Source organism: Pinus tabuliformis, chromosome 9, assembly GCF_031772625.1.
Source record: "Pinus tabuliformis cultivar Carrire ecotype Pingquan chromosome 9, CPIR1, whole genome shotgun sequence".
NCBI lineage: Eukaryota > Viridiplantae > Streptophyta > Pinopsida > Pinales > Pinaceae > Pinus > Pinus tabuliformis.
In genome coordinates, this window is record NC_142307.1 from 998,159,337 (window position 1) to 998,303,515 (window position 144,179).

A 144,179-nucleotide genomic window follows, 5' to 3' on the forward strand; every position below is an offset into this window, starting at 1 on the left:
AAAGGGATCTACCCGTTGACTTATCTTGTCGAGCCTAACCCCAATGGCATCAAGAATATTTGACCCTGTGACCTCCCAATTGGAAAGGTACTTAGCAATGGAAAATCGACAAAGTTAGTTATCCCTTGGGGCTATATATATATATATATATATATATATATATATATATATATATATATATATATATATATATATATATATATGTATGTATGTATGTATATATGTGGATGTTATTTAGTTATATTATCAACTTGAATTGATGTAAGTCGTATGGGTTGTGATAATAAACTCCAACAAAAATTTACTACAAATTATTAGGAAAAGACAAAATATCATATCAGTTAACCAATATTTTAAAATTTTAATTAAATTGATATCAGTTTAACTAATATTTTAACTTTTATTCATTTTCAGCCAAGAGTTAAAATTCCAAAGTAAAGGCAAAATTATTTACAAAAGAAGAATTCGTGATCATCCAAGCTTTTGTATACATTGTTTTTAATACAAATATTTCATAGCAATAAATATTTATTTGGTTGTTTCTAAGTTTTTTTCTTGTTTCAGTTACATAGTCTTGACATTGTTTTTAAATTTTGCAAGTGGGAAAGGAAAAGAAGTGCTTTTAAACATTAAAGTTAGGGAATGACAAAGAACTGCGAGAAGAATAAAGATGAAGACCGGTGTTTTAATTGGAGTACTTTAGCTACACATACAAATTACATTTACACACAAAAACACAATGGCTCATAAACATTTTAATCCATCTCTACTTTGTGTTAAAAATGAATTATCAATATCCAATGAGTCTATATTCATAAATAATATGATGGAGTGTGACAAACGTTATATGCTCTATGGATATATAGAATAAAGTTTGGTATTGAGAAAAAAAATGCTTATATTTGTCTTTTTAAACTAAGAATAATTAGTTTGTATGTTAATACATAATTGTTTTACTAAACACAATTTTTTAATGTTATCAACCTTCTTCTATGATTCTTTAACTCTATAAGCCATACAACAACTATATAAAATTGTTGTTACAATTTTTCATTTAATGTTATCAACCTTCTTCCATGATTCTTTAACTCACTCTATAGCTCAAACAAAAGCCATATTAAATTGTTGTTGTTACTATTTACTATTTTTTTCCATTTATTATGTATAGAATAGAGGGCATTCACGATCATGGTTATCTATTTCTCTACATAAGATTTTTATTATTAACAATGATATTACCTAAGAAGAAAATGTTGATATTATATAAAATGATTATATTTTTATCACAAGTACTTTTATTATTTGTTAATAATATAATATCATCCACATAAATTAACAATAACAAAGCCTAATTTATTATATGCATACTTCCTTTATTCTTTATGGTTAAATAACTAATTTATATGTCTATAAGTCAAATAGAGGATGCACTCTTATTTCATTTATATTATACTCTTGATTTTAATGGTCCTTATAATTTTATCATTTATTGGACTCCTCAATTTTACAATGAACTTTTCATATAATTAAAAAGTAGTTTTTCACCACTCTACTTTAATTCCTACTTTCTCAATTATTTTTTTAAAGTTATTAGACAATGTATGATTCTTTTTATAAAAACTAAATAAGCTTTAATAAACATTTGTTTCTTCATTTTTTTTTCAAAAAATCGACAAGTTCTAAGATAGTCAATGGTTGAAATCTTAGGCCAAAAGAAACCCAAGAAAATTCCCTCATAATTTTCACATTATTAGTCCTTACCTACGCAAGATTCTAGCATCATGTTAAGTTGCATGTCAAATTGATCAACACTATGTAATTGTGCTTTGTACTAAACGAGTTTGTGATTCACATCTATATGAATGTGACATCCATTTAGTTGTATACACACATAATTTAAATATCATTTGAACAAGTCCTACCAAATTTACTACTTCGTAACTCAATTACAAGATTTTGGTTTTTATTAGGGGGAAATATAAATTGGAAAATTTTCCATACAAATATGAATACAATTGTGCTTTGTAAAATAATTTTATAGAATAATAATTTTATGTTAGCTTACATATATGAAAAAATTATACTAGCAATTGCACAAATGTTGCAAAGGAAACATCGTAAGTCGATAACATATAAGGAAAGAGCACAAATGAAGAGTAATGTGATATGTTATGCGATCTAAATATAACCCAATTTGAGTAAAAGAGAAATATTAATGGTTTTTCCATTCGGTAACCTTTTATAAAGGTCACATTTTTTTTATCAGTACTAAAAGCCTCCTTATGCCTTGTGTAAAAGGAAATTCCATAAGTGGATAGGAAATGGAAGATGAGAATAGATCAATACAAACTTATGCATTGGGAATCCTTAGGTTTGGTTTCAGAAAACTCAGTACTCAACCCAGATTTAGTATCACCCTGTCCAATCTCATTCTCTGCAACAAATTTGAGATCCAAGAGTCCACAATAGGATTTTTTTTTTCAAAAATTGATTTCACTTGCTTCTGATATCATATTGAGTAGAATGGAATTACCTAAACAATTTAAATCAACAAAGAACTATTTCAAAATACAATATCCATCACATACCTTGAAAGGAGAGAGACAATGTATGATAATTTAAGAAGCAAGCCCACATATCCCTAACAAAGACCCAATTTATGCTTGTTGGAGTTTAAAGATTCCAAGTTGCCAAGGTGAAATGAGCTCTAAGACAATTACAATAATTGGGTTTGGTCTCACTCATAAGAAAGTTAAAGATAACCGTAAACCCCATGAGGTCTAGACTACAAGTTACTTTAAGTTTTTGATCATTAAGGTTCTCCATTAAACTAAATGCTACTGAAATTCTATAGAGCATTTTTCCAACTTCATTTTCATGGCGATCCCACAATAATCTAGGAGCTATAGGAGCCTCGAACCAAATTATAAATGAAGTTGAAGAAGTCATGGAGGCTTACAAGAAAGTATAGAATATAAATGTTGGTATTAATGAAGCTATGGCACAGAACATGGTTTGATGAATAACTTAACAAGATATGAAAATATATAATATATACTAAAAGAATTAAGAGACATCAATCATGGATATTTTGATGAAATGTTATACAGGGATTCAAATAGGTGTAAATTAATAAGAGATGGAAATATATGATATATACTAAAAAAATTAAGAGACATCAATCATGGATCTTTTGATGAAATGTTATACAGGGACTCAAATAGGTGTAAATTAATTTTATTGCGAAATGATCCTCTTTTCAAGCAAAAATCTAATAAGATTATAGAAAATTCAATCAAGTTTTAAATAAATAAGAATTTTGACTTTCTATATGGTTAGATTTTAGGAGAACAATTTGCTACAAGATTAAATGAATCCATTTAAATATATAAATATTAAGTTTACAAAATTTTTGGTTGGCTGGAAACTGTGTACAAAATGAAGAAGACCCTACACAACTCCAATGTACTGTCAATTACTTGGTATCTTATGTCTCTCTAGAAAAGACAGTTTTCAGTAAATGCTCAAAATTTCAAGAAAAATAATAGAGGGACAAGTTATAGACCGAATTCCTAGTTCAGCTTATCCAATGTGATCATTAAATTGATGCAACATGCACAAAAGAATACCCATATTGACTTAAATAAACAACAAATCAACAAACACAGTAAATGCTCAAAATTTCAAGAACAAGAATAGAGGGACAAGTTGCAAACCACCCAATTGGCCCAATCAACAACTAAGGAAAAAGGAGTCAAAACCTCCAAGCTTTAAAAGGAGTGACTCCGAATTTCCGAGCCACTATTTTCTCATTCCCCGAGTTCATCCTATCAGAAGTGATCATTAAAATGACAAAAAATCCACAAAGGATATACCCATATTGACCTGAATTAGCAATATCCAGATGAATATTATATTGTAATCTAGATAAATATAGCAAACAAGACCAACATGATGACAAGAAAATAAGCAATAGTAATTGAAAGAAATTGTCTGTATCTAAAGCACAAATAGAGCTTGAGACCCATGATAAAACATGTGGGACAAATACAACATCTAAACCTACAATATTTTCTCTCAAGGTGGACGATAAGGTCAAGGATTGGCCCACATGATCCCTAGAGCTTTGCATCTACTAGTGAATGTCTTGATTAATAGCCCCACTAGGTACAAGCTTAGAACCATGTAAAAGGAAAAGAAACCATTCAACATTATGACGAGAAAGGATACTTGATAATAAATTCCCATCATATGATGATGCATCTTCTTCCTTAACCCTCGACCAAGCTCAAATAGGACGTCACCATGCAAACAACTTAAGGTCAAACTATCAAAATCAAACCATTTTGGATGTTGAGCGTTTGAATGTGGGTTAGAAAGATTGACTTTGAGAGCCTAGTTTCCCTCCCTTATCCAAAACAAAATTCACAGGTAGCCATGGTTTGATGACTAAGTTCACAAGAGATGAAAATATATGATATATACTAAATTATGAGACATCAATCATGGATTTTTTTATGAAATGCTATATAAGGATTCAAATATGTGTAATTTAACAAGAGATGAAAATATATGGTATATACTAAAAGAATTAAGCAACATCAATCATGGATCATTTAATGAAATTCTATACAGGGATTCAAATAGGTGAAAATTAATTTTGTTGATAAATAATCCTCTTTCCAAGCAAAAATCTAATAAGATTATAGAAAAGTCAATCAAGTTTTAAATAAATAAGAATTCTCACTTTCTATATGGCTAGATTTCAAGGGAATGATTTTCTACAAGATAAAATGACTTCATTCAAATATATAAATATTACGTTTATTAAACTACAACAAGTAGGTTGGAACATTGAACCATGAGTGATTCCAACCGCCCCAAATAGTTCTAGTCAGAAATTTATTAGAGAATGCTTACTCACTCAGAAATGGAAAAAAAACATCACCAAGTAGGTTGGAACATTGAACCATGAGTGATTCCAACCGCCCCAAATAGTTCTAGCCAGAAATTTATTACAAGTCTGCATGGTGACAACTAGTAAGAAAAGTTAACAAGTGAAAATATACTAATATGAAATAGAGATAACAAGTCAAAATATATGAAATATAAAAAAATCATTAAGTGACATCAACCATTCATCATTTAATGAAATGTAATCCACACAAGTTCACAATCACTATGGTGGATACTAAGAATATATTACTTGAGAAACAAACTTCAAACATTTCCTTATTTTTGCAGGATAAAACTCCAAATCGATAAACATGAACCACCACAATTATAGCTACTAAAATATTGAAATAATAAGATATGTGGACATTGGTTGGTTGGAAATTGTGTACACAATGAAGAAAACCCTACACAACTCCAACATTATGTCAATTACTTGGTATCTTTTGCCTCTCTAGAAAACACAATTTCTAATAAGCACTCAAAATTTCAAGAACATGAATAGAGGAACAAGTTATAAAACCATTTCCTAGTTTATCTTATCCAATGTCACCATTAAATTGATGCAACATGCACAAAGTAATACCCATATTGAATTAAATTAACAAAAAATCAATAAACATAGTAATGCTCAAAATTTCAAGAACAGGAATAGAGGGACAAGTTACAAGCCCATTTCCTGAGTTCATCCTATCTAATGTGATCATTAAACTGATGCAACATCCACAGAAGATATACCCATATTGACCTAAATTAGCAATATCCATTCGAATATTATATTGTACTCTAGATAAAGATAACAAATAGGACCAACATGATGAAAAGAAAATAAGCAATAGTAATTGAAAGAAATTTTTTGCATCTAGAGGGTACATATAATTGTCATAATGAAGTTTTAACAGTTATCTTCAAGTCTGAGGGCAAGGAAAATTTCTTGTAAGTACAAAGATATCAGAGCTACAACAGTTGATGAGTGTCATAAATAGATGATTCAAAAGACCTCAACAACTGCACGTAAGTAAATTGTTTACTTCCCTGGTGCACCATGCCAGGTTGATCATGAGAATCATTAGTTTGTGTTTCCGAGGACCTACACATCAGATCTATGGTGTCTTGAATATTATGTGAATTTGTAGCCTAAGAGCCTTTGAAACTGCTCCCCTGCAGCATACCAAATATATTTCCTCCAAATTTTCTTGTTTTTCCTTCATCATAAAAAGGTGGCTAACCTTGAAGGTCTTTATCCATATAATTCACAATAGTTTGAAGGAACCCACCTATTGTAATATTAGTAGAGGAATGGGGATACATTGTTAGTGTTGGGTGCAGGAATTGCGGTTAAGTAGACTCCTTCAACACTTAATTGTCAACCCAGGGGTTTCATAAACTTTGAGTCAAAGCACAAGAAATGCCAGAAATGATATGAAATTTTCCAAACTCTATTCCTACTTCCTTAATTACAATCTTGCAGAATTGAAAAGAAAATATCACCTGAAAATTTACACCAAGAAATTCTAGTGTTGGAATATGAAAGAAAGTACTTTTGTGAAGAAATAAATGAAAGGAACTTTCAAAATCTTATAAGAAATCCTGACTAATTGAAATGGAAATCTATGTCTATCTTCAGTATAGTTGTATGTCAGATTAATAATTGGACCCTTGAAGATGTTTGACTTCTTTATAGATCTTTCTCCCTGCACTGAGTTGTTATTCCTGTACTCCTAAAATATTCTTGCATTGGTACCATAACGAAGTTTATATGCTGGAAGTATATTTTACACTTGTACTAAAGATTTATGTCCTCATGTAGAGGCTCTAAGTTTTAGGACTAGAGCACTTTGTTCATGTATCGGGATATTGTTTCCTGTACCAGAACATAGATTCCTGCACCAAGTTCTCAAATTTCTTTCATAAAATAATAAAGAGTGTGTTAACTTAAGAAAATAATTTGCAAAGGTGAACAGAACTTTGAAATAGCTTTCACAAACAGAAAGATTCTTCAACCCAACTTAACTTCAAAATAAGAATTAACTTCTAAAGTCAAAGCACACTTTTCTTCAATCAAGGAACTCTTTCATGCAACTAAAGAAATCATCTAATTGTGACAACAAGCTTTATCCCTGTAATAGTTATTCACACAAATTCGATCTGCCTTTTTAATCTTCTTAATTCAGAAAGGTTCACTTTGAAATAATTAAATATGAATTTCTATCCTTTCCTTAAAAGTGTAAAGTACAGGTACAGATTAATTCGTTATAACAACATTCATTCCTTGATTACCAAAGCATATTCAATTCTGAATATCAAGAATACTTTTAAAAGATGAACACTCACTTGTAGAAACGCATCAAGATTCTTATGACAGAAAATAATGAAAGACTTTTGCTGTAATGAACCAAAGAAATCAAATTGTAGAACTGTAAATGCACTAGTGTAGGAATAATGTGCTTGCACAATCTAGGCAGAAATAATACCAAGCCTTGAAGAGAAAAATTATAAAAGGGTAAGATCAAACTTAGTTAAGCATACACACCATGGATCTGTCACACAATGGTTATAAATGAAATTGAACTTGAACTTTGTGAAAGAATGAAAGCATCTATTTAATTCACACCTTGCATTAAAATGAAATCAACACACCTTTAATGAGAAGGAAGAATGCCAGGGAGAATGAGATAGGTTAGCTGGGCCCTAGCCAACCAGCTCATTTCCCTATTTAGTAAACTTTGAAACTTAGCTCTCAACAACGCATAAACATATAATTAAAACACAAGAATGAAATAACATGACACAGTCCCTTTATATTAAATTTCAGAATCAGCGAATGTACATGGTGAAATCGAATCCAGCCTAGAATGAGGGCGATACTAGAAAAATTATAAAATACCACAATTACAGTAGCATTTTTATCGCTATCACTCGCTACCATTTTCTATATGAAACTTACATTATATATATATCCCTTCAGGCCTATGGCCGTAACAAAATTACATTTAGCATTACGATCTAAGCCTTTCGGCTGTAACAAAATAACAACAATATTACATGCTAAGTCTTTCGGCTATAGCAAAACACTAAACTTGATCATTCTGCCAACGACCTAATCTCTATCATGTCCCCGACATATCTCCACTCCAAGCCCAACTCAAGATGACTGTTCTGAACTAGATGTCTGCGTTAGGTAGTGAGCAGTCACGAAAGTTTAGGATTTGCTAGCAGTGCAGGAATCCTACCTGCACTTGACCATGCTAAAGAAATGATTAATATGTTCCTTACCAAATACTTTATGAAAGAATATATTAGTTGCAAATAATTTTAAAGGTATAAAATCTATAAAAATAATTAATTAAGCACATTTGTAACCCTTAAATATGAAATATAAAGCTAGTGTAGGAAAAGGCACGATTCTTGGAATAGTGAAGGAATAATGAGGTTATGAGGTTTCTAAGGTTATGAATTTGAAGTAAGGAAAGGGGTTAAAAATGAAGTAATTTAGCCTACCAACATCCTCCCCTCACTATGATGTTGTGGGTCCTCACCTAACCTTTACCTGCTGCAAAAAAAACCAAAACAAAGGAGCCTCCCTTCAATCTTGAACTTGTATGTTGATCCCTACATTCACTGTCTTTGCCTTCCTGCCTCGAGCCTTATTGAGTTTCTTGTTCACATTTTTAAGTCTTTTATAGCACTTTGAGGCTCGGAGTTTCCATATCTTGACTTGTCTTTTCTGCTCCTTCACTTCTCCTGGCTACTCTACATTCATTTTCTTTTGCACTGTATTCTTCTCTTTCATGGCTTGGTTTAATATCTCCAAGCCGTAAACATGCTTCTTGAGATCTTCTATCCTAAATATGCTGCTTGAGCTCTTCTATCCGAATATTCAGACAGAGGGTGGAGTTTTCTACTCCCAATTCCTCTGGTAGAGACTTCTCGGCAATGGATTCAAAACATGTGTTGACATCATCAGGGTCAAGGTTATCCTGGATACTCAGTTCCTACATTTCAATATCGTCAAGGATTTCAACACCCGAAGTTTCAATGTCACTAAGGGTCTCAGTACCCTGCAAATTCACCTTACTAGGGGTTTTAGTACCCAGAATTTAAAAATTATCAAGGGCTTCAGTGCCCAGAACTTTAATATTATCAAGGGCCTCAGTACCCTGCACATTAACATTACCATGGGTTTCAGTACCCAGAACTTCAAAATTATCTAAGGCTTTAGTTCCCTGCACCCTATCATCCATCTGACCCTCTACCGATCTTTCCTTGCACTTGGCATCATTTTTCTCTTCTTCATCTTACCAAAGAGGACTCTCAAGGGTGTGTTGTCTTCCTTCTCCACATAGTCTTCGTCGACCACTATAGCGGCCTCCACCTCAACAAGGACCAAGAGGTTATTGTTACCTAGTGAAGCAAGTGGTGAGTCGTCCAATAGTATTGGGGAGGTCGACTGAACATGACCCACCCTTGAAGAGGCAGTCCTTCTCTTGGCCGATCTCCTGGTCTCGGTAGGGTGCGGGGTCAGGGTTTCTGATTTTCCTTCCTTTCTTGCACTCTTCTTCTTGGTCGACTTCCCTACACCTCATCCCTGAAACTCCTTCAGAAATTCTTCCTAGGTCATGTTTTTAACCTCTAGTTCCTTCTTGATTAAAATTGCGATCAACCCATGGTGGTATAACTTGTATGCAACCTGGCTTGACTTCCCTCTTTGAACACCTTTCGACATTTTCTCTAAGCTCCTGAGCAAATAATAAGGAAAATTAATGATCTTACTAGACTCAAAATGCAAGAGAAATCATATGTGATACAGGAAGGTTAGTGAATAACAACCCTCGCAGGTAAGAAACTTCTGCAATACATAAAGGAGGTCCTTCCATTTTCTAATCATAGCATTATGCTGGAGACCATTCTTCCAGTCCACCTTTTGCTTTGGTTTGACCACGAATTGGCGCCACAACTTCTTCTCAATCTTCTCCTTCTTAAACCATTGTTCTCCCACTGCTGCTAAACCTGTAGCCTGAGATATGGACTCCTCTGTGACTGCAAATTCCAACGAACCCACCTTGGCTCGGCTTCCATCAAAATTCCGGGCGAATGCTAGTGCCACGGTTAAGTTGAATTTATCAATTTTTTTTAGAAACGAGAGGAACCCGGATTCCTGCAATATTACAAGATTGTTTCTATACTCAGCTATTTTCTCCATCTCCTTCACAGACCGTGGTTCAAACCTTACAAGCACCATTTCTCTGTTTGAATTCACCCAATATATATCTAAAACTTTGGAAGAGTATTACAATATAAATAACTAAAAATGATTCTCGAGCTATACATTCGCCGCTATATTGGCCACTTCCCAAATGGTCATTCTCCATCATTAAGATTACACTCCTGGGATAGATGTGAATACGAATTGGTTCAAGTACAGGTAGGCGATGATGATTGGGAAAGGCGACAGTTTAGATAATGATTCAATGTAATGGTCATGCGAGGTCAGATATGAGGTAAGGCCATCATTGATAGGTGATGAGTCTTTCAAGAAGAGGTAAGTATTGGATTTTGGGAGAATCATACCATCCCACATTTACTTCATGATCTCACATAAGGTGTACTCAGTACTCATTAAAAAGATGATATTTCATAACCTAAAATATCTTTGTACTTAAATGATTTCTTCCTGATATAGTAAATGAAAAAATAAAGTGTTAACCATAATACAAATTATTGAATGCCATGATCTATAGGTGGTGTAGTCATTCTACCTGTACAAAAATTTACGAAACAAATATAAGCTTTTCAGTACACATTTTTTGCGCTAGGTGTTCCTGCACCAGAACATGTGTTTTCATAACTGGCTGCGCTCAACAGTGTAGATTCTTGTACTGAATGTGCCTGCACTAAACATGCTTGCACTGAACATGCCTTCACTTAAACATGCATGCACTGAACATGCCTACACTTGAACATGCCTGCACTAAACATGCTTGCACTCGAACACACATTCCTGCACGATGGATATTTGTAGCGTATCTGGAAAGAGAAAGGGAACCAAATATTTTTTGATAAGATATAATTCATAGGCTGGATTTGAAAAATTTGTTGAATATACAAGTGAGGTTTTATTCGCCATTCTTTGGTGTTGATATATGCCTTCCAATTTGATTTGTGAGTTCACATCAAATCCTGCAATCAATCCATGAGGGAAAAAAAGAAGTGCAAAAAAGGGTAGATTTCAGAATGGGAAGGAAATTACAACAGGGAATTCAAGACTGAGGCCACCAAGAGGGAGAAATGGAAAAGGGATTTTGGGGAAAAAATTTCAAGGGAAAAAGAGGGAAATATGAAATCAGATAGGGAAAGTTTCTTTGAAGAAAGGGATGGTAAACTTCATGGGATAAAAAGAAGAAAATAAAGGGATTTTTTTTACAAAAATGGGAATAGAAGAAGGGAAGAATTTCACCTAAAATCTGCCTGTATAGTGTTGATCCAAAAAGTAAATGCAGTGGGAATTGAGTGTTTCTTGGATAAAAAATTTCATGCTAGCTATCCCAAACTTGGATAAGGGCTTGGTTCCTGCACTTGAACCTGCTTCTTCTTGGTGACAGTCAACACATCTAAAGATCAAGCAACATTCCCATTTTATTAGAATTTGATCTTCCTGCCAGCAAGCTAGTTTTCAGGTTGATCCTTCTATAATCATGTCAGTAAAACTGATTTTCACAATCACAGGAAAATATTTTTTTCTTTACCACTTTTTTTTTTTGGATTTTCTTTAAACTTCATTTCAAGAGAGAAGAAATCAAATCACAATAGGTTGGCATAGCCACCTACCAACTGAAGTTCAGATTGATGTTGCAATTGTTGCATGAAATCTTCCTTTGTGATGAGCTGAAAGTATGCTTTAAGCCTATGCCCATTCACAAAGAAAAACTGAATTTCGCCCATCGATAGTTTTTACTTCTACAACCCCATTGTTGAAAACTTGAATTACCTCATACAGTGCCATCCAATGAGTATGGAACTTCCATTTAAATTGTTTAAATCTAGAGTCATAAAGAAGTACCCAATCACCTGGCTGGAATTGTTTCTTCCTGATAATTTTTTCATGCCACTTCTTGCGTTGAAGCTGCACCAAATACTATGTTGAACAACATCCCTATGAAATTAATCCAACTCATTTAACTACAATAGATGCTATTGTTGTGCTTCCGAGAGATCTAGACCCAATTGAACTGCAGTTCTGAAAGTCTTTATTTGAAATTTCCATGAAAAAGGACTTGTTTTCCGTACACCAGCTCATATGGTGTATGCCCCATGCTATTCCTCCAAGTGGTTCAATAAGCCCATAAGGCTTCAAGCAATCAGCTAGCCCAATCCTTCCTGTGCATGTTTACTATTTTGGTGAGGATGGATTTGATCACCTTGTTTGTAGATTCCACCTGGCCATTTGCTTGCGGGTGGTACGGTGTAGATTTCCTGTGCCGAATTTTGTATTGATTCATGACTTCCTGTACCAAGTTAGAAACAAACTACGGTCCATTGTCAGAAAAAATTTATCTAAGAACACCAAATCTAGTAAAAAATTCATTAAATATAAAATAAACAACAAATTTCTCAGTGGAAAAAGAAACAGCTTTAGCCTCTACCCATTTAGTAACGAAATCAATACAAACCAATATATGCTTTTTATTTAGAGATGTGGGGTTTATGGGTCCTATGAAATCAATAACCCATTTTTCAAAGGGCTCAATCATCACTTGAGGACATAAAGGCATTTCATTGGCTTGAATAGGTTGACCCATCCGTTGACAACAATCACAACGCCTAACATATTACTTGGCATCCTTAAACAAGGAAGGCAAAAAAGTCAGTGTGTAAAATTTTATATGCAGTTCATTTATCAGCTAAGTGGCCACCGCAAGGTTCATCATGGGTAGATTTTGAGATATCAAAAATTTCTTCCTCTCTCTCAGATCTACGAATAACAAAATCTGTTCCAGTGTAAAAAATGTTTCCCAGTATCCAAGAATATGAAGAAATTTTCTGAATGATATTCCGGTTTTCACGAGTAGATAAGTGAGGTGGTGTTTTTCTGGTGAATAAATAGTTATTAATGTCAGAAAAGCATGGGGATTTTGCTGACATAGAAAAAATATGTTCGTTAAGGAAATCATCATCAATGGGAATTACTTCACCAGGATATTTAATCTAGAAAGATAATCAGCTACAACATTAGACTTTCTTGGTCTATCAATAATTGTAACATTGAAATCCTGTAATAAAAGAAACCACCTAGTCACTCTATCGCTAGTTAAAGGTTTATTCATTAAAAACTTTATAGCAGAGTGATCAGTATGCACATAACATTCATATCCTATAATGTAATGTCTGAATTTATTAATAGCAAAAATAACGGCTAAAAATTCTTTCTCAATCATTGTATAGTTAAATTCGGCAGGTGACAAATTTTTATTGATGTAATAAATAGCATAGGATTGTTTATTCTCCTCTTGTCCTAAATCTGTGCCAATGGTAGTGTCTGAGGCATCAGAGGAAATGTGAAATGGCAGGGACCAGTTTGGTCCTCTCAAAACTAGTGCATGTACTAATTTTTCCTTCAATGTCTCAAACGATTGTTGGCAAGTTGTGGACCAGGAGAATTCACTATCCTTAGCTAATAATAAAAAAAGGGGGTAGCAATCTTGGAAAAATTCTCAATGAATCTCTGGTAATAACCAGCATATCCTAGGAAACCTCTCACTTCCCTTTGTGTTTTGGGTGTAGGCAGGCAAATAATAACTTCAACTTTAGCAGGGTCTACCTAGATACCTTTGTCAGAAACCAAATGACCAAGAACCACTCCTACTTTGCACATTAATCTACATTTTTTATCACTCAAAGCAAGATGAGCCTCTTGGCAACGTAAAATCACTTTTTCTATATTTTTAAGAGATTCATCAAATGAGTTAACAAACACATAAAAATCATCCATATAAATCTCAACACATTCAAGATCAACAAAAATAACCAACACAGCCCTTTGAAAGGTGGTGGGTGCATTACACAACCCACAAGGAAGCACTCGATAAGAAAATGTACCCCAAGGGCATGTAAGGGTAGTTTATGATCTGGATTTGGTTATACCCACTAAAGCCATCTAAAAATTAAAAGTACTTTTTACTGGCAAGGGTATCTAGCACATGATCGATGAAAGGAAGGGGAAAGTAATCCTTGAGAGTGGCTTTGTTTAATTCTTGGTAATCAATGCAAATACGCCATCTCCCATCTTTCTTAGGGACTATCACTAATGGAGAGACCCACTGACTGTCAGAAATGGGATAGATGAAATTAGCGTCTAAGAGTTTTTGTAATTCCTCTTTAACAATATCTCTTAGCATGGGATTCATTCATCTCTGGGGTTGTTGGACAGGTCGGGCTCCCTCTTGAATATAGATATGATGAGTACAAGTCTCAGGAGGAATGTCTTTCATGTCTTCGTAACTCCAAGTGAATGCATCCAGGTGATCTCGCAACAAGGTAACAAGCTGCTCTTGCTGAGATGAATCCAAGTCTGAGCTAATGTGTAAATATTTGCCTGGACTAATTTCAACAAGAGTGGTCTCAGGCTCAAGAGTATAGGAAGATTATGCCACAGTATGGGATAAGGAAGGTTGGGAATCATAATTTTCTTGAAAATCTAGACTAAAGATCTGATGAAGTGTGTCAAAGTTAGGCATAGTGTCTAAATTGTTCAAGAAATCTCGTAATTCACCATCCTGGGTAGACTCGGTATGATGATGAATCAAAGAAATAGATTGGATCTCCTCATCACTCCTATCATAATCTAACTAACCATAAAGTGTCGTTAAGTTCCTGAATAGATCTACTAGGTGCATATAAGGTGACCTTTTACCTAGAGTCTCCATGTGAAATGTACATATCAACGGAGCGACATCCAATATAAGCATCGGTTGTGGTAAGCCATGGTCATCCCAGAATCAAAGGATGTCCTCCCACTGGATTCTTTGGCTAAAGCATAATGAAATACGCGAGGTATTCCCATGAATCTACTGAGACAACCACATCATCCAATACTCCATCGGGCTGGATTTTAGATTTGTCTGCAAGTTCAAGCACGGTGGGTGTAGGACAAATATGGCCCAACCCAAATTGTTCCATGGTTTTCCTGGTCATAACATTGATGGTTGCCCCTAGGTCTATTAATACATTAGAGACAAAGATATCAACTATCTGGAAAGAAACAATTGGGTTTCCAAGATCTGTGTATTTCTCCATTGATATGCATCATGTCATCAACTCAGCTGCTCTACCAACAAATTGAATGGTCTGAGGTTCTACTCTCTTCCTCCCTGGATTTTTAAGACATAACTCCCTAATGATCTTTGTGCAAATGGGAATTTCTCTAATAGCCTGAAGTAAAGGAACCTTTATGCAAAGATTCCTTAACTCTGAAGCCAGAGTGGACTCGAGGTCACTCTTCTCCATAGCCAACCTCTCTGGATAGGGGGGCTAGTTTGAAGAAGATGGTGAATATGAAGGTACAAGAATGGGCTGAATGGTGACATTGTTTTTCGAATGATCATGAGTTGCCTCCTCATTTTTCTCCTTAATGATCACCGTGGATTGTTTTTATTTTTTGGTTTAACTACCCTTCCCGATCTCAATTGAAGCTCATTTATCCCAACCGGCAGGGTTCGATAGGTAGGAGAAGGGATGGTCCAACCGAATGAATAAGTTGTACTGCCTTATTATTAAGATTCGGTACCAGTTGAGAAGGTAGTCGAGGTGGTCTAAATGGTGGTGAAAAAAGCAACGGGGGCATTGGTTGACTCTGTTGAGGTAGAGAGGGAAAAGATGGCTGTGACATATGGTGTGGTGCATATGAAGGAGGATATGATGGTATATGAGCAGGATAGGAATGGTATGAATGGTTTGGTCCTCTCCATCCTTGTTGCCAAGGTTGAGAGGACTATCCATGGTGAAAATGGTTTTCGTGCTGCCAATGTTGAGAGTGATTATTATTATTGTGATAGGAATGTGGAGGTGCATTATAATCATAAAAATGCGGTTTAGGAACCATACCTGCACTTACCTGTGGCCAGTTCCTTCACTCTCCCATGGAATGTAATGGCTCAAGTTCAGAATGCTCTCCTTCAAATACAAATTTTAATCTAGGTACAGATGGGAATTCCTTGGTGGCATGGTTCTCTGCACATATCACACATTTATTAGCTCTTTTTATATCAACAGGACACTCTCTTAAAGGATGTTTTTTCCTACATTTTGGACAAAAAATAGATAATGACTCTTGTTCTTTTTCTAGTTTTTGCTGAAATTTCAAAGAGACTATTTGTTTGCTAACAATATTCATTATTTCAATTTTCATATTGTCCAATTTATTCTCCAAGCAACCAATCATAACATATGTAGGTCCTAGTTTGTTAGTTCTGCTTCGACCTCCTCAAGTGGATCTAGATTGATTTCGTGAGAAATTCCTTGACAAGTCACAAATTTGTTCAAAAGTTTTCTGAGAAATATCTCCTTGTGCTAACAAATTCAAATTATGTATATAATCCTCAGTAAGACCTTCTAGGAACAAGGTTTGAATGGTACTTAAATCAAATTTGTGTTTGGACCTTTGGAGTATATACAAAAATCTCTCTAAGTAGTCCTCCAAAGTCTCATCATCACCTTGTACAATGGTGAAGATATTTTCATGCATTTCTCTATTTTTACAATATTCCTGATATTTATTCAAAAACACTCTCTTCATTTGTTCCCAAGAACTTACAGTGTTTCCTCCTAGTCCCATGAAACAGCGCAAGGTTGAATCCTTGAGAGTTGCAGGAAGTAATTTTAATTTATGGGCATCAAAAGATAATTATAGCTCCTACATAGAATATTAAACTCAAAAAGGAATGAATCTGAGTCTTCGTGCACCTTACCATGAAAATTTGGAAGAGATGAAGGTGAAATATTCTTCATTTTCACATTCGCTTCAAAGTTCACTATTGGAAATCCAAAAGTGGACTGTTCTTCATTTACCTGATTCTCGCCAGTCCCCTCTGCATGGTCTTTATGATCATCCATTGTTGTGCCTCCAATCGAAAAATTTCCAAAATATGAAGGTTGAATATTGCTGAATTGGACTTTCCGATCACTGTTCACCTCCTTCTTCCCCTTATCGGGTGCGTCACACCTAAATCACTATTTCTAGAATCCAAGTGGACCATTCCGGCGTGATGAGTCTGGGTCTGCTTGGACTTTCTACTTGCAAAAGAAGGTCCAATATGAGAAGAGTTTTCAGATTTTTCAGTGTTTCATTGACCCTTATTGGGCTTCAAACCCCTACCTTTCTTAGGCATTCATTTTAAAAATCAAATCCAAAAAAATCAAAATTCAAATGTTGTAAAGAAAATAATCTATCAATTGCTGCAAAGAATAAAAAAATTCAACACTCATAAAATCCTTAAAACAATAGAAGCATACTGTAGAAAAAATAATAGTAGACTTACCCTTATTGCAGAAAACAGAAAGTTCTTACCAATTTCAAATCGCCTCCTCGGCAACGACGCCAAAATGTTGGGTGTAGGAATTGCGGTTAAGCAAACTCCTTCAACACTTAATTGTCAACCCGAGGGTTTTGTAAACTTAGAGGTGAAGCACAGGAAATGCTAGAAATGATATGAAATTTTCCTAACTCTATTCCTACTTCCTTAATTACAATCTTGCAGAATCGAAAAGAAAATATCACTTGGCAATTTACACCAAAGAAATTCTAGTGCTGGAATATGAAAGAAAGTACTTTTGCAAAGAAATAAATGAAAGGAACTTTCAAACTCTTGTAAGCAATCATCACTAATAGAAATTGAAATATATGTCTATATTTAGTATAGTTGTATGTCAGATTAATAATTGGACCCTTGAAGATGTCTGGCTTCTTTATAGATCTTTCTCCCTGCACTGTGTTGTTATTCCTATAATCTTGCAATATTATTACACCAGTACTGGAACAAAGCTTATATGTTGGAAGTATATTTTACTGAAGATTTATGTCCTCATGTAGGGGCTCTAAGTCTCAGGACTAGAGCACTATGTTCCTGTATCAGGATATCGATTCATATATTAGAACAGAGATTCCTGCACTAAGTTTTCAAATTTCTTTCATAAAAGAATAAAGAGTGTGTTAACTTAAGGAAATAATTTGCAAAGGTGAACAAAACTTTGAAATAGCTTTCACAAATAGAAATATTCTTCAACCCAACTTAAATTCAAAATAAGAATTAACTTCTAAAGTCAAAGCACACTTTTCTTCAATCAAGGAACTCTTTCATGCAACTAAAGAAATCATCTAATTGTGACAGCAGGCTTTATCCCTGTAATAGTTATTCACACAAATCCAATATTCCTTTTAACCTTCTTAATTCAGAAAGGTTCACTTTGAAATAATTAAATATGAAGTTCGATCCTTTCCTTAAAAGTGTAAAGTGCAGGTACAGATTAATGTGTTATAACAACATTCATTCCTTAATTACCAAAGCATATTTAATTCAGAATATCAAGAATACTTCTAAAATATGAACACTCACTTGCAGAAACGCATGATGATTCTTATGACAGAAAAGAATGAAAGACTTTTGTTGTAATGAACCAAAGAAATCAAATTTGATAACAATAAATGCACTAGTGCAATAATAACGTGCTTACATGATCTAGGCATAAATAATACCAAGCCTTGAAGAGAAAAATTACAAAAGGGTAAGATCAAACTTGGTTAAGCATGCACACCATGAATCTGTCACACAATGGTTATAAATGAAATCGAACCCGAACTTTGTGAAAGAATGAAAGCATCTATTTAAGTCACACCTTGCATTAAAACGAAATAAACACACCTTTAACAAGAAAGAAGAATGCGAGGCAGAACGAGCTAGGTTGGTTTGGCCCTAGCCAACCAGCTCATTTCCCATTTAGGAAACTTGGAAACTCAGCTCTCAACAACGCATCAACATAGAAGTAAAACACATGATTGAAATAACATGGCATAGTCTCTTTATATTAAATTTTAGAATCAGCAAATGTACATGGTGAAATCGAATCCAACCCAGAACAAGGGTGATACCAGCAAAATTACAAAATACCACAGTTACAGTAGCATTGTTATAGCTATCACTCACCAACATTTTCTATCTAAATCCTACATTACGTATATCCCTTCAGGCCTACGGCCATAACAAAATTACATGTAGTGTTACAATCTAAGCCTTTCGGTTGTAATGAAATAACAACAATATTACATGCTAATATTTTTGGATGTAACAAAACACTAAACTTTAGAATTCAGCCAATGACCTAATCGCTATCATATCCTTGACTTATCTCTGCTCTGAACCCAACTTGAGATGACCGATTCTGAATGAGATGTTCACATTAGGTAGTGAGTTGTCACGAAAGTTTAGGATTCGCCAGCAGTGCAGGAATCCTACCTACACTCAACCATGCTAAAGAAATGATTAATAATTTTCTTACCAAATACTTTAGGAAAGAAGATATTAGTTGCGAAGAATATTAAAGGTATAAAATATATAAAAATAATTAATTAAGCACATTTGTAACCCTTAAATATGAAATATAAAGCTAGTGCAGGAAAAGGCACGACTCTTGGAATACTGCTGGAATAAGAAGGTTGTGAGGTGAGGTTTAAGGTTATGAATTTAAAGTAGGAAAGGGTTTAAAAATGAAACAATTTAGCCTACCAATAGTTAGTAACTTGTCTTCTGCAAAAAGACAAAAGTTGTGTTGTACTCATTGCATCAATGTTGCTTGGGCCATAATAAGTTGATCATATAGCATAAGATGATCCATTGTGAGACATGATCATGTGGTCATATTGAATGAAGCTGATCATGAGGACATTGAGCCCCCAAATTAAATTGACATAAGACAGAGAGAACATTTAGAGTCTGATACTAATGATAAAACATGTGGGATAGATATAACATCTAAACCTACAATATTTTATCTCAAGTAGGACGATAAGGTCAAGTATAGACCACACGATCCCTGGATATTTGCCTGTACTGGTCAATGTTTTAATTAATAGCTCCACCAGGTACAGTCTTAGAACCCTGTAAAAGGAAAAGAAACCTTTCATCATTATGACGGAAAATGATACTTGCTGATAAATTCCCATCATATGATGATTCATCCTCTTCCTTAACCCTCAGCCAAGCTCCTTTTCCATATCCTCCAAGTTTGAAATCAATCGAATTCTCCTCCAAGTTTGAAGCTATCTGTGGATGCATGAAAGGTGATCTAGCCATCAAGATGCTGCTAAGTCACATGTCATCTATTTAAAGAAGAAACAAATGTCAATTTGCAGAATCTATCTTCAAATCAACAACAAGTGCAAGATAATTACAGTTTTAATCCTCACATTAGTTTGGAAGGGGTAATGAAGAACATAAGAACAAATCAGTTGAGTTAATCTAGACATTTGAAGTTGATGCTCACGTTGCAGCAATGAGATTCTCTATAAAAAGGGAAGTTGTATATAAAATTCTACGAACAGTGGAAATGGTTGGGACAATGTATTTCTTTGCATGATTTTTTCTTCAAACAAATCAGAGTTTGGTTATTGTGGAATTGCATCGCTCCCAAACAACACAGGTCTAACTACAAGGGCACATCCACTCTGGAATGTAGCCAGGGGGTCTCAATTACATTCAAAGAAAATTTTACAAAGTAACCCATTCCTCAAAGAAGAAAGTCTCTTGAAAGTTGAAAGTGGTGACGATTTTCTCATGTTCTGTGATAGCCAAAAGGTTAATATTGCACTAGAACCTTCATAGTTATCTAGTATATAACTAATATATGAGTTAAACATCAAGAAAAACCAGATCTAATAAAAAATATAAGATAAAGCATCAACAAAATGATGTTCTCACTCACAAATAGAATTGTAAATGGGAATTTGACAAGAACATCATTATAATAGATATCAACCAACATATATAAACAAGAATTGTGTGATGTTATATAAACATAAATAAATAAAAGAGTTTTCCTGCTCATATAGTACTTTTAGTTCAACATCAACCAGACTGATTGGAAGACTTTTTAGTGTGACAAAAAAACAGGAAACCAGATAAAAAGTTTATGAATATAATCTCTTCTTAAATGTTTTGATGACACACAAAAAATTAAAGACCATGAAAATTTGTGAGACATGAAAATTTGTGAGTTGGCTATGAATCAAGAGTTTCATTTTCCATTAACATAAGGGTTTGATTCAACTATCTGAACTGAAAAAAAATGATCAAGGAACTAGATAAACTGCACTAGAAAATGACATCATCTACCAATCTTGGTTTCTCTACAGTACCATAGAAGGTGGAAGCAAATCTTGCAGATTTCATCGTTGGTGAATAAGGTTGGGGGTTCCTATGCAACTGGTTGTGGCCAACTAGAAGTCTCCAACAACTCTCCTTTCCTTCATCAAACTTAGATAATTTATGAAACTTGCATACAAGTCGAAGGACTTCATGCAACGAATTCTAGAAGATATAACCATCCATGTCAACTAACAATCATTGTTAGAATATTATATATTACGGAGCAATGGAACACATAATCATTGTTAGAATATTATATATTACGGAGCAATGGAACACATAAAATATTGCAGAAATATAAACATAGAAAACGCACAAAACAAGAGAGACACAAATATACGTGGTTCACCTAGTTTGGGCTATGTCCACCCCGAACAGCCAGTCCTTCCTTTCTATTATCCAGCAAAATGAAGAGACACAACCTATAGCAAATCCACTGTAATATCCTCTGTTTTCTCTCACAGTCTCACCTCTCTGTTTCTCGCTCACAGAATACACATCTATTACACAGCCTCAAATACAATGCCCTCATAAAAAGAGAGGTTGCCTTCTAGGAAAAAACCCTAAACTAAACATAAGTTCTACTATCAGATCATCCGCCTAATGAACGGCCCAGATTGACTAGAAATTACTATACTTTTACAAGGAAATTTTACAGCTGTTTTTAGCTTCGGGGGCGCTGCCCCCGAAACCCCTCGCCAGGGGGGGGGCTCCCAAAGGTCGCAGCTGCGCCCCCCGGACCCCCCCTGCAGTGAATATTTTACGGGCGGCATTGCCGCCCCCATTTCGAACTGGGGTCCAATGTGGCGATACCTTTGAATATAGAAGATAATCAGGCTCCACACCCAACAATCTCCCACTTGGAGACTGATTGTAGCAACTCCACTGCTGCTCCATTTGCTAGACAATGACTCCTCTTTGGACCTGGCTGTTTCTCATCTTCATCATCATCCTTGAAGACCAATTGAAACTGAGCATGTTCTCAGTTTCTCCCTGGTTACAACTTTTGTTACAATATCTGCAGGATTCTGGTTAGTGTGTATCTTTTCCAGCTTCAACTCTCCATCTTCCAACACTGATCGTATGAAATGGTACTTGAGCTGTATGTGTTTAGTCCTGGAATGAAATGCTGAGTTCTTTGCAAGATGAATGGCACTTTGGCTATCACTGTATAATGTGCCCATATCATGCTCCTTACCCAATTCACCCATAAACCTTTGTAACCAAATCATTTCTTTACTAGCCTCTATAGCAGCAACATACTCTGCTTCTGTTGTTGAAAGTGCAACAACACTTTGGATTTTTGAAACCCAACTGACAGCTATTCCACCAACAGTAAATACATATCCTATAGTGCTCCTCCTGTTATCTCTGTCACCTGCCATATCTGCATCAACATATCCCTGTAGGGAAATGTTTGAACCACCAAAGCATAATGCTTGATTTGTGGTACCTTTCAAATATCTGAGAATCCATTTCACTGCCATCCAATGTTCCTTTCCTGGATTGTTCATGTACCTGCTTACAACTCCCACTGCATGTGCAATATCAGGCCTTGTGCAGACCATTGCATACGTTAAGCTTCCAACTGCTGATGCATATGGAACTTTAGACATATAATTCATGTCTTCTTGGGTCTTTGGGCACATTTCTTTACTAAGTTTGAAATGGCTAGCAAAAGGTGTACTAACTAGTTTTGCATTGTGCATTTTGAATCTTTTCAACACCTTTTGTATGTACTCATTTTGAGACAATGTTAATTTGCGATTTTTCATGTCTCTAGTTATTCTCATACCAAGGATTTGTTTTGCAGCTCCCAAATCCTTCATTGCAAATGAATTTGCCAATTTTCTTTTGAGCACATTTATTTCTTGCATGTTAGATCCTGCAACAAGCATGTCCTCTACATACAATAGCAATATAATATAGCTTCCATCATTTTTCTTTTTCAGATAAACACAATGATCAGAGTGACATCTAGTATAACCTTGTTCAGACATAAAATTGTCAAATTTTAGATACCACTGCCTTGGAGCCTGTTTTAAGCCATACAAGCTCTTCTTCAACCTGCACACTAGTTTCTCCTTCCCTTTCACTTCATATCCTTGTGGCTACTGCATATATATCTCTTCCTCCAAATCCCCATGGAGAAAGGTTGTCTTTACATCTAATTGCTCAAGATGAAAATCTTCAACTACCACTAGACTTAAAATAGTTATGATTGAAGTCATTTTAACAACAGGAGAAAATATTTCATCAAAATCAATACCTTTCTTCTATGCAAACCCCTTCACCACAAGTATAGCTTTGTACCTCTTTTTTCCTCCATCTTCTTCCTTTAGCTTGTAAACCCATTTATTCTACAATGTAGTTTTACCTGCAGGCAACCTGACTAAGTCCCAAGTCTGGTTATGCATTAAGGAGTCCATCTCTTCTTCCATAGCTACCTCCCGCTTCTTCCTGCTTTCAACCTGCATTGCTTCTTCATAACATTTGGGTTCACCGGAATCAGTCAACAATAAATAATATAATGAAGGAGAGTATCGTTCAGGGGGTCTACTTACCCTGGTAGATCTTTTGACACCGCTTTCAGGTGTTTGGGGGTGCCTGTTGCTGTTGTGGTGGTTGCTGTTGTTGTGGTTGTTGATATTATTTTCAGGCACCTTTACTTTTTCAGTGATTTCATCAAGAACTGCGTATTCCTTGTTTTCTTTTTCTTGTTTCTTTTCCTGCAACTGATTCTTATACAAGACCTTTTCATTGAATATTACATCTCTGCTCCTAATGATTTTGTGATTTTTCATAATCATATAAGCGATAACCAAAATCATTAACACCATATCCAATAAAGGTACATTTCTTTGACTTTGCCTCAAGCTTTGTTCTATTTTCTTTATCAATATGGACAAAGGCCCACAACCAAAGGCTTTAAAAAAGAGTAGTTTACCTTTTTACCTGTCCATGCTTCCTCCGGAACACCACCATCCAAGGAACTTGAAGGCCTCTCTTTATTAGATAAACAACAATATCTACAGCATCTGCCCAAAACTATAAAGGCAATCCTGCATGCAATCTCATACACCTTGCACGCTCCATGATTGTTCTGTTCATCCTTTCTGACACACCATTTTCTTGTGGTGTACTTGGAACTGTCTTCTCTATGTGAATTCCATGCTCTGAACAATACCTATCAAACTCTTTGCTGCAATATTCACCTCCATTATCTAATTTAAGACACTTCAATTTCTTTCCTATCTCAATCTCAACCAAAGCTTTCCATTTCTTGAAAGTATCAAATACATTAGATTTATTCTTGATACAATAAATCTAAGTTTTTCTAATTGCATCATCAATAAAAGTAACATAATAACGAGAGCCACCAAGAGATGATACCTGAGCAGGTCCCCATACATATGTATGCACAAGCTCTAATTTTTCATTCTTCTTTTCTTTCCCAACTCTGAAAAATCTAACTCTCTTCTGTTTTCCATAAATGCAATTCTCACAGAAGTCCAAATCAACATTCTTCAAACCCGGAAACAAATTCCTTGAGTGAAGAATCTTCATCCATTTTTCACTCATGTGTCCGAGTCTAGCCTATGATGCCATAATGCTGCATCTGCTCCTTTGGAAGTTAAAGCATTAACAGAGTTTGAAATACCAGCATTAAATAACAATGTACCAATTTTTTCGCCTTTTTTTTATTACCAGGGCTCCTTTGGTGACCTTCCAAGCTTTATCTGTGAAAGTTGTCACACAACCTTCACCACCTAACTGCCCTGTTGAAATAAAATTTTTCTTTAGATCTGGAACATGCCTTACCTCCTTTAGTAGCCATTGGTTTCCTTTCTGCTATTTTACAAACCTACCCATTCCAACAATTTTACAGGGTTTATCATCACCCAAATGAACTTGTCCAAAATCTCCTTGAACATAGTCATGAAAGTATTTCTTATCAGGTGTGGCATGGAATGAGGCCCTGAATCTACCACCCACGAATCAGTAATATTTTCGAAAGAAAGAATCAAAGCATCTTGTAACACCTCACCTGTCACATTTGCTTCATGATTGTTTTCTTGTTGTGAATCTCCTTCTTTTCCCTTCCGAGATCTACAGTCTTTCTTTAGGTGTCCTTTCTTTCCACATTTCCAGCACACTATCCCCGATCTGGACTTGGATCTGCCTTTCCTTGATTTACTGCGATATCCTGAGCTCTTTCCTCTTTCCATTTTTCTTCCCCTAGACTCTGCACTCAAAGCATTTCCCGATGTCTCACTGGAGCTTTTTTGTCACATTTCCTCGCTAAGGATAGCACTGACAACATCATCAAACTTTAAAGTACTAGATCCAGACACAGAGTTACTAATGGCCATTACTAAACCATTCCAACTTTCTCGCAATGAGCACAAGAATAACAGAGCTCTAACTTCATCATCGAAGTTTACCCCTATAGAACATAACTAACTTGTAACAGTATTAAAATCATTTAAATGATCTGCAACAGTTCCACCTTCCAACATCTTCATATTAAATAACCATTTCATAAGAAATACCTTGTTTGAGGCCGAGGGTTTTTCATATAGTTTCTCCAATGTCTTAATCAAACCCTCTGTCGTTGTTTCCTTCGAAATGTTGAAGGCGACCGACGCTGCAAGGCACAACCGTATTGTTCCGAGTGCCTTTCTATCGAGAAGGTTCCATTCTTCATCTTTCATACCCGCCGGCATCTTTGCTTTTCCGCCCAATGGTAAGTATAGATCTTTCTGATAAATATAATCTTCCATCTGCATCTTCCACAGTGAGAAGTTTTGGCCATTAAATTTCTCAACCCTAAACTTACCATCTTCCGCCATTGCTCCCACTCGAATGAGGAACCCTTCTTTCCTGCGAGTTTATCAGCCAAATAGACCTTCAGCTCTGATACCAGTTGTTAGAATATTATATATTATGGAGCAATGGAACATATAAAATATTTCAGAAATATAAACACAGAAAACGCACAAAACAAGAGAGACACAGATATACATGGTTCAACCAGTTTGGGCTATGTCCACCCCAAACATCACAGTCCTTCCTTTCTATTATTCAGCAAAATGAAGAGACACAGCGTACAACAAATCCACTGTAATATCCTCTGTTTTCTCTCACTGTCTCACCTCTCTATTTCTCGCTCACAGAATACACATCTATTACACAGCCTCAAATACAATGCCCTCATACAAAGAGATGGGTTGCCTTCTAAGGCAAAAAACCCTAAACTAAACATAAGTTCTACCGTTAGATCATCCACCTAATGAACGGCCCAGATTGACTAGAAACTACTATACTTTTACAAGGCAATTTTACAGCTGTTTTTAGCTTCGTGGGCGCTGCCCCTAAAACCCCACGTGAGGGGGGGGGGGGGGGGGGCTCCCAAAGGTCGCAGATGTCCCCCTGGACCCCCCCTGCAGCGAATATTTTACGGGCGGCGTTGCCGCCCCCATTTTGAACTGGGGTCCAATGTGGCGATACCTTTGAATATAGGAGATAATCAGGCTCCACACCCAACAATCACTTCTAAGATATAGCAAGATAGTATCATGGAATAATGGAAAAGAAATATTTAACACATCAGCAGAATTGTGCCCTAGAAAGAGTTGAATCCTAAAAGAGAGTTGCACATAAGAATCAACTGCAAAAAAAACAAAATTAATGTCCTCATCCATTACAAGAATTTCCTAATCACAGTAGTGGGAAAAATAGAGGGAAAATCATGTAATGACCATCCTCTTCTCAAATCAATCTGTTGATGATGAAAAATTGATGGTCAACGTTACCCAAAACAAAAATAGTTAAAGATTAGAACAAGAATATAACTATCATGTACAGGAGCTAGAATGCACATAGTATATTATTAAGAATTTGGATGAGTTGAGTTATAAATTGAATGATTGCCTTACTGCCAGAATGTATGAAAATGTGATCAAATATTCGCTTAAAGTTGGACACATATTCTCTTGCAATCAATTTCCTTTCATTCTCATCGAACCAGAACCTGTTGGTAAGATACATAATTTTCTCATAGTAGGGAAGAACTAGAGGACCCAATTGGTGCATATTGGCCTTGAGAGCCTCTACAATAATTTTCATGATGTGTTTGCTAATATTTACTCCTATTGTTCCCATTGGATCATTTTATTGAAAAGTTTCATGATACGTTGTGTCACTCACCCCTACTCTCTGCGTTCTGACAACATGAAGCAATTTGTATTTTTCCTGATGATGATCAGTTCTTTTATTTGACAAAAGCACAACCCCACATCCCATTCTAAACAAAATGTTGGAAACTAGCATCGACTCATAGTTTTTGAAATACCATTTTTTTGTAATATTCTTTGTGCTCAACATGATTGCATAAGATCCCCTATTTGGAACCCTAAGGAAAGAAGAGGCACGATGTAGAGAAATTAGGTTAGCATTGCAACCCATTCCCCCAAGATTATAGGTCTTGATATCATTGTGAAGCCAAAATTTATTAACTATGAGTGATGTCGGCGAGGGAATAGGTTTAAAAAAATGCAATTAATAACTAGGACACCAATTTCCTGAACATTAACCCTTGTTTTCTCCTGCGTATCCAACACATAGCCAAACATGGTGATCTATACTTCACGATGAGAAGCCTCAATGCTTTAACCTAGTGGGAAAGTAGTGTAGAGAATGAAGAAAACAACATATTCGGTCATGGTGGCTCTTTCATGAATCTTTTTATGAAACTCCACACTCTTTCCTGTGAATTTCTTTGAAATCATTGCATGTTCTATAAAATTTTGAAATGACACTTCCATTCATGAGGGGGCCTGTAACAGGACACCTCCACCATATAGACTTGTTTCGTGCACAGAAATAATAAATCAGTATATTCACCATGGCACAAATTAGGGGCAAAATCGATACCATTCACCCGCAACAACTAACATCCCCTGTATCGTAAATACAAGTGCAACAGTTGCAAGAAATCATGGCCACTATACACTGGTCAACAAGTATGAGTATCCCATCTTTATGTTATTAAGGTCCCTAATCTTCACAAAATCAAAGGGAATCTTATGAAAAAAGTCTGCATGGTTATCCAAATTTGTATCCATATCCAACCTTCTCTTTTTCACTACTACTCTTAGTGATTTCTTCGCACTTGTGCATAGAAATTGAACATTGTTCATCAATAGTGCGAGTGAATTCTTCGCAACTATCAGTGATCTCTGTGCAACATTTATAGTCACTCAAAGAATATTGAAACCTGAGTGACTCTAATGAGTTAGTTAGTTAGTTAAGCAGTTGGGTAGCAATTGAAAAGAGTGTATCTAATGGAGGAAAACATTTGAATCGTCTAACATCAGATCATACGAGCATACAAAATACATGTAAGACAAGAAGGGACTTCATACCAAAGTAACGCCTTACGACATAATTAATATTCTCCATATTATACTAATATCAATTTAAATATTTCATAGTATTCTCTATATGTATCATGCTAACGACTTCTATATTCAAATTTTGTAGTAACATAATTCTTAATTTCAATGATAGTGACTAAGTTGCCCTACAACACTTTGTAATAACATTGTGTTCATTATATTAATACCTAATAATTAATATTAATCTTTAATATTAACATCTAATAATTAATAATATTATCATATTATTTGGGTTGAAGGATCAATGTTAATGTTAATATTGATAATATTATTAATATTAATATTAATATGAATATTAACAAATATTAATAATTAATTTTGATATTGAATATAATATTAATATTTTTTTGTAAGTGGGTGTAACTCAGGTGGCAGGGATGAGTTGCTTTTATCCTTCCCACCAGTTCCAGTCCCACTGAGATTGACATGCTCCCTCCTTGGGAGTAATTTTTACATGAAAGATAACTAGTTCACCTAGACACATGTGTGTTACAATCCCACTAAGATTGACATGCTCCCTCCTTGGGAGTAATTTCTACACGAAAGATAACTAGTTCACCTAGACACAGGTGTATTTTGATCCTTGGGAGTGATCCAAAATGGATTTTGGATAGACTTCTAAGTATAAGTGTTCCTCACAGAGGAAAATGAAAGTCCAAGGAAGTTCCTAGAGATAGCCCCATTGCAGAGATCTTTTCCTTCTAAATCTATTGCAACTTGAATGGGCTAAAATGGACTTAGGATGCAGAAGTTATCACAAAAAGAAGTTTCCCTTCGTTCTTTGAAAAAAGAGGCAAAATCGCCTAAAATGGGCAAAAAACCCTTATAAAGGGAAATCACATCGAAGGAGGTCCAAAAGGCGGACTTAAGCGGAAAGGGGATAAACCCCTGATTGCCGATCCTCGACATATCGGGTCAGAGGCAGGCTTGTGCATATAACATAAGGTAAGGACCCGGGCCGATGCAACATTGCGATTGCCGAAATTGGCATATCGGCATTGGCGATGGCATGAGACAAGGGACAGACCCCCGGGCCAAGGCGACTTGTGATTGTGATATATCGCATCATAACGTCACATCGCAGCGATGTAAAAGGGGTGATATACATGCGACTAGCGATAAGAGAAAGCTGGACCTGATGGGTTTTATAAACCCGACCTGATAAAATTTGAGTTTTGGGAAAAGGGACTTTTCTGTGTATTGGCGCATTTCGGCATGAAAACCGAAATACAAAGGAAAGACGCTTGAAGCGATAAAGTGGACCCGAAAGGGAATTATAAATGCGGTGCCATGTTATTTGAGTTTTGATAAAGTAGGATTTCGGGCAGGCCTCAGGTGGTAAGCGGTATTGGGCTAGCTCCGCCTGATGCCATACAATGAATGACGCGTGGCTTGGTGGAGGAGAAGAGAAATTGCCTTTTCGGGTAGGTAACTTCTGTACCCTTAAGCGGCCTGAAACCGCATGTTGACTGTTGGATCAGAGATCACCTAGATCGATGGTGGAGCTTGTGAAAGCGACCCAAGGCGGACCCGATGCGATATTAGGGTGATTTCAATATAATTTGAAGTCCGATAAAAAGGATTTTGTTGGGTTTTTGAATGTTTTCCCGTGTGTTTGGGATCTCGTCCAATACATTAATGCGATGCAATATAATGCCCAATGGTGGACCCGATAGGGATTTTAGGGGCAATTGAATGGGATTTCAAGTCCGAAAATCACGCCCGATAGTGTATTTTACAGACATGCTCTGTGTAATGGGATTTTCTCATTTTTTGGGTTTTTGACTATGAGAAGGCCCCGAAACCTTTGTAACCACTCCTGATCATCATACCACGCTACAAGCAAGAATTTTTACAGGCAGTGATGCATTTTGAAGCCATGGAGCCGCAGAGCTAGATGGCTAGTCTAACTGACAGGGAGCAGAGAAGCTGCAGAGCGCAGAGGGATAATGAATTGTAGAGAAATAGCTAAGGTAGCCAAAAATCCAGAAAAGTACCTCAAAGGAGGCAAAGAGCTCAATTGAGAGCAGGGCAGAAGCAACATAGCGAAAATAACTAATGCGCAGAACAGCTAAGGGAGTCTTTGGAGTCACTTGGAGGTCAAGTGAAAAGCCAGAGAACTGAAAGTTGCAGAAAGCCAAAAGCCAGAGCCAAAGAAGCCAGAGCCAAAGCTAGAGCCAAGAGCCAGAGTGAGAGCCAGAGCTAGAGCGAGAGTGAGAGCCATGAGCCAGAGCCAAAGCCAGAGCTAGAGCCGAGAGCCAAAGCCAGAGTCGAGGGTCAGAAAGTTGAGAGATTCAGAGCCAGGGATAAGATGGTGTCTAAACGCATTGTGTTCTGTGTAAACCAATGGAGTTGAGCGAGGAGCTTGTAAAAGGACTGTTGCCATAATCCTAGAGAGCCTAGTTGAGTTGACTAGAGCTCATGGAGATGTATCCCAAGATTTTTGGATGAACTCCTAATTAAATTGATGTCTTATGTGTGTTGTTTTATTGTTGCATTGTATCTGCTGCTTTAGTCGCTGTTATATCAGTTCAAGCAAATAAACTTAAAACACATAAATAGTCAACAATAAACATAAGCATACACCTTATTGTAAAGCACATTATTAATTCCCCATTGGTTAATCATAAAGACTTGGGAATATTTAAGCTTTGGAAGTGGGAGAGGTTCTTGTAAGTTAGACAAGAAGCCTAAGTGCCTCATTTTCAGATCAGGGAGTAATCTCTACATGAAAGATAAAGGTGGTTTCAATCCTTGGGAGTAATCTCTACATGAAATATAACTATTTCACCAAGACACAGGTGGGTTTTCCATAGAAGCAACTAGTATGGATCTCCCATATAGTGAACCACACTAAAAATAATATTAGTATTTTGTAACAAATTCATAAAAAAATAAAATATTGTATAATAAGAAGGATCACATAATAGGAAGTAGTAACTAATTATGATGAAAAAGTGATTTATTAATAACATCTGGTGAAGTTAGAAATTATTTTTGGAAAAAATCGCATAAAAAATTATCACCTATATTGGTCAATGCTAAATTATTACTGGTTAATAAACAAATGGAATCCTATAGTATTTCTTTGCCAGGGACTAAGGAATTAAGATGTGATGCAGATATATTAATTGCTTTCCCAGGCTCTTCAATAAATATTGGTGGGTAGTAACTGCTATTAAATCTATATATTTAGAGTGTAACTCTCCTACATAAGTACTGAGGAAAACATAATTAATGGAGGGGGGAAGTAATTATGTTTATTTACATCTTATTCCTATCCTTTTTTTTATGCAAATGGGAAGTAACTTTTGGTAAATATGTTATTTACAGTATGAACTATTTTTAAATATATATATATATATATATATATATATATATATAGATATATGTATGTATATTATATATATATATATATATATATATATATATATATATATATATATATATTATAATATATATATAATATTATATATATATATATATATATATATATTTATGGTTTTCTTACAAAACATAAGAATAAAAAATCATACACAAATATCTAAAAATCAACATGAATATTGCAACCATATCCATAAATTATGACATAAATATGTGAAGAAGTTATCCACATGGAATTATTTTGTGCACAAGCTACAATAAGATCTTCAAGTTATGGTCCAATTAAATGTTTAAGAAATTAGTTTTTCTAATAATATTGAAAAATAGTCCTAGCTTGATAGCTCAATTGGTGATCAAAGTAATGTGAACCTTGAGAAAACTCAAAGATCCAAGTTTCAAATTATCCTACTTGTGACCCGGTTTATGGAGAAGAGGATAGGCCATAGACCCCAGAGGTTTACTAGTAGCTACGTGTCAGGTAGGCTATTGAGTTCCTTCGTGATACAAAATAATAATAATAAATTGAAAAAATAATATTTATTATTATTAAAAATTAACATAAAAGTAAATGTAATATAATTATTAATAATATTAATAAAAATTATCATGAAGATAATATAATAATTAATCAAAAAATTATAACTGAATTTTAAAAATTGGATATAAACATCAAAACTGGAATAATGCTAAGAAAATGAAATAATTATTAAGATAAAAAATATTTATAATAATATTATTAGATTTTTCTATGGGGGGAAGGTTGAGTCAAGGAAGGGGGAGAATGGGGTCTATAACTGCGGGTGAGATATGGCCCTCAGATCATCAAACACAAAGGTTTTGGAAGCAGTGGACAATGTGTGGCCTGAAGGAGTAGAGAAATAAAGTGTGGCTTGCACAACCATAAGGATCATAAAATTATGAAGGCTGCACCCATTGAAGGAATCAACCTTTTTCCATCATGGTTAAGGTTTTTCATTCTAGCTTTTAAGCCAACCATATACTCAACTGAAAAGGTAACAGGGAGAATTGGTCTTCATGTTGATATGCCAATCAACTACTTTGGTTGCATATGGAGGGAATAGATCTCGTAGATTACAAAATGGATGAGGAAGGAGAAGCCAAGAAATAGGTAACCACCCTAGAGTTTAATTTAAAGGTGGAGAATGATAGAATGGATATGTGGCCAAATGTGAACCTAAATCCATTTTTGCTCCAACATCGTACTTTGTCAGGGTTTCAGATGGAGGGTTGGATGTAGTGAGGACTATCATGGAAAAACCAAAGGAAGAAGTGTCATGGGTGCCCAGTTTGGGCTTTGAGGAGTATAAGAAAACCACAAAAATGATGTCTTAGCGACCCTCAGTCGAATTTTCGCCATCTTTTTCTGAATCTATCCATTTTATCTATATGACAAAAATTGAATTTCCAGCATTTCAGAAGCTCATTGAACCCATTTTGGAACCCATCATGAAACAAGGCTACAATGAGGGTTTTTTCTTCACTAGAGTACCATTATTTAAACAAGTCCCAAAGGAACACTCCCCTTAGTTGTTTTCTAGTAGCTTCATGAGATATTTTCTAGCATCATAACAAGAAAAATCTCAAACCCTTGAAGATGATGGAGGTAAAGAATGACAAGTAAACTGTCGATTGGATTCAAAATTCACTTAGATATCAATGACTAAGTGGGAGAAGGGTATAAAGATGAAGAAGAAAAAGTGCATCAAAAAGGAAAATAAGGCCAATGTATCACTAGTATTAGGCTTGGATATTTCGATGGAGAATTCCATAGAAATGGATGAAAATATATTGGTTGGGCATGCCAGAGGAAAATATTTTAGTTATAGTTGTATAAATATGTGGGTGCAAAAGGAAATATCACTTATTGTTAAAAACTCATATAAGTGGCTATCTTGGCAAATGGGTGGATTCACTTGATGTTCTTGGATATGGCTGATGCAAAAAAAGTTCGAGCAGAAGGTATCGAAAATGGACTCTAATATTGTACTATTAAAATTATGGTCTCCTTTGTTCGATGCTAAGAGGGAGAGATTGTATGAGTTACAAATATGGGCGTGATTACCAAATATTCTAACAAATTACTGGGATGATCAAGTTTTTCAGGATCTCAGGAACTCTCTGGGGAAGTAGCTTAAGTACAACCTTCCTACATAATAATAGAAGAAAGGTGTTTATCATGTATAATTATCATAGTCAAACTTTCCAAGGGACTTCTTGAAGAGATGAACATTGGGCAAGGAGAGAAAATAATTCAAACTTTGGATTACGATGGGGTACCCTTTAGGTGTCAGTGGTGTCATCAATATGGGCATATGGTAAAAGAATGTAAGATCCTTTTCACAATAGGTTTCACTCAACCCATATCAAGAGAAATAATCCTAACCCTAGGGGAAAGGATCCAACACTAATAGCGGAGGATAAAACAAATCATCCACCACAAGGCATTCCCAATTTGAGTGGAATTGAATATTCAAGGGAACAACAAAGGTTTGTAATGATATTATGGAATTTGGGTGGACCAGTCGAAGGTACTCCTTCAATTCCTCCTCCTTGCACTCTTTCCTCGGTTCCTATTATTCCTATTGTTACAAATATTGCATACGTTGTCAATATAGACATTATATCTAATAATTTTTCAATACCTGTACAAAATGGGTCCTCTCCCTCACTTGGTCCCATCTCTATCTCTAATAGTATTTTCCTTGTCAGTCTGTGCCAAATCGATTCTCATCCCTTATGACTTCAACCCCCATATCATCCTCTAAAAACTATGAAGAGCATGGCATAGTATATAACCTTCGATCATGCTCAATCCTACCTCATCCTAATAGTTTTTTAAGGGTATGGGAAAGTTGTGCATCACTTCAAGGGAAATTAGAGGCAGGGGTAGAAAAGAAATTTTGACAAAAGAAAAAGAGATGGATAGGGTTGGGTTAGTAGTTGGTAAACAAAAGAATGTTCAAGGGGCACTTAGAGCAGTGAAAGTCCTAGGAGTGGATACAAAATGAAACTTCTTTCTCTTAGTTGTATATGGTTAGCATGTCCCTCCAAAAGACATGCTTTGAAGAGGCTAGTTTGGAAAATTTTCCCTGGACCTAATCTTCCTTCAAGAAATGTTAGGAGATGGAGACTCTATATTCATTTTCCTGGAAGCTCTTCTAGGTGGGTGCTCCTTAATAGGGTTAAATTCAAGAGGACAGTTGGGACAATTGGAAGTGGGATGGAATTGGAGGTTTATTCAAGTGAATAATTCTTGGAGTGTGAAGCATGGATTTGGGTTGAAGGTTTTTTCTATGGAACTTGGCTCTTCTTTCCCTGTCCTTAACATATATGCCCCCCACACTTTAAACTGAAAGGAGTACTACAATAAACTATTTGAAAAATATCTCATTAATTCCAACGACCTTATTTTAGGGGGTAACCTGAACTTCTCTCTCGGTGAAGTTTAATATTGAGGCCCAATGTGGAGAACAAATTTTCTTGTTGAATACTCTCTGAATAAAATTGATAGAATCATGCCTGTGGATGTGTACACTGTTAAAATTGTCCCCACCTAGAGAAATCGATGCACTAGAGAAGATAGTGTAGTGAAGATAATTGACAAATTTTTATTTCTGAAGGAGTGTTGGAAAAAATTAATCTCATTAAATAATGGGTAGGGCCGAGAGGTGACTCTAATCACTCTCCAATATTTTTGGAGATGATGGGATCTTTTAAGAAGCCAACCAACCTATTCAAAATGAACTGCAATTGTTTAAAATAAGAAGAATTCATAAACCTTGTTAGATATCATTGGATCAATTTCATCCCCGCAGGGAGATATTTCACTATTAAGCAGTTTGAAGCCAACCTAAAACTCATAAAAAAAAATCAAAGGAGTGGTCCAAAAAAAAGAAATTAGAATCTGTTGATGGGAATAATTGACCATATGTCAATAAGAGAAAACAACTACATTCGAGGTTCTTTAAATCTAACCCAAGTCATTTCCTATGGTTGTCTCTAATGGGTTGAATGGCTCTATTAGCTAAACAAATTCTCCCCAAAAGGAAAGAAAGAGTTAAAATTTTACAAAAGAATTATATATAAATATACAAATTAAAAAAAATCACCAGAAGTAACACTTGACTAGTGAGAAGTGATATTTAATGTAAGCTAGAAAATAATTTGAGAATAAATTTAAACTCGAAATTATAAAGCTACAAAACAAAATTGATTTCCAATTCCATGAAGAAATAAGAGGCAACATGATAGATCAAAACAAACTTATCGTTTCTCTAAATAATATGAAACAAGTCTCAAATTATTTTAATAAATTCACACTAAAAAACATAAAACAAATGAATGGATGTTACTAATCACCTATCTTAGCCAAGAGATAAAAAGAACTAACTAAGTTCACTTTTAAATTAACAATGTAGTCGTTCATTAACCAAGAACTAGAGACATGTAATTCATGAAATGAAGAATTACAACATAACATCCAGAAAGAAAAACAATCACAATTTCAATTTTTTTGCATTAGAGATGTATATGTGGCAGCTTTAACTTATGAAAATCATTCCATAAACTACAATGTGCACATCAAAAATATTTAAATTGCTTCGTGTAAGAAACAATTGGTGGAACTAATCTAATCTATATTCAAGCAAAGAGATTTAACAAAGGTAGGAAAGATGAATTAAATTTCAACCGTTAACCCATGATACACAATTTAGATATATAAGACTAATATAACCTCTAATAAACTCTTGAAACACAATCAAAGAATCATCAGAAGAATAATTTATGACAATGAAATATTTAGTAGGGTAAGAAACTATAATTTTGTATTAAAAATATTCAACACAAAACTCACAAAAATATGATCAAACATTTTATTGTCTTCATTCATGAAACTTTCATCCTTTCCATTCCCTCCTTTTCTAGCCTTTCAAACTCTATTGATAATTAAAGTTATGATAATACCATTAATGCTTAATAACTAATGTCTAAAATAAATTCTAAGTTTCCAAAAATTAGGAAATTATTGCTTATACAATAAATTCAATCTCATGGATCGTATATAAGTTTCTTAAAATTAAACTAGTTCTAATAGTTGAATGTAACAAAAGAGTTTGTCACATAAAGACATACTAATTGCATGGATTGGCATATTGGAAACCATATCTCAGGAATATATCTAAGTGGACACCTGTAAATATAGAACAAATTAAATTAATAACTTATATCTTTTAAAATACTCGTTACAAAATATTTGATTATATAGCTACTAATAAAACAAATAAAATAAATATGCATACTATCAAAGCTTAAACGAAACTAAATTTAACATCAATTATTTCACACTGGAAATATTTTGTAAATCAAAATTAATAATGACATTGATTCCTAAGGATTTAATGATCACCTATTTTTCAGGCAACTCAAGCTTTTTGTTCAATTATGTGACTTGCTTCACGTGTTTTTCAACCAGGGATTAGTTTTTCATTTTCATCTATCAGTTTTCAAGTTGTAAATCAATGATTTTATGCTTGAGGACTCGTGCAAGATCATTATATTTCTCCATCCAAAACCAACTCATCAAGCACCTATGTGAATTATGTTCATATTGACAATCATCCTTAGACCTAGTCATAGTATAATCAAATTGGTTGAGTTCAGTGTCACACCTGAAATCATCATCAAATGTGAACTTATGCTGACCCTTTTTAGATTTTTTCCTTCTAGCTCAATTTAATTTTTGTGCCAATTTATTACTTCTAAGTTCTAAATCGATTTTGTTTACTCAGTTTTTCCTCGCGATCTATTGTTTCAACTGTAGGCTTATGTGGATAGTTTTGTTTGAACTGATTGACTGATAATTCTACCTCGGGATTACATTTTCCAGGTGATACAAGGCATAATTTTCTCCCCAAAGATCAATTTTATACCTTTCACTACAAGAAAAAGGTCATTAGTGAGGGTCATGCCTGTGACGAACCTTTCAGGTCTGTCACCAGTGTCGCATATGGTGACGGTCTTTAAAAAAGCTTTGTTGTAAATGTACATAGTGATGGTCCTTTAAGGTTTGTCACTGAATCCATTTTCAATGACACTTTTGGTGAGGGTCATTAAAGGCTAATTCTCTCTTTGGTGACACTTTTGGTGAGGGTCGTTAAAGGCCCATCACTGATTCTCTCTTGGGTGACACTTCTAGTGGCGATCTTTTATTGACCCTCACCAATGTTTTTTTTGGTTACTTTTGGTGATGGTCAAAAAATGTTCGTTATCATTTATCATTCAAATGAGTTTTTGATGACTCTATGTACCTGATACTATATTTTTTTGTCAAAAGATAACAATTTAAGACTATTGTTGTGGAGTCCTTTTCATTATGTGTCCAAGGCCGCAGTGGTTAGAGTCGGTAAATTTGTTAAGAATTAATTAGTGTGTATCATTTCCCTCAAGCAATAAGAGTATAGTTCTCGTATGAGTCAACACATGATTCATCTCTATTAGCCTTATTATCTAGCAAAATCCCTTTAGATAAGGTTCCACTCATGTGTGTAGGAACTATATTATTTAATACATAATCAAGCTCTGTCAATTCTATTAATGAGAGAGACCTAGCACCCCTCAACACTCATGGCACAGCTTAACATACTTTGGCACACATTAACATTCCTTGGCACCTTGCATGTCTTGGAACATCTTTGTACATGGGACACCTTTGTACCTAGAACATCTCGCTATGAGTAGGACACCCAAGTACATGTTGGCATGCCCCAGCGTATCATAACACTCCCCTAACATGTGTTGGCATGCCTTGTAGTCCCTAGCATTCCATAAAACACCTTGGCATAATATTACATTGACATACATTAGCACTTGGCATGTATTGGAACCTATTATCAGTGTGCCTAGCATGCCCCTTTTGAAAAAGATAAAGTCTCGACTCATTAACCCTCTTATGTGTTCATTTCCTAACATACCTTGGTAGTCATGCCCTCACAACTAGCATTACATTTTTCCATGACTTGGGAACCTTACATTCCCTAGAACACCTTTCCACTCCCTAGTTTCCATGCCCTCATAGAAAGCCTTACTTTTTTTGCGACTTGGGAATCCAACCAATTCATTAGAAACACAATATTGTGCCCAACCCAAAGTCTCCCTTTCTTTGAAATTGCTTTCTCCACGCCTTATCACAACCATAGGGTTTCCTCCTGCAAGTCCTATTCCAAACTTCTCCTAAAACACTTCATCCTTCGAACACTTGGAATTCACTAACACTCCTTGTACACACTCTTATTCGTTCATTTCTAAGCATTTTGACTTAGTTCTCCCTTGTGTTACCTGACACTCCCTGACACTCCTCATCATCCATTGACACTATCTACCATGTGGTAGCATTCCTTTTCATTCCTTGGCATGGCATGACACTCCTTAGTTCTCATGCCCTCACAACTACCCTTACTTCTTTTGAGACTTGGGAACCCAACCAAGTCTTTCCTTGACTACAACAACTTATCCAAGTTATAGTTACTACAGCTAGACTATGCCTTGTTCACCTAAGAACTGCATATAACACATCTTAGGCTACTCATGTCCAATCTCAACTCATCCCACTTAACAAGTTACCAAGTCAAGGCTCACATCAAACCATGGCCATAAAACAACTAAGCAACACAGTTTACATCTTGATATGACATAAAACCTGTCACATCTAACAATCCCTTAGCACTATGTGCTGCGTGTTGGCATCCATTTCATTTATTGGCTTGCTTTTCACTCCCTAGCACACCCTAGCACTCCCCAACATTCCTTGATACTCCAGCATGCCTCGGAACTACCTATCATATAGCCTTGTCACTCCCTCCTTAGAACACTTGGAACTCGCTGGCACTCCCTTTCACACACTCTTATATATTCATTTCCATGCATTTTGAACTAGTTCTCCCTTGTGTTTCTTTGGCACTCCCTAACACTTGCTGGCATGCATTGGCACACCCTATCACCTGGCACATCTTGGCATGTTTCCCTGGCACTCTAACATTCCTTGGCACTACCTAACATATCTTGTCACTCCCTCCTTACCACACCTATAACTCACTAACACTCCTTGTCACACACTCTTATTCATTCATTTCCATGTATTTGAAACTAGTGATCCCTTTCATTTCCTTGGAACTCCATAACACTCCCTGACAAGCTTTGGCACACCCTAGCACCTGTCACACCTAGGCATGTTTCCCTTGCCTCTAGCATGCGTTAGCACTGCCTACCATGCCTTGTTACCCCCTCATCACACCTGTAACTCACTGAAACTTCCTATCACAAACTCTTATTTGTTCATTTGAATGCATTAATTTGACCTAGTGCTCCCTTGTGTTTCCCTGGCACTCCCTAACACTTCCTAGCAAGTGTTGACACACCCTAACATCTAGCAGATCTTGGCCACATGTCGCCCTATAAATCTAGCATGAGTTAGCGCAACCTAGCATACCATGTCACTCTCTCCTTAACACACTTGGAACTTGCTGACACTCACTGTCACACACTCTTATTCATTCATTTCCATGCATTTTTACGTAGTACTACTCCCTTATGTTTCCTTGGCACCCCCTAACACTTCTTAGCATGCATTGGCACACCTTGGCGCTTGGCACATGATCTTGGTATAGTTCCCTACCACTCTAGCATTCTTGGCACTGCATAGAATACCTTGTCACTCCCTCCTTAGCACAACTGGAACTCGTTGACACTTCATTTCCATGCATTTGAAACTAGTGTTCCCTTATGTTTCCTTGGAACTTGGCCCTAACACTCCCTAGTATGCATTTGCGCCACACCTTTGCACCTGGCACATCTTGGCATGTCTTAGTAGTTGGCTTGTCTTAGCATGCTTAACATGCCTTGGAACTATCTAACATGTGTTAGTACTTCTTGGCATTCCCTGGTGCACCTTGGCGCTCCCTAATTGTCATGCCCTCATAGATAGCTTTACTATTTTTGCGACTTGGGAACCCAACCAATTCATTGGAAAAACACTGTTGTGCCCAACCCAAAGTCTCCCTTTTTTTGAATCTTCTTTGACCAACCCCATATAATTGTAACCATAGGCTTGCCTCCTAAAATTCCTGTTCTAACCTTCTCCTAACACACTCTTTCATTAAGACACCTAGAATTCATTGACACTCTTTGGCACACACTCTTATTTGTTCATTTCCATGTATTTTGACCTAATTCTCCCTTGTGATGCCCTAACACTCCCTAACATTCCTCAACATGCATTGACAATGTCTGACATGAGTTAGCATGCCTTTTCATTCCTTGGCATGCCCTGACACTAATTAGCTATAATGCCTTCACAACTACCCTTACTTTTTTTGGGACTTGGGAACCCAACCAAGTCTTACCTCGACTACGTCAACTTGACCAAGTTACAATTACTACAACTAGACTATGCCTTGTTCAACTAAGAACTGACTATAACTCATCTTAGGCTACTCATGTATAATTTCAACTTACCCAACTTAACGAGTTACAAGTTACCATGTCAAGGCTCATGTCTAACCATGGCCATAAAACAACTGAACAACATAGTTTACATCTTGACATGCCATAGCACCTGACACATCTAACAATCCCTTGGAACTATGTGGCATGTGTTAGCACCCACTACATTCCTTGACATGCTTTGGCACTCCCTATCCCTAGCACTCCCTGACATGCCCTGCAAATCTAGCATGCCTTGGAAGTGCCTAGCATATAACCTTGTCACTCCCTCCTTGACACACCTTAAACACACTGACACTCCCAATCACACTATTATTCATTCATTTCCATGCATTTTGATCTAGTTCTCCCTTGTGTTTCCATGGAACTCCCTAACACTCCCTGGCACCTGGTCCATCTTGGCATGTCGCCCTGGAACTCTAGCATTCCTTCGCACTACCAAGCATACCTTGTTACTCCCTCCTTAACACACCTAGAATGCACTGACACTTCCTATCACATTACATTATTCATTCATTTCCATGCATTTGAAACTAGCCCCCCCTTGTGTTTCCATGGCACTCCCTAACACTTCCTGGCATGCATTGACACACCCTAGCACTTGGCACATATTTCCATATCGTTTCCCTGGCCTCTAGCATGCCTTAGCACTGCAAAGAATATCTTGTCACTCCCTCAACACACCTGGAATTTACTAACACTTCCTCTCCAAAAATCTTATTCATTAATTTACATGCATTATTTTGACCTAGTGGTCCATTATGTTTCCATGGAACTTTGTAACACTTCCTAGCACATGTTGGCACACCCTGGCACTTGGCACATCTTGGTCAGATGTTGCACTAGCACTATAGCATGCCTTAGAACTACCTATCATAACATGTCACTCCCTCCGTAACACACATGGAAGTCATTGCACTCCCTGTTACACACTCTTATTCATTCATTTCCATGTGTTTTGACCTAGTGCTCCCTTGTGTTTCCCTATCACTCACTAATACTCCTTAGCATACATTGGCACAACTTTGAACTTGGTACATCTTGGAATGCTTCCCTAGCATTGTAGCATGCCTTGGTACTACCTATAATACCTTGTCACTCCCTCCTTAGCACACTTGGAACTCGCTAACACTCCATATCACACACTCTTATTCATTCATTTCCATGCAATTTAAACTAGTGCTCCCTTATGTTTCTTGGCACTCCCTTGTAACACCCTCCTCCTACATCTACCCAAGCAACGGACCAGTGAGGTTAAACATGCGATGAGAGGCCACTATTATATGGTTCAACCTCTTAAGTGATGTTAAGGAAGTGGGACCGACAGAAACACACCATGAAGACATTAACCATTAGCTACAAGACCCTCATGAACCAATCCAATACTTTAGACAACTTGCCTTGGGGTCCCACTGAACTAATTTTGGACAAATTACGGCTCAGTCGCTCCCATGATATAGGCATGAGGGTGACTAGAAACCCAAAGTCTCTCTCACAGGCTTGCCTGCCAGCAACCAGAGACCAAAATTGTCAGTGCTATGCTAGAAACTCCGGGATTTGAGCCACTTTTTCAGGCCCAGAACCTAGGTCATTTCCCAGAATTGAACCATCTCTGCAAATTAGTAAAATAACATGGAAATGAAAGTGCTAAAGAAAATACTTTTTCAAGATTTTGACTGGAATATGTAAATACCTTTATTATATTTTATAGGAGGATCATGACATTATAGGTGAGTAAAGAGGCATAACCCGTTTTGATTTGTTTTCATATTATTTGATCTCCTTTTCACATATTCTAATAGCCTTTCTCATCATAAATATCACATAATCATGGACTCTTGTGGTCCTAGGAGGTTAATCATTCTTCACTCTACTACCTTAACTTGAACGTTGAACACAATTGGCAATATCCTTCAAATGCTTGAACATTAAACAAAATTGGCAATATACTCCATCCAAGGGCCACTCTGATTTTCTTGATAAAAATTAAAAATACTTTTAATTTGAAAACATAATCTAAAATGATTTTTAATTGATTGAATATTTTTATTTTTTAATATAAAAAAATGGATTAACTATTGAAAATCCAAATATATCTAAAAAAGTGAAAATTGACTTCCTTATAAATTACCACTAATATTTTTTGGTTTTCTAAGTTGTGTGTCTTGAGATGACTACACACTTAACCTTTGGCTTGAGTAATCACAACCTAGGGGAATTTAAGCCATTAAAATCACTAGGGGATCATACTCGGCCTGGGTGACACTATCCCTTAACATGACTTGTCTTTTTCTTATGGAATTTTGAATTGGTGGCCTTAACACCACATAGTGCCTTAACAATACACCCTGTCATAATCTATTCTATGCCCCATGGGCATAAATTACCACTAGTTATTTTAGATAATTTACTTATATTTGCATGACATATAAATTTTAATTAAAAATAATTGGTTCAATGCCATAATCTTTGCTCCTTACTTTAATCCATGGTGTATGAAAAGTCTTAATTGAAATTAAAAGAAATGGTTTTGAAGTTCCTCTTTTACCACTTTCCCTCGACCCACCCTCCAACCATTTTATGTGGAGAAAAAAATAAGACCCAAGCAACTTTTAGGGCTTACATGATGAACCCAAAAAAAACCAAACCCAACCCAAAACAAAGAAAATAAAATTAGAGTGGTTGGGCAAAAAATTAACATGATTTAGGTGGACACTTAACAGAGATTTAAGCATTCATGAGAGGTCTATGAAAACCCTCTTATTTGATGTTGAGCCTGGATAATGCACCTCATGAGCACAGGCAATGAGAAGAGAGGCTAGGAAGAGGTGTTTTTCAACATTTGCAAGGAGAAGCACCTGGATGCTCTAGCCCTTAAGCTTTTTCATGTACAACAGTCACGCGTATAGCTGGAAATCTGGGCCATGGTTGTGATTCTCCTAAGGAAGCATATCACACATGATGTGATGTACGTATGGACACGATTGGGACTACCCACATAGACTGCCGTCAAGGCCCATCTCCTCATTTTTGTTCAGAGGGAGGAGGCCAAGACAATCGTGAAGAACCTCTGCGACACCATTGCCAAGCATGTGGTCTCCATCATGGAAGAGGGCCAATGGCTAGAGTTCTTTCCCTTCATGTTATAGTACATGATCTCCAATTCATCACGTCTCAAGGAGAGCGTGTTTCTCATGTTTTCACAAATCTCGTAGTTTATAGGTGACCACCTCTACCCTCATCTCTCCACCCTGGACACTTTCTTACACCAGTATCTTTCCCCACCTTCCTTGTTGAGCATTTGAATCGTCACCCTCACGACCATGACCAAATTCATCCAGGTGATTGAGACCTCATAATACCATGATTGATTCCAAGACCTAATCCCTGCCATGATGCAGATGCTCACCAAGGCACTCAATAGGAACGAGGAGGCCACAACCTAGGAGGCTCTCTAGATGTTTCTCGAGTTGGTAAGCACCGAGCCATGGTTCCTCCACTGGTATATTGTTAATGTGGTTGAAATAATTCTAAAAATCACTTAGGCAAAGACTCTAGAAGAGGGAAATCAACATGTCTCCCTAGAGTTCATTATTATCCTCATAGAGGCCCGAGAGTGCACCCCATAAATGATGTGCAACTTTCCTTAGCTCATTTGTAGGCCTTTTTCTATTCTTATGAAAATGCTTCTCAATATCAAGGATATCCTACCTAGCATGCTACCAATACTGAAGATGAGGATGTCAGTAAATCAAGTAATTACAATGTTGGTCAAGGGTTATTGAATCGTTTTGGCTATTTCTCTAGGAGGAGATACCATTGTCCCCATTTACTTCGAGTTGCTTCCTATGTATTTGGATAATATTGATTGGAGAAAACATTATGAAGCTCTCATTACTCTCAGCTAGATCACAAAAGGTTGTGCCAAGGTATGCCCATAATCAATCTTCTTTTTTCATCTTTTCTTTTGTAGAAAGTTGACTCTAGAAATACACATCAAGATTAGCGGTTATGTCACAAAACACAAGACTCTTGTAGCTCAGGTTCCAGACCCTTATTGTGCCAAAATATGACCTGCATTTTAACCTAGCCTCATCTATTTTGATATTCCAATCCTTGTTTTTATCCCTTTCGACATGCCAATTCTGACATCATCCCTTTTCTAGATTCCATTTGTGTGGGGCAGACAACAAACTTTAGCCAGAATGGGAAAACATTATGGCTTAATGATCCATCCATCACATTGGTTACCCAAAGTCCCAATAAAATTTCATTTACATTTGGTCTTGAATGAATAAATGAATGGATGGATGATTGTCTTAAGGTCCCTCATGGAAAGATGATTTTCTCAAGGCCCTGCACCAACCCCACCTCCACCACCCACTTCGGCCATATTGGTTTATTGGATTTGATGAGAATATATTATAATTTCCTTAAAGCATTGAATCAATAAATGAATGGATGGATGACTATCTTAAGGTCCCCCTTGGATAGATGATTTTATTAAGAAGTTAAAACCCCACACCAAACACTTCTCCACTTCAAGTGTATTGGTTTATATGGTTTTTTTGAGAATATATTATAAGTTCCTTAATGCCTAGTCTACGATTGTAATAAAATTCCCAAAAGTATAGTTGTTATGGAATTCATTGCAGATTTCATAAAATACAACATTTTTGCAAAGATTCTCACATGCCTAAAAACATAGTAATCCTGCAAATGAAATTAATATAATAAAATATATTTTCCAAAAAATGGTAATGTTGCGAATGAATCCAATAGAATGTGAGAAAAAGGGATCCTTTGATTGGTATTTTGCATTGTTGTAAAAACACTAAAATGCTTGACATGGTTTCAATAAATGTGCCCAACAGTTTTGTTTCAGAAGAAAGAATTTGTTGGAAATAAGAGATCCTTCCATTGTTTGTCATAACTTTATTTATTTGTTTCTATCTAAATTAAATATTGAAATATTTTGATTTCTAAAAGCATAATAATCATGTGAATGAAATTAATATAGTAAAATATATTTCCCAAAACATGGTACTGCTTTGAATGAATTTGATAGAATGTGAGAAAAAAGGATCCTTGAGTACTATTCCTTTCTTGATATTTCCCTTGGTATGCAACCTAAGTCAGGGTTTCAATAAAAACACATGGAAAAATTGAATTTCATGACAACTTTGCAATATTCATTGATCTATGAAATAACAATGCCACTAGTGGCTGCAATATTCATTGATCTATGCAATAACAATATCATCAACAAGTTTTTCCTGCACTTGTTGGAGCTTTGGATGATTTTCAAAATCCTAGAGTGTAGGTTAGAGTTCTGCTTGCAACTATACACTGCCACTTTGCACTACTATGTAGCGGTCATATTTAATATATTATAAGAACCATAACATAGCATGATAGTCTCAACAACATAATTATAAACATTTCTTAATGAGAGATCAAAGATTGAGAAATAACTCTAGATCAATATTTCGACATTCCTACCTCTTTTGCATGTATATGGGTTTTGGGGCAGGCAAGTTTAGTCCCTTGTTGCATTTATTTCTTAACCCCATTGCATAATTCCACCATTTTTTTGTTATAAATTCTCTTTTTCTCTCTCATAATCTTACACCTTGGACATAAGACTCAATAGAGAGGAATAAACAATAACAATTTTTATATTGCAACCAATGTTTTAAACTTGGGTTCTGACATGAAATTGGTGGAGGGTTCACTTGGACTTGGACTCAGAACAATCTTATATCAATGATTTAGTTACTAAAAATAATAAATTTTAATGAAAAGTTTATATTTTGAAGATTCCAAGGCATGATTCCAGAAAATTATTGAAAATTTGGGAGAAACCATTATGAATAGCTAAGTAAGAACATTTAAATGACAAGCATAGTTGAGAAACAATGTTCTACCGTTGCTTATATTGGTATCCTCATCATCAGTATCACCCTTTCCCCTATTTAGCCTTTGCCTCTACCTCAATCCTCTATGGATGTTAGTTAACACCACCCTATTTTGATGAAATTGTCTAATCCAAGTCTTATAGTATGGTAGAAAAAGCTTAACATGCCTAAACAATGATTTTGGTTTGAGTGAAGGGTACATTTTTGCTAATGCCATGACAAAGGAATTTAACAGTCATACTACCAACATCAAGGTACATAAAGGGCTTGGTTCTCTTGATTAAATGCCAATCCTATACCCTCATATGTGATAGAATCCAATGAAAATTTTGTAATCTTACCAATCTTGAAATCCTGAAAATTTTTAAATCTGTTTAATTTTGAATGGGATATGAATTTCTACTTTTTCCATATGAATTTCGATGAGGTGGGAACCACTCTCAAACATCTTGAAACAATTAATGGCAATGCTAAAAATTTACGAAAAAGTTGATATTTCCTTTAATAATTTAACATTACCATTGATTGCAAGCATTTATAGGTTTTAGGGGTTAGGATTTCTTTTTCAATTTATTTTGTAATACAAAATTGAATTTTTCTTTCTAAGTTAGCCATTATGGGGTTCAATAGCTACTTCACCGAGAAGGGCCAATATGTATTAAATCGATAGAATCAAATTTCAACTTGGTTGGTTCAGTCAATACGAGCAGTGGTCAACTCTTCCAAGTTGACTGAGTCTAAGTCAACTTTGTTTGAGTTTGAAGACATTGATTCTATCTTCCTATCTTGTTATGTCTTCCAATACATATGATGTACCATTTACAATTATGTTGTTTGTTTGTAACATGAGTATGTTAAATGAATAGATAACATATTATTGCTTTTGTAATTGCCTTTTATTGTTTATCCAGATAATACACAATGAATTACTGCTTGTAATTGTTTGTCCTATTTTCTGTTGTTCAACATCAACATCGTAACATTCACAATTATGTTGTTAGTAGTGATGTAAATATCAAGGTGATTCATTGTTGAAACCTCTAACATTGTAATATTTTTCGTGGATGGACGTAAATAATTTTACATTTTATCAATGTCAAAAATATCATGCATTTCATCATCTGTTCCATTTTATCATTCCTTCTGTCTGTCATTTTCCACACTATGAAATAATTTTAATGTATTCTTGTAACCATGCAGATACACACAACATTAACAGTGCTCAACTTTAGTGAATATTTTGACATCGTACTTGGATGGTATAGTGAGCAAGTTACTTGTTCTTTTGTAGGTATTAACTTGTTTCTTTGCTTGTATTTGTGACATTTTTGACAAGTCAATATATGACAAACTTTGTTGTTTCTTCTGCTTGTTCAGAATGGAAGGCAGATGGTGCAGGAGGGTGGTTTAATAACTTTAGCATCTATTGTTGATTCCTCTTAGGTACTTCTAGAAGCTTCATAATGACACTTTAAGATATCTTCCATTGTGACAAATTTGTTATCAACCCATCAAAAACCCGAGGTTGTTATTTTTTGGTCCACAGGAGCACTTTAAGAAGTATTATGATGCAATAATGCCTTATCTGAAGTCCATATTAATGAATTCCATTGACAAATCCAACCATATGCTGCATGCCAAATCTATGGAATGCATTAACCTAGTTGAAATCAATATCGCATGGTTTGGGTTCGAGTTCGAGTTCAACAACAATTAAATTCAATTCAAATTCAAATTTTCTCATAAAATTGAAATAAAATTAATCATTAAATTAGAATATATATATAATTCATTATAATATTAATTTTTAATAAATATGAGACAATATGTATATAAAGCAAATCACTTATAAATTAATTATTTATTCAAAGTGATATTATTTAATTAAATTTAATATATACATTTTATAATACTAATATAGTAATCCTTTAATTAATATAAGCAGGTCTTTCCCCTATCAAGAGCCTAGCTATGACTAGGCTTCTGTTGTACAAGCACAAACTCAATAACATAGGAGACCATAGACTTCCTAAGCTAGCTTTAAATTCCAGCCAAAACCACCTAAGGCTCAAAAGAGGTTGGTATAAAGACACCAGGGCCTGGTTAAACCATGGGATATCGACAAGAATGTTGCATTGTGGAACATTAATAAGATTAAAAATATTGTTACTTCTAAGTTCAAAGAAAAAATGTGGTGTTAGAAAGATTTAGCAGCTAAAAGAAAATTAAGATATTATAAGGAGGTCATCAACCCCACTCTAGAAGATCAAAAGTATCTCTCTGCTTTAACTAGCTCAAAGAAGAAAATTAATATAGCTAATATTAGAGCAAACTCTCATGAGGTCCACAGTGAAATGGGTCGTTGGGCAGTTCCTAAAACACCATGGATAGAAAGGTTCTGCCATCTCTATGAGAATACGAACATCGAGGATGAAAATCACTTCCTCTTAGAGTGCCCTGCGTACAACCACATTAGATCTCAGTTTCAAAATCTTTGTTGCAAAACTAACCTTCCTAGCCTTTTACATTGTCAAAATTACAGTGAGCTCGGAGGCTTCTCTCCAAGCTTTTTGTGCATAGGAATAAAATCTTAAATCAAACTAAATAATTCGTTTCTTTAGCTTCGATAGACCAAAATTTAGTCTTAGTGGACGTTAAGCATCATCATCATCATCATAAAACAATAAGTATCGAAAGATAATCATAAAACTATTCTAATGTGATTCAAATTTTAAAAAGGGATAAAGTGCCCAACCTATGAAAGTGCCATTACTTTCTTGATGAATTCTACCAATGTATCATTCCTCTGTGTGCAACAGTAGCTCCAAGAGCAATACTTTCAATAATCTTTGTGTGCAAGTACAACTCCGAGTGCATAGATTTTGTATAATCATTGGCTCATGTGCATAACCTACCAAATCGTCATTCCTCTGTGTACAATGTAGCTTTGAGTGTAGTTTCGTTGATGGTTTTGTGTGCGAGTGAAGCTCCAAGTGCATATATTTTATGTACCCCCTCATCGGCACACTTGACAACCATGGGGCAGACTTAAATTTGAATTTAAATAAGCCTTTTAAAATTCAAAGAGATTGCAACTGAAAAACTATAATGTGACGGACCCTGTAACGTGAAATAAGACTGATGGAAAACCAAAATTGAATCGAACCTGATTGAACCTAATACGAATATGAATTTTCTTTTTTTGAGGTTTGCCGAATTTCCAACCTCAAGGTTCAAAGTTGGCAAACCCTGTGACACTAATTCGAATGGCTGTGGGATAATATCAATGCAAGGTAGTTATCCCACTGATTTCATGTATATATCTCTTCTAGATAGATTAGGGTGTATCATTTATGGAATAGGACAAAATAGACAAGTGTGTTGTGGCAGGGAGCTTAGGAAAGAAAATGAGAATAATAGAAAGAATGACTTGCCACTTGTTATTTTTTTTCTCTCGGTGCATTCTAAAGCCCAATATGGGTGAGATGTGTCTTGTGTATCATGTTTACAAATGAAAATGAAAAAAAAAATTGGTCTACAATGTAAAAATGAAAATTAAAAAAAAAAAAAAAAAAGAAAAAAACAAGTGGATCATTACCCCAATGTAAAAGAATACAATACTAAAACATACCATCATAGATCCATCTTAACCCCAGATCTTTTAAGCATTGAGAGGTTTGGGTTTTAAATTTTTTTATCCCACTTTGTGTTTAATAAATCTAGGGGTATGATGGATTTATGTTGGTTTGCTTTTTCAAAGAAATATACCTTTATTTGTTTGACTAAGTTTATTTTTTTGTTAAGAGTTATTTGTTAAGTTGATTTAATTTTTGTTAATGTTTTTTTTTACCTGAAGGAAATGATGGAAATGGAACATTTGAAATACAAATTAATATAGACCAACTTGTGTTTCTCTCTTCGAATTTTGCTAGTTCAGTCCCCACTTAAACCCTCAAAACATAATTTTTGGAGGCAATTGATGTCTCTTATGTGAATGGTTTGATGTCAATTGGTCTGTTTCAGGTGATGGACATGCTGATGAGCATGCAAGGATCTCAGATGGAGGCTGATGACCCAACCATAAGCTACATGTTACAAGTATGTTACATTATTACTATAGTCCTTTTTGAAAAGATATACAATAAAGTTGCTTTCAATTTATTTGGACTAATTTGTGTGTTCATTGATTTCGGGTAGTAAAATAATAGGTTTTTAGGATAGAAAGAGTAAATTATCTATATAAATTTTTAATTCAAATTCTATTTAGATCTATGTTGTTGTATCCATTGGTCCTGCCTTCAAGATTCATGGGTTGTTGTTTTGGATTTTGATCCTTCTAGGATATGGCCATGATATAAATTTCACATTGCATCCTGTGGAAATGGTGAATTTAAAAAACATCCCCTGAAACCCTAACTTAAAAAGAAACACCTTTGTTACAGTACTTGACCAGGTTTCCTAGTAGTCCTAAGTTAAACTTGTCAAGACACTGAAAATGAGCCAACCTGATCCGGTGACAAGTCAAAGTTACAACTATCAAGATTGACTCACCCAAAGAAAGTTTAACTTAAAAAGAAACACCTTTGTTATAGTACTTGACCAGGTTTCCTAGCAATCCTAAGTTAAAATCATCAAGACACTGAAATTGAGCCAAGCAGATGAGTGATAGTCAAAGTTACAACTATCAAGATTGACTCACCCAAAGAAAGTTTGTCTCAGGAGTACTTGAAGGCTCAAATTCTGAGTGGCAAGCATAGTTTTAGAACTTGGAACCAATCTTCAAATTGGTCACCTATCATAATTGATTTTGAACCAGACTCAAATCAAACTGGATTCAATGAACCATTTTTTTAATATATCTATATATATATATATATATATATATATATATATAATATATATATATATATATATATATATATATATATATATATAAAAATAATATTTTTAAGATTCCAAACCATTAGAGACAAATATGCAAAGTTTTCTCATCTCTATAGTATATACAATGTAAGGATTTACCTACTTATGGTGCCAAGGAAAATGCTCAACCAAGGATGTAAGTCAAATTATGTTGTGTTAAAAATAACCAATGCTCTCTTTGTGTTCGAGTGAGAAATCACCAAATTTCGTTCATCCATTTATTTTCTCATTCAAATCACATATACATATGTCCGAGCAAAATAACAATGATTAATATAGATTCTCATAGATATCACTGTACTCAAGGTGGAATTTGTCAATCATAAATATATTAGGCTAGCTAATTGTCTCCATGTGTTTGGGGTGTGAGGATGTAGTTAATCAACAAAGCACAAAAGAACAATTTGTATGCATTTATAAACATAATTTTAGATGGTTGTATGAAGTCATTTTCCTTCTAGTCAAAGTTTCCCAGTTGTAATACCAATATAAAATATTTACAACAGCATGTGTTGGTTATAATGTATGCCAAAGTGCACTCGCTTGGGAATATACGGATGTAGCATGCTACCGCATAGAATTCAAACCATATAGAAAACCTGAAAAGCAATAAATGAATAGTTAATGTTGTAGTTTGACCAAATGTTCGTTTAGGGAGAAACCCGGAAAAGTTTAAGAAGGGAAGTTTATATTAAAGTTTAGAAACCTTGGCGAATCTTATTAGCCTCTAATAGGTAAATTGTAAAATTTTTGATGATATTTTTGTAAAAATATCTAGATTTTTTATTATAATATATGAGTATATATAATATATTAGCGATTTTTAAGGTAAACTAATTTCATACTATAAAAATTGGGCAAATAATTTTTAGGAAAAAATGGAAATTGGTGAATCCTTTTTTTGCTAAAAGTATAGGAAATTATCCCATCTGCGAATATTAGCCCCTAACATTTTCCCAGGGGAGAAATTGAGTTGTAGTAGTTTACATGGAAACCACTAACCCAACAAATAGAGTAAAGGGTAATATACTTTAATGGGTTGTAGGTAGGCAAGTAAAAAAATGCACACAACACTTAAACATAACACCAATAATAGTTTTAACTGATGATCTAGCAATTGCACCTTTAGGTCATTGGAAATGTGGTTACTACTAGAATTCAGTCCAGTGATTTAATTAGTACAACCACACAACAATTAAAATCTTAGTGAACAATTGAGATTACCCTGGAAACCTAAATGGGAAAGCCAACAAAAATGAATTCTAGCTATGCTTAGGGATTTTTACAAATAAGAGTTATATACTTTCTGTCACAAGTTGTGTATTCTTACCCCCTAGTGGTGTTTTGCACATTGTTTCTTTACATTGAATCATTCTGTCAATTAAAAAAAACATGCCTTGTCTTTGCTACTTTTTGCAATTGCAACAAAAGTTACAATATTTCCCCAATGGGTTGCTTCCAGCTCTGCTTTTCATGTTGTCTATCAATTCTATGGATAATAACATCCAATGAATCCTTAATTTTATTTTCCATTTTCAGTAACTTTCACAGCACTTGTCCACTTTTAATTTGATTCTAAGAAAAGAAAATGATCTCATTTAGAACTAGTTGCAACTACTATTCAAATTCAGGTAATTTTGGTTACAGACTTGTGACTGATGTCTAACATGACATTTCTTTTTGTTGAGTGTCTTTTCCAGATAGTAAATATGGTCAAGGCCTACTTCAAGAAACTGAAATTTTATGTCTTTTATATTGAATGGAGATACCCCATTGACATCATCTGAAAATATCGATGAGTGAAAAATTGTCCTAATATATTTTTGGTAGATTTCGTTAAGTATCGATTCTTATAGTAGGTTGCAATACACTTTAAATTCTATATAAATTAGTCAATGTCAAGAAAAGATTCACATGCAAAAGCCCAAACAAAATTTGGGCTGAAGTGATTTCAGACTATCTTAATAATTTTACTTGTAGGAAGTGGTCCTTAGTCAGAAAGAGGCTTTTTCTCCCTGTGTTATTGAGATAAATATGCCTATGTAACTACCATATAATATAAATAAAATATGAACATGAGCTGCAACAATTTATTGGGCAGTTGAGTGCTCAATTTTAAAACTACTATATGGCATTTTTTTTTAAATATGCTTAAAATATTGTATTCGATACAAACATTAAAGTACATTGAACATATTACAAAAAATGTATACAGTAGAAAGGTTGTAAACAAGTCATGAGTCAAGGGATACATGGGTCAAGGGATAAACACAAGGCCCCTAGTCAAAATCTTAATCTAAAACAGATCCCCTTGAAGCACAAAAACGGAAAGATTGACAAAGACACAACGAAATCCAACTATGATCGAAATGAAGAGAAACAAAGAAATAAAACATACATTTACACTCAATCAACATGAAAGGGAGAAACTTGTTCTTGGTTAACATAACACCATATGAGAAGTGAAGAAAAAAATAAAACACCTTTAGTTATTGAAGTAGATAAGGAGGGATTTGTTACACAAATGGCCCACTTGCAAAAGTTGGATCTTGACTTCTACAGGTTTTTCATGATTTGAGTTGAAACAATTTTACAGGCTTGGTGCCATCATTGCTGATTGGCAAGGGATTTATGAAAGAGAAACCATCCTATGGAATTTTTTTGAATGATAATAAACTTTCTTGGAACATCTCAAGTGATCTGTTTGCCTCATGTCCAAGTTTACAAAGCTTTTACATACAATTAATTGTTGATCAAATGTTAGGGGAAATAACAACACCGAGACTGCTAAACTGTAGTACTTTGAAGCAATTGGATGTAGCATTCAATCATATTAGAGGACCAATACCACCAATGTTTGGGAACTTGTGTCATTTTTATGTTGTAGATAGTCCAATACATGTTTGTCTAACTAACTGTTACAAAATTACTGCTAGTCTGATTCCACACTCGTCCTTGAGATAATACTGAATAATATTTCATCTCCATTCTTGTTTATTAGCGTTTTAAAATATTACATTTCCATTCTAATATACTATGGATTTACATTTTCAATTTTGACATTCTTGTGCTTCTTTATGTATTGTTCATCAGTGTAGTGATTGTTTTGCTCCTACTGATAAATTATTTCTTCCAACAGTTAAAAAAAGGAAATATCACTGTAAAATTGTCAATTAAGTACGTGTTTATTTCCTTGAAAACTATGTAGTTGCTTGATAAAGATGGGATTTATTTCAAAAGGTAACCTAGAAAGTGGTGCAAGTTGGGTAGTGGAATTGGATGGTCAAACCATTGGGTGCCCTATCATAGTGGAGAATATGAATCAACCCTGATAATTGTTTATAAAGGTCAATTAAATTCTTAGAATAACAAGGTTTCTATATGCACTCAATAACTCATTTTTGTTATTTTAATACATGGTTTAACGTTGTCATGTTATCTTGTGTTGGTTTTCACCATTATTGTAGATGCTTTGTGAGGAGTGGGGGATCTTCCTTGAAATAGATAACATCATTCGAGGTCAGCCAACTGTCATACATTATCTCTTTTTCTATGATGCAATTTTCCAACCAGCTATCATACATTATTTATTATATGTTGTCTTTCTTTCCATTTGTTTTCACAAGTTATCATCAACCTGAGAATTTTAGCATGTAACTTAGTTGGCATGATTGTGCTTAAGTTTTTCCTAAAGGTTGGACACGAAGTTCCTAAGGTGTTATTTTCTATGGTGACGTTTTATTTGCTTTATTTATACAGGTCATCGGGCCACATAATTACCACTATCACCCAACTAAAGAAAACTTGTTTGCGTTTCTTTCTTTTAAGGGGAAAATTGGCATTGGCATTACTAATGTTGAGGTATATGTCATATAAATCCTTTATAATCTACTTTAGTTTATATCACGGTGTTCATCGTATTTCATGTCTTATACTCTGCATTGTATCTTATTTCATTTTCAGAAGAGGAAATCAGTATTAATGGTAAGAAGCAAGAATTGAAGAAAGGGAAGAACAATAACACTGGAGCGACAAATGTAGAAAGAGAGAGAGAAGATAACTGGTATAGTGACACCCTTAAAGTCAATATCCCACATGAGACACACACATACAAACTAATGGTCAAGTCTTTAGAGTTGGTGAATTCAGGTGTAATGCCTTGAGAACACAATGATAATGTTTTGAAGTGATGAAACAATATTTCATGTGTAAATTGTAGTCCAACCAATATTACTCATATTGTAATACTTGACAATTCATATAATATAATTTATGTTCTTGAAATTATGTATAGTTGTACTTGATATTGTTTAGTATTGTAATTAACATATGTAATATTGTGTTTTCATATTAGATGAACATGCACATTATATGACATGTTTTTAATTTACTCGCAAAATCATACTAATTAATTTATGTTGATTAATAATGAACACATAAAATCAATCTAAAACTACTAAATTATTAGTTTCTATTGATTAATGATGAACACAAATAAAATGAATATACAACGATTAAATTAGTCATTTATAATGATTGTTAATGAAAGTAAATGAAATGAATATAAACTACTAAATCAGTCATTTATATAATGAATATAAAACTACCAAAAAAGGTAAATGACTACTGTAAATGATAAATTTGTGATTACAAATGATGACTAAATTTTTCATATATATGACTATTAGTAGCTAATTTATAGTATCTTATAACACAATTGAAATTCTTCATATTTCTTTGGTCATTAATTGGTTTCAAACAAGGACTAAAATTTGCATATATATGACTATTAGTAGCTAATTTATAGTATTTTATAACGTGACCAACATTTTGGTCATATTTCTTAGGTCATTAATTGGTTTTCTTAGGTGATCATGTAATAGTATATTTACTTGTGTATTTGGTCATTAATTATGACAATTAATAACTAAATTAATGACCAAATTTATCACTAAATATACTACTAGACAATAAAATTGAGAGAACTTGATGTAGGTGCATCTCTTATTTTTTATTTATGTATTTATTTAATTTAGAGAATTTTAGAATTCAAGATTTTATGGAGACTTCTAGACTTTGTTAGAGATTAAGTAGGTAGGATAAAATTCCTAGAATTGAGAGGATTTCTCTCAACTTCCTCCAAATATCCAGGAAGGAGTTTTCTCTTTGAGGAATTTGAGAGTTTTCTTCCTCAGGAATAAATAGCTATGTAATTAACTATTTGGAGAGAAAATAATTTAATAAATGTTACGTTTGTTTTTATGAGTGAATTCCTCATCTGGTCTTTATGTCCAATTTTGGTATTAGAGAAAAGGTTTATGAGTCCAAGTTAATTGACATTGTGTAAAGGGCATGACTTGATTGAGGCCTACGATGAAGGAATGTGTGAATGAGGCTGTGAGTAGACTGTATTGTATGAATGTACATAGAAACTTGCTGAGTGGAAAAGTGCTACATAGAGCCTGCCGGAATGTAAGATGTGAGAGTAAGGTATGTATGTGGATGATAGAGTAAGTGGAGTGACTCAGTAACGCATAGAGAAAAACTACGTGTTGAAATAGCCAATAGAATTGCATCGCAATTTGGTTGGAGACTGAGACATTTGACTTTGAAGGCATGGCCAGAGCCTTATCTATCTAATGAAAAGTGGAATTGGCAAATATGAATCATCACTTCTTCTGGCCAAAACAGTGAAAAGGAGTTTGAGGAAGCAGAACAACGTTGAAGAAGAAGATCTTGTGGAGCCGACAGAATATTGAATAGAAACATTAGAGTTGCGTATGACAATTGAAACCATGACAACGTGAAGCATGTGAAGCATGAGTCGAGAAGTAGAATCACTGAATTGAGCCTTCAACTCTCTGTGTGAGAAGGAGCCAAAATAAATTTTAAATTTAGAGCGTTGACCATTTAAAAATATTATGATCTGGAGCGATGAAGCCATGGGATAGTTTTATGTGTGAATACTGTGCGTGATGAACCTCCTGTTCATAATGGTGAGAAGAAGAATTAATGTAAGAGGAACCTTTGCCCCTTGTTCGTGCCTCTCTTTTTCTTGATGGACGGGTCTCCCGAGGTTTCCATTCGCTGGTGTCGATGCTCAATGGTAGAGTTTCTGCGTGACGGTTCTGGTTTCAGCCTGTTTCGGGGGAGATTTTGAGGGAGTGGAGGAGGGGTGGCTACCTTGGATGCCTCTTCCCCTATTTCGTGCCTTTTCTTCTTGACTAGGTCTTTGGGGCTTCCGTTCGCAGCAATCGCTATTTTTTCGTAGGAGTATTGGTCTTGATTATTGGGTGTGTTTGATTTGGTGATTTGTTGTTCGTGGCTAGATGGTGCGGGTCGTAGCAGGGGACCTGTGCAGAGTGGGGAGAGCTGTATCACCGCAATGGGCGTTATGCTAGTGCACACTCTGATCTATTTTGAGGCTGTAGCGGGTTTGGGGTTTATGCCATGCTTCCTTCTGCAGGCATGTTCCAGGGCTATTTGTTTCGGGTTACTAGGTGGCCTGTGCCCTGATTATACTCTAGCTTTTGGTATTTTTTGCCTTGGTGGATCATAAGTGTCTATGACACAGGTTTTTTGTCGGTTTTTGGTTTCCCTCTTTGGGGCTTTCTAGGCTCCTGTTCTATATAGGATTTGTTGGGGTTTTCAACCCATTTATTGTAATGATTCAAAGCTTGTTTTATGGTTTTTGATGGGTACTCCTTTTGGAGTTTTGCACTGTAAGTGGCTTTTGCCCACTATTCTACATATGTTATTAACATCCACAACATGTAATTTTCTGATAATATCAATGAAAATTATGATTTTTCCATGTGAAAATATTCATTAAAAGTGGAGATTATTATATAAGGTGAATGTTCCATTTATTTTGAAAATCATTCCATACGTATTCATTAAAGGTGGAGATTATTATATAAGGTGAATGTTCCATAAAGCACTTTATAATATTTAATTATTATTTTAAAAAGTCATAAAATTTATAAAGTGTTTTGGTCATTTATTAAAAGAGAATTTAAGTAAGGATTATTGTCTTTTATTTTAATTAAAAATAAAGATAAAGATGGCACATAGAGCCAAAGGAGCTGAAACTGGTTGAGTAAGACCGACTGCTAACTAAGTCTTACTCGATGAAGTAAGACATATTTGAACGAGATTAGATGCATTGGAGACAACACGCAGAAGAGACGTCGACATTGGTGATATCAGTGAAGCAGAAGCAACCTCAAAAGAAGAAGTTGAAGTTGAAGAAGAAACTCCAGAAGAGAAAATGGTCAAGATGATCACGGGATTAAGTAGCAAGCCGAGATTGGAAGTGCCTATGTACGAGGGAAACTTAAATCCTAAAGAACTGATCAACTAGATTAGTGCCATGGATAAATATTTCGACTATGAAAATGTAGCTGAAGATAAGAAAGTCAAGTTCGCGGTGACTAGATTAAAAGGACATGCTGCACTATGGTGGGATAGTGTGCAAGCTGAACAAAGAAATAAAGGCAAAGGGAAGATCACTAGTTGGGACCGGATGGTAGCCAAGCTCAAAGGTAAATTCTTCCTTGAGATTATCAGTTAAATCTCTTTCAACAGATGCAAAATCTCAAGCAGAAACTCATCTTTGTAAAAGAATATACAAAATAATTTTATAGATTAAGTATAAGGTTTGGTCATGTAGAAGCAGATGATGAAAAGTTAGCTAGATATATTAATGGCCCAATATTTTAAATACAAGATGAATTGGATATTTTGTCTCTGAAAACTATTGAAGAAGCCTATTAGGTAACCCTCAAGGAGAAAGAAAAATTGGCAAGGAAGAAAAGTCAAAGAGGAAGAGGAAAAAGTACTGTACGGAGTAGAGAAAAATCAAGCAAAGGACCATCAAGTAGAGGACAATCAAGCAGAGGATATTCAAGTGGAATATTTCCCATTCAAAAAGAAGAAGCCAACAATTCACATCAGGCAGAATCATCATCAAGAGGATATTTCAGAGGACGAAGACCATATCAAAGAGGTAGAGGTCGATCTTTTGTGGTAAGATGTTATACATGTAATAAAATTGGCCATAAATATGATGAATGTCCACAAAGTTTTGCTAGTCAAGGTAACATACATATGACACAAACTGATACAAAAAGTATACAATCCTCTACACATGAAAATGCACCTAAAACTGGTGAATCCTTAATGATGAAAATAACTTTATTAAAGTCTCCTAAAGAAGTAAAGGAACTTACACAAAGGAAAACATTGTTCAAAACTGTTTGTAAATTAGGAGGAAAATGTTGTAAATTCATTATTGATAGTGGGAGTACTGATAATCTAGTATCCACAAAAATGGTAGAAAAGTTAAATTTAAGGAAAACTAAACATCCTACTCCCTACAAAGTCTCATGGTTGCAAAAGGGACATCAGATACTAGTTAATGAACAATGTGAAGTGGAGTTTCAGATAGGATGCTATAAAGATAAAGTTCTTTGTGATGTTATGCCTATGGATGTGTGTCATATTTTGCTTGGAAGACCATGGAAATATGATAGGAAAGAAATACATGATGGAAGGAGTAACACCTATACTTTTGAAAAGGATGGAGAAAAACATGTACTCTTTCCTTTGAAGAATGAAAAAGCACCAGAAGAAGACCAATCCAAGGTAATGTTACTTAGTGGAAAAGAGTTCCTTCAAGAAATCAAGCATGAAGAGATAATTTTTTCTTTGATTGGTAAGCCAAAGGTAGTCCTCACAAGCACAAATATGGATAATTTTCCGAAAGAAATAAAAAACATATTGAATGAATTCATTGATATTGTAGTGGAAGACTTGCCTAATAAGTTTCCTCCCATTAGAAGTATCAACCATCCTATTGATATCATTCTAGGTGCTAGCCTTCCAAACAAAAAAGCCCACAAAATGACTCCAAGGGAGAATGAAGAGATTAAAAATGAAGTGAAAGAATTGTTGGATAAGGGTCTCATCCGAAAAATCTTAAGTCTGTGTTCTATTCCAACAATGTTAACTCCAAATAAGGATGGTGGATGGAGAATGTGTACATATTCTCGAGCAATAAACAAAATCACAATCAGGTACAAGTTTCCATTACCTCATATTGATGATCTTATAGATTGTTTAAGTGGTGCTTCATATTTCTCTAAAATCGATTTAAAAAGTGGATATCATCAAATCAGAATCAGAGAAGGTGATGAATGGAAAACAACATTTAAAATTAATAATGGTTTATATGAATGGTAGGTAATTCCCTTTGGACTTACCAATGCTCCCAGTACATTTATGAGGTTAATGAATGAGGTTTTAAAAGAATTCATTGGGAAATTTGTCATAGTTTATCTTGATGATATCTTAATTTACAGCCAATCAAAAGAAGAGCACCTAAGACATATTAAGATGGTTTTGAAGAAGTTCCAACAAGGAAAATTATTAATCAATTTTAAAAAGTGTAGTTTCACGAAAACAAAATTATTGTAATTGGGTTTTGTGATTTCAAAAGAAGGCTTAAATATGGATTAGGAGAAAGTGAAGGCCATAATCAATTGGCCAACCCCAAGAAGCATTTCAGAGGTAAGAATTTTTCATGGATTGGCAAGTTTTTATAGAAAAATTATCAAAAATTTTAGTGGTATATGTGCTCCAATTGTAGAAACTATTAAAGAAAGAAATCAACCATTCCATTGGACAGAAGAAGCTAATAAAAGTTTCAAATTATTAAAGAAAAATATTACAAAACAACCTATTTTAGCATTGCCATATTTCAACAAGTTGTTCTAGGTTGAGACTGATGCTAGTGGAACTACAATAGGAGTTGTTCTAAGTCAAGAGGGAAGATCAGTCGCCTACTACAATGAAAAAATAAATGAAGGCAAGAAAAAGTACTCTTCTTATGCTAAATAATTCTATGCCATAATACAAACTTTAAAAAAATGGAGGCATTATCTTATGCCAAAAGAGTTCATCCTTTACACAGATATTTGTGCTTTACAATACATCAACAATCAGAAAAAATTGAGTCAAAGACATGTTAAATGGATTGAATTCTTATAAAAATTTACATTTGTTATCAAGCATAAAAGTGGGCAGTCAAATAAAGTAGTAGATGCATTAAGCAAGATCAATTTAATTCTACAAGAATTCCAAGTGAATGTCTTAGGATTTGATGAACTAAAAGATATGTATAAAGATGATCCAGATTTCAAAGAAGCTTATGTAGCTTGTGAAAATCCTGTAAGTAGAGATAGAACTCCATGGTTAGATTACATGATATAGGAAGGACTTTTGTTCAAAGGAAGACAATTATGCATTCCAAGATGTTCGATGAGAGAAAATATATTAAAAGAAAAACATAGTGGAGGCTTAGCAGGTCATTTTGGGCAAGATAAAACTCTAGCACAATTACAAGCATTTTATTATTGGCCTCGCATGCAAGCAGATGTAAGAATATTTGTTGAAAGATGCAGGATATGTCAATATGAAAAAGGAAGAAGTCATAACACTAGACTGTATCAACCTTTACCAATACCAAATCGACCATGGGACTCTATAAGCATGGATTTTGTACTAGGATTTCCCAAAACACAAAGAGGAAGTGACTCAATATTTTTTGTTGTTGACAGATTCTCAAAAATGGTACACTTTATAGCCTGTAAAAAGACAAGTGATGCAACTAACATAGAAAACTTTTTCTTCAAAGAAATAGTTAGATTGCATGGATTACCTACAAGTATTATTTCTAACAGAGACACCAAGTTTGTGGGCCATTTTTGGAGAACTTTATGGAAAATGTTAAGAACCAATCTCAATTTTAGTTCAACATATCATCCCCAAATAGATGGTCAGACAAAGATGGTAAATAAAAGTATTAGAAATATCTGAAGAAGTTTGGTAAGCAGACATCCCAAACAATGGGATTAGGTACTTTCTCAGGCAAAATTTTCATATAATGACTCACCTAACAGAAGTATAGGATTAATCTTGTTCCAAATTATTTATGGAATGCATCCAAGAGGAATTTATGAGTTAAGGAACCTTGGAAAACAAGAATTTAGAAGTTCCGACGGTGAATATTTTGCAGTGAGTATGTAGGCAATACATGATTGAGTCAAGAAACAATTACAAGAAAGAAACATCAAGTACAAATGAATATTAGATTCCGAAAGAAGACAATTGTATTTTGAAGTTGGGGACTTGGTTATGGCACATCTTCAAAAAGAAATATTTCCTAAAGGGGAATATAATAAGTTAAAAATGAAAAAGATTAGACCATGCAAAATTTTGAGGAAAATTTTCTCGAATGCTTATGAAATAGAACTAACTAAAGGCTTTAGAATTTCACCAATCTTTAATGTTTCAGGGATATATCCCTTTAAGGAACCAATAAATCATTATACATATGCACCTTCTAGCCCGATAAAGTTCAGTGGGAGAAATAGCTACCTTCATCAACAAAAAAGAAGATTGAATCAACTAATTATAAAAGGTTGGCTAAAGGGACCAGGAATAAAGAGTATTTTCAATACTTAGTTAAATGGAAGAATCAACCAGTCAAAGATGCTACTTGGATGACAACAACAAAGATTTCAAAATATGGTATCAGTATTGAAGGACTCAAGAAGAAAAACATAAGAATATATATTTTCCTCCTTGGTAGTATGATGCAGGAGCATCTCTTATTTGTATTTATGTATTTATTTAATTTGGAGTATTTTAGAAAATTCTAGATTTTATGGAGACTTCTAGAATTTGTTAGATATTAAGTAGTTAGCATAAATTCCTAGAATTGAGAGGATTTTTCTCAACTTCCTCCAAATATCCAGGAAGGAGTTTTCTCTTTGAGGAATTCAAGAGTTTTCTTCCTCAAGAATAAATAGCTATGTAATTCATTTGTAAACCCAAGTTTGGAGAGAAAATAATTTAATAAATGTTATGTTTGTTTTTATGAGTGAATTCCTCATCATGTCTCTGCATCACAACCAATTAATATGATTAAGTTAAATATGACTAAAAGTTTTTCACGTTATAAGATATTGTAAATTAGCCACTATTGGTCTCCAACAGAAAAATGGTCCTTTATGTGCAAATTTTAGTCGGTTTTTTAGTAACTAATTAGCCATTTTGTACTAGTGTAAGTTTTAATCATGGTCGTTTGAGTCTCAACTAGAGGTTACAAGAAGAGGTTGATGGGTAGATGGAGAACACACCAATGAAAATACTCAACGATCTGGGCAGTTCTATTTTTCTAGTGCAGGTAATTCAGTAGGAGAAATAGAGCCAGTATATCGAGTAGCAGGTGTCAGAGGGGCAACAAAGCAATATTTTGGAGGAGTTTCTAGCTCCACAGAGTCAGAAAGAGGAGGTTGAAATTTATCTCCAGGAGGTTGCATAAGGGAAGTACATAGCCTCAAGTGAGTAGTTCGATTTAGCTGAGGAGAATCTCATTTTCATTTCTAGAGGTCGGGAAGCTTTTCTAGAGTGTCAAAGAGACAGTTTCCCAATTAACAACATGCAGGATATATACATTGGTAGTACTTCTAGGTTGATCGTGAGAGGGTCTATGCTAGGGTGAAACAGGGCCTACAAAGAGTAGGATGGATGACTTGCTTTTTAGAGGAAATCAGGTGTTTGGATTGTTCGGAGAGAAGGTAAAATCCCTCAGTATATTTGTTTTGCAGTATTTCTCTTGGGTAGAATCGCTAGTTTGGAAATATTTTATTTTACCCAAAAAATTTGTCACTGCATAATAATAAAAACCCTCACTGTTTCACCATATTTCCCACATTGGAATTTTTCGGAGACATTTGTCCAAAAATAACACTGCCACAATTTTTGTGTGTGTCCTATCATTTCTCAATTTCCAACATTTTTATTTCTGAAGCGTTTATTTTATTTTGTGAAGAAATTGCAGTGTTATTAATTCGATTTTAATCAGAAAATTAATAAACTGAATAATTAGTTAGGAGAATTAATTCCATTTGTTGCATTTCAAGGAATTTTCACATAGTATCAGAGCATATTTGATGGACAATAAGCTTGGAAGCGGAAAAGGGAGAAAATTTCACTGTTTAGAGGGAGCGGCATGTTGAAATTTTCAAGGGTTGCGTAGTGCCTAGCTAGGTAGTGTGAATTATTGGGCAAGGGTTCAATTTTCAGTTGAAGGATGGTAGAAAATTCATTTTATCCAGAATAGAAATTCTAGTAGGCAGAGGGAGCAGTAATTCAACATTTTTGTAGAGAATATTTCTTATCTGGGTGCATAAGGGTTTTTGTAGCATATTTGTTAGAGCATAATCAATGTCAGGTGGAAGAGAAAGTAGACACAAAGGTAATTTATATTAGAGGATTTTTAGCTTCATAAATCCAAATTTCCAATTACACCAAGAAATAACAGCAGACATATTTTTCTCACTCTAGAAGGGAGTGTGAATATCAGAGCTAGCAACCCAATAGGAGAAAGAGGGAGATTTCAACTTCGGTTCAAGTTTTTGCATAAATGGACACATTCAAGCTCACAAATCAATCGACTGGACGATGCCTTTGACTATGTCTTTTGAAGGATAGAATGTCTTTTCTCCTTGATGAGCATGGGTTGAAAATTTATGTAGACAATGTTGTGGTACAACCTACTAATTAGCAGCAACTAGTGAACTTCAGAAAGGGAATGGTGAAGGTGAAGCAGATGATTCTTGATGCAGTCTGGGACTATATAGTCTCACATGCATTTGGAAAGAACACTTCCAAAGAGATGTGGGATGCTCTCGCAAGGCTATATCAGAATCCTTCCATGTAGCGGAAGATGTTTCTAAAGGAGAAGTTCTGAAACATAAAGATGTAGAAGGGTGAAGGAGTTGATCCCTTTCTCACCAAAATTCAGGATATCACAGATCAACTTGTAGCCTCAAGATATAGAGATTGTGTGTTTGGCCCTAAACAGTGTCTTAGAGGACTAGGAAATCTTCGTCCAAGGTATTTTGGGATGAGATACGCTACTTAGGTTGGATAGGATGTGGTCAGACCTACAACAGGAGGAGATGAGGCCATCATTAGTGAAGACCTCCATTAGTGATAACAACATTAAGGGATTGAAAGGTGTGAAGGAGGAAGATAATGTAGCCCTTGTATCGAAGGGTCCCAATCAGGGACAAGGTTCGCAAGGGGAGAAGAAGAAAAATAAGTATTTATCTAAGGTCAAGTGCTTCAGGTGTGGTGATTTTTCCACTACATTACTCACTTTCCTCAAAGGAAGAAGGAAAAGTAGGAGAAGTAGGAGCAAGCGATAACATCCGTAGAGATAGATAAGTTATCCTCTAGGATGGAGGAAGATTTTTCCATGTATGCAACTATAATTCAAGGAGAGAGGTGGGGAGATATGAAGCTTTAGTTCCTAGAGTCACAGAGATTTGAGTAGGATCCATGGGGGATAAATTAGAAAGATGCTTCCTCATGAATCAATTCCTTAGCTATAGTGGCCCACATTTTTCAGTAGCATATGGTTCAATGTTAGCGTGACGTAGTCAGATCTTAAGGGACAATTGCATAACTAACTGCAGTAAGTTATTAAGGAGCACATAACTAGTTAGGGGACATATAGATACTCAATAAATAATGTAGAGTCTAGTTGCAGTTAGAGATTCAGGAGATAGTTGCAGTACAAGGACAAAGTTGATTCAAAGTTTTATTTTTAGTTGCAGCAATTCCAATAGCAACAAAAATAGTTGAGAGGCAGTTGCAGTGCAGATGCAAAGTTGACAACATAATGTAGTGTCATCAATAGCACAGATGTAGCATTTTGGTTCAACTATAGTTAGTGGCAGATGAATCAGAGTTAGCGTAGCAGTTGATAGAAAATGATTGAAGGAAAAACACAAGGACTAATGGAAAAACATAGTGACTGAGGGAGTGACACAGTCATTTCCAACATAGTTTCTTGTTACACATCAACAATGTGTATGGGAGGATGATGCAAAGGTGGGGTGTTGTAGCAGTTCAACACTAGAACACCTTCCTCGCTAAGAGGGAGTGTTAGTTTTTGTAGAATATGATGGTGTTTTAGTCTTGAAACTTTATGGAGAGGCTAAAACACAAAATTTCTCCAAAACCCAAAAATAGTTTTTAAAAATTCCATCTAGAGATGGCTCAATTAAATTAATTGACCACAATTAAAAATTTCCTAGGTCTAACTTAGGAAAAATGGTTAATTAATAGGAATTAATTGACAAAGGTGAGAATTCTCTAGAAAATCACATGGATTGATTTGGAGATGATCTAAAACATTGATTAAGTTTTAATTATGGTCATTGGAGTCTCAACTATATATTATAAGAAGAGGTTGATGGGTAGATGGAGAACACACCAGTGTAGATAATCAGTGATCTGGGCAGTTCAATTTTTTCAATGCAAGTGATTCAGCAGGAGAAATTGAGCTCGTAGATCGAGTAGCAGGTGTTAGAGGGGTAGCGGAGCAGTATTCCAAAGGAGTTTCCAGTTCTGGAGATTTACAAAGAGGAGGTTGAAATCTATCTCCAGGAGGTTGCGTAAAGGAAACACAGAGCCTCAAGTGAAAGTTCACTTTAGCAGAGGAGAAGTTCATTTTTCAGTTCCAGAGGCCACGAAGATTTTTCAGAGTGTTCGAAAGACATTTTTCTAGTCAGTAGCAGGTAGGACGACTAGATTGACATAAATTCTAGGCTGAGCATGAGAGGGTTTGTGCGGTGGTGACGTTGGGCTTGTGGAAAGGAGAGTGGATGACTTGCTTTTCAAAGGCAGTCAGGTGTTTCAATTGTTTGAAGAGAGGGTAAAATCCCTCAATATATTTTTTTCGAGTATTTATCTTGGGTATCATTGCTAGTTTAGTGACATTTTATTGTACTCAATTGTTTTCTGTTGCATATTACTAAAATCCCTCACTGCTAGATCGATTTCCCATATTAGGTATTTCCGAGGACAGTTGCCCAAAAATAATGATGTCACAATTTTTGTCTGTGCGCTATCATATCTCAGTTTCCAACATTTTTATTTCCGCAACATTTATTTTATTTTATGAAGAAATGGCACTGTGATTAATTCGATATAAATCAGAAAATTAATAAACTGAATAATCAGTTATGAGAATTAATTCTAGTTGCCGCATTTCAAGGAATTTTCACAAACTGTCTATCTGTTAGGTGTATATCAGTTTCATGATTTCTTCAAGAATTTTTTCCACCGTAGTTTTAGTGAAATCTTAGATAGGGGCAACTATAATCTCCATTTTGACATTTTTATTGAATATCTCCTTTTCAATTTTTCTAGCCTCTTCTTGTAATTGTGAAACCAATACAAACTTTTGTTCATTGATATTAACAAAGGTAATTAGCCATTAGGTAATTTCTTCTACAGTAGATCATTTATGTCATCAAACTCTATTTCCTTTGACTATTTTAGCTTATGCAATTCAACTTTTAACATGTCTCTTGAAATGGCTTCAAAAGTGTGTATGATGTGTAAACCGTTTAGGTTCTGTATAATATTTACCACCTTTAGAAAGGCATCACCTCTTCTAGTGTTTATGCTATCACATTCAGAAATTATATCCTCTAGTGTGTTGATTCTATCAGACCATCTAGCTTCCACTTTATTTATTCGATTAGCATCTGGGAGTCCTTTGCTTTATTTCTCTTCTTTAAAAGAGTAATTGAAGATTATGACTAAAAGTTAGTAAATCATTATCAACGAATTTCTTGTCTAGCCTAAGATTACTCTTAACCAAATCCACAAATGTCATAATTTCTTGTTGCAAACGTAGTAAATTGAAATGTGTTTGCCATGCATGGTCAATAGTTTCTAGTATTTGGCATACGTTATTGATGATACATGATTTCACCGCATTAAGGATATTGACGACTTTTTGAGGTATATTTGGCGTAGTAGGAGTGGAAATCGGAAATGTTGATGCTCGTATTGCCAATAGAGTCATTAACTGAGGACTTAGATTTAGAATGTCTTGTAGCTCTTTTATTCTTTTTTTTCAGCCTCAGATTATCTGCTTCCTGTTCATTAATAGACAGTGCAAGTGCGACACCAGTATATTGATGGATACCATGAACCTCTTGGCTCCAACACCAGACACATCAATATCCATTTGTTCTTGATCAATAACCTTTTTATTATGAAATTTTACTTAAAATTCTCAAATTTTTATTGCCCTTGTCATATTTTTCATTTTTCAATGTGATGGGACGCTCATAAAAAATAATGACTTCTTCTGCAATTTTCTCCATTATTTTTTAATTCTTTGCTAAATAAGAAATAATTCAATCAGGTTGTACACCATTGTCATTTTCAACGTTTATAGCTTGTTTAATGTTTTCTCTTTTTGCGGGACTTTTGGATCTGGCTATTTGAACTGTATGCTCTTTGTCTAAAGTGAATCTCTGAGGAGGCTCTTCATCATCTCCACCACCTGATAGCTCACCATGAACCAATTTTCCAGTGGCAGTATCTTTTCTCGTTCATTGACTGGAGAATGAAGTTGCACCAGTAATAGATGTGGAAACTGCAGGTTGTTGTGTAGGATTTATGCCTCTTTGCTTGTATTTTTCTTTCCTATTAACATTGGTTTCTTTAACAATTTTTTTCAGTATCCATTACAAGTTCTTGATTTTTGGTTCTTTGTAACTCTTGTAAACAAATTTATGTATTTAATAGTACCTAGTTGTATCGTAAATAAGCCCACTGGATCAAAACCTCGATTAGCTTCAGCTTCTCTTAAGTCAAAAGTACCCAAAGACTTTGTAAACTCTGCAACATAAATTGCATTGTTCACAGTGACTTGACGAACAACAAATTGCAAAGAAATAAATTATTTTTTTCTTTTTGCGTTCAAGTATAACTAGCTAGTTACGGTAATGCCTACAGACTTCAATAATAAAATACCCATCTATAATGAATTTTGGCTACAACAGTGGCTTACCTTTAAATAGATAACTTCGAATAACTGTATTATTTTATTTTTCTTCATGCACTCCTTTTCCCCATAGGAAAACTTGGCCTTACATAGATATTTGATCTGGCTTTTATCCATTTATCATCCAAATGATTTGTTGTGCAAAGACATTTTGAATTAGACAAAGATTTAAAGAAACTATTTTCTTCAACATTATGGGATATGAAAATTGCATTGGTTCTTTGTTGGGATTCAATTTAGGTTAATAGTGTAAGTCATTAAAGACATGGAATCATGTTGTAGCAGCTACCACCACCCTCAAAAATTTTGCCTTAGCCTATTTTGTAGCCTCCCTATCAACCTTCATAGTAGCTTGCCTTGCTTTACCAAGTCCCCAAGCTTCAGTGTCTTTCTTGCTCAAAGGAAACCTGTCGATCACAGTTTGATCTTTTCCCTTCACAGGTTGCTCACTCGGACTTGGTACAGCTGTAGGTTGAGCAGCTTCCTCTTGAAAATTGCGCATTTCTGGAGGGCAACCAGCCTTCCCTCCAGAAATTGTGCAATCCTCTCTGATAGCATGTTGGGTGCCAGGATTGCGCAATACTGCCAGCCAACCCTCCTAACAGGATTTGTGCAAATTTTCCCAGCAGCAGGCTGTTCAGCCCATGATTTTCACAAATTTAGGTAGCAGTCAGTTGCTTTGTCCAAAAATTGCACAAATCGCCTGGGCATCCAGCCTGACTCCCAACCAAAAATGTGCATTCATGTCCAACAGTCAAGCAGTGTCTTCCGTGTGCAGCTTGATGAGCCCCAGAAATGGGTAATTATATGGGCTCATTCAGCCTCGTAATTCGACTTAATCCACCATTCTCATTAGTTTATTGCATGTTTTTTATTATATTTATGCTAATAGAGTGAATTGGGTTAGTCATTATGCCAACAAGTCTAATGTGTGCTTTATGCAGATTTTTGGTCAATTTTGAGACAAAATCAAAGGTTTAAATGAGCACTTGGCAGCCAAATTCGTGGAAGAACAAGGGAGAGGATTTGTAGGAAGGTGTCCCCTTCATTTATGAGGCCTTACCTCAAATTCTCCATCAAAAAAACTCGGAGCACAAGGGGCAGCCAAGCAAGTCAAGTAGGACTGCTGTTAACTGCAAGTTTTGGCAACCGAGTCCCTAAAGTTTAGGAGGACTATTGGGGTCCTCAATTTGTATAAATAAGAAGGCTTAGGGCCTCATTTCAGTTAGCCAGTTTGTAGTTCGATTTTAGGAGGAGTTAGTCAGATGTTAGTTAGATTTTAGTCAGTAGGTTAGCTCTGCATTTCAGCACATTTTCAAGCTTTTTCTTGTAGATATTTTTTGGGATGGAACTATTCTTTTGATCAATAAAGATGAATCCAGCTTTGCACCATCTATAATCTTCCTTAGGAGGCTATAGCTATTGGGTTGGACCCAACTCAAGTGCCCAATACCTCCTTTGTGTACTTTTCTGTGTCTTTGCTGCATTCTTGGAATAAATTTTGTTATTTAGGTTAAGGTCTTACTTTGTGTTTTTGATGATTAAAATATATTTTCATGCTTCAGGTTGATTTGATAGTTTGGTAAAGGAAAATATCTTCGAAAAAGGCCATCAAGCAACCCTTGATCTCACCTCTCCCTCCTTGGGACCATGAGCTAAGACCAAGGTGCCCTTGCTGCCATAAAAACATTGTTCTTGCTTCTTCATGCAATTTCTAGTGTTAGATTCTTAGTTGCAAAAGTTAGTACCAGTTGTGATTACATGCTTAGATCCATTCTTGCTTGGTTTCCATAGTTGTTTTACATGATTTGCTGCCAATAAACTTCTGTTCATCATGCTTATGGTTTCTAGGTCAAAGTAGCTAGATCTTTGGTTTTCTTAGTCTTTGTTGATTAGTTTTGGAAAATAACATGCAGAACACCTGTGATACCTCTTTGCCTACCCTTACCCCATCTATACAACCTGCTCTGTCCTCTAACTCAGATTCTTGCCTTTCATCCGCCACATTTTCTCACTTTTCCCTAAGCCCTACAGTCTTGTGCAACATTACTTATCCTATCTTCGAACAAACCCAATCGCCTTAATCACTCCTCAGCCTCATGCACCAGGTCCTAGACCTCTTCACAGCCTCACCCAACCTCCATTTCCACTTTCCCATCGGTTTTTCCTCCATAAACCCTAAAAAATCCTCTCTCGGCTCATCCTGTAGAAGCATCCTGTAGAAGCTACAGTACATCCTGTAGAACCCCTGCAGACTTCCTGTAGAAGCTCACAAAGGCGGTTTCTTGAGATCCGATCACTGTGAAACTCTTTGGAAGGGTTCTAGGGACCCCTTAGGCCCTCTTCTCACATTCCCAACCTCCTGAAAGTGCCCATTCCATTTCCTTTCGCCAATCAACCTCTGCACAGTAAAAAACAGTTAAAACACATGCATAATAATTCTACAAGATTACTCAAAAGTACAAAAAGATGTTCCTTTTCAGATTTCACTTCAGAATTAGCTTAGTCACATGCATTTTACCTTTCTAAAAGTCAATGGCATCCATTTCTACTGCTTTCATCTCTTTTCTTGCACCAGTAGGGTTAGTTGGTAAAACTAGGGTTTGCTAGGGTTTTCATTTCCTTCCAGCTTTCATCTTCTTTCTGCAAGTAGAATAGCCCTTTTGATATTAGCTTTCTACCATCATGATTAAAAGCTTCTTCTGAGAACTCATAGAAGCTGGCTTGAGTCCTAGCGAACTTGTGCCGGCTGATCAAGTGACAGTTGCGACAAGAGCTAGTACTTGTGAATATAGCACCGTCGTTCCAAGTTTGTTACGAACTACCGAGTTGATAAAAGTAAAGAAGGGAGTCCTAGGATTTGCAGCATTATTGCTAAAATACTGGGGCCCACCATATTTTTGGCGCCGTTGCTGGGGAAACGTCAGAGTATTGGTGATTGCTGCTTTTCTTCTATTTTCTACTACAACCTTCTACTCAGTAGTTTATTTCAGCAAGCGTAGAGTAGATTGTTTCATTTCCAATCTGCAATTTCATTTCCGCAAAAGTAGATTAGCATTTCCTGCTTTCATAGATTAGCATTTCAATTCTACAAGTGTAGATTAGCATTTCAATTCTACAAGCGTAGTTTAGCATTTCATTCCTGGAATTTCATTTCAGCAAAATAGATTAGTTCTTTCCTGCTTTCATTTCAATTCCACATTTTCGTTTCAGCAAGATAGATTTTAGTTAGTTGCAGTTCAATCTATTTCAGTTTTGTAGGTACAAGCAGCAAAAAAAAAAAAAAATCAAAAATCAACCAAAAAGATTTCCTTTCCTGCCTTGTAGGAGTAGAGATAAGTCAGAAAAATGTTTGCACAACACCCCCCACTGCTTCACACAGCCAACCTTCTCTCTTCTTCGATGGCTGTGATTAAGAAGAACCCCTCGGTGGACATCAAGACATATTTGAAGAACCTCTAGGGGAGAAGAAGAAGAAACCATTCCTCTGGAGCAAATGGCTGGAAACAGAAATGTTGGGAGCAGAACCTTTTCTTCCAACTCATCCATTGAGGGTGAAATTGGAGACATGTGGGAAGATTGCAAAAGCGAGGTGAGGCAGATGCTTGCCATGCATATCAAAAGATATCGAGAGGAAGCTGAGAGGGCTTTGGCCATCTTTTGTCCTAGGTGCACTAGAAAGCACCCTAGGGACGAATGTCCATTGCACTCCATAGAAGTGTGTTTTGTCTGTGAAGAAGACCATCCTACGAATCAGTGCCCTTCCTTGCCTGGACTTAAAACTGCATATCAAAGGGCCAAAGGAGTCATTGAATCACTCTATCATATGAACCAAAGGAGGCCAAATGGACCCATACCTTACCAGCAGGGAATGCAAGGGACATCCCAGACCCATTATAACCCCTATCAAGCCACTTCCATGCCTTCTTTGGGTCCCCTTGCTCATCCTTCCTAGTCCACACCCCCTCCTTGGTTGTATCCTCCTCAATACCATGCTTCTCTAGTTGCTCATTCGTTTCACTCTTCTGCTCAACCACAACCTCAGTGGAATGCACCTCATCAGGGGTGGAGGCCCCAGTACAACTCTCATCCCGCTCCTTTGCCTCCACCACCTGCCCAACCACAACCCCATCCACATCCATCTCAAATATACACCCCCACTCAACTACCCATACGACCATTTCCAAACGCGCACATTGGAATAGCTCAACCCAATTTCAAAGCTGAGGCACAACATGTCCAAATGACTCTTCTTGAGCTCAATGATATTCACCATAGCTCAAGAAGAGTATTGCAAAAAAGAGATTATATTGAAAGCATTGAAGGAACACATTCAACAAAAGAAGATTCAAAGGAGGAGATCAAAGAACCATGGGCTGCACTTGATAAAGAGAAGATAACAGAATCAAAGATCGAGAGAGCTCCCTCATGGTTACCATCAAATCCTCCATGTAGTCAAGAGAAAGATCAGCAAAAAGAGGAAGATGAGAAGGTCATGGTAGAAGGTGACATGAAGAGTGATCCAGATCAGCAAAAGGACCAAGGATATCAGAGCTATATTGAGATATGGTTCCAGATGGTCACTAAGTTGCAGCAGTACTCTCTTCCTCAGCTATGTTTGATCCCTTCAAAGTCAAATCATTTGGTCTCTGAAATCCGGATAGCTGTCAAAGCATGCATTTCAAGCCTCCACATCATTTTTTCTCTAATCTCGATGTGCACATGGCTCCATTGGAAGTATTCTTATACTTGAAAATAATTTTGTTTTTCAAGTAGGGTAGGGTAGGAAAAAAGAGAAAAAAAGAAAAAAGAAAAAAATGAAAATAAGAGGAAAATAAAAATCTAAGGTGAAAACCTCCTCGGAGGCGCCTCAGATTGGCTCATTGATTGAAAACCTCCATGAGGTGGTCAATGGGTTGGAAAGAAGAGAAAAGAAAAAGAGAATAAGATCCTTGGGTGAAAACCTCCCTTGGAGGCGCCCAGGGCAGGCAATTAGGGTGAAAACCTCCATGAGGCACCCTAGTTGTTTTAAAAAAAAAAGAGAAAAAGAAAGAAGAAAAGAGAAAAAGAAAAATAAACCTAATTTCCATTGAATAATTGTAGGTTGCAGCAAGGACATTGTAGGTTAGGAGGATCGCTCAAAACAAAGACAAAGGAAGTTCTATGCCTTCTACAGGAAGTTCTGTGTCTTCTACAGGAAGCCTGCAAACAAGCCAAAATTGATCTCCGAAAAGGACCCGAAGGCTAGGAGTCCTCACCCTTCTCCATTATTTTTTCCATCTCATTGTGTTTTTTTTCTAAAAACTGTGTGTTCTATAGAAAGTTCCTATAGAAATTACAGGAAGCTAGAAATGGATTTTAAAAGGCAGTTTGGTGAACATGACAGTTTCCTAAAGGGTTCATAAATCCTCCTACAATCCTCAAACCTCTCTCCCATCAATTCCAAGCCTGCATTATAGCCCAAGCTCATTTTTCTTACTATGCAAAAAACTGCAGAATGCTTTGAAACAAAAATACATAGTGTTGGAATTTGTTTTTTCCCTAACTTGAAAACCGCGCATCCATTTACAAAACTGTTAAATGGGGAGTTGTATATGGATGATGGCAACATGCCTGAGCAATTTCAGCCAATTCCAGTGCATGGTTTCCAAGAAATCAGCCTCCATCGCCTTCAGCCATTTTTGTATTTTCTCCATATCCATGCATCCATTTCAAAACCTGTTTCATGGGGAGATGCATATAGGTGATAGTAACCTACCCAAGCAGTTTCAGCCGATTCCGATGCACGGTTTCCAAGAAATTGACCTCTGTAATCTTCAGCCATTTTCAGTTTTTCTCGAAATCTATACATCCATTGACCACAATTTTGCTATGGGAGGTGCATAACGATGATAGAAGCATGCTCAGAAAGTTTCAGGTCAATCCGATCTATCGTTTGGGAGCTATGGAGAAAACAAGTTGTTGTCCTATAAAAATTCAACGTCAACAACATGAGGGTGCAAATGTGAACGTTGAAGTAGGCTCCTGCAGTGTAGGTCCAACCAGAGGATACCTACACTAGGAAATAAGCCATGTATCAGCAAACAGACCAGCATGCATCCACAAAATATGAGCATGCAGTAGCAAAAAGGACCAGGACATTCGACTTCTAGGTACGTGACTAAACCCATTCCTCTATTGCATGAATGTAATTTAAGAACTGCGTGAACAATGAGATGGTTGGGATTAAACAAGACCGATGGGCAGTTAACTGGCCACCCTCGTCCAGTTCAGACAGTGCTTTGTCCAGTTCTCTAGCGCTCAGCCAAAAATCATGCAGCATACGTATATAGTCAACTCACGTGAAATTTAAAAAAAGGGGTAGTGGTGGCTGTTTAAACTCCAGCGTGATTGATAGACGTGATTACAGGCAGAGAAAAAACAGTCTGACGAACGTGACGGACGTGATTAGTGGTGGCTGTTTAAACGGTTTGCATGGGGCCAACGTGCACTTGGCCAGCTCACCCTCCATCAACGGAAGTCTCCATAAACAGCCAATCGAACTCTCACCTCTATTGTTTCCATTTTATCATCGTCCCTGCAGCTGCAACAAGCTCCATACTAGCTCCATAGCAGCGAACCAGTCTTTCTCGGCCATTTTTTTTAAAACCCTCCTGCTTATCGGCATTCTACAGGAAGCACAGTTTCGTTCTACAGGAAATGAGAGCCTTCTACAGGAAAGGCAGAACAGCTATGGAGCAGGAAAACCTAGGATTTTCGTTGAATTTGGAGCTCCATACGAGGTAGGCTCGAAAAAACTCCTCTATGCATGGTATGTTTGTGCAAGGTGGTGAATTGAATGGCATCAGATTGGAAAATCAGAGGAAAAGTCTGCCTGCACATTGAAAAAAGTGAAAAGTCTGCCTACATATTTTCTGAGTTCTACACAGTTCTTTTTTTCCCTCTGCATTCGAAGTCTGTCTTCTTCTTTCTCACCTTCTTCTGAAAAGAGAGATGCAACCATAGGAACTAAGCCTGTGTGAAAGAATGAATTTGCAAGACTGTCCACTTTCTGAAAGAAAAAAACTGTGTTATTTGTTCTCTGATCTGTCAAAAAAATTGATTTCTTTTCAAAAACTAAGAAGCAAATTCAGGTTGGAAAAGTTTGAAGAGAGGAAAAATTGCAAGTTGCTGTTGTGAAAAACACAAAAATTCCAGGAGCAGTAACAGGTTCTACAGGAGGGGCAATGAGCTGTCTTTTTTAGAAGAAAACACGGGTTTTTGCAAAATTTCTGGCTTCAAGAGGTAGGTTCCATGCATACCTACCTTGATCATCAATATGTGGAAGGAATGATATCATTTTAAGGAAGGATTAAACCTAAAAAAGAAGAGTAATTGCATTCAAAATTTCTGCCTGTTTAAAAAAAAAAAAAAGAAGAAGAAGAAGAAGAAAACAAACAGTTTTATTTGTTGCATGTTTCTGCAAAAGAAGTGATGCAATTTTAGGGAAGAATCAAGCCTGAAGAAGGTGAGAAAACCAATGGTGAAGGAACACAGGACATTCAAGCACAGAAAGAACAGAAAGAAAAAGGGGAAATGGGCCAGATTTCTGAGCCTAAAACAAAGGAAGAAACAGCAGCAAAAACACCAAGGGAAAAGAGGATGCAGAGTAGGACAGAGAAGGCCGAAAAAGCCCAAATGAAGGCTGCCACAGCCAAAGTAGGCACATTAAAACAAAAGGAAAAGACACACATTGAGATCTCAGCAACACACACAGAAATCGTTGACACGGGGATTTCTACAAGAAGCAAGGAAAAAGAACAACAAGAGGGAAATCACCTGAGATATTTGCAAGGGAGGCAACAGCTATGCTTGTTGCATTAAGCACACCTGCAAAACAAAAAGAAAAGAGAAAAAGGCAAGCATTCATGTATTTTAAGGCCAAGAAAAGCACAAGAATTCAAACAAGCAGACTAAGAGGAACAGTGGAAGGACATGGACAAGAAGGCAAAATTTTATGGCACACATGAGTAGACCACATTAGAAGCTTGGCATGATAAGGAGGCCACCAGGGCCATCAAAGATAAAGAGATATATTAGTTGCTCAGAGGATGAGCAACACTTTTAGTAGGGGGGTGATGATGAGCCCCAGAAATGGGTAATTATATGGGCTCATTCAAACTCGTAATTCGACTTAATCCACCATTCTCATTAGTTTATTGCATGTTTTTTATTATATTTATGCTAATAGAGTGAATTGGGTTAGTCATTATGCCAACAAGTCTAATGTGTGCTTTATGCAGATTTTTGGTCAATTTTGAGACAAAATCAAAGGTTTAAATGAGCACTTGGCAGCCAAATTCGTGGAAGACAAGGGAGAGGATTTGTAGGAAGGTGTCCCCTTCATTTATGAGGCCTTACCTCAAATTCTCCATCAAAAAAACTCGGAGCACAAGGGGCAGCCGAGCAAGTCAAGTAGGATTGTTGTTAACTACAAGTTTTGGCAGCTGAGTCCCTAAAGTTTAGGAGGACTGTTAGGGTCCTAAATTTGTATAAATAAGAAGGCTTAGGGCCTCATTTCAGTTAGCCAGTTTGTAGTTCAATTTTAGGAGGAGTTAGTTAGATTTTAGTCAGTAGGATAGCTCTACATTTCAACACATTTTCGAGCTTTTTCTTGTAGACAGTTTTCGGGATGTAACTATTCTTTTGATCAATAAAGATGAATCCAACTTTGCACCAGCTCTAATCTTCCTTAGGAGGCTGTAGCTCTTGGGGTTGGGCCCAACTCAAGTGCCCAGTACCTCCTTTGTATACTTTTCTGTGTTTTTGCTGCATTCTTGGAATAAATTCTGTTATTTAGGTTAAGGCCTTACTTTGTGTTTTTGATGATTAAAATAGATTTTCATGCTTCGGGTTGATTTGACAGTTTGGTAAAGGAAAAGATCTTCGAAAAATGCCATCAAGCAACCCTTGATCTCACCTCTCCCTCCTTGGGACCATGAGTTGAGACCAAGGTGCCCTTGCTGCCATAAAAACACTGTTCTTACTTCTTCATGCAATTTCTAGTGTTAGATTCTTAGTTGCAAAAGTTAGTACCAGTTGTGATTACATGCTTAGATCCATTCCTGCTTGATTTCCATAGTTGTTTTACATTATTTTCTACCAATAAACTTCTGTTCATCATGCTTATGGTTTCTAGGTCAAATTAGGTCAAAGTAGCTAGATCTTTGGTTTTCTTAGTCTTTGTTGATTAGTTTTGGAAAATAACCTGTAGAACACCTGTGATACCTCTTTGCCTACCCTTACCCCATCAATACAACCTGCTCTGTCCTCTAACTCAAATTCTTTCCTTTCATCCGCCACATTTTCTCACTTTGCCCTAAGCCCTACAGTCTTGTGCAACATTACTTCTCCTATCTTTGAACAAACCCAATCGCCTTAATCACTCCTCAACCTCATGCACCAAGTCCTAGACCTCTTCACAACATCACCCAACCTCCATTTCCACTTTCCCACCGGTTTTTCCTCCATAAACCCTCAAAAATCCTCTCTCAGCTCATCCTGTAAAAACATCCTGTAGAAGCTACAGTACATCCTGTAGAACCCCTACAGACTTCCTGTAGAAGCTCACGAAGGCGGTTTCTTGAGATTCGATCACTGTGAAACTCTCTGGAAGGGTGTTAGGGACCCCTTAGGCCCTCTTCTCACCTTCCCAACCTCCTGAAAGCGCCCATTCCATTTCCTTTTTCCAATCAACCTCTGCACAGTAAAAAACAGTTAAAACACATGCATAATAATTCTACAAGATTACTCAAAAGTACAAAAAGATGTTCCTTTTCAGATTTCACTTCAGAAGTAGCTTAGTCACATGCATTTTACCTTTCTAAAAGTCAATGGCATCCATTTCCACTGCTTTCATCTCTTTTCTTGCACCAGTAGGGTTAGTCGGTAAAACTAGGGTTTGCTAGGGTTTGCATTTCCTTCCAGCTTTCATCTTCTTTCTGCAAGTAGAATAGCCCTTTTGAGATTAGCTTTCTTCCATCATGATTAAAAGCTTCTTTTGAGAACTCATAGAAGCTGGCTTGAGCTCCTAGTGAACTTGTGCCAGCTGATCAAGTGACAGTTGTGGCAAGAGCTAGTACTTGTGCATATAGCACCGTCGCTTCCAAGTTTGTTACGAACTACTGGGTTGATAAAAGTAAAGAAGGGAGTCCTAGGAGTTGCAGCATTATTGCTGCAATACTGGGGCCCACCACAGCTGAGTTGACCATTTCCCTCGAGGACTGAGAAAAATATAATTGCATGCATGGGTTGTTTCTCCCAAGGCAGCATGCAAAGGCATCCCTTGTATCAAGGATCTATGTTTAGCAGTTGGAGGTTACATGCAAGGAGAAATTCTGAAACCTTCCACCAAGTTTCGCTTCCCCTAGATTCGTGGCATGCGTATCACAAACTCGATGTTATCAAAACTCATCAATCGGACACTGCAGAGCTCATTTCTCACATCAACCTTGTAGCTCTGACATCCCACATCACATCTAGGATTAGTCGGCACTTTCAGCTTAGCTGTTTTTAAGGTAAGCTCGCTTCCCATGCCTTGTTCTGCATTTCTGTCATTTTTTTGTGTTTTTGCTTGTGGGAGTACTATTTTCTTGATTTATTTGAATGCTTGCTGTCGTTTATATAAATACTAGCTTATCCTAGCACTGTTTCAGTTTTTGTTGCTATCTCACTATTGTCGCATGCATGAAACTATTTTGCACGAACATTCGCCCAACTGGCAAACTACCTCACCCACATGCATGTTAATCTGTTTGGTTAATATTTCATTCATGTTTTTCATGCACTGTCAACCACTTCTGCTATCTCTTAGTTTCGCCATGCATTCACTGACTTACTTGCTTTCAATTGCCCATCGGTGAGTCGGGCCAACCTTGGCCCGGGTTTTGCTTTCACCAAGGTTGCATTGTGTAATCTAGGAAAGGAAGGCTCACCTTCCTCTCCAGATTTGTGCATTCCTACCCAACACTGGTCTCTGAGACTATTTTGTGCATTTCTGGAGTACAGTGGCTGCTTGGTCCAAGAAATTGCACAAATCTGTCCTTGGGCCAACAGTCCTTCCCAGCTGGAATTGCACAATGCACAATCCCAACAATCAGTAGCCAGACTGGATTGTACATTGCACAGTTCTAGCAGTCAGACAGTCTGTCAGCTACCTAGAATGTGCCTTGTGAAGCCTTCGCAGTCGGTCTCCCGACCTCCCGACAGAAATTACGCAACCTTCATGAACATTCACCCAGGTATGTTGCAAGTCAGTTCTCATGTTCATTTTGGTTTTTCACCGACAAATTGCTTTCTATGAGTGTTTCCATGTCTCTAGGTATCGCAGGTGTTCATCTGCCTCTCAGTAGTATAGGTACAATGGTTTCTAGGAGAGCAGAGATGAAGACGCCATTCAGAGCACGCTTGGGGATGTAGTCGATCAAGTGTCTATGAGCTTGCCTACTCACGAAGACATCAAGTTGTTCGTAGAAAAGGACATCATCATGAACAACAACTGAATGCAGCATACCAAATGCAGTGAATGCAAGAGGAAGGTTTTTGACAAAATAGAAGCAAAGCAAAGTTGCCAATTCAAGCAGATCCATTGATAATGAAAGCAAATTTGGAGACTCGGACTATGAAGTGACGGTGCGACATGAAGATCACACGAAGGTCGAAGATGGAACAAAGATGGAGTTGAATGTGTTGAAGTAGCGACTCAGGAAGAACATGAAGCTGCACAGATGGTCCAATGAGTTGCAGCAGGAACATGAACAACAATGGGCGCAACATGCACTCATGGATGAAACTGCCCCCGTACAAGTTAAGGATACATCCCAACAGTTGACACAGAGCAAACATGGTGAGCAGTTTTGTTGATTGCATGCAAGGTATCCAGCACCATGCATATCGTTAAGTGCACGCATGATATCCAGCCCATTCAACACATTCACTAAGGCGAAGACAAGAAGCAAGTCCAACTGGGGCTGAACATGTACTTCGACAAGTTGATGCGCATGACCACTAGCACACACTTGAAGATTAGCATAGACACTATGCATCAGTGTGTTGTCTGTTCAGCCATACCTAAGAAGATCGTGCGTGTGTTAGAAGACGAGTTGGATGAAGAGGTCAAACCAATGCTGGTTGCAACAGAGGCAAGAGTTCGCTTCAGCAAGATGTCACCATGAGGTGCACGCACACCATCACGGATGACCAAGCTTGGCATCATCTCGCCACCTTCACCATCACAAGCATGTCAAAGAGTTGGTCTCACCATAATGGACTAAGTGTTAGTGATGTCTTGCTTGGCTTGCTTAAGCCATATTGTCTCACATGAGTACATGTGCATTGTAACATTGAGTCATGTCAAGTGTAAGTCAAGTGTCAATAGTTGGACGTAACAGTCATAGAGTAGGTGAAGAGTCATGATGGTAGTTGAACTGTCACAAAAGGGCATGTCAAGGGTCACCCCACCCTTTTCTATAAATAGCCCCTCATAACTCATTGTATGGGCTTTTGGTCAGCTAAGCTTCTACTAAGACTATCTTGAAGAAGGCTTGGATAGTATTGTAACGCGCCTTGGCTTCTCCACTACACAGAGCTAGTACATCTATTTGGAGGAGTAGGCGGATGTGGTTGTAACGTTCCACTATTGGGGCTAGCAGGTTTACATGGTGTATTGTATGATTGTGACTTACACTTCTTTAATAATAAGAGCCAACACATTTTCATGCATATGTTGTTATTGTAGTTGGACTATTCCAGTTGCCTTAATGATATATGTTGTTTAACTTACGTACTTGTATATGAACTGATTTGTATGAAATTATATGAATCTTGTTGTTAATGTGTTGCATATGTTTTTAATGTTGTCACCATCCGTGTCAACTGCTCTGTCGGACATCAGACAGACCTTTCTCATGAACCTTGCTATATCAACCATCACACTCGTCTCAGACTGATCCATGAGTGTTGTTCATGTTATCTTACCTTGTATGTTGTGACTGCCGCATCCGAGTGGACTGCTCCACCAAAAGTTGTGCATGTCCTTTGTGTGGTGTGTTCCTAGCCGAGTTGGGACTGATCCCTTTCAACTTGGAACTCACCTTCACCTTCCTCTCCCTTTGAAGTGTTGGAACCTCTCATACACATTCCTTGACTCTCTGCATCAGTCACACCCTTGCTACTGACAGAGTTATCTTACTTTCCTATGTGCAACATCATGGTCAAGGCATTACCTTATGACCCACTGCTGGGACTCCTAGACCAAACAGCCTAAGGTCTAATTGGGACTTCTTAGCAGGGAGATCCCCTTAACATGTTGGCAATTCCAACATCGTCAAGACATCATAAACAATCTATTGTTGATGGGAAAATTGACTAATTGTAAAGCTAATTTATTGAAAATTAGATTAGCTAAGTCAAATATACAATCTATTTTGTATTAGTAATAAATAAAATAAATAATGGATTTTGGGACCTTCGTTGTAGTTCTTATGCCCGTCAAGCGGGGAAAGAGACAAAAGAAATCCATAGACAACTATGTAAACAAAGAAATATCTAGAATAAAAAGATGGGAATGAACCTGAGAAGTTTAGGAAATTAATTGTTGAATAAATTTGTTAACCCTGCGTGCTTCTGAGTTCAGGAAACTATTTTCTTTGGAAAATTTTAAACACATTCGTTATAGCATTCATCAATCTGGTAGTGCAAATCTCATTCCTTATTTTCATTTATGTTGACGAATTCACATATCGTTCATATGTAGAAGATGAGTGAAAGTTAAAATTTATACAGGAAAAATAGTTAATCATATGAGTGCAAATAGATTATTTCCTTGCTCCATCTATTATTATTTCTCGTGTGAAAATTGTTGCACAGTACACTCTCAATAAATAGAAATTAAATATATTAAAGGCAACACTTATAAAAAGTAATGGAACTAAATCTTGAAATTCTAAAACCATCTTGTCCATTTACTTTTCATTTTTTTCTTGCTTTAATTTCATTGATATACGTGTCATAAGAGACATGCATTTATGATATAAAATAATTATGAATTACTTGTGATTATGGAAATTAGCTAAAGAGTGTTAATAATAATTGTAAATAGAATTTGTGCAAGGAAAATCGCAAATAAATATTATGCATAGACATGCTCAGCGACCTCTACCACAAATAAACTTGGTAGTCGAGTTTCTGCCTGCCACTATATCGATGTCGATTCATTTTATTTGATATCAAAGTATGAAAAACGTTTAACCAAATTTGATTTATAAATAACCTGATAGATGCTTTTGAAGATTATGGTAGAAAGCTAACTGTCACAACACGTTCCAGTTGGCTGCACTGAGAAAGAAATATAAACTCTCTTTTGGTATATTTTGTATCTCCGTATACATTCCCCTCACACATTTCTTCTGCATACCTCCTTTCCGCACGATATTACATATCAATCAATTAGTTAGTTTTTTTCTCTTATTAAAGTTTCTACAATGAAAACTTTGGTTTATGTGTATATCAGATACAAATACTCATAGTATACAAAAGAAAAGATTGCAATTGTTAAAATGACAATTGTCTTCTGCACTTATGATTTCTCATGGAATTATTCACCAGCTAATGTTACCAACCATGAATTAAACTAGTTTATGCCAATAACTTTATGTTCAATGTGTTCATTTATTTGTTTGAAATCAAATACTTTTGGAACAAACTCCACATTTGTCAATTCACTATTCCAAATGTTATTTATATTCTTCTCCTCTATTTTCAGGTTCACATACTAGATATACATGCTCAATCACTGGAAGCCCCCACAGATAAGAAGTGATTTAATCATATCGGTGCAAGTAACTTTTTTTTGTTCCTTTAATAGTAATTTAATGTTCTCAATGTCGTTTAACTATATATTTCTCGATATGTTATGTAATCAATATCTGTTATTATTTGGCATGTCAGATCTGTTACATAGAACACTCTTAATAAATAGTAATTGAAAATACCAAAGTGGGTATTTATGAGATATAGTGGAAACAAATCTCAAAATTCCAAAACCATTTCGTTCTTCTACTTCATAAATTGTTACTTCTTTAATATCGTCAATATACATATACTAAGTGGTAGAAATTTACAAACTAAAATAAATATGAATTCATTGTCATCTAGACAATTGTTATACAGGTTGTCAATACAATCACATAAAAATATCATGTGCAGACTCGATTAACTAGCTCTACCACAAAATGACTTGATGGTTGTGCTGGTGTTTTCTACGTGGTGTCACCTACCATTCTTGCAATTTTCTTTGGTGTTTTCTACGTGGTGTCACCTACCATGCTTGCAATTTTCTTTGACATATACTTGATGTAGAGTGCACAATGGATTGCTTACATGCCGATTAGCCAAAAAAAGGGCTTTGCACATACCTACTAACCATTACACAATGTGTTATATTAAATGTTATTAAGCACTTGAAGAGATTAAGTACTACTTACACTATCATATCCTATATTAAGTACTATTTGTATTATGTTTGTTGTAGCTAAAATGTGCACAGTCAAGTTTGTTGAATGTGACGCTCGGGTTTATTAAGTACTACTTACACTATCAAATCCTATATTAAGTACTACTTGTAAAATGTGCACATTTAAGTTTGTTGAATGTGCACAGTCCCAAGTCCATCTCTGACGCTTATGCAGGGCACAAAAGAAGAAGCCAACAAGGGCTTACATAATTCTCAACGCATTGATATGTGTTGTGAAACTCAGTACATATAAACAATTGAATATTATTTATATGTGCAATGTGGGATATATCCCTTCACCCGTAAAATTTAAATCACACCAGCATAACTAATGAAGTTTAAACAATCAAAACGTATGATGGATGATTCGTCTATATCGGTTTTGGAAGCTCTGCTACAAAAGTGTGGGCTGAAATTAGTAAATTTGAATCCTCATTAAGCGTATCATTTTTGCTAGTTGTATTTTTCTACCTTAACTTCTTCCATAAATGTGGATATAAATCACACGAATTGGTGCTGGATATGGCCAGATTATGCAAGTTCCATAGCTAAAAACCAAGAAAGGAAGAAGTTTGGTTATCGTTTATAGATTACACAATTGTCTGCATCTAATTAATTCATTTCAGGTACGTTCCAGAGTCCAAGAAGGAGAGCCTTGAGTTTGAGCTTCCTGAATATGATCCATCCAATTGGTTTCCTATGGACTTGGTAGTTGTTGGGGGTGGCCCAGTGGGGCTTGTTGTTTCCGAATAGATATTAGAAGCAAGAATTTCGGTGGGTTGCATAGACCTATATCCATAGATAAATTGGCTTAATAATTATGGCATGTGGGTGGATGAATTTGAGGCCATGGACCTCCTTGATTGCCTGGATACAATATGGTTAGGTGCTTTTATTTATATGGATGACAAAACCAAGAAATTTCTAAACAGGCCCTATGGAAGAGTCAATAGAAATATACTGAAATCAAAGATGACGAAGAAGTGCATATCCAATGGTGTTCAGTTTCACCAAGCCAAAGTTAGAAATGTAATACATGAGACTTCACAGACTCCTATTCTGTGTAGTAATGGGGTTATCCTGCAAAAATCTATGGTGCTATATGCCTCAATATTTTTTCACTTTCTTGTTGAGTACGACAAGGCCTATGATCTTGGGTATCAGGTGGCATATGGGATCTTTGAAAAGGTTGATAGTTATCCCTTTTATGTGGACGGGATGGTATTTATAGATTGGAGGAATTCGAATCTTTGTAATAGAGTAGTGTTGAGGAGCAACAACAAGAATATTACTACTTTTCTGTATGCAATGCCCTTCTCACCCACTAGAATGTTCTTGGAGGGGACATCTCTTATTGCAATGTGAAATCCTCTCTTGCATAGGGAATGGTTGCTTAACTACATCGAATGCCCTGAGAATCAAACTATCATCAATTTTCGAATATAAAGATGAAATGTTGTGATGCCCAACTTTCTGTTATAATTTTCATATCAAAATATGCGGCAAATATAAAATTGACATCATATTTGCAGGTCCTGATGCATGCATATGGACAATTGTATTAAGTGTTCAAATATAACATATAATATTACAAATGGATCTTGTCTGCTATACTGTATGACGTTTCTCCATGATCATAAAACTCCTAGACGATGATAAACGAATAAGAAAATTCTCAACAGTTGGTGGTGATGTTATGGTCAGAGTTGATTCAAATGTAATGGTATGCATGCTAAGGCGTGTTGGTATTGGCCAACTTTCAGTGCATGAAGTTGCGAAGAAACACATTTTATAAGAGGACTCGGTAATTTAGTTGATATGAAAAAAGTTAATGTAGGCACAAAATTAGAAGAGGTCAAATTTTAATAATGTGAATCTCGAGTAGCTGTTGAAATTTAAGAAAAGAACTTATGCATTTCCTCTAACAACCAAACTATGACATTAAAGATAATATAATGAAGTAAGCTATCTCAGCATAATAACAGAACTGGAACAAAGGATTTTTATCTCTTTGAACAAACACAACAACCAGACATGAGCCCAAATCACATTTGTTGGTGTACTCTCTACATGTAGTCACATGGGTTTCGTATAGCAAGGCCTTCGCTCTTTTCAACATTGTGATTTAAAATTACAAAGTCACATCATAGGAAAAACAATATGGTTGTATTGTAATTTTTATTGGTAGTGTTGATTGCCTAAATTTAATAATATATTTATCAACAAAATGCCAACTGAAGTTGATGCAGCGGTGTGGAAAATGTTGTCTAGTGCTTGTCTTGCACTGGAACAGATCTGTGTTTTTGTTACCAGTTCGTCAGTTGGCCCTTCACTAAGAATATTGGTGTTGGTCTCGTGCAAATGGATAAATATACTATGGAAAAAAATTTGTTTCCAATCAGGGTAAAATCTATCATCTGCCCGTAATTCTCCTGCACATTAATAAAGCAATATACCACTCAAAACATTTTTTAGTTTCATCCAACAGCATGTGACATCCCTTGACTCGACAAAGTTTAATAAAATAGGTGGTACCACAAAGTGGTTTAATGAAACATGTGATCCTAATGATCTACGACTACAGTTTATCCTGGCATCACCACTAGCACTTTCTAGAAACCACCAGAAGTGGTGCCAAGGGCGGGAAATGGTTTTCCAAAACCAGCCAACGTTTGATGATGTATGAATGATGAGAACAACTAGGAACCACATCGATATCTATCCATCCTTGTAGCATTCGACAAGACTTAGGCCCGCACATTTAATATTGTGTCTAATTTAAAATCTCGATATATGTATATTTATATTATGAAACTTTATATATATATAATTTTAAAAGATTTTAAAAATAAATAATTTTACAGTTAAAAATAACATTTTTGAAAGGATATATATATATATATATATATAATATATATATATATATATATATATATATATATATATATAAACCTTAAAAAGGTAAACAATTTTACAATTGTTTCAAGAATCAGCTCTATAACTGATTAGAGGATAGTGAGTTTAGGGAAGAAATAAAAGTCTAAAAATGACATTTTTGAAAGGGTTCAGAGGTTGAGACTAGAAAAAATAATGAGGATAATGTAATGAGTGAAGCTCTTTGAAATCAAAGAATATAAATCAACTTGATTCCAGTTCATAGGGTATTACACAAATGTTCCCTTTGCTGTGTTCTCATTTTTTCATTGTGTTTTTCTTCTGCTAGCATGTGTGTCATGAAGTTGCTAGCTTCTTTTTATTAATAGATTTACTAATGTTGTGACCATAGCAGGGAGTACCTATAAATTTTACTTAAATAAGCCTTAATAAAGTGCTCCACCATGTTGGAAACTCACTCACGATTCTTTTCCTTTTCATTATGCATTTTTCAGAGCCTAAGCCAAGATTCTTGATTGCCTAAGCCATAAACTTATGTCCCTTTTATCTTTCTTCCAACCCACTTTCTAATGTAAAACCATGTAAACCTCGGTTATCTTAACAAGTTTGGTTTTAAGGTTAGGTTTCAGAATTAGATCATTCCTTACAAGATGTAGTGGCCTACCCCTCCAGCCATAGGTTTTAACAACTTTCATCAATCCCTTAGATGTTCTGAGCACTAGTTTCCCCATAGATAGGAATTGTCTATGGGGAAACAACAACAAAGTGGTGTTGTTGCCAGGGAACGGTTTAGAAAATTTTTCCTTGGGTTTCATTAAGTTTTGTAGTTGATTTTGAGGGTGACGAAATCAGTATTTGGTTGTATATTATCACCCGTGGTTTACATGTTTGGTACTCTTTTCCTGGGTTTTCAAAATTACTTTACCTGCCTTTTTCCTGAATAAATTTGTCTTGTGAAAAGAAGATATTATTCAACTGCAAAAAAACCATCAAAGGTCCTATATTGTACATTTTTCTAGTGCTCCAATTTATGATTTTTATTTTTCAGATGATGTTTTTGATTGTTCAAACGATTTTCCAATTTATGATACATATAGTCCAGAGGAGGAATATTTTGTTGCATATTTTCAAGAAAACTTGCTCATAGGAAAGAAGGAAGAAGATGACCAACATCAACCTTTCCAGGAAGATCCCAAAGTTGAATATTCAAGCAGTGCTTGTGGTTTCACTATGCAAGAAGACATATGTCAGGAAATTTTTCAAGAAAAGGAGGCAATTGCAAATATTTCTCATCAATTATATGACCCAACAATTGACTACACGGCATATTTCTTTGGTCAACAACAAATACAATTCTAGGGTATGTATCAAATTTGTATCTGAAAAATTAATATGGTGCATGTCTGTTTTAATTACTGAATTTCAGAAGCACAAAGGCATTAGGTCCAGTACCCATATGATGGCCTAGTATCACGGGAAGGTTGATTACACTTGATTTTGATCCACCTTGTTTCTAAGTAGGATATTGTACATAAATAAGCTCAGATATTGAGCATTTAGTTTTAGTTTTTAATTTGCAGAGTTTTTGTTTCAATTTGAACAAGGAAGAATAAGAGCTTGGAAATAGAGGTTTCAAAGAGATTTAGTAATGTTTTCAACCAGATTTGAAAGTTTAGACTGCATGCCCAAAAAGGCTACTGACTTGCGGTTCTCAACACTTTGCAAGAAAAGTGTTGTCCCCAGTTAGAGTTAAGATGTTGTATCTAGAATGTGCACAATAAAAAAATTTAAACTTTGGAGGCGAACTTATGCCAGCAATCAAAATTAGAGAGGACAGCTTCACTGGGACTAATGACATACTTATGTTTTTCTTTATAAAAAAAGTTTCAAATTTGGGGAAAATTTTGTCTTTTTCCTTTTTATAAGCAATTCTCTTCTCTCGGGTTTGTAATGTAATTTTTTTATGAAATTATTGGGCTTTTATCCCAATCCCCAAGTCAAAATTTCCAAATTACAATCCAAGCACCAGTTCTTCACGAATTTACAGTCAAAGTCCATCTGCCTAGCACTCATGTAAGGCACTAAGGAAGAAGCCCACAAGGGCTCATATATTGCTCAATGTGTTGATATGAGTTGTGAAACTAGAGACATAAACAATTGCATTATTTTGTATATATGCAATGTGGGATATATCCCTTCGCTCATAAAATTTAAAGTGTGCCGGTGTAACTGATGAAGGTTGAAAAATCAAAACATATAATGGATGATTTGTCTATATTAGTCTTGGAAGCACTACTACAAAAGTGTTGGCCAAAATTGGAAAATTTGAATTCTCATTAAGTGTATCGTTTTTTCTAGTTGTATTTTTCTACCTTAACTTCTTCCTTAAATGTGGATATAAATCATAAGAATTGGTGTTGGATATGGTCATATTATGCAAGTTCCATAGATAGAAATGAATAAAGGAATAATTTATGGATATCGTTCTCAGACTACACAATTGACTACATTCAATTAATTCATTTCAAGTACATTCCAGAGACCAAGAAGGATATCCTTGAGTGAAATTCCCAAATATGATCCATCCAAGTTATTTCCTTTGGACTTGGTAGTTGTTGGGGGTGGCCCAATAGGGCTTGCTATTGCCCAATAAGTCTGAGAAGTAGGAATTTCAGAGTGTTGCATAGAACCATCTCCGCAGAGAATTTGGCTTAATAACTATGGCATGTGGGTGGATGAATTTGAGGCCATGGACCCCCTGCATTTCCTAGATTAAATATGGTTAGGTTCTTTTATTTATATCTGTGACAAAACCAAGTAATTTTTAAACAAGATCTATGGAGGACTCAATAGATAGTTTCTTAAATCAAAGATGATGAAGAAGCGCATATCTAATGTTGTTCAGTTTCACCAAACCAAAGTTAGAAATGTGATCCATGACACTTCACAGACTCCTATTCCATTTAGTGATGGGGTTACCCTGCAAGCATTTGTGGTGTTGGATGCCTCAGGATTTTTGTACTTTCTAGTTGAGTATGACAAGGCCTATCCTCTTGGGGATGAGGTGGCATATGTGATCTGGGAAAGGGTTGATAGTTATACCTTTGATGTGGATGGGATGGTCTTTATAGACTAGTGAAATTATCATCTTAGTAATAAATCGGTGTTGAGGAGCAACAATAAGAAGATACCTACTTTTTTGTATGCAATGCCCTTCTCCCCCACTAGAATGTTCTCGTAGAAGATATCTCTTGTTGCAAGGTGAACCACTTTCTTGCATAGGGAATGGTTGATTAACTACATTGAATGCCTTGAGAAATGAACTGTCATCAATTGTGGAATATAAAGATGGAATTTTGTGATGCCCATCTTCCTGTTATAATTTTCGTATCAAATTATGCACCAAATATAAAATTTATGGAATATTTTCATATCATGATTCATGCATATGAACAATTATATTAAGTGTTCAAATATAACATATAATATTAAAAATGGAGCTTGTTCATTGTATTCTATGACGTTTCTTCATTATCATAGAACTCCTAAAGGATGATAAACGAATAAGTAAATTCCCAGTGGTCGGTGGTGATGTTATAGTTAGAGTTTATTAAGATGTAATGGTATGCATGCTACAACATGTTGGTATTATCTAGTTGACAGCGCATGACGTTATGAAGAAACACATTTTATAAGAGGACTCGGGAATTTAGGAATTCTGCATGCAGTCACATGGGTTTCATAGAGCAAGGCCTCCACTCTTTTCAACATTGTGTTTTAGAAACAAAGTCACATCAAAGGAAAAATAATATTCTTGTATTGTAATTTTTATTGGTCGTGCTGATCGCCTAAATTAAATAACAAACTTATCAACAAAATGCCAATTAAATTTGATGTAGTGGTGTGTTGAACATTGTCTAGTGTTTGTCTTGTGCTGGAACATATCTATGTTTTCGTTATCGATTCATCAATTGGCCCTTCACTAAGAATATTGGTGTTGGCCTTGCACAAATAGATAAATATATTGTGGACAAAATTTTGTTTACAATCATCATAAAATCTATCAACAACTCGTAATGCTCCAGTAAATTAATAAAGAAATCTATCGCCCAAAATAATTTGTGTTTCATCTAGAGACATGTGACATACCTCGACTTGATGAAGTTTAATAACATAGGTGGTCCTGCAAAGTGGTTTATCGAAACATGTGATCCTGATGATCTACGACTACAATTTATCCTGACAGAACCACTAGCACTTTCCAGAAACCACTAGTGGTGGTCCCGAGGGTGGAAAATGGTTTTCCAAAACCATCTAATGTTGCATGATGACAATAAACGAGACCCACATCAATATCTATCCTTCCTCACAACATTCGACAAAGACTCAGGCCCACACATTTAATATTGTGTCTAATATAAAAACCCTATATATGCATATTTATATTCTAAAACTTTAAAAGGAGTCAAAGATTTTGTTTTTTGACAAAGGTAGTCATATATATATATATATCTGTGTGTGTGTGTGTGTGTGTGTGTGTGTGTGTGTGTGTGTATGTATATATATGTTAAAATAATATTTTTGTAATTTAATAATTTTAAAAACCTTAAAAGGTAAACAAATTTACAACTGTTTCAAGAATTAACTCCATAATTGATTAGAGGATAGTGAGTTGGTAGAAATAAAAGTCGTAAAATGACATTTTTGAAAGGGTTTGGAGGTTGAGAGTGGAAAAAATCATGAACACAATGTAATGAGTGAAGCTCTCTGAAATTGAAGAATATAAATAAGTTTGATTCCAGTTCTTGGGGTATTGCAGGAACGCTCCCTTTGTTGTTTTTTTCATTATTTTGATTGTGCTTTTATTCTTCTAGCATGAGTATCATGAAGTTGTTGGCTTATTTTTATTAACATATTTACTAATGTTGTGACCATAGTAGATATTACTTGTAAATTTTACTTAAAGAAGTCTTAATAAAGCATTCCACCATGTTGAAAACTCACCCACGATTCTTTTCCTTTTAATTATTCATTCTGCAGAGCCTAAGCCCAGATTCTTAATTGCCTAAGCCATAAAGTTTTGTCCTCTTTACCTTTCTCCCAACCCACCTTATAATATAAAACTTTGTAAACCTCAGTTATCTTCAGGGAAAATTTTAAGGATGGAAAATTATCTTGAAGCTTAAAAACATTGGCGAATCTCACTAGTCTCTAATATGTGAACTATAAAATGTTTATTGATGTATTTGTAAAATTATTCAAATTTATGATTATTTTATATATACTCTCTATATAATGTTCGCGATTTTTAAGGTAAAATATTTTTTTACTGTAAAAATTGGGTGAATCATTTTTATAAAAAATGGGAATTGATGAATCTTTTGTTTGGAAAAATCATGGAAAATTAGCCCGCCTGCGAATATTAGCACCTAAAGTTTTCCATGGTTATCTTGGCCAGTTTGGTTTTAAGTCTACGTTTTAGAATTAGATCATTTGTTGCAAGATATCATGGCTTACCCCTTCTGCCATAGGTTTTAATAGCTTTTATCAATCCTTTACGTGTCTCGGGCTCTGGTTCCCCCACAAGTAGGAACTATCTATGGGGAAACAACAATATCTATACACATTTAAGAAGTACATTTAGATTTAGGTACAATGTAGCTTTTGCTAGTTGTAGAACTAAGCCTTAGTTAATTTGATAATAGAAATTAATGTATACCTCCAAACATCGATTAAGTTTAAGTGACATTTTTCATTTGTGAAAAAATTGTGAAAATTGATGCCTTGGAGACACTCACAGAAAGAGAAAGAATAGACATATCATTGTGATACCACTAACAAAAAGTTTGTAAAGAACCAAATGAAATACAAACAAATGACCCAAGAGAAAGACATATGCAATTGAAATGTGCAGAAGAAATGTTACATGACATCGATTTCTGTAGTGGGGAAATGTGTATAGAGATGTGAAAAGCACAACATAAAGATTCTCCTGCACATTCATTATTTTGCACAAATGCCTGTAATAATATTTTCATCTTATAACTGGAAGCAGACTCTAGGTGGTCAAGTCAATAATCAAATACATTTGTGTAAAATATTTACTCAAATTGAAAAAAAAAAAACATTGCTTGGACATATTTTTGCACAAATCCCTTACTTTTACCAATGTTAGTGTTAGTAAGAATTTTTGAGAAAAGGCACTTGCAACATAGGTCAATAGACATTAGAAAAGAATCCTATCATTGTTCATTTTTTTAATATGTAAATGTCATTGGAAATTTAAATACAGTTATCGATAGACATTGTCGATTCCATACACTTGTTGCATTGGCTTATATGCCATCTTTTGGCTTCCATGTTTCTATATGTGTAGTTAGAATAGTATATAGAGAAGGTAACCTCCAATTACCTTCTGCATAAGTGGATTTGAAAATGATTCTATCCTATGTGACTATGTGGGGCAACCATATTTAATTTTTTAATAATGGACGTTGAACTGTCTGCAATGCACTTAGTATCTGTCACTACAGGCTCTCGCAATAAAAATACAATGAAAACATGTAATGTAGGGGAAATTTTATTATTTTGATTATCAAAATCTTGTATTTATATGTAGTTAAACTTTTAGAATTCGGGAAATGTTATATATTTAAATCCTTTATTTTTAATTGAGTTAATTTCATTGTACATAGTGAAAAAAAGCACAAGAAGCGCTCATTATGCTTCTTCCATACTCCAAACAGAAAAATATTCTTCCTCACCTTTGCATTCCACACAATGAAAACATAACACTAATGTAACATCCCCTCCCAGGTCTACCCAAAGTAATCATGCCAATCAGGGCAAACATGAGGAGAGATGCTACTACAATTAGATTCAACCTCCTATGTCACCTTAAGGAAGTGGAATCAATGGAACATCACATATGGTCATCCAACATCATCAACAAAACTCTCAGGAGGCAAGTCATCCACTGAGACAGCTTATCCCTAGGTCCCACTATTATTCTGCAACTCGTAGGCCATAGTCACTCTCATAAGCCTGCCTCCCAATGACTGTGGACTAGAATTGTCAGTCCTGTGCCAACAACCCCAAGATTTAAGCCACTTTTCTAGCCCAGAATCCTGGCCTGTGCCCAAAACTTGTTGTAACTTCCATAATTCATTAAAAACAAAATAACCATGTTGATCAATCAAAAATCACCCTCAAGACTGGGCCTAAGCATCCCCAACCAGGACTAACATTATGTCAAACACTTGGCATCAATGCAACCTACATGTCTAGGATACAAGACATAGCATAAATGGCTGAAACAACTTATGAAAAATAACCAGAAGGATCACATCCTTCTCCATTGAACTACTACATCATCAATTAGGTATTGCGTCCATCCGTTTAACAGTTATAAGTAAACATATGAAATAACCATGACATGAACCAACCATTCAACCATGCTTATAACCAACATAAAACAATATAAATATCAAAGATATGACAACCATTATATCCACATATAAATCAGTGAAAAAGTAAGAGAACTTAGATTTTATTAATCATAGGCAAAATTTCCGACCAGGTTCAGGACTTCCACGTACCACCTGACCATAGACATGGCTGAACCAAATCTCTCTTTCAACTAGTCACCCTTGTGCCATATTCCAAGCATGAATGTGGGATCTCATAGAAAAACCAATTCAAGAACAACCAAGGGAATCCAGAGGTTAAACCACCTCGAACCTCATCAAACTGTGATCACACCAAAATCGGTGCTCCGATCACAACCGAATAGAACTTAGAATGTCATCCAGAATCCATCAGTATCCTTAAGGAATTTTCGTATCCTTGTCTCTCAGTATTTACCGCAATCGAAACCTGGATCTATGCCCTAAACTAAGACTACTCCCTCATGCTTTATCATGTATCCCGCCAAAACCGGTTAAGGGATTCCTAGGCCTTTGGGAATGAACCTTGAGACCATCTCCTCCCCAGATTCTGAAATCCATCTGGTAATTCCAAAGTTATAAAACCGAAGTAAACATCCCAACATACCATGGCATCTAGAAAAAGGCTAGGCTAGGCTGAAATGCATTTTTATAACCCGACAAGACCATGCCACCGACAACAAGAAAACCACACACTAACATGCAAAGCCATGCATGTCTAAACTAGCTAGGAAATCACACATGCAAAAGGTTACCTGCAAGTATTCCTGCTGAAGTTACTTGATCCTACTTTCCTTTCCTTAATCCTTGCTTTATTTTCCTTTCCTTGCTTTCTTTTCCTTTCCTTTCTTTTTTTTCCTTTCCTTGATTGCTTTTCCTTTCCTTTCTTTTTTTCCTTTCCTTGCTCCAAACTAGAGTGCTCCAAGAAAAATCAAAGTGACCAAGTGAGTGAGAGAGAGAGAGAGAATAATGAGAGAGATCCAAACTTGAACTGACAAAAGCTATGAACTAATCCTCAGAATCCTTTTTATGCATGAGGCCTCTATCTCCTTCATTTTCCATTATTTTCCTTCATTTTCCTCCTCACATGCAACCTGAGACCTTTCACCTTACTTTTCTCCTAACTTCCTTTATTTTCATAAATAAATGTGCCAAAATGAATTTTTTCCTTTTAATGTCTTTGCCTTAGCCTTTGCTAATTTTCCTTAGCCAAAACACACATCCAATGATTCCCACTAGGATACATTTTCCCAACATTCAACTTGGAATGAGTGTCCCTTACCCGTGATCTTATTTTTCCTTTATTAACATTTATTACATGAACTTTTCACTAGGGCTATTATAGAACACCCCCCCTTGGGGAACGCCATCCTCAGTGTTAAACCACACCAAAACGTCAGCAAAACCAATGAAAAACAAACATACTACCTATGGAGATTTATACCATATCCCATTGCAGTGTTTATAATGAAGAACATGCTCAAAAGCAAAACATCATGAAAAAATGACAAGATAATAACCATACCACTTATTGGAGATTTATAACTTAGGTCATGCTTGTATTTACATCCATATACATATACATATACAAATATCAAAACATTAGAAAAACATATGCCAAACATAAACCAACATCAAACCAAAACTGCTTTGCCTCAATTGGAAAACAATGAAGGATATAGGGCCAACATATGATCTTCCATCTCCCATTTAGCTTCTTCAGGCCCAAAGTGATTCCACTACACTTTAACTTTCTCTATGGCTATGTTCCTGAGCAAGAGATGTTTCCACTGTGATATGCACTGAGGCTCCGGATTGAACGCTCCTTCTTTCTCTACCTACAATACAGACCAATCAATAACATGCTCAACATCCTTTATATACTTCTTAAGCAAAAAGATATGGAAAATATCATGGACTTTAACTGTTGGAGGCAGTACAAGTCGATATGCCACTGGTCCAATCCTCTCAAGAATCTCAAAAGGGCCATAATACCGTGGTGCCAACTTGGCACATGAACCAAACCTCAAATATATTTTCTTGGGCTTGATGCACAAATACACATGCTCCCCAACCTAAAAATCCTTGAACACCTTGTGCTGATCCACATAACTCTTTTGTCTATCCTGTGATGCCCTGAGATTCTTCTTTATAACTTGCATTTCCTACTTCATGTCCATCAACATGTCTGATCCAATAAGTACCCTATTCACTGGATCACTCCAGCTGATGGGAGTGTTACAACTTGTTCCATACAATGCCTTGAAAGGACTCATCCTCAAGGACTCCTTACAACCATTATTGGATGCAAACCCCAATAATGGAAGATACTCCTCCCATTTCCTCTCTTGGTGCATCACGTACATCCTCAGCATATCCTCTAAGATCATGTTTACCCTCTCTATTTTACCATCTGTCTGCAGACAATAAGCATTACTGAAGGCAAACTCTAAGACCAAGCATGCAAATAGCTCCTTATAAAATTGGAAGTGAACTTTGCATCCTTGTCCAACACAATATTCTTTGGAACACCATGTAGTCTCACTATCTCTTTGATGAATACTTGTGCTGCCTCATTAGCTGATTATGTATCCTTCACCGAAATGAAGTGATCTACCTTGCTCAACCTGTCAACCACGACCATAATAGAATCATGTTGCCTCATTTTCCTTGAAATAACTGTGATGAAATCCATGGAAATGGCCTCCCATTTCCATTTCAGAATCACAATAGACTGTAGTAGACCACCTAGATGCTTGCATTCTTCCTTTACCCACTGACAGTCCAAACATCTAGCCACGAATTCTGCATCTTATTCAGATTCGGCCAATAATAAAACTTCTTCACCATTGCCAATGTCTTCTAGTATCCTGGATGTCTCAAATATGGTTTCACATGAAACTCCCCCAGGATAAGCTTCTTGATCTCACTGCAATTTGGCACATAGGTCCTGTCTCTAAATCACACCAAGCCATCTGTCGTGAGACGATAGTCTGCATCCTGATCTCTTGTACCCATACCTATACCTGTACCCATGCATGTACTCTGTTGTAACATGTTCATGATCTCCATGTATTTGTCATCCTGTTGTCTTGCTTGCAAGGTCCTATCCTAGAACTCTATCCAATAGGAGCTTATAACTTCTATATGATTTACTTGTACCTTCCTTCGAAGGGCATATACAACCTGGTTTTCCTTCCCTTTGATGTATTTGATCTCGAAGTCAAAATCACTAAGGGTAGCCAACCATCTAGCTTGCCTGACATTTAGATTCAACTAGTTAAACAAATACCTCATTCCATTATGATTGCTCATCAATGTAAACCTCCTGCCCAGAAGATAATGTCTCCACATCTTCAATGCATGTATAATCGCTTCTAGTTTAGGATCATGCGTTGGATAGTTCTTCTTGTGCTCATTCATTTTTCATGACTCATAGCACACTACCTGTCCTTCTTTCATGAGAAGTCCACCAAACCCCCTCTTGCAAGGATTTGTACACATTACAAACTCCTTTTCTGGATCCACAATTTTTAGCACTGGTGCATGTGTCAACCACTGCTTAAGTTGCTCAAAAATATCTTCACGTTTTGTCGTCCATTCAAACTTCTTACCCTTCCATTACAATTATGTGATAGGATATGCAATGCGTGAGAAGTTCCTAATGAACCTCTTATACTAACTTGCCAATCCCATGAATGATCTCACCTCATCTACATTCTTAGGAGCTTCCCATTCCATGATGGCCCTTATCTTTTCTGGATCTACTTCTATGCCTTCCTTAGAGGCAACATGTCCCAAGTAGTGTACCTTAGTGTGAAAGAAGTTGCACTTACTAAGATTAGCATACAACCGATGCTATTTTAGCAATCTCAACACTATTGCTAATTGTTCGACATGTTTTTCCTCATTCTTAGAATATATCAGTATGTCATCAATGAATAAAATAACAAACTCATAATTCCCATACCTGGTCCTAAACATAGTCTTGAAGATATCATCTTCCTTGATGCATACCTAATGGTATCCCGATCTCAAGTCAATCTTAGAGAACATTGTTTCTCCCTTTAGCTAATCAAACAAATCATCAATCCTTGGTAAACGGTTACATGTTCTTGATTTTTACCTTATTCAATTTCCTGTAATCAATGCACAATCTAAGAGTACCATCTTTCTTCTTTACAAACAACGCTAGTGTGCCCCAAGGTGATACATTGGGTCTGATGTATTGTTTGTCAAACATTTCCTTTAGCTGCAACTTCAACTCGACTAACTAAGGTGTGCTCATCCTGTAAGGTGCTTTTGATGCTGGAGCTAACCCTGGCACTGACTCAATAGAAAAGTCTACCTTCCCGTGAGGTGGAAACTCTATAATGTCCTCTGGAAATATATCCTGAAACTACTGCAACACTAGGTACCTTCTCAACCTATTGACGTCTTCAACCTCCTTACCTTTTTCACTAGAAATGTGTACTACAAAAATCACACAACCTTTTCTGCAAGTACACTTAGCCTGCATAGCAGTAACCATCCTCACTGATGTAGGCTTCTTCTTTCCCTACAGGGTCCTATTTTCCCCACTATCATCCACACACTTAATGGCCTTGTTGAAGCAATCCACTTTGGTTCTGTGAAGGTATAACCAATCCATACCAAAATAATATTATATGATCCCAATGGAAATACATTCAAATGCACTTTTGTAAGCATACCATTTAACTCAAATGCACAAGCTCTTACATAATGGCGAACTCACCTGTAGCCAACTGTACCAACCAAGATTCTGCATGCACTTCTTTTCTTAAACCACACTTATCCACCAGGTCAGGATTAATATAACTATAGTTAGATCCAACATCAATCAAAATATAAACAACTTGATCACAAAGCTTACCATCCATATCAATGATCGATGCCTGATGATCCACCTCCCTATTGTCCACAATTTCATAAATTTGAGGAATGTTATGACCAACATTACCAACTTTATGCGCCTCCTGATCCTTGTAGATCTGGGGTCTACCACCACTCTGATACTGTGTACAATCCATCTTACATTGATCCTTACCACATATCCAATGCTGCAATGGTTCCCTACCACCGCCTCTAGCCTGTTTCTCTCCATGTCCCTTCTCAGCTGTATTGAATCTCTTGTAAGGAACTACATTATAATTTTCACTTGCATCTTGAGGTATTCCTCACTTTGGTGGCCATTTTCTTTTAGCTTTCTCATTTCTTTTGAAGTCATGCTTCGGCTCAACTTTGCGCTTCAACTGCTCATAACAAGGCTTCAACTTTCGGATGGCCTCCTCCAACAATATAGACTCATCAAACTCAATCCGGTCTTTGTATGCAACTAGAAATCCACTAATGAATCTCTAAACCTTGGTCATCTCCTCTCGGAGGTAAGACACATATCTCAACAACTCCAAAAATCTTATAGTATACTCGTCATCCGTCATAGAACCCATCCACAACTCATAAAACACTTTAGCTCTGTCATCATAATACCTCTTAGACAAGTACTTCTTCTTGAAGGGCCTTTCAAACACATGCCAAGTCAAATCATCCTCATGTATGTCCTTGACATTCTTCTCATCTTCCCACCAAATATCCGCTTTACCTTTGAGACTGGAAAAGGCTATCCTTGCTTTCATGTTTTTTGAGTAATCATGCAATCTAAATAATTTCCTCATGCCAAGAAACCAAGCCTCTGCATCTTGCGATTTCTTCATCTCTCCATCATAGGTAGGTGGATTTTCCTTCTTGAACTTGTCTGGAAAGTATCTCATATCATTCCTCCTGTATGAATGAGAATGATGATGATCATGATGTCTATCATAACTAGAATTAGAGTAATACCTGTGTTTGTTACCCCTCATATTCAGAGTGTCCAACGTTGTGCCATCTCTGATAGTTTCAGATCTATCTGACCTGTGTCTACTATGGGACCTGCTACCATATGCCCCATTAAGTATGTCCTCATGTCCATGGCTGATCCAAGGAGGTCCCTGTCACTACAAATCTGACAAACTCTGAAGTAATATTGCATTCACCTCTGCATGTTTCTCTTGTGCCTGCATGATCTTTTCACTGTCTTCTTTGCAAATCCTTATTTTTCCCTTTAGGCTTCTCAATCTGTCTACCAAGTCAGAAGGGTGCCCCACACCGCACTGTCCATCTGATTCACAGGGAGATTCTGTGTAGTCTGCCACCTTGCTATCTATCTGATCTGTTTCCTGCAAGGCATACTATGTCAGCTAAACCAAATCACCATAAATCAATGTACCTTAGCATAACTCGGGGAGGATACCTTGTCTGCAAGATCATCAAAAACGCGTGATGCATGTACAACATAACCATAATAACATATAGACATATATCAATAAGTGCATCAATGCATAACCATCATACTAAATAGGGTCAGGTGTTGGGTAGGGGTCACCTAGGTCCAAGTTTTGTCTAAGTCATGTAAAGTCTTGAAATTTTGAGGAGCAGAGCATGATTCACGCAGAGTTATAGGAGTCAAAGGGGATTTATGTCAAGTCAAAGCCCCTTGTTTTGTAAAGGGATGGGATAAATTCGACTATTTTGAGCTCTGCCCATGGTTTGCGGACCATGGTATTGTAAGGGTAAAATATATATAAAGGGATGTCTTAGTAAGTCAAAGGAAATTAATTAATTCATGTTATGATATGATTTTGAGTCTGTAATTGTGATATCATGATATTCAGGATCCATTCACATTAAGAAGGTAGCTTGATTTTAATATCATATTTGTATTAAGTATGATGATATTCAGGATCCATTCACATTAAGAAGGTAGCTTGATTTTAATATCATATTTGTATTAAGTATGATGATATTCATGTTAAATTTGGACTCGGGATGTAATCTCTTTATTACCATTCACACTTTTCATATAAAATTCATTCTACAGACCTAATGTAACACATTGATAATTTAAAAAATTGTTCTTTAACATAAATCAATGTGGATCTTCCATAGGGGAGAAAGACTTTTGTAGAAAATGAAAAGGTAACATGGAATACTTAGTTGTTGTGGTTGAATAAAAAATCACAGAGCCAGATTATTATTTGTAAGTACTGCTTCTCAAATTTCAAAATATTTTAATCAATGTCAAATTTATCATTAATTTTATACTACAATTGTATTCAATTATTGTGGAGAGCATGGAATCAAGAACTTTTTTCAAACAAGTCCCAGTCGATCAAAACTAAAACAACACCTATACCACATATAACAGAAGTGAGTAAGAAGTACCCTTTCCAAAGCATGAAAAGAGCAACAACACCAACAAACACAATGCAATTAACCCAATTTTCTCAATTTTCTAAATGTGATTATACATTCTTTCATTATATTTTATATTTAAAATTGTAGGAATACCTCACTACCAAAGATTTTTAAGAAATCATTTACCCTTGCAAAACCCCCAACTCATTTTATGATTTCAAAATACCTATTATTTTGAGTTTGATCCAGATTTTGTACATGTAGGAAAAATGAAGGGAGGCCCTCTTTAAGCCGGACTCGTAGGCACAAGATTATTCTTGGAGGAGTAAGAGGAATTCCCCACCTTCACATGGGGCTTGAAACACCCACCATTCATGGAAACCTCAAATCCAAGAATGTTTTGGTGGATGAAAACTATGTGGAAAATTGATTGACTATAGTATAGATAGGTTAATGACTCTCATATGCTGCTCAGATGGTGAATGCAGCTACACTTGAGGGCTACAAGGATCCCCAACTCCAGAAGATGAAGCGAACCAATACCAAGACCGATATATATAACTTTGGAATTCTCCTGTTTGAAATAGTTATTGTCAAGAAACCAAGTAAGAATGGAAGTTTTGATGAATTTGTGGATTGTGGATTTGCCTTCTATTGTGAAGATTGTTGTATTGGAGGAGAGTACGTTGGAGTTGTTTGATGTTGATATCTTGAGGGGATTGAGAATTCCTGTAGATGATGGATTACTTTGAGCACTTCAATTTTCCATGGGTTGTTGTGCACCTTCTCCATCGATGAGACCATATATTAAGGTTGTCATCCAACAACTGGAGGAGATAAGTCCCAAGACTCATTCTACTTTATATACTCCCACTGATACTAGGAGTGAATTAAAGCTTGTGTTATCGCTGCATGTTTATTTTTTGTACTCATCTTTACGTAGTTTTTTGCCTCTCCATTTGCATATTTTACTCTTATTTTTCTCTTGCTTTGATCACATCTTTAATGTAGAAGACATCTTTCAAATCCATGGGAGTAAATGCCCGAGGAGGCAACAATGGAAAAATCCACAATTTGCATGGTTAGACCCTAGCAGTAGGGATGAATTTAATTAAGTATCCATAGAGTTGAGGTATTATAAGGTCTTGCCATTTACCGAGAAAGTATCCTCAATCTGCTTCCACTTGCAAATTAAGGTTCTGATTGCAATAATAAGATTCAAGAGGCCAAGGTCTAACCAAATATTAAAAAGTTTAAGAATGCAAAAGAGTTATGCATCTCACATACATATGTTGGGCTCTAGATTCAATGTGAAGTCTTTGCAATGCTCTCTCCTTCATTCAGGGAAATCCTCATCTTGTAGGTCTATGGGTTGGGTCATTACTTTGTTTTACTAATGCAAAAAGATCCTTTCTTTTGCAGATGCTCAAGGTGGGAGGCCCTCTTTGAGCTGGGCTCGCAGGCACAAGATTGTTCTTGGAGCAGCAAGAGGACTTTCCCACCTTCACATTGGGCTTGAAACACCCATCATTCATGGAAACCTCAAATCCAAGAATGTTTTGGTGGATGAAAACTATGTGGCACATTTGACTGATTATAGTCTAGACTGGTTAATGACTCTATCATCTACTGCTCAGATGATGAATGCAGCTACACTTCAGGGCTACAAAGCTCCTGATATCTAGAGGATGAAGAAGACCAATACCAAGACATATATACAATTTTGGCATTCTCCTGTTTGAAATACTCATTGGAAAGAGACCAAGAAAGAGTGAGAGCATTGATGAATTTGTGGATTTTCCTTCTATTATGAAGACTACGTTTGTGGCCTTGTTTGTTTGGTAATGCGAAGGATCTGATGAAGGGTATAATTCAAAAGACATGCAATTGCTCCATTTTATTTTTTCGATTATTGACATATGTTATTTGAATTCAAAGATCTCACTCACAGACTACACTACTTGAGTAGAAAGTTTCAACCCAGATCTCGATGATAACATGTGTCTCTTGCTAGATATATCTTGTGAATATTTCATATTTCTTTTTTAAATATATCTTAGAATCCTCACATTCCCATTATTTAATTTCATATCTTGGTTTCTACTAGCAGCTAGAGTTGTAGGTGGGGCCTTAGAAATCATGGAGCTCATGCCTGTATCTGACAAACACATGCTTGGAAGCCCCTCACTAAAGGTTGATTTGCATAAAGGAGTGATTGCAAGAGTGTTGATATTCGTGATCAGTTTTATGGTTTTTCTTATTATTAAGAAAGGTCCAACAAGCTCCTTCTAGAAATCATGGTAGATATCATTAACAATGTAACGGCCCTGGTAAAAATTCAATGTAAAAATATATATAAGACCACAGTGATGGGACACGTATTCCAAGATGAATGGTGGGGGAAACATCCTAGTGGGTGTTGATTAATTTTATTATGGCTAAAAGAAATTGGCAAAGGCAATGGCTAAGGTTTTGGAAAGGCGTGTGGAATTAATTGATATTTTATTTATGAAAATAATGGAAAATGAAGAAAATAGAGGCCTCATTAATAAAAAGGCATCTGAGGATCAGTGGGTGAGACTTGACCAGTTGAGTTTTGGAGCTCTCTCATTACTCTCTCTCTCTCTCATACTCTTGGATACTTAGACTTTTCTTGGAGCACTCTTGGAGGGTGTGGCATACTTGGAGTCTTGGAGAAAGAAGGCAAAGGAAGAGTAGGAAAGTGCAAGAGGATATCGGTATCAGCAACTAAAATGAGTTTTTCTTGCAGGTATCGAGTTGCATGTATGTTTTCCTCACTAGTTTTAGCATGCATGACACACACATGTGGTTTCTTGGTGATGATTTGTCACTGGAATGAAGGATTGATTAGATTTTATGTTGTTGATGAGCATGATATATAGCTTGTTGTTATGTGTTATTAACTTTATGATTAGGGTTATTTCGTTAAGATCTTGATGATTTGGATTGGTCATATATGTGATGGTTATGTTCATTGCATTGAAGATATTGATGTTATATGTATTTTGTTAACCTGGTTTGACCTATGCAGATGGTTATGGTTGCGATATTCAGGTATGAGCTGACATATTTGTGATATGGTGTCGTACTAATCTAGATTGAACATATGTGATTGCTATGCATAAATGATGATTTTTTATGAGTTAGTATGTGAACATATTAGTTTGTTAGTGTTATGGATATCGTGATCTTATTTATGATTGAGTTGACATGTTGTAAAGTTATATTGCTAATTAGATCAGCTGTGCAGATGAGATAACCTCCCCTGGGGTACACTAAGGGAGTTTTCTTATGTAGTATACTTGGTGTTTCATTCTTGATTATTTCATCTATTTGATGTTGAGTGTTTGGTGTTTATCATGTAGTCTAGTTGATTTATTTAACATGGCATGTTTGCAAATTGGTTTAATGTTTGATTTATTACATAATATGAGTATGTGTTCAAATGATCTTGTTTTAAGATGATTGTACTAACATATATGTGTTGAGATAGTTGATATCTACTTGAATGTAGTTGACAGTTGTAGTATTGTGTCTAATGACTATGAGTTGATTATGGATTATGACATGATTGTTTATAAAAGTTGATTTCAAATTGATAGATATGATTGTCCTGATATTTGGAACATGTGGTTGACATGCGTGAGCAATTACAGGGAAACATGGTTGGTATTATCAAGGAAAGGTAATAGTTGATGTGCTTGTATAACTAATAGTTGGGTGACGTGACAATACTAGTAAGCCTTGATTGCAACAAAGTAAAAAGGAAAAAGGAAGGAATTGGACAAGGATTTCTTTGGCTATGTTTGGAAACCCTAATTCTAAATGAATGAGTACTTGTATATAGGGAGTCTTCTTAATCTTAATCATATCTGACATTATGTGGGTATGTTCTATAGTCATGAACATGTACTTGACAAGTATATTAGCCAGTCTCTAGTTGCAGGAGAATCTGTCAAGGGAATTGGAGTACCTTGAGAGATGGTGTGGATGTGTTCAGTTGCAAGCAATGTGCTTGGCACAACAACATAAGGTAACCAATGTAGTGTTACGTTTATTTATGCACTGAACGTTACATGTTGATGGAAGTATGATGCAGGGGATTACATGGCAAAGAGATTGCCATGAAATATTGAAGAAGGCTTGGGTTGAGCTTTCCTTGGGAACTATGGGGATTGAGTCATGATGTTTGTTGCTAGTCTTGTGATTTTGGTCTTTTGGTGCTTTGTTGTGCTTGATTGTGGTTTTTTTTGCGTCTTGTGCAAGGCCATGCCACTTGGGTTGTGGTGTCATTATTGGTTTCATGGTTTCCTTCTTGGTTGTTTCTTGTCTTGCCTTCTATTTTTTGAGTGCATGAGTAAACGCGATAGAAGGTAAGACTATGATAGTTGATTGGACTGATTGGGTCCATTATGGTAAATGGATAGTAGTAGTACATAGATGAGAAAGGCAACCAAAAAGGTAAAGTAAATGGATCTGAGGCATCAGATGCCTTGGATATGTTGGGAATGACTATTCTTTATGTTGTGCATGAATAAAGGAAGTTCCCTTAAACTTTGACCTTGATACCTAGTATTTATGTTGTGACCATGATTGCTTTACGCTAATGATTATATGCATATATGAATGTGTACATGGTTATCTGACAAGGCCATTATTGATGATGATTATTTTATGCTAATAATTATATATGTATGTATCTATGTATCTATGTCACTATCTGATAGGGTTGTCAAGGATCGTTCTTGTGAAGGAATGATTTCTTATGCAGGCGAATGGCATGACGAGGTTCCTAGTCTATGAGGAATCAAGTGGGAAGAGTAGTCATGACAAACATATGAGGTCAGTATCATGTGGTTATGATTTCATATTATGTGATTATACTATGCCTATGCTTATGTTATGACAGGTTCCACTGAAGGATATGTTAGCGAAATGAAAGCAGTGTGGTTTGTGGCATGTTAGGATAAGCATGAATAAGACACTGGAAGCAAGGCTTCTTGGTAAGGACAGTGTGGTTTCGGATGTGTGGTATTACTGTTGTGAATATATTGTATATTTTGTACATGTTGCATCTGAGATGATTATGTGCATGTAGTATTGTGCATATGTAGGGTGCGTACATGTTGTTTATGCAATATATGTACAAGTTTTTAGTACAAATAGTGTTGTATGAGTGTTTCATATTCAATGCTGGGTATATATGGTGCTATGTACATGTTGGATACACGATGTTGCTACATATTGTACTATGTGCATGATGCATACGAGGTATTGTATGCATATGGTGCTCTGTGTGTGTTGGATATGTGGTGTTGTGTACAGATGATGCTATGTACATGTTGGATATGCAGTGCATTGTACATGTGGTGTCGCATACATGTCGTTCGTGTGGTACTATGTACATGTGGTATTGTGTACATGTTGTAAAACTGGTGTAGTGTACATGTGGCGTTGTGCAGGTGGTGCCATGTACATGTGGTAGTATGTACATGTTGTACATATGGTACTAGTGCACGTGTGGTATTGTGTGCATGTCATACATGTTGTGTTGAGGGCATGTGTGTTGGGTTGTGTTATATTATTTCCACGACTAGCCCTAGTAGTTAAACAGGGGGGTTAGAGGGGGGGTGGAGCCCCCCTTCGTTGCGTCGTTGCATAGTGGGGGGGTCAAAGGGGGTTTGAAGGGGGTGGTAGCCCCCCTCTATGGGGTCCAGGGAAACGCCTTGGGAAATTTTTTTTGGACCCTATATTAGGTGGGCGAAGCTACCTATGGTTTTGTGCATGGATTTCGCACATGGTTTTGGGCGCGATGGTTTTCGGTCCATGGTATTTTGTAGATCCAGTCAAGGGAACTATGATTATATTCTAATCTAGGGTTAATGGATTGGGGTTTATGGATGCTTCGGCATGTATATATATGTATTGTAACATTGAAAGGAACATAATGAAAAATCAATCTGGTAGTCCCAGTTTTGTGATCCAGGGAAAAATCTCTATGTATATTTGTTTTATGTGTTATGCTCTCACCTTTGTTTATTTTCTGTTTTTAGAATTCATATGCAAGTAATTTCTGTATGGGGTTAAAACCTACATTTTGGTATCAAAGCTGTTTTGGCTTCAAAGGGACACCTTTCCTATTGAGGGGTTTTGCTCAAGCCTGTAGTAGGCCTTATTCAGTGGGAGATCTACGAGATTGATTCTGGTGGTGAAAGAAGATGGCGAGCAGTGGAAAGATAGAGATCGAGAAATTTAATGATCGGAGTTTTGAGTTGTGGAAACTCAAGATGGAGGATATGTTGGTGGATAAGGATCAGTGGATTGTGGTAGATCCAAGTACTAAACCAACGGGAGTGTTCGATGAAGAATGGAAGAAGTTGGATCATAAGGAAAAAAAACACAATACAATTGTGTGCCTCAGATTCAGTATTGTTGAATGTATCAGGGGAAGCTACAATGAAGGCTTTGTGGGACAAGTTAGGGACTTTGTACCAATCTAAGTCTCTGGTGAATAAATTGTTCCTACGAAAAAAGCTATATAACTTGGGGATGAAATATGGGGACTCAGTGACAGAGAATATGAGAACATTTAATACTCTGGTAAGCCAATTATTATTTGTTGATAACAAAATTTTAGATGAAGATAAGTGCATGAGTTTGTTGTGTTCTCTACCAGATTCGTGGGTAGTCTAGTTATTGCAATAGGTAGCAATGTAGTTGCCTTACGGTTTGATGAAATAGTCTCATCATTGCTCACGAAGGAGATGAGACAGAAAAATATGGAGAGACAGAATGGTGATGCCTTGTCTGTACAAGGACGGTCCCAAAACATAAACAAAAATAAGTCCTCCAGTGGGAGATCTAAATCTCAAAGAAAACCTATAAAGGTGTGATGGAAATGTGGAAAGGAAGGGCACTACAAAAGGGACTGTAAATCTAAAGATCCTAAGAAAGGAAAGGGATATGATGATGCTCCTTCTGCAGAGGCGAAAACCACGTCAGATGAAGGTGGGGATGTGTACTTGGCTTCTTCTTCAAGTACACATGTAGATCATGAGGCATGGTTGATTGACTCAGGTGCATCCTTTCACTTCAGTCCCCATAGAGAGTGGTTCTATGAGTATGATAAATATGATGGTGGTGATCTCTTCTTTGGGGATGACAAGAAGGCTAGAATTGTTGGCTGTAGAAAATTCAAGTTAAAGTTGCAAGGTGGAAGGATTAGAACACTTCCGAGTGATCTTGATATTCCTGCATTTGCCAGAAATCTGATTTTTGTAAGCAAGCTGGATGATACAGGTGTAAAAACAGTGTTCGATAAATATACCTACAAGATGGTTCGAGGAGCACTAGTATTGATGCGGGGAGTTGGATTGGAACTATGTACAAGCTGCAAGGTAGAACTATTATTGATGGGTGCAATAGTTATGTGGTTCCTGAAAGTGGAGCAGAAAATCTAGTGGTCTCTGGAGAAAAGACCATGCTATGGCATAAAAGGCTTGGACATATTGGAGAGAAGGGCCTTCGAATACTTCATGGTAAAGGTATGGTAGAAGGTATGACTAATAGCTCTATCGATTGTGATTTCTGTGAAAAATTGTGTATAATTGGGTGAGTTTCCCCTCTGGTGGTAAGAGGGCGAAACAAATATTAGAGATTGTGCACAGTGATGTGTTTGGACCTGTGAAGGTTCCATCACTGGGTAAGTCTATGTAATATGTATCATTTATAGATGACTTCTCAAGGAATAAATGGATATATTTCCTCAAGAAGAATTATGAAGTCTTTGACAGGTTTAAAGAATTTAAGGCTCTAGTGGAAACCAGACAAAGAAGAAGATAAACGTGCTAAGGACAGTTAATGGTGGAGAGTTTTGCAAGAAGGAATTTGAAGAATTCAGTAGAAGTGTGGTATAGCACGGCAAAAGACTACTCCATACACACTTGAGAAAAATGGAGTTGCAGAAGTAATGAAAAAGATGTTGATGGAAAGGGCAAGAAGCATGCTAAGTGGTGTCAGGTTAAGACAAGAATTCTAGGCAGAGGCGGTGGAGACTACATGTTACCTGGTCAACTCACCTTCATCAGTGTTGGAGGATAAAACTCCACAAAAGGTATGGACTGGTCATAATCCCTTTGTTTCGCATCTGAGGGTATTTGAATGTGATGCATATGTACATGTTTCAAAGGGCAAAAGAACAAATTTGGATATTAAATCTAAAAAGTGCATCTTTGTTGGGTATAAGGATGATTTAAAAAGTTATAAGCATTGGAACCCTATTACAAGTAAGGTTGTGTACAACTGAGATGTGGTGTTTAGAGAGGTGAGAGATGTTATTAAACATGAAGTCCCATCAAAGGAACCTGAGAAGATAGAGTTTGAGCTAAAGGAAGAAGAATCAGACTCTACAGCACAAGAGGAATTAGAAGATGAAGAGCCACGAACTTTGATTGTGAGAAGATTAGATCAAGAAAGAAGACAACCAGAAAGGTATAGTCCATCTGCTTTCTGTTAAAATTTTTCTTTATCTATTACTGATGATGATCCCATAACTGTGAAGGGAGAAGTAGATTCAGAGGATGGCAAACTCTAGAAAGAGGCCATGGTTGATGAAATGGCATCTTTGCACAAAAATGAGGCTTGGGATCTGGTGGAGTTGTCGGCTGGAAGGAAACCCATTGGTAGCAAATGGGTGTTCAAGAAGAAGACGAATGCAAAAGGAAATGTAGATAAATACAAAGCTCAGTTGGTAGAAAAAGGTTATTCCCAGGTGCCGGGAATTGATTTTGGTGATATTTTTTCTCCTATTTCCAAGATAGCTTCTATTAGATTACCTTTATTTGTTGCTGCTGCTTTTGATTTTGAGGTAGAACAGATGGATGTGAAGACAACTTTTCTTCAGGCGGATCTGGAAGAAGAGATCTACACGAAGCAACCTAAAGGATTTGTGGTGAAGGGTAAGAAAGAACTGGTATGCAAGTTAAAAAAGTCTCTTTATGGGTTAAAACAGTCACCAAGGATGTGGTATCAGAAATTTAATACATTTATATGGAGACTTGGCTTAACTAGAAGCAAAGCAGATCACCGTGTGTATTTAAATTAATTCTGACAGTGTTATTTATCTATTCTTGTATGTCGATGATATGTTGCTAGTTGGAAATGACAAAGAAATTATCCAGGATTTGAAGACCCAATTTTCCTCCAAATTCGACATGAAAGATCTTGGTCCTGCAAACTATATTTTGGGCATGGAAATTAAGAGAGATTGGGTATGTTGAGACAATACTACAGAAGTATAATATGCAAGGTAGTAAATTGATGAAGGTTCCTATTCTTGTAGGTGTAAAGTTATCTGTTGAATAGTGTCCCAAGACACAAGAAGAGGAAGAGGACATGTCCTGTGTTCCATATGCAAGTGCAGTCGATAGCCTGATGTATGCGATGGTCTATACTAGACCAACCATTGCACATGCAGTGGGAGTATTGAGCAGGTTTATGTCAAAAATAGGGAAGGAGCATTGGACAACAATGAAGTGGGTTTTTAGGTATTTGCGTGGCACTAGTGATTATGGTTTGTGCTACCAAGGAAAACCAGGATTGGATAGAGTTTTGGATATCCATGGCTTGGTTGATACAGATTGGGCTAGAGATCTAGATCAGTGAAGATCTACAAGTGGGTATGTGTTTAACCTATTTGGAGGTGCAGTCAGTTGGATGACTAAGAGACAATGTGTAGTGGAACTATCAACTACAGAGGCAGAATACATGGCAACCACTCATGCAATCAAGGAAGTAGTTTGGTTGAAGATATTTTGTTCAAGTATGGGGTTAGTACAATGAGCTATAAGTATAGACTATGACAACCAAAGTGAAATTTTCTTGGCAAAGAACCTTGCTTATCATTCAAAGACAATGCACATTGATGTTCAGTATCACTTTGTGAGGGATATGATAGAAGACAAAAAGGTGTTACTGATAAAGGTGGACACTTTGAAGAATACTGCAGATGCATTGACAAAATCTATGAGCTCTGAGAAGTTCTCTTGGTGTAGAGAAACAATGGGCGTTGCAGGGCTAGATCAATGACTAAGCTCTCCTATGGCCCCTGGTGGAAAGAAAAAACAAGTGGAAGAATGTTGGGTTGTGTTATATTATTTCCATGATGTAGCAAGGGGCAATAGCCCCCCTATAAGGGGGGTTTGAGTGGGGTGGTAGCCCTCCTGTACGGGGTCTAGGGCATCGCCCCGATTTTTTTCTTTTTGGACCCTATATTAGGTGGGCAAACCTACTTATGGTTTTGTGCATGGATTTCGCACATGGTTTTGGGAACGATGGTTTTCGGACCATGGTATTTTGTAGATCCGATCAACGGAAATACGATTATGTTCTAATCCAGGGTTAATGGATTGGGATTTATGGATGCTTCGATATGTATATATATGTATTGTAACATTGAAAGGGACATAATGAAAAATCAATTTGGTAATCCCTATTTTAGGATCTAGGGGAAAATCTCTGTGTATATTTGTTTTATGTGCTATGATCTTGCCTTTATTTATTTTCTGCTTTTAAAATTCGTATGCAGGTAATTTATGTACGGGGTTAAAACCTACAATCTGGTACTATGCATGTGCATTGTGTAGGTGCATGTATTTTGTGGTGTTGTACATTAGGTATAGATGTATTGTGTTGTGTTGTACACGAGGTGTAGGTGCATGTATTGTGTTATGCACTGGATGTAGGCGTATCTATTGTATTGTATACACTGGGTGTAGTTGTATGTGTTGTATGTTAGGTGTAGGTGCATGTATTGCATGGAGTTGTATGTCGTGTGTGGTTGTATGTGTGTGATGCACACTATGTATATGTGCACCTGGTTGAGGAGAAGGCATTGGGTGTTTGTTGGGTGTGGAAACTGATCCGATGTGCATACGAAATAAGAACAAAGGCAAAAGTAAGGATCGATTAAAGGATAAGTATCGATATATTATTTCAGTTTTATTATACATGTGATTTATGATTATGGTATATGATGATTACATGTGAATTATGATTTTGGTTTATGATGGTTACATGTGATTTATGATTTTGATCTATGATGGTTATGTTTTGAGCTAACCTAATGAGATATTTTTATACATGTTGATTTGGTCAAATATGCTAGTTTGACTTGTTGTGATAGGAAGTGAACATGATTGCAAATGTACCTTATTGACGAGCTACCAATGAGGTATGATGTGAATTTATTTCAATTTATTTTAAATCTAATAGACTTTATGTGCTTCATACAAGAATGCATGAAATTCCTGGTTGGGTGATTGAAAATTGACTGCAAGAATTTGCAACAACAAAAGGAATTGGAAAATGCAACAGTATGCTAGTAAAGCATTCAGGAACAAGGCAATTGTGGGACACTAGTACCCAATAGCTTCTGTTGACTTCCATGAGAATGCTATGACCGATATGATGGTTTTGAGGCAGGGATATAACTTGTTTTTTGTATCTTCCGATGTAAGGAAACCTTTCCAAGGGATGGATTTCCTAGGATGTGGGTGCCAGTGAACTTGGAATGTGAGTGACTGCATGGAAGGGATTGAATGGATTGCCCGAGGGACTGTGTAGAAGAGAAGGGAAGATTGGGGGTGGATTTGTTTTGGCCATTAGCATTTCCAAATGGAATCAGATGCACATTAGGAGTGTGCCCTGAAACATTGAGTCGGTAACTGTTCACTGAGAGGACAAGGGGTGCAGGATTGTAGCGTTGGAAATTTGATGTAGCTTGACTTTGGCAGTGGATTCTAGACTTCCTAGGAAGGAGGTGAATCTTGGTATTACTTGAGGGTGGAGGTGTGAGCCTCTGGATTCCCTTGTTGGGGATGTAGGCATCGTATCTTTTATTTGTTGGTTTTCAAAATGTGTATATTATTGTAAATATTGTATTGAGTTGGATTTATAAAGCTCCATAGATAGTATGGTTATTTGTTGGTTCAAAAAATGTGTATGTGTATATGTATTTATTGTAAATACCATAATGAGTTGTGTTATAAATCTCCACTATGTGGTATGCTGTCATGTTGTCATGATGTTTTTCTTTTGAGCAGGTCTTTCATTGTAAATATTGCAATGAGTTGTGTTATAAAGCTCCATGGGAAGTATGTTTTGTTTTCAACAATCTTGTTGGTTATAGGTGTCATTGAACACCGAGGATGGTGTTCCCCTAAGGGGGACAGTTTTGTAACAACCCTCGTGAAAATTCCATGTAAAATATATATAAGGCCACGATGATGGGACATGTATTTCAAGCTGAATGGTGGGGGAAACATCGTAGTCGGTGTTGATTCGGTTTATTATGGCTAAAGGAAATTGGAAAAGGCAATGGATAAGGTTTTGGAAAGGCATGAGGCATTAATTGGAATTTTATTTATGAAAATAATGGAAATTAGGAGAAAAGGAAGGTGAAAGGTCACAGGTTTCATGTGAGGAGGAAAATGAAGGAAAATAATGGAAAATGAAGAAAATAGAGGCCTCATTAATAAAAATTCTTATGAGGATCAGTGGGTGAGATTTGATCAGTTCATTTTTGGAGCTCTCTCATTACTCTCTCTCTCTCTCATACTCTTGGATACTTAGAGTTTTCTTGGAGCACTCTTGGATGGTGTGGCATACTTGGAGTCTTGGAGCAAGAAGGCAAAGGAAGAGCACAAAAGCGCAAGAGGGCATCGATATCAACAACTAAAATGGGTTTTTCTTGTAAGTATCGAGTTGCATGTGTGTTTTCCTCACTAGTTTTGGCATGCATGGCACATGCATATGGTTTCTTGGTCATGATATGTCACTAACATGGAGGATTGACAAGATTGACAGTGGAAATGCCTAGCCTTGCCATTTTCTAGATAGCCATGGTATTGTGGGTTATTTGCTTTATTTTATGATTGGTTCTCATGTTTCCTTAGCTTGGGTTGAGCTATTAGTTCCTAGAAACCTTGGTTGGACAAACACTCTGGATCCTTGTAACGACTTGGGTTGAGTTACTAATCTCGTAGCCTTGGTTGGAAAAACGTTCTGGAGCCCTGTAACAACTTGGGTTGAGTTACTAGTGATGAGCCCCAATTTTTGGTACAATTTGGGCTCATATTGGCCTACTTACCTTGCTCAACCATTCATCTTTTATCACTTATGCATTCATTTCTTAGTATATTCGTGTTGTTTGTAGGAAGAAGGGCAGACATTATATCTATGTGGCTAATACATGATGATTTCAGGTTTTTGGCATTAAAGAGAGCAAAAGACCACGCAAAAGGAGACAAGGAGACAGCAAAGGTGACATTGCGGGTTCATAGGGAGGTTGTCCACAGTCTTGATGACCTTCCTCGTGATTTTCACCTTAACTCCGAGCTCCAACAGCTCTCCCCACCGAGCTTAAAGGCAGCCAACACGTTCTACAGGATCAGCAGTTTTACAGCAGGTTGACTTTCAGTTGGACAGCCAAGCTCCACGAATGGAGGAAGCCAGCTTGATGTTCATTGTGTATAAATATGAAGGCCGTAGCCTTTGTTAGGAGCTTTTTGAACTTTTGGACTGATATTGTAATTTCTGAGCACATCTCAGTGTTTGTTTTTGTAAGCCAGTTTTGGCATGACATTAGACTTTTGATTATGAATAAAGGCAAGCAGATTTGGATCTAATTCTGAGCTTTTAAGGGAGCTATAGCTCTCAGGTTAGGGCCCAACCTGAGAGCAATAGATCTCCTCTTCTTGTAGTGTTATTTGCCTTTCTTTCCAGCACTTTGTTTCCTTGTTTTGATATGCATTTCAAGAACACAGTTTGCTGATTTGATTTCTTTAATAAGATTGAGTAGGATTAGCTTATGGTTAAATCACTTTCAGTTGCTTAGATCAGAATAGGAGGTTTGTAATTCACTGGAGCTCCAAGAAAAGGTTGTTAGTGCCTTCACTGCCATCTCTGTTTAGGGATTGGGGTGCAGTCTATACCAACCACCAAAAAAAACGCAGTCTTTTCTACTTTTATGCAAGCTGCAACACAGTCGTTCTAATAGTGGATCCTTCCATGCATTTTTCTCTTGAGCCATACTTCTTCATTACAATTCCATGCACGACTTTTATTCATGAGTTACATTGATGTTCATAGGTTTAATAGCACAGGTAGCACAGGTTAATGGATTCTCGTTTTTGGTGCAAGACATAAGCAATTTGTTTTATTTACACTGCTCAGTATCATTCCACTTCCTTCTTCTTCTTCTTAACCACGCCTAAAGCCACCTACTCAACCTCTTTTCAACTCGTTCACCTTCTAACTCTTCCATTGCCACGTAGTTTCATTTTTTTGACCTTTCGTTGTTTCCATCCTTCTATTCACCAACCAACTCCGTGCACTCTCTCTCCATCTTATTCCTCTGTCCCTGAGCCATCACAAGCTCCATCTCCACCTTACCTATCCACCCATACCGCTCCATCACTTCACCATCACCCAAAACTTCCACTTACAACACATCCTGTAGAAGGTAGCAGACTTCCTGTAGAATTCCTTAGTTTCCTGTAGGATCCCCTGCAGACATCCTGTAGAAGCCTGCAAACTTGGTTGCCGAGCATCTGAACGTTGTAGACTTCTGTGGACTGATGCTAGGGACCCTTTGGGACCTCTCCTAGCCCTCCTGACCTTTCCCAAGCTTTCTCTCCCTTCGCACCACCTCTGCATAGCCAAACCCTAATAAGAACAAAACCGTAATCACTCCAACCACTTAAGCAAAAATACAAAAACAATGTTCTTTTTCATGAAAGTAGTTTGAGTTCATGCATTTCACATCACTAGAAGTAATGGCATCATTTTTAGACATTTGCACTTTCACTATTGCATCATAGAGGTCAAACTAGTCAGATTAGGGTTTACTAGGGTTTCATGTTTTGGTTGGCTTTCAGTTCATTTTTGCAAAGTAGATTGATTTCCTCTGAGATAGCCTTCGTCCATCATTTAGAAAGCTTCTTCTGAGAACATATAGAAGTTGGCTTGAGCCCTAGCGGACTTGTGCCAGCTGACCAAGAGACAGCTGCGACAAGAGCTAGTACTTGTGCATACAGCACCATCGCTTCCAAGTTTGTACGAACTACCTGGTTGATAAAATTAGAGATAGGAAGCCCCAGGAGCTGTAGCATTATTGCTACAATACTGGAGCCCACCATCTTTTTGGCACCGTTGCCGGGGAAGCGTCAGAGTATTGGTGATTGTTGCTTTTCTTCTATTTTCCACTACAATCTTCTGCTAAGTAGTTTATTTCATTTCTATTCTGCAAAAGTAGCATAGACATTTCCTGCTTTCATAGATTAGCCTTTCCTGCTTTCATAGATTAGCATTTCCTGCTTTCATAGATTAGCATTTCCTTTCTGCAAGCATAGATTAGTGTTTCAATTCTGCAAGCGTAGACTAGCATTTCCATTCCTGCAATTTCATTTGAGCAAAGTAGATTAGTTCTTTCCTGCTTTCAGTTTAATTCTGCATCTTTATAGTTTTGTAGTATCTATCTTTCGTTTAGTGTTTAGGTAGGTACCAAAGAAAAAGCAAAAACAATAAAAAAAAAAAAGAAAGTCTTTTCCATTTCATGCCTCGTAGAAACCGAGATAAATCAGGCAAATTCCTACCCAACACCCCCACCACATCACTGAGTCACCCTTCTCTCTTCTTTGGTGATAGTGATCCAGAAAAACCTATAGGCGAACATCCCGAGATATACAAAGAACCTATAGAAGAAGAAGAGTTAGAGACCACTCCATCTGAAGCTATGGCTGACAATAGAAGAGAAGATGAGAGAATAGAAGGTGCCTTCCCCATCCGAGAGACCAATGGAGAGATGAAAATGAAGAACATTAGCCCCTCTGCCTTACCTCACTTCCATGGACTGACTACCGAAGATCCTGATACCTTCCTGTTTGAGTTTGCTGTCCTTTGTAGAACCTATGACTATACTGAAGATGAGCAAAAGCTGAAACTCTTCCCTTCAACTCTTAAGGATGCAACATTACGCTGGTTCATGGGCTTACCTGGGAATAGTATCACCACTTGGGCTCAGATGCAGCAAGCTTTCAATACCAAGTACAGGGATTACTGTAGGTCTAAGGAAACCAAGGGAGAAATCTTTCGGATGACCATGGGAAATGATGAGTCCTTAGAGGATTATGAGGAGAGGTTCCAACTTAGCTATAAGCGGGCCAGGTGCACACTTGACCCTGAATCCCTCAAGTTGGTCCTGCTCCGAGGAGTCCCTGAAGACCTCTTAGATACCCTTCACATGTTAGCTGGGGGGGACATTTACCAACTGCCTTATGAGGACATCAAGACTGTGTTTAGAAACCACTCCAGGGCAGCTCGGAAACGAGGTAGAGGAAACCTCCTCTCAACTAGTGTCCCTTTCTCCAAACATGAGCTTGCAAATCAATTAGAAGATCTTAAGAGTGAGGTGAGACAGACCATTGCCATGCAGCTGGACAAATTCAGGATCCAGCAGAAGAAAGAAGAAGCTGAGAGAGCCTTGGCTGTCTTCTGCCCTAGGTGCACAAGGAGACACCCTAAGAACGAATGCCCATTGCATTCGATTGAAGTGTGTTTCGTTTGTGAGGAGGACCATCCCACAAACCAATGTCCAACCTTACCTGGATTTAAAGCCATGTACCAAGGGACAGAAGCTCCCACTAAACCTCTCTATTACCTCAACCAAAGGAGACCACAAGGATCTAGACCTTATCAGCAGGGGATGCAAGGGGCACCTCAAGCTTATTACAGCCCCAACCAATCGACTCCTATGCCTTCCTGGGGTCCCCCTGCTCATCCTTCCTGTTCCATGCCTCCTCCATGGTCTTATCCACCTCAGTACCATACTCAACCTACTTCTCATTCATATCATTCACATGCCCAGCCACAGCCTCAGTGGAATGCACCTCAGTCGGGGTGGAGGCCCCAGTACAATACTCCTCCCGCCATTTTGCCTCCGCCACCAGTTCAACCTCAGCCATTACCTCCTGCTCCTCCAAGGCAACCTCAAATGCTTGCTCAACCGAACCCAAACCCCAACAATAGACAGGCCCAACAGGTATACACTGGGGAAACCTCATGCCCTACATATGCTATGGAGATCCAGGAGATCAATCTTCGATCTGGAAAGACTCTACCAGATCGCCAACCTCCTCCCCCAGAGGATGAGGAAGATAAACAGGAAAGTGAACCAAAGGCTATTCCACCCTTTCCTGAGAGACTGACAGCCACCACACAACCCAACCCAGAGGAGGATGAGCTTCTGGGTGAGCTCAAGCAGTTGTGTGTAAAAATACCACTTCTCCAAGCCATCAAGGATGTGCCAATATACAACAAACTGGTTAAGGAAAAGTGTTTCAAACACCCAGGCAGGCGTAAGAAAGATGCTTCAACCATCAATGTCATAGGACAACTGTCTGACCTTATGTTAGGACAAGTCATCTGCCCAAAGTACCTAGATCCTGGAAGTCCTGTAGTAGATGTCCACATCAATGGCACCATCATACCTCACACCTTGATTGATCTGGGGGCTACCATTAATGTGATGAACAGGGACACCATGCTCAAACTTAATCTTCAGGGTTCCTTGAGGAAGACCTCGACAGCACTGCAATTAGTAGATCGCTCCACTGTGACTCCCGAAGGGATTGTGGAGGATGTCTTGGTCTCTATCGACTCTTGGGAATACCCTGCAGATTTCTTGGTTCTGCAACCCAAGGCAAAGCTTACTAGATACCCTCTCATTTTGGGAAGGCCTTGGTTAGCCACTGCAGATGCTTACATAAGTTGCCGTGCAGGAAATATGACCATCAAAAATGGTCCTATGTCCAAATAGCTAGTCCTATACCCTCCTGCCCAACCCTCCTTAGAGCATGACTTACCACTCTGGTTAGAAGAAGGAGAGGAAGACGAGGTGTACTCAGCATCTCTGTGCACCCTAGATACCACCAGAAGAGACCCCCCAACCGAGGATGACTTGATTGAGACCTTGATCCAAAATCCACCTTCCAGTGCACTATCCTTAGAGAAATTGGTGGAGGATGCCCAAGCTAGCACCTTAGTGGATCTTTGTACAACCAACCCTGTCACTCCCAGAGTCAAGAATGTGGAGTTCGGCCCTGAGAGAACGTTGAATATCAGCTCCTCCCTAGCTCCTTCCCAGGAAAAGGAGCTGTGTAGCCTGTTGGCCAGTCACCTAGATGCTTTTGCTTGGAGCTATAAGGAGATGAAAGGAGTCCATCCTTCGGTTTGTACCCATCACATATACATCAAATAGGATTGTAGGCCGGTTAGGCAACCCCAGAGGAGAATGAATCCAGCCCTTAAGGACATTGTCAAGGAAGAATTGCAAAAACTGTTGGATGCCGGATTCATCTACCCCATCTCAGATAGTGAATGGGTGTCCCCTCTAGTGTTGGTTCCCAAGAAAAATGGGAAATGGAGAATCTGTGTGGACTACCGAGAACTGAACAAAGCTACCAAGAAAGACCATTTCCCTCTACCTTTCATAGATCAAGTGTTGGATGGACTGGTAGGAAAGAAGTTCTTCTCTTTCCTGGATGGGTTTAGCGGGTACAACCAAATCCAAATCAGCCCGGAAGACCAAGATAAGACCACCTTCACTTGCCCTTGGGGTACCTTTGCCTACCGAGTCCTTCCCTTTGGGCTATGCAATGCTCCTGCTACCTTCCAGAGAGCTGTTTTGAGCATCTTTTCAGAGCTGGTCCATGATGCAGTGGAAATCTATATGGATGACTTCACTCCTTATGGGGCCAACTTTCAAGAAGCATTGTCCAATCTGGGAAACGTCCTAACCAAATGCATTGAGATGAACTTGTCCCTTAGTCCTGAAAAATGTGAATTCCTAATGACTGAAGGGACCGTGCTAGGCCATACCATTTCTTGCCAAGGGTTACAGGTGGATCCTAACAAAATTGCTCTCATCAAGAAGGTTCCACCTCCTCAAAAGGTAAGGGATGTTCGGAGTTTCTTGGGATTAGCAGGATATTACCGGAGATTCATTAAAGACTTCAGCAAGCTAGCCTCGCCATTGTTTGGCTTGTTGGCAAAAGATGTGGAGTTTAAATGGACTGACGATTGTCAGAGGGCTTTAAATGAATTGAAGGACAAGTTGGTGTCAGCCCCAATCCTGAGAGGTCCAAACTGGGCCCTACCTTTCCACATCCACACTGATGCCTCGAACAAAGCCATAGGTGCAGCTTTAGGACAAGTTGAGCAAAAACTTCCATATGCCATTTACTTTGTTAGCAAAAACTTGTCCAAAGCTGAGCTGAATTACACTGTAACCGAGAAAGAATTCTTGGCTGTGGTCCATGCACTGAACAAGTTCCGACATTATATCACTGGATATCAAACCTTTGTACATACAGACCATGCCGCAATTAGATATTTAATGAATAAACCAGATGTGAATGCTCGTATTATTAGATGGTTACTTTTATTGCAGTAGTTTGATTTGACCATTGTTGACAAACCAGGTAAAGAAAATGTTGTTGCTGACTTTTTATCTAGATTGGATTTGTCTGCAGATGAGGATGGAACAGTGGATGACCAGATGCCCGATGAACATCTGTTTGCTATTTCAGTACTCTCTCCATGGTTTGCTGATATAGCAAACTACCTTGTTTCAGCACAGTTCCCTCCGCACCTATCTTCAAAAGAGAAGAGCAGAATCATCAGAAAAAGTGCCTCATTTACTTGGATCGGGGGCAATCTGTTCAATCTTGGCCCCGATCAGATCTTAAGGCGTTGTGTAAGGGAGGAGGAAGTCTTTGATATCCTCCTCACCTGTCATGATGGGCCTTGTGGAGGACATTTTGCAGCAAAGAGAACTGCCTTCAAGATCCTGCAGGCAGGCTACTATTGGCCCACACTTCATCAAGATGTAAGAAGATATGTCAGCTAGTGTGACCAATGCCAAAGAATGGGGAAACCGACCCAAATGGATGAGATGCCTCTCCAACCTCAGGTGACTCTTGAGCCATTTGAGAAGTGGGGTATGGACTTTGTGGGCCCAATCAACCCTCCTTCGAGGCAAAGGTCTTACATCATTGTGTGCACTGACTACCTGACAAAGTGGGCAGAGACCAAAGCAATCAAAGCAGCAACAGAAGAAAAGGTGGCCGAGTTCCTAAGAGAAAACATCTTCTATAAGTTTGGCTATCCAAGAGAGCTGGTCACCGATCAAGGGAGCCAGTTCACCTCCAACCTGGCTGAAGATCTACTAGCTCATCACAAGATCAAGCATAGGACTTCCACCCCCTATGACCCTCAAGCAAATGGGCAGGTGGAAGTCACCAATAGAGCATTAGAAGGGATCTTGACTAAGGTGGTGAGCAGCAGCAGAAAGGACTGGGCAGATCGCCTGGTTGAAGCCACATGGGCTTACAACACTACTTGGAAGACCACCACCGGCTTCACACCTTATGAGCTGGTCTATGGGAAGAAAGCTTTGTTGTCCATTGAGTTTGAATACAACACTTTGAGGATGGCAGCTCAGCTGGACCTAGATCTCAGCCATGCACAACAAGAAAGGTTATTGCAGCTGAATGGACTGGATGAGCACCGAATGCAGGCCCTCCTTCACTCAGAAGTGGTTCAACTTCAGAGAAAGGTGTAGCATGACCAACATCTCCATGACAAGCAATTTCAGCCGGGAGATTGGGCTTTGTTGTATGACTCCAGATACAAAGATTTCAAGGGGAGGCTGAGAACCAGATGGCTAGGGCCATATTCAGTGGAAAAATGTCATGACAATGGATCTGTTCTTATTCGGACCATTGATGAGGAAGCCATCCCCATGCTTGTCAATGGGCATCGATTGAAGATCTACAGGAAGCCTCCCTCAAGACAAGAGTTCATCAAAACTATGGAGAAGGCAGTGTTGGTCATAGAGAAGGGTTCTGCCTCTGCTTTGGGCATACCCTGAAGAATCTAAAAATAAAAAATAAAAATAAAAATAAAGAAATAATAAAGATCCTTGGGTGAAAACCTTTCTGAGGCGCCCAAGGCAGGTGGTAGGGGTGAAAACCTCATTGAGGCGCCCCTATTGTCTTTTCAAAAAAAGAGATTGGAAAAAGATCCTTGAGTGAAAACCTCTTTGAGGTGCTTAAGGCAGATGGCAAGGGTGAAAACCTCAATGAGGCGCCCCTGTTATCTTTCAAAAAAAAAAAAAAAAAAAAAAAAAAGAAAAAGAAGAAAAAACACAAGAAAAAAACAAGGTCAGCAGATTCATTATGTAAAATTGCATGCAGGTGTTCTATGGAGGAGAGGAAGCCTCTCAACTCAAAGCCAAGGGTCCTCATCATGCAGTCAGGACACCTCACCAACACCTCCTCCAAGAATACTCATTTTCTCCAAGGTATGTGCAATTTTATTACAGCTTGAGTCTTCTACAGGAAGACGCAGATTTTCTACAGGAAGATGCAGAGTTTCTACAGGAAGATGCAGATTTTCTACAGGAAGGTGCAGACTCTCTACAGGAACGCAACCTTTCTACAGGAAGCTCTGTATTTCTACAGGAAACTTCCTGTAGAAGCTCAGAACGGGCCAGAATTCATTTCATGAGGAGATCTAACGGCTAAGGATCGGTTTGGACGCATGCAAGCCACTGTTGTCACCCTTGCACATTGCTGTTATCTTGTTCCACCTTCCTTGTCGACATGCAACAAGCTACCTGCACCAGCAAAGCAGATCGATGAGTCTCGAGAGAAATCAAATTGTAAATGAAAAAAAACGCTAGAGATCTCACACCATATTCATCACAGTCAGCCAGAAGCTCCGGGAGCATGATCGTTAGGCCATCCATCGTCGTGCAGCATGCACCCAAGGAGGAAGAACTGTTCCAAGACATCCCGCGGGAGTCCGGTAACAGTTAAGCCTGCTAAAGTGGATACCATTCACAGCGCAAGCCATATGCAATGAAACGTGGGCGCATGCAACTAAAGCATCCCATCCATCGTCGGCAGCTCGTGAACATGGACCTCCGGGCCTGTGTAAGTTCGCCAGCAGCAGGTAAATCGACTCATCAGCGTCCAAAGAACCGAAACATCGTGTGCAGCCGCGCAGGTAAGTGTCTCGACCCTTCCTTCCATCAGATTGCATGAATGTTACTTTGATTGATTGCTAAGTGTAAAGGTGAATGGGTTGAGCGGCCGTATGGCCATTTGGCCGGCCACGTCAGCCAGTTAATGGTCTAGTTGGATGTGTGAGTGGCGGCCATGACAAAAAGAATGGGCAGCACGCACGTGAGAGCAATCCCGTCGAAAAAACGAGTTTAACAGAAGAGGCGGCGGCAGATCTGCGGGAATTGATGCGGCAGCAAGTGAACGCGTAGTTGAATGATGGGGTGACATCACCCAACGGTCCGGCGGGGACAGCTCACCCCCGCGCCACGGATTCCGCCGAATTCAAAATCTAATAGGCTAGATTGCACTCATGCATGTATCAACCACCGTTTTGAACTCGAGCGGTTATCCTGATCTTTCTGCAGTTCGATACGCCGAGCCCTTGGCTATCAGAACGATTGTGAAGCACACCCAAGGCGCAGACCGACTACAGTCTTCCCGAAAATCGCGCGCTGCATTCTACAGGAACGCTGTCATTATACAGGAACGCTGTCATCCTACAGGATCGCAGTTTCTACAGGAAAGCGGGTGCCTCATGTAAAAAGGTGGCAAATTAAAAAAAAGGTAACCCTAAACTCTTCATGCACTGGTTATTAAAGGTGGCAGAATTGTCGTCCACAGTCTGGTCATAGAAAAACGGTGAAATTGTTGTCTGTTGTGCCTATACTGTCATTCTACAGGATATCGAGTAATTAAACTGTGTTAAGTTCCTCAGGGATAAGTTTTGTGGGTTATGTGCATGACATTCTATGCTCTGTCTCAGTAAACCAAATTTCTTCCACAATCACCACATCTGGTTAAGGAAACTGTTTTATCATGCCGGGTGGGTTTATAAGACGAGAACCCACTGATTCAACCAAGTTAAGGGAAAACCAGGAAGTGGTAGAGCTCTTCACACGGGTTCAATGGATATCTTTTTGTGACAAATTGCAGGGGTACGATGATGAAGTGGCAGAAGAATTTTTGCAGGCTCTGAGGCCGAAATCCAAGACACTGGCCACAGTGAACTTCAGGGGCCTAAGCCTCAAGCTCACCCCACAATACATCAGTCGAATTACTGAACTTCCAATGGGTTTGCCATGGGATAAGGAAGAAAGGAAGTTGAGCCAGCAGGCCAAGAAAGAATTCTTTCCACCTGAGGAGGAATTCTCGGAGGACAAAAATGGGGTGCGAAGAACCAGCTTGCTGCCACCATGGAATGAAGTCAGCCTACAAATCATGAAGTATATAACCTGTGAAGGCCGTTTTAGCATCGTGTACGCATATCGCTTTCGGTTGCTCACTGAATTGAGGCATCGAATTGATCTTCCTGTAGAAGAGAAACTGAGCATCCCTTATTTCCTATTACAGTCTCTAATTGAGTGTGCCACAAAGCTAAAAGAGGGCATACCAGATCAGGTAGCCCACCATGGGTTGATCAAACTTCTTGTGGAGGATGCGCTTCATTCATATAAGGTTCCCCTCTCATGGGAATCATTCAGGAATTTGACAAGAGATGGAGACATAAGGATGTTGATTGAAGAAACGGGTTCCTCCAGCAGTGAGGAAAAGGAAGCAGTGGCCGAGGGAAAGAAAGAAACAGGCCAGAAGACCCCGACCACAGTGCAGAAGAAAGAACAAAAGAAGAAGCATGAGAAAAAGGATGACAAAGAAAAAGGTGACACACCCATCTTGTCAGCAAGAGAAAAGAGGTTGAAAAGCAGAACGGACAAAGCTGAGGTGGTCCACATCAGCCCAAGTACCTCGTCAGCACCTGCAACCAAACCAAAAAGCAAAACCCATGCAGCAAAGCAAGCAAGGGTGGTGACACCCGTATCTACAGGAAAGCAGAAACAGGCTTCTACAGGAAGCCCGAAAACAGAGAAAGGGTCTTCTACAGGAAGCCCGAAATTGGCAAAAGGGTCTTCTACAGGAAGCCCGAAAATTACCAAAACAGGGACTTCTACAGGAAGCCCTGAAAAGGTAAAACCCAAGGAGAAGAAGGTGGACATTCTGGCAAGGGAGGCAGCAGCTGTATTAGCTGGCCTCAGCACACCACCTAAGCCAAAAGAAAAGAGGAAGAGGGAGACCCCTCTATACTTTAAAGCTCGAAGAAGTGTTAGGATAAAGACGGGCAAGCCACAGCCTCCGTCCAGTAGCCCGATTGTCATCGAAGATACCCTTGCTTCTCCCAAGGAAAAGTCCCCCTCAAGGATAACAAACACCTACAAGAAGGGGAGTCCAAAGAAAAATACGTGGCAAGAAAGGTTAGACCTGTTGACTGAAAAAACTCGGCTACAGGAAGCTGAAAATGTTCTACAGGACACTCTCGCCCGGCTACAGGAAACGGAGAAGAGGGAAGGAGAAGGACCCTCATCACCACCAAAGGAGGGTGAGGTAGAGCCACCTAAAGAGGCAGAAGAAGTACATATACCAGAACCCATCCCTCAGCCTAATCTAAGTTCATACTACACCTTCTTAGAGGCGGGCAAAATCATACCGCAGAAATTTACTGTACCCCTATTTTTTGCATTGGAGGAAGAAAGAGTCCGTACCCACACATGGATGCAGATCGCCAAGTCAAAGGGTGTGGCAGACATAGGCCCTTTACAAGAGCAACTCAAGGAGGTCAGGAGCGAATTCACCATGGCTAAACATGTGGCTAATTGCCAACGTGTGCTTCTACAGGAAGAAAACCAGAAGCTGAGATTGCAGCTACAGGAACTAAGGGCAGGGGCAGGTACATCCTCCAAAGACACCACAGAGGAACAACAAGGCAAAAAGGAGCTGACCACCACTCTTGAGGAACCAATGACACTTCTACAGGAAGCAGAACAACAAACAAAAATTGAAGTGCAAGCTCTAAAAGAACAGCTGCAGCAAAAGGAAGCACAATTGGCCTGCATGCCCAGTTGGGCCATGGAGGCAATACAGTGCAGACAACCTGCAAAATCCTATGGATTGTACTTAAAAGATCAATGGCTGCAGTTCCAAATAAATACCTTGGCACAAAGAGGTATTTCACATATCCAAAACCCACAGCAATTTGGCTTTGCCTAATGAAGTCTCATGGGATCCCAATATTGCCTTGGGTGATATGCAATTGATGGCGTTTGCTTCATGGTTGAACCATGAGGATCAAAGAGCAGCTGAAGCAAAATCGGTCATGAACCGAGAATTGAGCGAGCGACTGTTCATTCGAGCAGAACCAGAGGATCCGGTTGCATTCATCTCCACCCACCAACAGTTGTCTACTGATCCCACAGCTTCCTTGAGATTTATGGACCAACAGGCCCAAGCCATAGCTCATTTTGAAGACATGGAAAGATTGTTAGGAGAAAGTGCTGCCCAAGCATGTACACGCAGATGGAATACCTTGGCACACAGCTTGAAAATCCGGGAGTACCATACCCCAATTCGGATGAGGGAAGCTTTGGCAAGGGTAGACCTTTACAAGAAATCCATGCAAAGCCTCCAGGCCAGCTGGATTGGCCTTAAACTCAGCCCACCACTACTGCTAGGGTTGACTGAAGGCAATACAGAGGAGGATGACAGTGAACAATGGGAAGAGGTGAACAGGAAAGCAGGGTTTCATATCAGCAAAGAGGACACTACCACAGAGCCTTGGGATGTAAGGGAAGCAGTAAAAGCAATGAAGGATGAAGATTTGGACTAAGTTGCTCAAGGATGAGCAAATATTTTAGCTGGGGGGTGATGATGAGCCCCAATTTTTGGTACAATTTGGGCTCATATTGGCCTACTTACCTTGCTCAACCATTCATCTTTTATCACTTATGCATTCATTTCTTAGTATATTCGTGTTGTTTGTAGGAAGAAGGGCAGACATTATATCTATGTGGCTAATACATGATGATTTCAGGTTTTTGGCATTAAAGAGAGCAAAAGACCACGCAAAAGGAGACAAGGAGACAACAAAGGTGACATTGCGGGTTCATAGGGAGGTTGTCCACAGTCTTGATGACCTTCCTCGTGATTTTCACCTTAACTCCGAGCTCCAACAGCTCTCCCCACCGAGCTTAAAGGCAGCCAACACGTTCTACAGGATCAGCAGTTTTACAGCAGTTTGACTTTCAGTTGGACAGCCAAGCTCCACGAATGGAGGAAGCCAGCTTGATCTTCATTGTGTATAAATATGAAGGTCGTAGCCTTTGTTAGGAGCTTTTTGAACTTTTGGACTGATATTGTAATTTTTGAGCACATCTCGGTGTTTGTTTTTGTAAGCCAGTTTTGGCATGACATTAGACTTTTGATTATGAATAAAGGCAAGCAGATTTGGATCTAATTCTAAGCTTTTAAGGGAGCTATAGCTCTCAGGTTAGGGCCCAACCTGAGAGCAATAGATCTCCTCTTCTTGTAGTGTTATTTTCCTTTCTTTCCAGCACTTTGTTTCCTTGTTTTGATATGTATTTCAAGAACACAGTCTGCTGATTTGATTTATTTAATAAGATTGAGTAGGATTAGCTTATGGTTAAATCACTTTCAGTTGCTTAGATCAGAATAGGAGGTTTGTAATTCACTGGAGCTCCAAGAAAAGGTTGTTAGTGCCTTCACTGCCATCTCTGTTTAGGGATTGGGGTGCAGTCTATACCAACCACCAAAAAAATGCAGTCTTTTCTACTTTTATGCAAGCTGCAACACAGTCGTTTTAATCGTGGATCCTTCCATGCATTTTGCTCTTGAGCCATACTTCTTCATTTCAATTACATGCACGACTTTTCTTCATGAGTTACATTGTTGTTCATAGGTTTAATAGCACAGGTAGCATAGGTTAATGGATTCTCGTTTTTGGTGCAAGACATAAGCAATTTGTTTTATTTACACTGCTCAGTATCATTCCACTTCCTTCTTCTTCTTCTTAACCACGCCTAAAGCCACCTACTCGACCTCTGTTCAGCTCGTTCACCTTCCAACTCTTCCATTGCCACGTAGTTTCATTTTTTTTTACCTTTCGTTGTTTCCATCCTTCTATTCACCAACCAACTCCGTGCACTCTCTCTCCATCTTATTCCTCTGTCCCTGAGCCATCACAAGCTCCATCTCCACCTTACCTATCCACCCATACCGCTCCATCACTTCACCATCACCCAAAACTTCCACTTACAACACATCCTATAGAAGGTAGCAGACTTCCTGTAGAATTCCTTAGTTTCCTGTAGGATCCCCTGCAGACATCCTGTAGAAGCCTACAAACTTGGTTGCCGAGCATCTGAACGTTGTAGACTTCTGTGGACTGATGCTAGGGACCCTCTGGGACCTCTCCTAGCCCTCCTGACCTTTCCCAAGCTTTCTCTCCCTTCGCACCACCTCTGCACAGCCAAACCCTAATAAGAACAAAACCGTAATCACTCCAACCACTTAAGCAAAAATACAAAAACAATGTTCTTTTTCATGAAAGTAGTTTGAGTTCATGCATTTCACATCACTAGAAGTAATGGCATCATTTTTAGACATTTGCACTTTCACTATTGCATCATAGAGGTCAAACTAGTCAGATTAGGGTTTACTAGGGTTTCATGTTTTGGTTGGCTTTCAGTTCATTTTTGCAAAGTAGATTGATTTCCTCTGAGATAGCCTTCGTCCATCATTTAGAAAGCTTCTTCTGAGAACATATAGAAGCTGGCTTGAGCCCTAGCGGACTTGTGCCAGCTGACCAAGTGACAGCTGCGACAAGAGCTAGTACTTGTGCATACAGCACCGTCGCTTCCAAGTTTGTACGAACTACCGGGTTGATAAAATTAGAGATAGGAAGCCCCAGGAGTTGTAGCATTATTGCTACAATACTGGAGCCCACCAACTAGTCTCGTAGCCTTGGTTGGAAAAACGCTCTGGAGCTTGGTAAAAGTTGTGGGTTGAGTTACTAGTCCCATAGCCTTGGTTGGAAAAATGCTCTGGAGCCCAATAAAAGTTCTGGGTTGAGTTACTAGTTCCGTAGTCTCAGTTGGAACAAACACTCTAGAGCCCTGGAAGGTTGGGATAAAGACTGATCTGATGTTGGTTTTGTGATGTCTGACCATGAGGTGGAATCACTATTTCATGGGTTGAGATGGATGGCCTCTGGAAGCCATGTATGAGTTTCGATTGATGTGTTCTATGAGATCCCACATTCATGATTGGAATATGGCATGAGGGTGAATGGTTGAAGAGACATTTGGCTTAGTCATTCTACAGGTAGGTGGAATGTGGAAGTCCCATCCTAGGTTTGGATTTTTCATCATCAATAAGAGGTTATTTCTCCTTGTATCCTTATGAGTATTATGTTGGATTATATGTGGTTTAGATGGTTGTCATTTTATTAGTATTTTTGTCCCTATTATATTTGTTATGTATGTATTTTATGACAGCAGTTATGAGTGTATCTCATCATGATTCTTACTTGTTATTGAATTATCAATGTATCTATGACCTAATGGATGAAATGGAAGCTAATGCGATAAGGAGATAATGCTTCATAGTGAATCTCAGATAAGTATGAGATCTGTTATTTACACCTGTAGGTTGCATATTTACTAAGTGTCTAGAAAAATGTTTTTCATGGTTAGGCTTGGTTAGGTCAATCCCTTGATAAATTTTTATGTTAGAGGATTTTCCGTGGTGTCATTTAATGTCTTGGAGAGTCTCATCAAGTTCTAGGCATTGGTTCGGAGACTAGCCTTGAAAATGTGGCTTAAATCTCACAGTCTCTAGCATAAAACTGGTTGGTAGAGGCTGCAGTCTCTCCCTTGCGGACACTGTGAGAGTAACTATGGGTTTACAGTCACTTGCATGCCTTGTCATGGGAGTGACTCTCGGTCTAATTCATTGAAATTATAGGTTCACTTAGGGGTTGGGCACCTAGAGTGGTGGATTAGCTCCTGGGGGTCCTGAAGCACCTGAGGGAGGTATGTAAGGTCTTGTTTTGTCGCCTTCATTTCCTTAAGGTTACCTAGGAGGTTGATTCCTATCATAGTGGCTCTCATCGCATGTTTACCCCAGCTTGCCAGTTTCTTCGGTAGATGTGGGAGGAGGGTGTTACAAAAAACCATTATATTTGTCCTAGCAGGTTTTGGGTATACCAGACTATCCATGAACACAACTAGCGAAAGTACGATTGTTGTTGTTTAATGATATGATTCCATGCCTCTTTGACTAAGTTACAAATATGGATTTTTTAGGTTTATCATTCAAGATTCTTCCTATTCCTATGGGTTTAGGGCCTAGGATCATATCATTTTACATTAAGGCTCCTCTTCCATACAGCGTGTGCTTGCACACTAAATTTAGTTTGCATCTAAGTCTCTATGCATGCATTGGGGTGAGTTTCAAGTGTGGCAAGGTTTTACGCTTTACTGTTCTGGTCATTGCATCATTGTGACAAGATGAAATCATTTTGGATGGTGTTTCATGAAATTCAGAAATGGGAACATGTGTTCCTTCACAGTAGTTCACACCCTTCAAAACTTTTGTTCTAGTCCTATTATCATTTTTTTCTCCAAACCTGTAATCCACCAGGTGCAACCTGCACCTAAATTTCCTCATTAACAAAATGGAGTTCCACCTATTGTACTTTTTCATTAGGCCTTGAGACACATGTTATCATCGAGATCCTGGTTGCAAATTTCTACTCAAGTAGTGTAGTATGTGAGTGATATCTTTGAATTCAAAAAATCTACGTTGAAGCTAGCCTTCTTCTCTACAAATGACGGTGCTGCAATTACCAACTGAAGATATGTAATTATAGGCTTGCAATTTTTTTCTATGTTTTCATTAGTTGTTGTCACTTGACATTTCTGACACTTGATTTACATGTTGCTGCTGCTTGGACTTACTATATTTGGGGTTACATTTAATTTGGATTGTTTTAATTGCAAGAATTTGGTTGGGCATATGTCAATAATCAACCCCATACGTGGGAGCAAGTGTATGCTCTTGAATTACTGATCGGAATCTAGATTAGGGGAAAAAACTTGCCCAAAAATCAAATTGTTAGGAATCACTCAAAAATTAAACGATCGTGTTCGTATCAGCAATACGATCGCAACGCAAGTCATTTCACTCAAAACAGAGTTGGTATGAGAAAGATAAATACTTTTGTCCACTTTGTCAAACATGCAAAATTTTAGGTACAAGGCTGACTGGGATGTTGACTAGGCATCCGTACAACCCAGTCAGCAAAAATAATATTCCAAGGAATATTCCCACAAGTGGCTCAATCGTGTTTTGACAATTTTCGACATGTTGTTGGTCAACGACATTGAGCTCGACCAATGAGAAGCTGACACGTGGCAAACTCGGAGGCCGCCACGTGCCCTCTCAAAGGTCATTTAAAATGTTTTGGCAGGCCGGGGTATCAAACTCGCACAACCTAGCCCACTCAAGCCCAACACATTACCTTTCTTCCACAACCATGTTACTTAATAAACATGGGGCATAATTTGTATTTCAAGAAACGCATGTGGCGAATTGGGAGGTAACCGCTAAGCTTAACCTCTACATTTGACCAACTTCGTAACCGGTGGCCAACGCTAACACTAACCATGGGCATTAGCACTAATTAACCAAGATTATCCCCTAATTAATTATGGATTTAGTTGGCGACGGTTTTGGTAGGTTCGACAAATCGGCACTGATCCAAATTTGGTGGGGTTAACTGGATTTTCTCCAGATTTAGTGGAGTCTTCCTAGGGAAAACTGAAGAGACCATAACTTCTTCATTATTCAACCAATTTAGGCTCAAAAAGAGTCATTCCTAGATGATTTGGATGCTCTGAATACAATGGAACATGTCTCAGAGGTAGAAATACACTTTTGTATGTGATTTTTCTATGTTGAAATTCAAAGAAGCCTAGGGCCACCAGTGGAGGAGGTCAAGCCTAGATCAGTTGTAGTCCAATTGCAGAGCTTGGATAGTCATTGTTGGGGTTTTTGGGTCTTCTGAATCCAATGGAGTAGGTTTCAAATCCATTGGAGAAGTGCAAGTGCATGTAATCAAAGAATTAACCATTAATCCAAAGAGGGCCTAGCCATTGAAGCAGGTCCAAGGAGATGTAGCCCAGGAGGGGTGAACTCCTTTATTAGCTTTTTGTTATGAGTTGATGTGTTTTAATTCTCTTCAATTTAATTTCTATATATTTGTTTTAAATAGTTAATTAATCTCATAAATTTCTCATAAAAGACACTCAACACTTGACACATAATTCCTCACATTTTGGTTAATTTAAGACGATCCTAAACACTTTTTTTTTAATACTGATGAGGGAGATTGCATAGAATTAACAAGTTTTCCCAACCTTCAGATCAAGTTGGTATCAAAGGACTATTAGCTAATTTTAACCCTGAGATGGGTTGTCGAGATTAGCTAGAAAATTAGCTATTGGTTTTGTATTTGTGCAAGGAGAATTTAACTATGTGCAAGTTTATGTGTGTAAGTTGAAGAAAGGAGATGGTCTGAGATGCTTCTTTGTTGAGAAACATTTTGAAGCTTAGTGAAACTTTTGGATGCATTACAAGTGTGATGGCAGCTTCAACAAGTGATGTTTCTAATCCATCTTCCTTAGCAAGGATCTTTGATTTAGAGATGTTGCAAGAGTTTATCATCATGAGAGATATGGTGCAAGAGATGAATGAAGATGGGAAAGAGAACACTATACTTTAAGAGGAGTTTATGGCCATGAAGGAGGAGAAGCAAGAGCTTCTTGAAAATCTGCATGAGATGGAGATTCAACTCCATGATGCCAAGGAAACCCTAGCCAAGTATGTGCATGAAAATGAGGTATGCAATTCAAGTTTATCTTCAATTTCCTCTCAAAATGAATGTTTTGTTGATTTTGAAAGACAAACAAGAGGAATAGGGTCCAAATTTTTGATGAAGATATATTATGAAGGTAAAGGGTTAGGCAAACATGCACAACGCATAGTTGAGCGAATTGTTGTTGAGGAAAGGCATAGGTATTTGGGTCTTGGTTATGGACAACATGACGAAGAATGCTTCAAAGCCAAGGAGGCACATGAAGGTGTTCCAAGAAGGACTTTCATTACATGTTCATTACCTCAAGCTTGTGAAGTTTGTGTTCATGAGGAATGCAAAATTTTTGTACCCACTTTGCAAGAAGATGCTCATAAGCATGCAACTAGTGGAAATGGCAAACAAGAGGATGGTGAAAGTTCTAAGGTCATTGAAACCATTGTTGGTATTTCAAAGAGAGCCACTACCTCATCAAATTCACCTCTTCAAGAAGACAACAAAGGTGAATTTGCAAGGTATAAATCTACCTTTAATCAAGTTTCTTTTGATTATGATAAACATGGTAAATCTTCACATAAGATTTGGAGAAAATTTACATGTTCCTCTTGTGGTTTGAATAACCATACCGTTTCGAGGTGTTGGAAGAGGATAGCCATACACAGGAAACTTACAAAACAAAAGAGACAGAAAGCCAAAGGTCCATTGGATAATGGAAACCATGCTAGAGAGAATATGCAGTTATTTTGCACTCATTTCCATAAGCACGGTCATCTGATAGACAAGTGTTGGACTTTGCATCCAACAAGTCATCCACGAAATTTGAAGAAGGTGGAGAGAGATTATGGCAAGAATGGAAAAGAGGATTCCATAATTGATGTGGGTTAGGATGATACACAAGATGAAGTGCAGCTGAAAGAAGCGCCATTGAAATGGTTTGGAAAGATATGGTTAGATTTATTAACCAATTAAGGCCTTGCATTTATTTTGATAATTGATGAAAATCTTGCCATATTGATGCATTTCCTTATTATTTGGATGCATTTCTTTTCTCTTGAAAGTATTTTGCATATTGCATGAAGCAGGATGTTGGAAAAGTAGAGTTATGCTGAATCACTTATATGCAGCAAAGATGGCAATTTTCAACTACACATTTGCATGCATGTTGCATTCATGAACTTTCATGTTTATGCCAGGAAGGTGTTCGAAAGTGGACAATGTTGACTCACTTTATTGCAACAAATTTGGTCATTTCATCTCTTTAAGTACTCGTACATACCAATGGGATTCTTGTACTTGTGATTGTACTTGTGGGAGAGTTGAGAATTGTTATACATGCTTGAGAGTTTGTGTGTGTGAACAATGGAATTTTTAATAGTTTCATTGTGCTTGAACATGCATGAGTGATTGACTTGTGTCGGTTGATTGCTTTGTTAACATGTATGTTGCCAACTTGATAATGTTGATCATTTGCACATGCATGGGTGTTAGCTTGTGTGGTCGATTGTTACATGTATTTTATATCGACTTGGAAGAGTTAATTTTGTCTCCAAAGATGAAAGGGAGATGTAATGAATTGTTTCATGAGAATGTGGAATTCTTGTTGTAAATCATCAAATTGTTGTACATGCTTTGCTTGACTTGAAAGTCAGTTGCTTTAAAGAAGCATGTTTTGTAAACTTGTGTTTATTCGATGGTTTATACACCAAGATGTAAGAGTAAATGGTGATTTTCACATGATGTGACATTTGTTGCTTTAAAGAAGCAAAAGGAAGAGGTCATTAAGTTATATTCTTGCATGAGTTTTTTTCAAGGTTAATGGTGTTTCTTATGACAAGATGTTGCAGGATTTTGGAAGGTCCATGCTTGAGAAAGAGACTCATGATTAGCCTTCATTCTTGAATCATGACAAGAGTAGCATGTTAATACTGGAGGATGATGGAATCAAGAAGCGAAAGTGGACAAAAATACCAAAAACATTTGCAGCCATTGTAGACCATTTGATGTGTTGACACCAAGAAGCGAAAGAGATGGTGAATTCATTCTTCTAGATGTGGAATTTGGAACCGTGGAGGTAAAATAATGGTCATTTTTTTTCTTGTTATTACTGATATTGGAACTCATTGTTGTAGCTCACTTAGATGGGCTTAACTTGGAAAAGTGGTTTCCAAGGAGAAGGTTGCAAAGAATGCATGTGTTGCAAAGGAGGAACATGATTCTCAGTGGGAAGCCCATTAGTCAGCTTTCCAAGCACCGAGGGATTGCTTTAGTATAGCAGGGTGTTTAATCAGCAAGCAACTAGGAAGTGTTGGATTGGGTCAGCAACAAAAGGAGAACATTGGTTGAAGTGCCAATCCATTTGCAAGGCAAGGCATGTCAGTGAACCCAAGTGGTTGTCATGGAGATTTTTCCAAGTAGAATCAATTGATAGAACTTGGGAAGGAGAAGAGTATTAATCTCTCATCAGATAACCAACTTTTTTGGGTCCAAAAGCCTGTCAGTGGGAAGGAGTGATCAGAATATGAATTAGGGGCAAAACTTTGCTCAAAATACAAATTTCTCAAAATCGCTCAAAACTTAAACGAGCACGTCCATATCGGCGATATGATCCCAACACAAATCGTTCCACTCAAAATTGAGGTAATATGAGAAAGATAGAGACTTTTGTCCACTTTGTCAAATAGGTAAAATTTTGGGTACAGGGCTGACTGGGATGCTGACTAGTCATTTGTACAACCCAGTCATAAAAAAGAATATCCCAAGGAATATTCCTAGAATATTCCCACATGTGGCTCAATCGTGTTTTGACAATTTTCGGCATGTTATTGGTCAACGACATTGATGTGGACCAATGAGAGGCTGACACATGGCAAGCCCAGAGGCCGTCACGTGTCCTCTCAAAGGTCATTTAAAATGTTTTGGCAGGCCAGAGAATCAAACTCGCGACCTAGCCGACTCAAGTCTAATGAGTTACTGCTCTGCCACAACCGTGTTATTTAATAAACATGGGGCGCAATTTGTATTTCAAGAGATGCACATGGCAGATTGGGAGGTAACCGCTAGCCTTAACCTCCGCATGTGACCAACTTCGTAACAGGCGGCCAACACTAACACTAACCACAAGTATTAGCGCTAATTAACCAAGATTATTCCCTAATTAATTGCGGATTTAGTTGGCAACGGTTTTGGCAATTCTGACAAATCTAGCACTGCTCCAACTTTGGTGGGGTTAGCTCGAGTTTCTCCAGATTTGGTGGAGTTTTCCTAGGGAAAATTAAAGAGGCCATAACTTCTTCATTATTAGACCATTTTTGGATCAAAATGAGTCATTCCTAGATGATTTGGATGGTTTAAACATAATGGAACAGGTTGTAGAGGCATAAAGGCACTTATGTACATGATTTTACTGCATTGAAGTTTAAGGAAGCCCAGGGCCACCAAGAGAGGAGGTTAGGCCTAGATCAGCTGAAGTCCAATTATAGAGCTTAGATAGTCATTTTTTGGGTTTTTGGGTCTTCTGAATCCAATGAAGCACGTTGTAAAGCCATTGGAGAACTGTACATGAGTGTAATAAGATAATTCACCATTAATCCAAAGAGGGCTTAACCATTGAAGCAGGTCCAAGGAGATGTAGCCTAGGAGGGGTGAAATCCTTTATCAACTTTGTGTTATGAGTTGTTGTGTTTTACTTCTCTGCAATTTACTTGTTGTATATGTGTTTTAAATAGCTAATTAATCCCATAAATTTCTCATAAAAGACACTCAACACTTGACACATAATTCCTCACATTTTGATTAATTTGAGACGATCCTAAACACATTTTTTTAATATTGATGAGGGACCTTGCATAGCATTAACAATTTTGCCCAGCATTTAGATCAATTACTCCCTTCGTCAAATCGATTTTATAAGCTTGGACTTTAAGACTCATTTCACCACCCAACTCATCGAAAAAGGTGAAGAAAGCATAAGCATGTCTTCCCACAAATTATCTACCTTTCCTCTCTTCAAAATCAAAGTAGAATTAGAATATATTTGAGCATAATTCAGCTAAGAATTGTCACATTTGGTTTTTGATAGACTAAATTGGGGTTTCCATAACACCATGGTTGCGAATATGAGCAATTATTTGTAATCAAAATTTTAATTTAAGCCTTATGTTATTTATTTGATCTTAGTTCCCAACAATATATGTATAAATGGAAAAGGAAAAAGTGAATTTGAAATCTCTATAATGAGTTAATTCTTCAATTTTTCATGGGTTGTTGTGCACCTTCTCCATCAATGAGTCTTTTCATCAGAATTTTTCCAGGTGTATAGTATGGTAATTATTATAGTATGGGGTTACTGAACTTACCATGAGCCCTAATTGAAGCAGAATAGCGACCACACTAGAGAATGTGTTGCTTGGAAATCTAATGACATGTAGAGTATATATGAAAGGAAGTTCGTAATGAAAATGGTTGGGTTGAGTTTAAGGGCAATTTTTAGGTGATTTTCACAGCTTAGCCTATCAAAAGAATAATCTAATAAAGTACTCAGGAACTAAAAAGAGATCAGCTCTCCTACCACCGAAGTTGGGCATTTGACAATTCCCTGTGGATCCTTCCATTTGAAGTTTTCAACATGTATAATATGATAATGGTTTGGATTTGTTGAACTTCTCAGTAGTATGCATTGGAGCATTAAAACAACAACCACACTTATACTAAAGAACGGAGAATTTGGTGTTTGACTACCCATTGATATGGACTAAGGAGACATGAAAAGAACAAAGAATGGCAATGGTCATCTAATATTATTTTTCTTGCTAAATGGATAAGGATGCGTTGTGAAATAAAGGCTTTAGGTTTCCTGTTCATTGAGAACCTTTCCAGCCCAGCCAAACATGGAAAAACAAAAAAAAAATTAGTTCGAAATTTCTTTGTTGTTTTTGTTGTTACAGTTGGGAAAAAAAGACGAGAAAAGGAAAAGAGTAGCCAAGATACCTACGTAATACAGATTCATGAAAATTCTAGCACCTTAGTACACAATATTCAACCATTCACTATACTGACATAGCTATCGATTGATGTGGAGAAATGTGTGTTTAAACATATTGATAATTCAGCATATTAAGGATGAATTCACATTAAGAAGGTAGCTTGATTTTAAAATTGTATTAAATATGATGAGATTCATGTTAAATTTGGATTCAGGATGTAATCTCCTTATTACTGTTCACACTATTTATAGAAAATTCATTCTACGGACCTACTGTAACACACTGAGAATTTAAAAAAATGGTCTCTAACATAAATCAATATGGATCTTCCATAGGGAGGAAGAATTTTGTGGAAAGTGAAAAGCTAACACAGAATAACTAGGTGTTGTGATTGAAGAAAAAAGCACAGAGCCAGATTATTATTTGTAAGTACTGCTTCTCAAAGTTGAAAAATATTTTACTCCATGTTCAATTTATGATTAATTTTATATTGCAACTGGGTTCAATTATTGTGGAAAGCATGGAATCAAGAACGTTTTTCAAACAATTCTTGAACCAACTAAAACAACACTTATCCTACATATAACAGAAGTGGGTAAGAAGCACCCTCTCCAAATCATGAAAAGATCAACAACACCAACAACCACAATGCAATTATCCCAATTTTCTCAACGTGATTATCCATTCTTTCTATGTATTTTATATTTAAATTTGTAGGAATACCTCACTGCGAAAGATTTTTAAGAAAATCATTTACCCCTGCAAAACCCCCAACTCATTTTGTGCTTTCAAAATATTTGTTATTTTGAGTCTAATCCAGCTTTTGTACAAATAGGAAAATGAAGGGAGGCCCTCCTTGAGCTAGGTTTGCAGGCACAAGATTGTTCTTGGAGCAACAAAAGGATTTTCCCACCTTCACACTAGGGTTGAAACACCCATCATTCATGGCAACCTCAAATACAAGAATGTTTTTGTGGATGAAAACTATGTGGCACATTTGACGGATTATAATCTAGACCGGTTAATGACTTCGTCATCTGCTGCTTAGATGGTGAATGCAGCTACACTTGAGGGCTACAAGTCTCCCCAATGCTAGAAGATGAAGTGGACCAATAGCAAGACAAGTATATACAACTTTGGTATTATCCTATTTGAAATACTCATTGGAAAGAAACTAGGCAAGAATGAGAGTTCTGATGAATTTGTGGATTTTCCTTCTACTGTGAATGCTATTGTATTGGAAGAGTGTACATTGGAGCTGTTTGATGTTGATATCTTGAGGGGATTGAGAAGTCTTGTAGATGATGGATTACTTCAAGCAATTGAATTTTCTATGGTTTTTTGTGCACCTCTTCCATCGGTGAGACCATATATTAAGGTTTCCATCCAATAATTGGGGGAGATAAAGCTTAAGACTCATTCTGCTTTATATACTCCCACTGATACTAGGAGTGAACTAGAGCTTGCATTTTAGCTTCATGTTCATTTTTTGTACTCACCTTTAAGCAGTTTTTTGCCTCTCCATTTGCATGCTTTACTTTGATTTTTATATTGCTTTGATGGAATCTTTAATATAGAAGACATCTTTCAAAGCCATGGGCATAAATTCTTGAGGAGGCAACAATGGTCAAATCAACAATTTACATGGTTAGACCCTAGTAGTAGGGATGAATTTAATTAAGTATTAACAGAGTTGAGGTATTGGAAGGTGTTTCCATTTTCATTCCTCTGGGAGGACCATGTGTTTGGCTTTAGTGTCTGGGGACAAGTGAATAAGTTCGCTTGAAATTTCAGATTAAACGCCAACGCAGGGTCCTCCCTACTAGAACATATCTTCCCACAAATTATCTACATTTTCTCTCTTCAAAATTAAAGTAGAATTATAATATATCCGAGGATAATTCAACTAAAAATTGTCACATTTGGTTTTTGATAGACTAAATTTGGGTTTCCATAACACCATGGTTGCGAAGATGAGTTGTTATTTGTAATAGAATCTTTAATTTGTGCCTTCTGCTATTTATTTTATCTTAGTTCCCAACTATATATGTGTGAATGGAAAAGGACAAAGTCAATATGCATATCCTGCGAGATTGAAATCTTCAAAATAACTTCATACTTCTTAGTTCGTGATGCTTGCTTAAAATGACACAGCCACACTATTTGGCACTGTGGCAAAAGAATATCGGTGTATATTTTCCAAATTCTCTTTAACCCATTCATTTTTTATAGATGTTTGTTTTCTTTTTGCATGTGAGAAAAGTCTCATTTCTATTTGTTTAGGAGCATTTCCTAAGGTAGTATGCTTCTATCAATCAACACAAGGTGTGGACTTCTCCCTTTAGGGAAAACTTCTTTGACCATGTCTTATCCAAACAACCAATGATCCCCTCAATATAGCAATAATTTATTCCTCAAAATGTTGATCTAATAAAGACACATTCTTGTAAGTTTTCACAACTGTATAGATGAGGGCAGCCTACCAAAGTGTTGATTTAGAAGCGGGTTGGAATTTTCTCAAACATGTCCAAAAAATATCAATGGAAGATCACGTATTTAGAAGAGGTCAGTGTTCTTCTACGTTATTGTTTTTTATGTTACTACTTTATAGCATTTCCTTTGCAACATTTGATGCAATTACTAATTTTAACCTTGTAGTAATGTTACTAGTTCATAAAAATGTTACAAATACCTTCACTCCACATAAATGTGAAACCCATAGTAAAGAAATTAATATCTAAATATAAAACATTTTATCATTTACTTATAAAATTTCTTAATTTTCCTTAACCTTTAATTTAACAAACAATTTATTATTATTATTATTCAATGTTTCTTGATATTCATAAACTTTAATTTATTATTATTATTATTCAAAGTTTTTTTTTTACATTCATAAGCTTTAACCACCAATATTTTTTATCCCTTACCATTATTCAAATTTTATTATGTGTGACTTTCTTTATTCCTATAATTCAAAATGGGTTGTTACATAACAACCAATATTTTATTATTCAAGTTTTATTATCCGTTTCCTTTCTTTTATTCTTATAATTCAAAATGGATTGTGACAGGTTTCTTGATTTTCATAATATTTTATTTTATTATTTATTATTATTGAAGCTTTATTCATCAATGGTGTGTTTAGTTTAATTTATTCTTATGATTGAAAATGGGATATTTATATAATTATTATATATAGTAATTTCATAAATTATGTTAATAGGTTTGATAGGTTTGTATAATTTCATAAATTATGTCTATAGGTTTGTATATTTTAAAATAAAATTTTTATAATTTGAACTTAATTATATATGATTATTAAATAGATTATAAGAAATGAATTTTTATAAAATATTTTAAAATATTTATATATTTATTTTCAAAGTAGTATTTTATATATATAAAGTAGTTATATATATATATATATAATATATATAGATATATATATATATATATATTATGTTGTTGACCCATGGTATTGTAACCAAGTCAGATTTTCATAGTAATGAAGTGGTAAATCTTCATGAGTAAGAATATTGTTCTATGTTTTTTAAAATGTATATATGTTTGACTCAAATTTTTTTTTTTTCTAATTAATAATAACA

At 37.0% G+C, this 144,179-nt stretch overlaps 4 pseudogenes; 2 read left to right on the forward strand and 2 right to left on the reverse strand.

Moving 5' to 3' along the window:
• Nucleotides 1-5,910: 5,910 nt before the first annotated feature.
• LOC149152082 (uncharacterized) lies at nt 5,911-23,842 on the reverse strand (annotated as a pseudogene).
• A 3,394-nt stretch (nt 23,843-27,236) lies between these two features.
• Nucleotides 27,237-28,567, reverse strand: LOC149152083 (3-ketoacyl-CoA synthase 17-like; annotated as a pseudogene).
• A 15,944-nt stretch (nt 28,568-44,511) lies between these two features.
• Nucleotides 44,512-45,669, forward strand: LOC149152084 (uncharacterized; annotated as a pseudogene).
• A 1,304-nt stretch (nt 45,670-46,973) lies between these two features.
• LOC149152085 (uncharacterized) lies at nt 46,974-86,816 on the forward strand (annotated as a pseudogene).
• Nucleotides 86,817-144,179: the final 57,363 nt, after the last annotated feature.